This window comes from Equus quagga, chromosome 13, assembly GCF_021613505.1.
Source record: "Equus quagga isolate Etosha38 chromosome 13, UCLA_HA_Equagga_1.0, whole genome shotgun sequence".
Classification (NCBI taxonomy): Eukaryota; Metazoa; Chordata; class Mammalia; order Perissodactyla; family Equidae; genus Equus; species Equus quagga.
In genome coordinates, this window is record NC_060279.1 from 25,829,271 (window position 1) to 25,971,783 (window position 142,513).

A 142,513-nucleotide genomic window follows, 5' to 3' on the forward strand; every position below is an offset into this window, starting at 1 on the left:
TTCCTCCAAAAAAAAAAATAAAAATACTTAGAAGAGGTAAGAGAGTTAGCCCTGCAGCCATCTGGGAAACAGTGTCCCAGGCAGAGAGGACACCTGGGGCAAAAGCCCTAGGACAGAAGCAGCCCGGTGATTTGGAGGCACAGAAGGAGGCCCCGTGGCTGGAGTAAAAGGAGTGAGGGGGATGGTGGCAGTAGAGACAGAGAAGTAATGGGGGCTGTTGGGATCATGCTGGGCCTCATAGACTCTCTGTGAGGGCTCTGGCTTTGGCCCTGACCACAATGGGGAGCTGATGCAGGGTTCTAGCCGGGGAGTGACATGACCTCTTGTGCTGGGACTAGACTGCAGACCAGCTGAGAGGCTATTGCACCAGTCTGGGGAGGAGAGGCTCAGGCCAGGAGGGAGGAAGTGATTCCAGTTGCCTTTGGAAGGGGAGCTAACAGAATTTCCTCATAAACTGATGTGGGTGCAAGTGAAACAGGAGTCAAGGATGACTTGAGTAGCCACTTTTCTGAGCGTGAGCTCTAATGAGCCAGGGCTCGAGGTGCTGAGGGCCGAGGGCTTGGGAGCAGGTTGGTGGGAGGCAGGGAGAGAAGGAAGGGTACACAGAGAGGAGGCTGCGGTGTTGGAGCGAAGCCCCTCCTCCCCTTTAGCCCTGGCCAGGTCCTAACCCAGCCTCTGGCTCTATTTTAGACTTCTTGTCTCTGAACAAGTTGGGCTCTGCAGTTCAAAGCCTGTGCCTGGGTCCTGCAGTCCTGGGGTGACTAAATCCCCACAAGGGCGCTCTCAGCATCTCTGAGGAGAGAAGCTGACTGGGGTACACTTGGGGTCTGCAGAAACAGTGTCCTGGCCTCGGTCAGGAGTGCGTGGGGGGCCCAAACAGAGCAATTCCCATTTCCCTCTGTGAAGCAAACTTCTCCCGGGACCTGCCCCAGCCTGTGAAGTCTGAGACAGCAAAGGCTTATTTACCTGGGCTCCTGGCCTCAGAAGGGAGGAGTAGAAGGGGGATTTGAAGGGCCGCAGCCACTCACCATGAGGCCCACCCACACCTGCCCCACCTCGTCTGAGGATCTGGGATTGCAACACTTGCTCCTCCTGAGTTAACTATTAATGAATTCTTTGTCACATCCTCTTTCCTGGCCGTGGCCAGAGGATGGCCATTTCCAGGAGGGTGAAAGCTTCCTGGAAGCCTCGAGTTCAGAGAGTTGGAGAAGTGGAGAGAAACACACCAGGTGGATGGGCTCAAAACCCAGGGGTGTCAGCAGTGACAAGCCTCTGGAGGACTTGATGGGGTCTCTCAGTGTTTCTGTGGCAGAGGCGGGGCCCAGGAAAGGAAGCTGCTTGTACTGACTCTGTTAAGTCAGATTTCACTGGAATGTTTCCAGGGGTCAAGACACTAACATTGACTGAAATATTTGCTATTCATCTACACGACTTACTGCTTATTTCCCCTGCACGTCTAAACTTATTTGGCTAAATTAGCACCCCAAGGTTAGAAATGCCTAGTTTAGTCCACAAAATCCTACATTTTCCCCTTAAGGGTTCTCAAACCAATTTCTTGGACTTAATGCTCCAATTGTAGAAAACTTCCTGCTTAATAGAGGAGACAGTGATGGGCTGGACTGGTTAAGAGTCCCCTTCAAATAGAAACTTTGCGGCAATAGTGTTCCAGAACAATGCCAGTGCAGGCTTCCCAGGGCCAAGATAGGGACCAGGTGACCCTCCAGATCTCTCTAAAAGCCCTCTGACCCTAACCTAGGGGAAGAGTGTCCTCTGAGACCAGCCTCTTCATTTAGGCCTGTGACTGTCATTTACAATGGCTCTCAGCCCAGTAGCCTGAAGCTAGGAGCCGACCCAGAGTCGCACAAAGGCGGCTGTGTTCTCAGGCCTGGCGGAGGGCCAGGGGAAGTCGGTTCAGTTATGCTTCAGCCTTTCCTTCCACCACTTGTGGTCAGGTCTGTTTTCTGGCCCTTCAGGGTGGCATTCCTGCCCAGGGCGGGAGAGGCTGGACATCAGCCTTCCCTGAGCTGAGCCATGACTCACAGGTGGTTACCTGTGCGCGGGCTCCCTGCCAACCCTGCAGAGGGAGCCGGAGGGGAGGCATGTAGTTTACTCCTGTTTACTCCTCTTAAGCTTTCCTTGGGTGACTTGAGCTTTGACCCCTTCCTGATGAACTGTAGCTTTTTAAGTCTCCTCCAAATTCCCCAAGAAGCAGGGATTTTCCACTGTTTTGTTTTTGCTTTGGAGGGACCTGGTGCCTTCCAGGGTCCTGGATGTTTGGGTCTTCTCGCCTTCCAGCTCGGGGACAGGTCTGGGGCTATAATGCCCTATAACAAGCCCTGATCTTGGCGTCCTCTGCTTGGTCTTCTGTCTGGGGTGGTCCAGGACACAAGAGGAAGCTGAACCCTCCTTACTGGCCTTGGGAAAGCGCCAGGTACAGTAACTGTCGGAATGCAGGTGCCCTTTCCCGCCCCGGGAATCCTGGTGTCGAATGATCACAAACATTTGCCTGCTGCTTTCTGTTTGCAGTGGCCCCCTTCCACCCCACAAGGCGCCCACAGATGGCCAGGCACTGCCGAGCTTGCTGTGAGGCCTCTGGGACCAACCCACTTGCCCAGTCCTGTCCTGGGGGGGGGCGGGGGTACGGCAACGGCAGATGGGCGTGCCGGCTGCCAGATTCCTGAGACCCGCCCTGCAGTGGGCTACGCCCAGCCAGGGAGTCTCCAGAGGTGAGGCCATTGTTTTAAACCTGGGAGCCAGGAGAGGAGACCCCCACATTCAAGGGGAGCTCTCGGAGAGACAGTCTGGAGAAAGAACAGCGGCAGCACAGAGCAAGGTATGTTACCTGCCTTCACTTGCCAGGTGGTAAGCGGGACGGGGGAGAAGGGCTGAATCTCCGGGTGTCTGGGGCCTGGTGGCAGGGCCTGATTCATTCCTCTTCCTGGGAGCTCACCCGAGTGAGCTCACCTCCAAAGGCCAGGGTAAATGTCTACTGCTGTTTATATTGCTTTCTCATATCTGATATGTTTCCACGATTTAGAAGAAAGCAGGTTCAGACCTGGAACTGGGCATAAAGAGAAGTGGAAAGGATGGGCCTGCCTAAAGTTTTTCTAAGGGTTGCTCAGAATGCCTAGTTTCAGGGGTTTCCAGCATGGGAGTGAGAGAGCAGAGATAGCACTGACAGAAACCAGTCTGCCTCTTGGGCCATGATTAGCTGTGCAACCTCAGGTCACCTGTCTCCACCCTGGGCCCCGGACTCTTCTGGGAGGGGATTGGATGGAGTGATTTCAAAGCATTAGGATGTATGATTTTTAGATGCAGGAGAGCCCCCAGTTCCCTCTCTGCTCCTGCTTTGCCAACCTCCCATCCCTCCACCCCAGCCAAAGGAATATGTAGCCGTCATTGGAGCAGAGTGAGCGCGCGTTCAGTCCAAGGCAGAGGTGGGTGCTGCATGAGCAGGGGTAAGGCATTGCTCAGCAGGGCAGGCCTGCCTGCCTCTCAGACCCTTTGGGTACCCAGCCCCAGCCTCCTTCAGAATCCCTGCTCTGTGGCCTCCCAGTCCCACCTCTCCCTTACAGCCCCAGCCCATAATTGGAGACATTTTGGGTTGCTTCCAGTTCAGATGAAATCCTCACTTGCTTTTTAAAGACTGCCAGGCCCGCCTCTCTCCCCGTCGCTTCCCAGCTACCTGCTTAGCCTACAGTTGTGGCTGCCACAGCCTCACTCTTGGGTGGTCCTGGGTGGTAGTGGAGACCATGCCAATGGCAGGAGAGGGCTCACCTCCAGGCCCTCGCTTCTTTGATCCACCCATCTTTGGGCCTGGAGGCCAGGCCAGGCTCTGAGAAAGGGCAGTCCTCTTTCTTGGCGCAGCAGCAAGGCCTTGAATCTCCTCACAGGCCCTGTCTTGCAAAGGGCCCAGCCCTTTCCTGCTCCCCACTTTGTCCTTATGACTCTGTGGAGCAGGGCAGGGTCGATCCGCCTCCCTTCCATTTCAGAGGAGGAAGCTGAAACCTGGAGGGGGCGGCATTTTTCCAGGCCACCCTGCAAGGCACATGCTAGCTGGGACAAGGGTCCAGGGCTCTGGCATTTTCCAAGCTTTGGCCTACAAATCTACCTGCCTCTCAGAAGTGTCCTGGGTCAAGACCCTAGGTAAAGTCGTCTGAGAAAACATGAGTCCAGACACAGAAAAGGGGCCAGTGGGCCCTGTAGGTTTGTGCTGTTTTTCCCAGGCTGCTTTGCTCTGTCCCAGGTGAGGTCCTCTCTGGGGATCACCCCACTGGCTGAAGATGAGGCTACTCCTTCTCCTGTGTTTTGGTGAGTATCCTTTCTCATCCTTCCAGGCCCTATCATATAGCAGGGAGGTGACAGCCATGGGTAGGAGGACAGTTTACCAAAGTGTGAGTATTACTTGTCACCCTGTAGTCCTTTAGTTTGGACCACTTGTCTGTGAGACACCCATGAGGTTTCCAGCTCCTTTGGACCTTGGGGAAGATGATTGTCTGCCTCTCTTCAGATGCTCCCAAGCATCTTCTTATTTCTACTTGAGAGTGGTTTGTGGTTCCCTGAGTGCCCTGCACGATTTGTTTCCCATCCTCTCACACTCAAGCTGGTTCCAGAGCCATCCTGGCTTGAGTTCTCGATTTTCCAGTGAATTGTAGCTGGGTGCTCACAAAGCGTAGCTGGGTCAACTTGGCAGATAAGGGAGCAGAAGGAACACAGGTATCTCGCAATGTTCCGCAAATGGCCAGCAGCCATCCCTCTCCAGCTGTTGACAGAGGCCATGCTGTGAGTTGTGGATCGTGTTCTGGTGACCGAGCGTGGGCCTGTGGCTCGATCTAAAAGCCACAGATGGATGCCACGTTTTAAGATCATCCATGGTTTTTGGTTGCCTGTGTTACTCCTCCTTTCCTTTTTAAGCTGGGGTTACGGAATATGAAATCAGCCTTTTTACCTGACAGCATCAGGATTGTAGTCATTACCACTACCAGCAAGTGGGAGCATGAGTGAAGGAGAGGCTCTAGTCTTGCTGATGTCTGCTTTCCTGGGGGATACTGGGGTGGCCAGCGAGACCCTCCTCTCTCTAGGCTGCACCCCAGCACCTCTGTGATTTCAGTCTTGCCCAGCCTCGTGTGTGCCCAGCAAGCCTGCTCCCGTGGGGCCTGCTATCCACCTGTTGGGGACCTACTCATTGGGAGGACCCGGTTTCTCCGAGCTTCATCCACCTGTGGACTGACCAAGCCTGAGACCTACTGCACCCAGTATGGCGAGGTAGGCCCTACCTCCATGGCCTCCAGACCTGGAGGAAGGTGAGGTGGGGTGGGGTGGATGAACCTGCCATTCATTTACTGAATCTTAGAGTGTATTTGATATAGGCCCAGCCCCAAGGATTGTGTGTGTAGAGGGGGGAGGTGAGAGAAAAGTATAAGTCTGGATCTCTGCCTGTGGGGAATTTTCACCTTTATTGGGCAAGAGAACATGTACTCTGAATTAGCTGAATAGCTCTTTTTTCTTCTGCTCCACAAAGCTGGAGTCTTTTCTCAACCCGTGGGCATGGGCAAGACAGGTTTTCAAGACTTGGGAAGAAGCAATCTTGAATATTGATCCTTTTGGTATGTAGAAACTAATGTGCCGTCTTTGGTAGACAAAGACCAGACCGGTGGAGCACAGCTGCTGGGAGGTGTGCCCTGGGTTATGTTCGTGTCAGGGGGTGAACTGAGTTGTGTCACAGTCATTGTATTGCTGCCATCTCTTTGGTCAGTGTTGGGGTAATGGTGTGGACAGAGCTAGTGGGAGAATATATGATTGTAGGCTGAGATGGCTGTCCGTGTTTTGCAATTGTCATATAGGAAGAGCCGGCTTACTTACCTCTCAGCCTCGTTGATCCATGTTTCACCATCTCAGGCAAAGTTGGACGTATTTAAACTGTTGTTAAAGGACACAGATCAATAAGATATATGAGGAAGTGACTCAAGGTTAGCAAGGAGCTTCAGCAACTCAGCTGATAAGAACGAGCTAAGCAAATCCAGGAACTGGAACGCTCAAGCCGTGTCAGTGAACACTGCCTATTTAGGCAATTGATTTTTTCGAAGAGCTGCTGTAATTTTTCTTCTAAATTACCTCTGGACCTTTTTTGTAGGAACTTTGGTTTTCTTTTCTTTTCCCTTCAACAAAGTTGGAGTCTTTCTTTGCTCGTTGTGTTTACCAAGGTTGAAATCACTCAGTGTTTTCTTGCTTCCCAGCTGCCTGTCTCATTTACCCGTTTTTCTGTCCTTCAAACACATGTTTCCACCAAGGAATAGGTAAGGGAGTGGTTTTCCCTGGGTCTCTGCAGCCTATGGGGGACAAAAGAGACAGAGAGGGAGGGAGGGAGATAGATTGCCCTGAAGGAGACTCGGGTTATCTGTGGTTTCCTCTTTCCAGGCTGTCCTTGTCCTCAGGACCCTGGGGCTGGTAGCTGGCACCCTCTGGGCCTCATTGCCCTTCTAGTCTCCATTGTTCTCTTGGCTACTTTTAATCACAGATGGTAGCAGGTAGTGGCTTTGACGGGCTGAGCCGAGATGACTGTGGTTTCTGCATCTCACCCACTTGGATGTGAGAGAGCCCGTTTGACAGTGTTGGGTAACAAGGCCGGCATCATGCGAGTGCTCCCTGTGGGCCCTGATTACTCCACAAGCATCAGGGGACCTGGATTATTGAGCTTTCTAGGCAACAGAATGATTTCAGCTGTCGCCTTCCCACACACCCTCAAAGTCTTGTGCCACTGAGCCATGTCTAAAAATTTAAGAGAGACCTCTGCTAATTCCCTTCCTTGGGGTGACCTGCCTTCTGGGAAGGGAAGCAAGGCAAGATCAGAAGCCTCTGTGCTGGGTTGTCCGATTGGCCCCAGCCCTGTCTGGACAACCTCTCTCCCTCTAGGACTGGGGCCTTTGGCTTCAGCCTGGCCTGCCCTCTGCCTCTCTCAGATGTCCCAGGGAGCCAACTGCCTTCTCTGCTCTTAAGCAGCCCCCTGAGAGCAAAATGGGGTGATAGCAAAAGACAAGTCTAGACTTTTCCAACCTTGGGGATGGATAAATCTCAACTATTTTGCTGCTGTGAAAGTTGAGAAGGCTTGGCTCTTTTTTCTTTTTCTATAAAGGGGAATAAATCCATGTAACCTCTTAGAAAAAGTAGACGATAGGGCATCTTGAGTTCAGTGTAGCCACAGGTCTGCTACTAACTTGTAGTGTGATCTTTGGCAAGATATTACCTCTCTGTAAGTCTCGCTTTCCTCTTTCATGAGTGAATATTGGATGAAATGGTCTTTAGGGTCGCTCCTTGCTCCAACTTTCTTTGGGAATGAGCTGACTACTGAGAACCGGCTTCTCTACCCCTACCTTCCACCTCTTTGTCTTGTTTGATTTCTCTTTCCCTCTCCCTCACCTGCCCAACCTCCTAGAGGCCATTGGTTGCCAGCAATGAAGACTAAAGGCACAGATATTCCCTCTAAACAGGTGTCCCCTGAACCCTTACCGGGTGCTGTGTGATGAAAATCAGGAATCCAGATTTAACTCTGCTGAGTTCCAATTTCAGTTTTTAAGTTTATTTTCTTATTAAATGATACAGCAACTATACTTTGTTAAGCACATATTATGTGTCCCAGGCATCCTACTAAGAGTTTTATATAAATTATCTCAATTAATTTTCACAATATTCTATGAGGTGGCTCTTGTTATCCCTGTGAACTATTGGGAGGGTTTGGGTGTGTGTGGGGACCCTAAACTTCTGATGGAAACACACATGTGCTGAGTTTTTTGAGTAGTTAGAGATGAGGGGTGTCCTGGTCAGTCCCAGTGGGAAATGAGGCATGATGCAGAGTTGCATTCCTAGTGCCTCCCCACTCGCCCCCTCCCCTTCACCCCTCTTTACCAACCCCACCCCCATATACACAACTTCCTTAAGTCGAAGCTTGTGCTTAGGACCTCTGTTCTATTTCCATGCAGGGTGACATGGTGAGCTCTGAGCCCAGTACAAAATCACCCGGCACCAGCTGCCTGCCTACTGATGTGGCATGAATACAAGTGCAATGGGGATTTATGACTCTCCGACATGTCTGCATTGCTCACTACCACCCCCCCCCACCCCCACCCAGCCTCATGGCGAGTCAGTGGAATGGTAGTTTCAGGAGCAATGGGGACTACCTCCAGTTCCAAAATTGTCTCTCCCAGCTCCTGATCTGACAGTGTAGCTCCTTTTATGTGGGCTAATCTTAGCCTGTTGATGTGTTACCTCCTCTGCCTAATTTTGTCTCAGTGGCTAAATCCTAATGGCCTCGAGGGCTTGCCTCTGTGGGTTTGGGTCCATATTGCAATCCATACAATGGACATAGGACTTGGCCAGCTTTGTCTTGTGGCACCCCATCCTCTAACCTGCCCAGCTTTGCCCTTCTGGGCCTGCCTGCCTGCCTTGACTACCCATCAACCGTCTGGGCTTGGAGCCAGGCTATTCTGTACTGAAATGGCCTGAGGCTGCAGTTCCACCCTGTCCTCTTGTTCTTTCTTCCAGCTCCTAGATAATCTCTGGGTAAACTCACTGCGCTGTTGTTCCCTAAAGCTCAAGGCATGGATGAAAATGTCTGTGACATCTCCCTACCCTCGTTCTCTTCTGTGCTTTCCCTGAGCCTCAGTTCCTCATTTGAAAAATGAGAGTAGTGCTAGCACCCACTTCAATGAGTTGTTGTGAGGACTATATAAAGGAATGAGCCAAGTGACCACTGGCAAAGTGTGTGGCAGATGCTAAATGGCCCATCCTCCCTCCGCTACCTGCCTCCCGGGGCCTGTGTCTGGGTGCAAAGACTGCCCCATCTGTGAATCACACTCCTGAGCATTTCTCCCCTGATCAGGACACATCCTTGCATACCTATTGACATCAGCCTGTCCTTGAGCCAGACCACTCTCTGCCTCTAAGGTGACCAGCACCAATCTGACTTGCAGCAGGCAGCTGGAGAATCCAGAGGCAGTCATGTTTAGTGAATTTGCCCTAGACTGGGGATGAAGACTTTCTAGTTCTGGTCGTCGCTCTGACCCTTAGAATAGGAATATGACCCTGTGAAGGTCATGGCTCCTCTCTGGACCACCATTTCCCCATTTATGAAATGAACGAGTTGGGGTAGTCTACCTTCACATTTGTTCACGGCTGTGTGAGACCCTGAGCATCCACCATGGTCTCTCTCAGGTGAGCGCTGGCAGGGGCTGAGCCACGCCCTTGGGTCATCCCTGGGCTGGTGCACCCTCCTCAGGAACCAGCAGGTTTCACCCGGAAGCTTTCCAGCCCTGATTTCTGCTCCCAACAATGTCTCCTCCAATGTCATGTCTGCTGCCTTAAATGCTTTATTTATCCCCCACTCTCTCCTTTTCTGGGGGAAACGTAATTACCCAGCTGCCTTAATAACAGTCTTCCACAGTGCATTCCTCAGGTTAATTAGCTGTGTAAACCAAACAGCTGTCATTTTTATCTCTTGGAAACAAGCTGAGGAACAGTAGCCAGTTGACATCCCCTCCTCCCCAACAGACGCGCGCGCACACACACACACACACACACACATGCACGAATGCCCATAAGTGCACCCACGCCCACATGCACACACCCCAACACCCACTGCCTTTCTTTGTTTGACAGTTGTCTGTTTTCTTGCCCTTTGGCATGGCTAATGTGTAGGCAGAAAATGTGTTTATAAACATCCTGAGATGCTCATCCTCCACTCACAGAGGCCTTTGAGCCCGTCTCTGACCAAGATACTGCCCTCTCGTTTCCCAGAAGCTCTCAGCAGGTCTGAATTCCGAAGCTCTTACCACGGCGGGTTCACTCTCTTGGAGGAAGCGTTGTGGAGTTCCTTGTTTAAAGTGCAAACACCCCTGGGGAAGGCACTGTATCAATTTGTTATCAACCATTTATATCTCAGCAAGGGTTTGAGAAAGGGTTTCAGAAAATGAACTGTGGCTTTTGCAAAGGGTTTCAAGAGAGCAAGACCCAGGATGAGTAAGTTTTGAGGGGATAGAAGAAAAGGGGAAAGGCATTGGGGGGAGGAGTTGCTATCAGAGGGAAGCAAAACCTAGGTTAATGGAATATGAGGCTCTTGGGTCCCGGTTGTTGTGGGCTGGGGAGTACGGCTTGTGGAGCTAAAAGGAGAGAAGAGAGGGGAAAGGTGCATGGGAAGGGGTGGACGCAAATCTGGGTGGCCTCACAGCTTTGCTGGCCTGGGCTCTCACCCCATTGCTCCTGGGGTTCAGGTCCCTAGAAGTCTCTGGGCAATGTCTTGCAGGCCTACCTTGCTTCTTTGCCCTTGGGGGCTGTAGGAACCATTGTCATTGGTAGAGCCTGCAGAGGTCCAGGCATACAAACCAACTCTCTGCACTCAGGTCTAGGGGGACACCTCTGTTTCCAGAGAGGTCCGGAGTTGAGGCTGCCCTTCCCAGGGGAGAAGAGATGGAGCATCCTGACAACCAATTCTAGTCACTGCTAGTTCCCGTGGTTGCCAAGTGACAGCTGTGTCCCTTGAATCAGAACGGGATGAGAAGGTTTGGAGGCAGATAGCCTGGGACAGAAATCCCTGCTTCCTCTCTTCCTAGCTCTATGGACTTGGGCACACTTTTTTTTTTTTTTCCGCCAAGGAAGATTGGCCCTGAGCTAACATCTGTGCCAATCTTCCTCTATTTTGTATGTGGGATGCTGCCACAGCATGGCTTGATAAGCGGTGTATAGGTCTGTACCCAGGATTTGAACCCACAAACCCTGGGCTGCTAAGCAGAGCATGCAAACTTAACCACTATACCACTGGCCTACTCCCTGGACACATTCTTAACTTCTGTAAGATTTACTTTTCCGAACTTGTTGCATGAGAATACCCACTGTTTTGTGTAATATACCTACGTCAGAGATTTTGGAAGGATGAAATGAGATAACACACGTCCAATGCTCAGGAGAGATCCTGGTGCAGTGTAATTTCTGGGTGAGTGGGAGAGAGATACATCACTTCTGCAATCAGCTTCAGAAAGTGAGTTTTCTGAACTTAGTTTGGATAGAGATAAGGGCAGTGTTGAGTTAAGGCTTTGGTTAAGCTATTACTTCATGACAGGAAGAAGGTGAAGTTGAAAGTGCTTTGTAGCACTGGGGCTCTCCTCCCACCCAGTGCCACAGCAGGTCCGACTTGTGACCTTTACCAGTAATATCCATTGACATAGAAATGATGAGGCTTGTGGATCCCAGTGGGGTCTAGTGGAGGCCTTGCTGACCAAAGGCCTTGAGGGCCCCCGCTTCCGTTGCTCACTTTGCTGGGAAGAGTGTTTCCAGTGCAGCGTCTGGCCAATGTCTTATTTTCCTCTTGCTTCCTTCGCATTCTTGTGTGGAGTGTCTTTCACTTCTGAGCTGATAAGCTGGAGTAGGGGAGAATTCTAATAGCATGTTGGAGCAAGAAGGAACTTCATTATCTCATCCCACCCCTGCATTTTACCAATGAGAAAGCTCAAGTGGAAGGAATGTCTTTTCTTGCAGGCAGCTGGAATTTTTTCTCCTGACTTCCTTTCTTTTGGCCCTGGCTGGCAGCCACGACCCTGACTGTAGCTCCTTAGATAGACACAGGCAGCCTCTGGCTTGTTCGTGGGAGGGAGCCAGGCCATGTATACCCAGAGCCTGTTTTCCTATTTTCCCCAGAATTAGCTCTGTGTTTGCAAAGGCACAGAGCTTTGATTTGCATGGCCTTCCTTTTTCCGCTCCTCTCTACCGTGATTCAGGCTCCTGCTGGCTCTTGCTCTCTCCTTTGCTCTCCCTTAGCTCTGTGGGAGGGTTTGTCTTCCGGCCAGACTGCTGAGCTTCTAGAAAGCTCCAGGACAAGGGAAGAGGCCTAGCCTTTCCAGATGGAGAGCGAGCAGAAGCCAAACTGGCTAGAGGCCTGACAGGCTGAATTGATGATAATGCTGTCTCTGAAGTAGCGCAGCCAGGGGAAGGCTGGCCAATGACCCCAGAGAGCGAGGCAGCTGCAGCCGAGAGCTTCCATCTCTGGCAGAGATGGAGGCACGTAACACTCACCAGGGGAAGAGACCCGCATTGAAAATCCCCCACACGCATACACACATGTCTGTACACATCCTGCATATAGGCATGCAAGAATAAAATAGAAAGGGAGACTGAGGCCCAGAGGAAAGAAGAAATTAGCAGTTTGTCTTCACATGGGCTCCTGCCATCAGCCGCTCTATTTTGGGCCTCCATCCTGCTAGCTAGTTGGCAAGCAGAGCTACTTAAAATACCTGCCCCAAGCCTGTGGGCTTAGCCTGTCTCTAAGGATTGAGATAAGTCCCTCCTTTGGCTGTGTTACTATGATGAGTAGCATGCAGGTTTCAAGCCCACGAGGCCATCTGATAGCTCCATCAGGCCTGCACACGTGGAAGGAAGGTGGAGAAGCCATGGCCGACTCTCAAGACAGAGGGAGGAGTCAGGGGAGTCAGCCCATACTGAGCACCCTGGGCATTTTTAGTTTGTGGTATTTTATAATAATGTCAGGCTGGCCCTGTGGCTGAGAGGTTAAGTTCATGGCTCTGCTTTGGTGGCCCAGGCTTCAGCTGGTTCCTGGATCCTGGGTGCAGACAGGGCATCGTTCATCAAGCCACGCTGAGGCGGTGTCCCCATAGTGCAACAGATGTTAGCTCAGGTGCCATTCTTTAAAAAAAAAAAAGCATAGCCTTTTTAAAAAAATAATGTCTACTTCACTGAGTATAAAATTTAATATATATGCAAGCTATTAAAGTTTAAAATCATTAAAAAATAATAAAGAAGGAAAAGAGTTACCTATAATCTCATTACCCAGAGATATTAGGTTAAACCGCATGCGGTTGCCATCTTTGTAGGTCAAAATGGCTGAATATCAGCAATTTCATGTGGCTTAACCCAATTTTATTGCATTTCCTTCCAAACACTTTCTATTCCTTTAAAAAAAGATAAGTGAGATCATGATGTATATACAAGTTTATGCCCAACTTCTTTTTTCATAAAACATTATAATGTAAGCATTTTCCCCTTGCAAGTAAAAGCTTTCTCTAAACAGTATTTTTGATCGTTGCATAATATTTCATCATTCGGGAATATCAAGGGCATTTCCCAGGTTGAGCTGTTCAAGCTTCTGTGTCCTATGGCCCCAGGAAAGAAAGAGCCTTGTTTCTGGCACTCTCTTGGTCGTGCAATGGGCTGGATCAGCTCCCAGCAGAGCTGGGGAGAAAGCTCTGGTGACAGGCCGCTGGAAGGCAGCCGACCCTTGTCTCTCTGTGGGGTGTGTGCTGAGTGCAGAGGATGGGGAGTGGAAAAGTTTGCCCCTGAGAGGCTGGGCAGAGCGGGGAGAAGGGCATGCTCACTGCCAGGGACCAAAATAGGATTCTGGAGGAGTGTCGGATTCCAGCAGGAGGCTTCTCATGCCCAGAAATATTATTTTAAGTGCTCAGGTGTTTCTTTCAGCTGCTGACACATCTGCAGTCTCTGTGTTAACTGAGCCGGGCAGCCTGAGAAGCCAGCTTTCTTCCCAAAGGGGTTTCTCTGCCTTAGGTTCCCCCATGGTCAGCTGCAGGGTCAGACCAAGTCCTTTGGGTGAGAAAGAGATTGTCCCCTTTACCAGGCTTCCATGATGTCTGTGTACCCAGCTGGTTTTCTAGTGGAAATGAGAGGATGACAGGGAGGGAGGGAAAGGTGGGAGAGAGAGAGAGAAGAGAAGAGAGAGGAGAGGGAGGTGGGAAGGACTCTCTCTGGTGCTGGTGCTCACACTGGCTCTTCGTCATAGGAAAGTCACATAGCCTCTTTGAGCTTCCGCTTTCTCATACGTAAAATGGGAACAATACCACTTACCACTTAGGGTTGTCACAAGGCTTAAATAGGTTATTGTATTGAAACTCCCAATACAGATCTGGCACATGGTGGGCATTCCAGCAGTTGATATCGATGTTTTCTTATCTCCTCACTCTACACCCCTCCTTTTAAACTCCCTGAGTGCAGGAAGAGAGTGTCTAGTAATAATGGTAATGGAAGTGTTAGCACATGTTGAGCACTGGCTATTCAGTCAGTAAGTACTTACTGAGGGCCTACTATGTGCTGGACACTTTTCTAAGCACTGGGAGTACAGTGGTAAAGGAAGACAGTTCTGCCCTCATGGAGTATACATTCTAGCAGGGGGAGGCAGGCAAGAAACAAATACTGTAAGCAAAGAAGTACACTATAAATGCGCATATGTCAAGTGGAGATATGTACTATGAAGAAGAATGTGGCAGGACGAGGGATGGACAGGGCTGGTGATGGTGGAGGGAGTAGGGACGTGGGCCAGCCATTATTGGAGCATGAAACTTCTGAAAAATTCTTGTTTAATAGAGCACTTTTGGACATGATGAGGACATCTCCAAGCACCAGGAAGGGGGACAATTCTCTCACTTTGCACATTGGAAGTAAAGCTGGAAAATGAGATGGGAAGCAGAGGCCCAGAGAATCAGGACTCCTGGTTCCCCCTCTGCATTCTCCCTGGTTCCAAGCCTTGTCGGCTGTGGAGAGGGAAGCCGGGTGGTGGGCAAGGAGTTTCTAGAACTCAAGGCACAGCCTTGGCATATTAACTCAGTCCCTTTGGAACCGAGCTGTTGGGTTAATCAGTTCAGCAGATTAATGAGTTTTAAGACATCGGTCTCAGCTTATCGCCTTCCCTGGACAGGGCAGAGGTTCAGGAACTGGGAGGCCTCCGAGGAGGCCACCAGAGCTGTCCCCTGGTTCTGGCGAGTGGAGGCTTAGGGGAAAGCGGAGGCTTAGGGGAAAGCAGAGGCATGAGGTGTGTGGAGGTACCGTCTTCCCCACCCTGAAGGACCACCACGTCAGGGAGGTTCTTGTCCAAGCTGTGTTCCCACTGGTGGGTGAGCTTTTGGAGTCCCCTGAACAGTGTTCTTTAGGCTGGGCACAGGTTTGTGACCATGCTTACTCAGAAAACAGATTTTATGTGTGTTGCATGGGGGAGCTGGGACAGGGTCACGCTTTCTCTAAGGGGGATGTGTGCGTGTACCCGTGCATGCAAAGGCACAAACACATTTCGCCATGTTCTTTTTCTTGGTGATCTCTGTCCTATCACAGAGCCCCTGGGGTTCAATTCTGTTTCTCGTCTCACTCCTGGACATGGGCAGGCCATGGGAGGTGTAGTTTTTCGGGAGACCTCCCCAGGGAGGCTGGTTTCCTCCTGGCTGCCCACTTTGGCCCAGATCTTCACAGGAAGAGCTTCTGCCCTCAGCCCTACGCATGCAGACTTTCTTTGCCCTATGACTTCCTGGCCTTGGAACCACCCACCTACAGAGGCCTATTTGGTTGGGGACCTTAGGATTCTCTCTTGTGGGTAGAGAATGCCAAACCTGGGAAAGATCCTGCAGTCCCGGATGTCAGTGCTGGAAAGCCTTAGAGATGATCTGAATGTTGCTAGAATGTTGGCTCCCTGAGGTCAGGGTCTTTGTTTTGTTTGCTCTTCTAACTCCAGAGCCCAGAGCAGGGTCTACCACATAGAACATGCACAATAAATATTTGTTGAATGAATGAATGACTCTAGTCCCACCTCTCCTCAATTTACGATGGAGAAAACTGAGCCTAGAAGGTGGGGTAACAGAGCTAGGACTCGAACCCCAAGTTCCCTTGTCGTACTTTGCTGTCCCTTCTGCCAGATCCTTAGAAACCCAGTTTTCCCCAGGCTGCCAGGATTAAGTGAGATGAGATATAAAACTCTCCAGCCTGTACCTAGCACATGGTAGATGCTAAGTTAATGGGAGTTTCTCTTCCTTTATTCTTTTTGCTCCTAGCACTCTTCTCAAGTTTCTCTTCGAGGCAGCGTCATCTACCAAAATTACTTTTTTCTACTACCTCATACCTCTTTCCCAATCACAACATCTATTTACTATTCACTTAGCTATGAGTTAGGAGGGACACAAGTGAATTAAATGAAAAGATGACCAATAACCTTGTTTTAAGTGGTTAATCCTCTGAAGTGTATTAATGAAATCAGTGGATCTCTAAGGGTAGGGTTTCCACAGAGGGAATGTTCTGGGCTCTCAGGATGCAAGGGGAGAATTCTATCTGGATCACACCTCTGAGTCTCTGGTGTCTCCCTGTCCCACAGTGGCAGATGAAATGCTGCAAGTGTGACTCCAGGTTGCCTCACAATTACAACAGTCACCATGTGGAGAATGTGGCTTCGTCCTCAGGCCCCATGCGCTGGTGGCAGTCAAAGAATGGTAAGGGCTTGTTCCTTTGGGCCCCAAATGTGTGAGGGCTCCCACAGGATGGGTTGGCTGGAGAGTGCCCAGGATCCCTTTGCGTTTCCCAGGCATTTCTCATGGTGGTGGGACCTGGGTGGCTGAGAAGCAGAACCTTCTGCCTCTATATTTGAGCTCTTTCTGATGTTGTAGGCAGAAGACTCTCCTGGAGGTTAATGACAGGGTAAGAGGAGAGAGGAAAGCCTTTACTTCACTCTGCGTAGTCCCAATGGGCTTGTGAAGGAATCGAACTCTGGCAAGAGCTCTGTGTCAAACAGACAAGTTGAAACCCTTTAAGATATTAGGGGCATCAGCTGATGGTGAGAAGGAAATTTGGCCAAGAACAGATAGGATCTTGAATTGGTAATGTAAGTCGGAACTTACTGGTACCACTCCTCTCCAAGAGGGAAATCGGAGAGTTAAGGTTACAGAATTTCTGACTTCCTGGAGCCGGTAAAGTCCAGAGCCTTCTTCAGGCCTGGGAGGGTGGAAGTTCTCCAGTCCGAAGTTCCTACTTTTTGTCCTTTCAGATGTGAGCCCTGTCTCTCTGCAGCTGGACCTGGACAAGAGATTCCAGCTTCAAGACATCGTGATGGATTTTAAGGTGTGCTTCCTGGGCATGGCAGTGGAGAGGAGAGGGGGACCCCGGGCCGTGTGGGCTTGGACTCATGGGGAGCACAGTGTCCTTGTCTCCCCAGGCCAGGGGTGATGGCACCACATGCTGGGTGGGCCCTCCTTCCCTAGGCTGGGTAAAGCTTCCCCTGAGCCTATATCGTGGTGATAGCAGAGGCCTGCTCCTGGGAGAACCATGGCGCCTCCAGGCTCCCTGTCTTGGCCATGCAATGGTTACAGATCTGCTTGCTCTCTGCATCCTCCACCCTCAACTCGTCTAATTAATTTGGCTCTGACAAGTACCAATTCCACTGGGCTTGGTCACTTGCTATACAGTTGTGTATTTTGGTGTACTCGGTTTTAATAACTTTGCTGATGACTCTGAGTTTAACAAAGAGTCAAGAACTGGCCTATTCCCAGGAAAAGTGTGCTATTGGAGCAGCCCTCTTGGCGGGCAATCTATTTATTCAGTGCTGCCTCTCAGAGAAGTCTCGGATCCTGTGTTTAGACTAGCCTCTGAGATCCTCCTTTTGGAGGGAACATTTTCATTCATTTATGATATCATTTTTTTCTTTTCAGAGAAGATTTGATTTTATTCTGTCTACAGAAATAGTCAAATATTTAAGGCTCAAGTTTGGTTAATAAGATTAGATGATCAGGAAGGACCATATCATTTTCAGAAGGTGAGCTGTGAGTAAAAAGCAATAGGACCTAATTTCTTAAGTGACCGAGGAAGTTAGCTCTAAGAGGCTCGCCCAAGAAAAGGTGAAAAGTATTTTGAGAAATGCCAGTGTCGTTTGAATACATGCCCAGTCTCTAAAGATGACAGCTTTGAAAGGCAACATTTGTTTGGATGGATGCTGTTAGTTTCATTCTTTTATTATCACTCACCCATTCACGTGTTTGTCCATTCTTGCTACAGACATATTGAACACTGGTTATGTGTTAGATTTGGTGCCAGATGTCAGGGATAAAAAGATAAATAAAGCTAAATCATAATCCCTAAGTTGCTTCAGTCTATGTAGGGGGCACAGAGAACCAGTAGTGAGAGAGTGTTATGTGTGCTCTGATGTTGGTAAGAAGAGGTGCTGGGGCGCACAGAACGGGGGCATCCAGCTTGGTCTGTCCTTGAGGGGTGGGTCGTAAAATACACCCAGGGGAAGATGAACCTTCCTAGCCAGAAGTAGCCAGGTGAAGGGCAAAGTTCATTCCAGACAACGAGAACAGCAAAGCACAAAGGCCAGGAGGAGAGAGGCAAGAAGGTATGTAATTGGGGAGGGGGCAAGGGAATGCACATAGGGTCTGGAGGGGAAAATGTGTGGATGGTGGAGAGAGGTAGGGATGTGGAGGGCTGCCGCCTGGTAAGAGATGAGTTCATAGGGTAAATGGGTAAATGGAGGGGGAGAAGCAGACTAAGGATTCACTCATTCATTCAACAAGCGTGTACTAGGAGCCTATGTGCTAGATGCTGGGGTTACAGCTGTGGACAAGACAAATAGGGGCCTATGGTTTGTATGGTGCTTCTCAACCAGGGGACATTTGGCAATTTCTGGAGACATTTTTAGTTGTCACAACTGTGGGAATGCTATTGACATCTAGTGAGTAGAGGTCAGGGAGGCTGTTAACCATCCTACAATGAGCAGGACAACTCTAACAACAGGAATTATCCAATGCCATGAGTTAACAGTGCCGAGGTTTGGAAGCCCTGTTCTAGTGGGAGAAGAATAAAAAACAGGAAACCAACAATTAAATAACCAGAAATTGTGGTGACATTTCTGAAGGAAAAAGCAAGGTGCTGGAATAGGAAATAATGAGGGTGGGTGGGCAGAGTGTGGGAGAAGAATACACGTTAGATGGCTATAGAGAGATGTCCAGGAGGAGTGACATTGAAGCTGAGAACAAAATGTGAGAAGGGGGCCGGCCCGGTGGCGCAGCGGTTAAGTGCGTATGTTCTGCTTCGGTGGCCCAGGGTTCGCTGTTTCAGATCCTGGATGCAGACATGGCACCGCTTGGCAAGCCATGCTGTGTGGTAGGCGTCCCACATATAAAGTGGAGAAAGATGGGCATGGATGTTAGCTCAGGGCCAGTCTTCCTCAGCAAAAAGAGAAGGATTGGCAGCAGATGTTAGCTCAGGGCTAATCTTCCTCAAAAAAAAAAAGAAAAAAAAGATGAGAAGGAACCCCTCCCCCCAGGGAGAGGAGCATTCCAGGCAGAAGGAACAATGCTACAGCTACCCTGCAAAGGCTCTGAGGAGGGAGTGAGCGTGGTGTGATTGAGGGATTGACGAGATGGAGGCGCACAGTGCATGAGATGAGGCGAGGAGGTGGGCCCAGGCAGCACAGCCTCTTCACCCACAGCCAGGGGTCTGGATTTATTCAAGATTGGTGGGCAGAGGACCTGAATGGACATTTCTCCAGGAAGACGTACAAATGGCCAAAAGGTACATGAAAAAATGCTCACCATCATTAATCATCAGGGAAATGAAAGCAAAATCACAATGAGATATCACCCATCTTGTAAGAAGGACTGTTATGGGAAAAAGAAGAAATGACAAGTGCTGGCCAGGATGTGGAGAAAAGAGAACCCTTGGCACTCTTGGTGGGAATGTAAATTGGTGCAGCCACTATGGAAAACAGTATGGAGGCTGCCCCCAAAATTAAAAATAGAACTACCATACGATCCAGCAATCCCACTTCTGAGTACACATTGGAAGGAGATGAAGTCACTATCTCAAAGAGACATCGGCACGCCATGTTCATTGCAGCATTATTCACAATAGCCAAGACATGGAAACAATGTTAAGTGTCCCACAATAGATGATTGGATAAAGAAAATGGAATATTCAGCCATAAAAAAAGAAAATCCTGCCTTTTGTGACAATGTGGATGGACTTTGAGGGCATTTTGCTAAGTGAAATAAGTCAGACAGAGAAAGACAAACACTATATATTCTCACTTCTACGTGGAATCTAAAAAAGCCAAACTCGCAGAAATAGAGAATAGAATGGTGGTTACCAGGGGCTGGGGCAGTGGGGAAAACGGCGAGATGCTGGTCCAAAGGTATAAACTGCCAGCTATAAGATGGATCAGCTCTGCAGGTCTAATGGACAGCATGGTGACTATACTTACTAGTACTGTATTATTATACACCTGAAAGTTGTCAAGAAAGTAGAACTTAAATGTTATCACTACAAAAAAATAGTAATTATGTAAGGGGATGGAGGTGTTAACTAACCTTATTGCAGTGCTCATTTCACAATATATATGTGTATCAAATCATCGCATTTGATACACCTTAAACTTACTATGTTGTGTATCAACAATATCTCAATAAAGCTGGAAAAAAAAGAATAGTGGAAAGCCATTGGAGGGTTTTTGGCAGAGTGTCACAGCTCATTTTATGTTTTAAAGGAAAGTTCTGTCTATATGGAGGGTGAGTTTATGAACCTATAGTTCAAGGAAGTGGTCCAAGCTGGGAGCTGTCAGCATGAAGACAACACTTAAAGCCATGAGAAATGGATGAAATCACCGATGCGGGGAGTAGGGACATGACAATATGTTATGCTGAAGGGCTTGCATTTTACCTTCAGGCCAATAAAGATCCACTGAAGGGTCTCACGCAGAGAGTGAGGTGACCAGATAACCATTTAGGTAAAGTGGGGCGAGTGCTTTGGAGCATCTGGACAGAGGCTAAACATGAATTCTAGGCTGTTGCAATAATTCAGGCTCAGCAAGACCGTGGCCTGAGCCATGGCCATGGCAATGTGAGCAAGAGAGAGGAGAGATGGAACCAAGAGCTAGTGGGGATAAAATGGTTGGCTGTGGGAAGTGCAGTGGGAGAATTTTCTGGTCTGGAAGCCTGTGTGGTGGGCTGAGTCAGGATCATACCTTCTGGAATGCAGATCTCCTTTCTATTACTTTCCATAATTTAATCCCTGGGGAAAACCAGCCGGGACCTCTGGTTTGCCAGGAGAATTGGATGGGTATGCCCGTGAGCCCACTTGCCCCACTCGGTGTCCTTTCTCCCTCCTTCACTGTGGTTCTCAAGGGCCACCAGCTTGTCTTTGGGAGCCTGTTTCTGTGATTGTGTCCCCACAGTGCCTTCCTCCCTCAGTCACTGAGGCCCCTCACTGTGTTTCCGCAGGCGCCCATGCCCGCTGGGATGCTGATCGAACGCTCCTCGGACTTCGGCAAGACCTGGCGGGTGTACCAGTACCTGGCTGCCGACTGCACCTCTGCCTTCCCCCGAGTCCGCCAGGGCCAGCCTCAGAGCTGGCAGGATGTTCGGTGCCAGTCCCTGCCCCAGAGGCCTAACGGGCACCTAGAAGGGGGGAAGGTAGGTAGAGGGGGCCCTGAAAACCTAGGCAGAGGAGAGGTCTCCAACACTGCGTTGCTCCCACGGTCACCCAGACTCTTGAGAAGAGATGAGCACCTCCTCGGTCAGAGCACCTTGCCGTCTTTCCTGAACTCTCCAACTACGACCCCTCTGGCCACTCAGAACGTCTGCTGCTCCTCCTCTTTGCTCCCCAGGAGCCATATTTCAGAAACATACTGAGTGCAGTGCGTGATCCAACCCTGCTCTCTTCCATAGCCCCCGCCACGGCTCATTGACACTGCCCCCTAGTGGAGAGGGTAAAATCCACGTTGCCCCGGTGTGAGGACTTTGAGATGGCGAGTTACATTCACGTGAACAAGTCACACCAATTTAATTTAGTCTCTGATTTCGCCTTGGTAGAGTTTAACACAAGAATGAGCTTTTTCAGTTTAATCTATCCATCTAGCCCGGTGCTCGTCCTTGGGGAAGTTCAGGTATAGGTCACGGCTCCAGGTCACCTGAACTTAAACCCTGAGGTGGAAGTGAGAACCTGCCCCTAGAAACAGCTCAGAATGTCCCTCCCGGAATCCTTCCAAACTCTTCTCATTTGTTTTGTAACTGCTTCTCCCCACCGCTGGACTGGAGCTGTGTGTTCTCGCCTCCTTTCTCTGGCCCAGGCTCAGACGAGCCCTCAGAGCTGCTCTCATGCACCACATGCTCAGAGCCCTGCCCTGGCTGTGGGCTGTGCATCTCTCTCCGCCGCTCTGATAGCTCCTCCTTGGTTATAGCCATATCCAGATCCACACCTACCACATTCCCTAAACCCCAGATCAGAATATAGGACTTCTTCCTAATTTGTGGGGTGTTGATGTGAAAACTCTTCCTGGGAGATGCAGATGAAGTCACATCTAATGAGTGGTTTTTATTAAAAAGGAAAAGCACAGTTGAAATTGGAGTTGTCTGGAGGTTGGTGGTCACCGCATCCGTGCATCCTTGGGCCCCAGGCTTTCTTACTCATCCTGGGTGCTTGGAAAATTCATAACCCCTGAACCCTCATATGTACATCCTGTATCTTACTATAATTTTTGACCTAAGGAAATCAGGACAGTCTTGGGATAGCTATATTTTCAGTTGGAGAGGAGAGCTTGTACACACACACACATACTCATTTAGGGCCCAGTGACCATCTCACGCCCCCAGGGTGGTTGGCAGGCCTCACATCCATGGTCATCTCAGGTTCAAGGTAAGAAGGACCTCAGCGTAGTGTGAGGAGGGCGGGGCATTGAATGGAAAGAAGACGCTCCGAGCTGGGGCACATTGCTGACCCCTCCTCAGTTCTTCCCTTTCCCCTCTCTCTGTAGGTCCAGCTTCACCTCATGGATTTAGCCTCTGGGATTCCAGCCACTCAAAGTCAAAAAATTCAAGGTCAGTGTGGCTACTCTTCTAGCCTGTGGGACGATGGGTAGGGAGCAAAACAGGGTTGGAACCCGGGTCACTGAAATTTCCTGGTCTTTCATATTCCGGTCAACATGGCTGGATTTAATACTCCTCCTGCTTCTCCTGGTCATAGGGCTATTGTGGTAGCCCCCGAGACTCAAAAGGCCTGAGTTGGAGTAGAAGGGGTCTCTTCTGCTGGGGGAGGGTTGAGGGCTGGGGAGGATGAGCCCTGGAATAACCTTAGCAAAGCAGGAAGAAGCCATGGTGAGACCAGAATTCCCTTCGTCATCCAAGACTATTTGCCTCTAATTCCTTTCTTTATTTTCCTTCCCCACCTCCGCCCTCCTTGTTTGTCCCCTCTCAGAGCTGGGGGAGATCACAAACTTGAGAGTCAACTTCACCAGGCTGGCCCCTTTGCCCCAGAGGGGCTACCATCCCCCCAGTGCCTACTACGCAGTGTCCCAGCTGCGTCTGCAGGGGAGCTGCCTCTGTCACGGCCACGCTGACCACTGCGCCCCCAGGCCCGGAGCGCCTGCCGGCCCCTCCACCACTGTGCAGGTGACAGCCCAGGGTGGGAAGGGCAGAGGGGAGGTGGGAAGATGAGAGCAGATTAAGCACATCCTTGAGGCTCCGGTAAAGCAGAGTGGGCACTAAATTTAAGATTTGGGTATTGAATATTTTGGCAACGGTGAGTCTAAGTGGTTATCATTTCAAAGATAAGAACTTTGTAGCACTTTCTGAGACCTGCTCTATGGTTTGGGGAGGTTTTTATTTTCAGTTACATTTAAGTATATATGTGGGCGTTAGGGGGAGCTTCAGACAATGCTTCTCAACCCTGGCTACACATTACAATTTCCTGGGGTCTAAAAAAATTGCTCTGACCTCCACGCCCAGATTCTCTGATTTTATTGTTGTTTTTTAAAGCTTCCAGAGGATTCTAACATACTGCCAGGGTTGAGAGCCCCTGGTGTGGGGACTCTAAAGTCCCATCTAATGGTGAGCTGTGGGGCAGGACGAGAGAACAGTCTGACCCAGAGGCGAAGTCGACCGCAGACCAGCCGAGTCAGATGCTTCAGGGTTGGGGTCAGAAGCTGCAGTGTACCAACAACCCAGGGGCTCCTGCTGTGAAACCAGACCTGAGAACCGCCAGCAGAGGAGGGAGAGCCTTGGGCCAAGAAGCAGAGGGAGCTGTCATTTCACTTTCCTGGGGCATCAGTTCTTGTGTCAACATCTGGGAGCATGATATTTACCCTAGTGGCAGACAGGCATGAGGAAATCATGTAAAATAACCTACGAGGGAGCTACAGGTGCAATGAGCATCCGTCAGCTTTATCATTGCCACTTCTGGGCCAGGTGCTGCCTGGGCTGCAGAGGAGGCCAGAGGGAGACCCGCTCTGGGAATGTGTGATCTGTTAGGGCCCATAGACAAGTGACCAGAGCACAGGCCGAGCGGGATTGCTGACATGAGGACTACAATGTGCTGTGGGAGTTAGGGGAGGAGAGAGCACGCCCAGCCCCACGGTTCTCAATCTGGCTGCCCAGTGGAACCAACGCTTTAAAAAGTACCGACGTCTGAGCCTTGTCCCTGAGATTCAGATTGAACTGGGTCTGGGCATTGGTATTTTTTTAAAAAGCTCCCCTGACGATTCTGAAGTGCATCCAGGATCGAAATCTATACAATTAGAGGGACCAGGGAGGCTTGGTGAAGGAGGTGCCATTCTAGCTGGCAGGATTTTGCTGGTGAATAGAGAGAGAAGAGAATTCAGGCAGGAAGAAACACACCAGTAAAGACCAAAAGGTGGGGAAAGCGGGGCTCGTCCAGGCAGCAGCCGGAAGTTCCGCTTGCTGTGCTGTTAGGAGGAAGTAGGAGAGAAGAATGGAGCATATGTGATGCGGGTCCTTGAATGCCAGGCTGGGGGTGGTGGGCCTAATTTGGAAGACAATTAGCACACAATAGCTCTTCTATTTTTATACCTTAATGAGTCTGGTAACGATTCATCATAGCAGTCCAATTAGCCAAACAACTGCAGGCAGAGATTGTTGGAATATAAATTTCCAGAGGGCCCACGAGCTTCTATAATCACACAGTTTACCAACAAGGGTGTCTGAGCACCTTCCAGGTGTTGCTTTGGAATGGGCACCATGGGGATGTCCAAGCGCAAGGAATGAAGCTTTTAAAAACCTAGCCAGAGGAGGCACACAGACACACACACACACACACGCACACCAATGGCACACAAGCAGGCAGCTGGGAGTGTCGAAGGTGCTGAGTGAAGGCTGGAGGACCCTGAGTGGTGGGCTGGAGGGTCAGAGGGGAGAGGGCAGGTCCATCCCTGGGACGTCCTTTGATAGTTGTTCCTGATGACTGATGGCCCCCTCTCCTAGGTCCATGAGGTCTGCGTCTGCCAGCACAACACCGCCGGCCCCAATTGTGAACGCTGTGCGCCCTTCTACAACAATCGGCCCTGGAGACCTGCGGATGACCAGGACCCCCATGAATGCCAAAGTATGAACCTGGGATCACCCCCCTCCCCTGTAGTGACTGAGTGGGGTGCTGGGCCTTAACGACCTCACCTGGGACACAGGGAGAATCTATTCTTTATTATTTAAGTCTAAAGGTAAGTGCATCCCTGTGATTTAAGCTCTCCTTGCTCTGTGGGGATGGAGAGAGAATTTGGGTGGCATCCTCCCACCACCTCCCCCTTCGTCCTCAGCCAGGCCCCGAGGGACCAAGGCTTGGTCTATGCTTCTGATGCCACATGCCTTTTGTGGTATCCCCAGAGCCTCCTTCTTCTGGTCTCTCCAGTTGCCTTACTTCCTGTAGGACATATGTGGTTCCCTGTTGTCACTTCTCCTCCTTCAGATGGCCCCCTGGAGTCAGGGCCTTTGTCTGTATAAATGAGGGAAACAAGGGTCCCCAGCCCAGAGAGAGGCAGTGACCCAATGGGAGATCCATGGTAGTCCTGGGGGCGGGTTGGGATGGACCATTCAAAGGGGTCTTTCTTTGGCCCAACACGGACATTATTTTGGGGTTGGTCCCCACGCTGGGAGTCAGGAGGCATGAGTTCTTACTCTACTCTGCTTTCTTACTGCCCATATAATCTTAAATAAATTACACAAGCCTTCCTGGGCTTCAGTTTCCCCATTTCCCAGACCTGAGCATCTCGCGGAGTTGCTGGCCATGCCGATGAGTTAGCGTGGAGCGTGCTCTGTAGACGGCAGTGGTGCTGGTCAAACGTCAGCCCTGGGAATCTCCTTTTTCAGGGTGCGACTGCAATGGGCACTCGGAGACGTGTCACTTCGACCCAGCTGTGTTTGCCGCCAGCCAGGGGGCACACGGAGGGGTATGTGACAACTGCCGCGACCACACTGAGGGCAAGAACTGTGAGCGATGTCAGCTTCACTATTTCCGAAACCGGCGTCCTGGTGCTCCCATTCAGGAGACCTGCATCCGTGAGTAGGGGCTCGGGGGATGCAGGGTGTCATCTGTCCAGGACTCTGGGCACAACAGAGCACATGTCCTGGGGATACACAAGCCCTCGGGAAGCGTGAAGTCTTGGTTGTGTGTCAGGACTTGTGGGCAATGGTTTTAACTTAGCCGTGCACTTCTAAGCAAATCACCTAACCTCTCTGGACCATCAATCAATCAGTTCAAACAATCATTGTGTAACCCTTATTTTGGGCATAGGAGAGAAAAAAGTAAATACAAGATAAAGTGCCTTCTATCAATAAGCATGCACACTGTTTGCTAATATAAACCACACACACATGAAGAGGAGGGGCGAAGCACTGTGTCCACGTATATGTTATTGCCTTTACCATGTTGTAATGTGGGTAGCTCTTTATTTTTCTGTTTCCCCTAACATGGAGAACTCCTCCGTGGCAGGGATTATGTCTTAAATCCTCAGGCCTCACACAACGACAGGCAAATAATTGATGCTACGGAATGTTTATTGAATGAACCTATGGTTGTAATGTGATGGAACACCCAGGAGGGACTTAGCTCGTCCACAAGGGCCAATGAGTTCATCTAGGAGACAGCAAACTGGTGGAAGCCACCTGATTCGGGCGGGGTTAATCGCCAAAGTCTTTCTAGATGAGGGAAGAGTCTTCCTTTGAGACCGTGAAAGCGTTTTGGGTTTGGGGGTGGGAGAAAGCTGCTTCACTCCCTGTTCGTATTATTTGTTTGTGGAAAGAGTGCGAAAGACCTGAATTTGACTTCTGTTTCTAGCGCTTACTTGCTGTGTGACCTTGAGTGTGTTCCTCGACGACGTCTCTGAGTCTCAGTTTCCTCGTCTGTACAATAGGGACAATCATCCCACCTTTCAGGGTTATGGTGAGGATTACATAAGGCACCATGTAGGAGTGCCCGGCATATTGTAGTCCTTCAGTAAATAATGACAGCAAAAACTTCTATAGTACTTAACATGGGCCAAGCGCTGTCCACCTGCTCTACATTTACTCATTTATTCCTCATAAGAAGCCTATGAGGGTTGTATAATTATGCCCATTTCATAGATGAGGAAACTGAGGCACAGAGGGGTTAAATAGCTTGACTAAGGTTGTAAACCAGTAAGTGGTGGAACGAGGATTTGAACCCGGAATCTGGCTCCTGGAATACATTCCTAACTCCCTCCTTTTCTTCTTTGTTCCTGCTGCGGTGGCTGCTTTTGTCCCTCAGCCTGCGAGTGTGATCCTGATGGGGCAGTGCCGGGGGCTCCCTGTGACCCACTGACCGGGCAGTGCGTGTGCAAGGAGCATGTGCAGGGGGAGCGCTGTGACCTGTGCAAGCCAGGATTTACAGGACTCACCTACGCCAACCCGCAGGGCTGCCACCGTGAGTAGGGGCCCCAGCCTGCCATGGTGTGGGGCAGGCTGCATGGGACACGAGACCTGTGACCTGCCCTGCTCGCTGTGCTGTGTGCCAGCTGCTGTGCTACAGGCCTCCAGCAGATGGCAGCACAGGTCCAGGTTGGAAGGTGGGACTGAGTCAGCCAGTGGGTGGGAGGGCAGGTGGCCAAGCTGCCAGGTACTGGAACTGGTGGGAAGACACAGAGGCCTTGTGAGTCAGCCAGGTTACCTGGAGAGAACGGCCCTGCTTGCTTCTTTTCCCAAGATGGGCCCCCTCCTTGATGCATGTCCTTTGGGGGCCATCCCTGGAGCTCAGCAGCTCTCCCTCCTGCAGGCTGTGACTGCAGTGTCCTGGGGTCCCGGCGAGACATGCCATGTGACGAGGAGAGTGGGCGCTGCCTGTGTCTGCCCCATGTGGTGGGCCCCAAATGTGACCAGTGTGCTCCCCACCACTGGAAGCTGGCCAGTGGTCGGGGCTGTGAACCGTGTGCCTGCGACCCCCGCAACTCCCTCAGCCCCCAGTGCAACCAGGTATGCAGTGGGGGTGGCCCTGGGGGACCCTCAGCAGGAAAGGGGTCCTGTCCACCCGCTTCTGTCTCCTCTCTACGCAGCCTCTCAGGCCTTTCCCAAGTCAGACTGGCTGCTTCTGTCCCCATTCCCCTTTGAGGAGGCCACCAAATGTCCCTCCCTCTGTGGCCCTCAGCTTTCGGCAATGCCGTATTTGCCACACCTTCTGCAGGGCCATTCTGAGCTTCGACTTCAGAGTTTGTCTTTGGGTGGGACCCCTTGTTCTGGGGGCACACCAGGGAGGTTGGGCAAGGCCCAGCCTGTGAGGGAGGCTCCCTGACGGTGCTCTCCCCCCACAGTTAACAGGGCAGTGCCCCTGTCGGGAAGGGTTTGGTGGCCTGACCTGCAGTGCTGCAGCCATCCGCCAGTGTCCTGACAGGACCTATGGAGATGCAGCCGCGGGATGCCGAGGTGCGCGCTCACTGAGCGGGGGACGCTGAGGCTGTGGCGGGATGAGTGCTTGGGCGGGCTTGTGGTGGGGGGTCTGTGGTCTGGGAGGACTTTTGGTATTGGTACATGTGATGTGGGCCCTGGCAACCCCCTGAGAGGGTCTGCTCCCCATAACACCAGTCGGCATAGACTCCCAGCCCCAGGGCCAGCTGACGTCAGGCCGTCCCCATGTCCCTAGGTCAGGAGGGTTGCTTTGCTCCCCGCTGCCTTGAGGAAGCATTTCCCAGAGTCACGTCCAGGACAGTGGCAGGGAGGGGCGGACGTGCCTTCCCTGTTCACAGATGGAGAAAGTGAGTCCTGAGGCAGAAAGGTGTCGTCTCCCCAGAGTCAGCTTGACAAGCAGTGACAAGAGCAGGGGACTTGGAGCATGCAGACCGGGTCTGCTCTCAGCTCTGCCCTGCTTACAGATGACTTGGGGCCAGTCGCTCCCCCTCTTTGCGCCTCAGTTTCCTCATCTGGGGAAGGGGCCCACTGTACTTAACCTCTCTGTGCCTCACCTGCCCCATCTATGAAAATGGGAAAATAGGGGTGGCTACCTCTGTCACAGAGCGGTTGTGAAGGTCACATGCATGGGATGTGTGTGGGAGACTTAGCACAGTGCCTGGCACACAGTAGGTGCCAAGTAAGTGCTTGCTTTTCTTGCTGTTGTTACCATGATTTTGTTCTGTCCTCGATGGTCTGTTATTCCGTCCTGTAGAAGGATCCTGAGGTCAGACCTCCTCTTCAGGGCTCTCCAACCAGACACCCTAGTCTCCCTGCCCCCCGCCTCTGACCACCCTTTCTCCCCCCCTAGCCTGTGACTGTGACTTCCGGGGAACTGAAGGCCCAGGCTGTGACAAGGCCTCAGGCCACTGCCTCTGCCGCCCCGGCTTGACTGGGCCCCGCTGCGACCAGTGCCAGCGAGGCTACTGTGACCGCTACCCGGTGTGCGTGGCCTGCCACCCTTGCTTCCAGAGCTATGACGCGGACCTCCGGGAACAGGCCCGGCGCCTCAGTGGCCTCCGAAACACCACCGCCAGCCTGTGGGCTGGGCCCGGCTTGGAGGACCGCGGTCTGGCCTCTCGGATTCAGGATGCGAAGAGCAAGATTGAGCAGATCCAAGCAATTCTTGGCAGCACCGTGTTCCCAGAGCAGGAGGTGGCCTGGGTGGCCAATGCCATCCTCTCCCTCAGGTAATTCCCTCTCTGTGCTAAGCACTTAGAAGAATTATACGACCTGGATTCACATAAGGGGCACACTGGGCCTTCCTGACATCGGCACAGCCCTTTGCAGTGTACAAGGCAATTTCATGGAGCTCTCTCTCTGAACCATCACAGCAGTCCTGGCAGGATGGTGTGGTGGGTGTTATTACTTCCGTTTTGCAGGTGAGGAGACAGGCACAGATAGGTGATGTGACAGAGCCACTCAGCCACTGAGGGGCAGAGCAGAGGTAAGAGGAGCACAGGCAGGAGCCAAGCCCACGTTCTCTCAAGTGCCTGGCGCTGCCTGTGGGAGAGTCAGCTCTGAATTAGTCACCCTGGTGGAGGGCACCGAGAGGCAGGGCCCTAAAAATAACTAGTATTTGTCTTTGGAATGGGAGCAGTCCCACCCACAACCCCCTCCTACCATGGAGGCGCCTTCTTAGTGAGATTTGGTTCTGGAAGTTTCTATAATTAGTTTGCGTTCCCTGAGCACTCACTCACTGACTGTTGGTGCCCAGAGCCATCCAGGGATGTGACTGACCCAAGTCTCGAAACTGTGTCATGAGCTCATAGGCACTTGGTAGGCTGTGAACGCAGGCAGGGGAGGGCTTCCATGCCAGGACAGGTCCATGCCCAGCAGAGCCTGGAGGTGGAGGATGCGAGGCTGGCAGGAGGGAGCTGTGGTTGGTGGCGCTGCAAAGCGCGTGGGGAAGAGAGGAGCCTCTGAAAGCTCCAGGCGTGTGGGCCTGAGCAGGTGGATCCTGACCCCCTTTCAGGTGGAGACAACCAGCAGGCAGCAGTTATGGGGGCTCAGGGGGGAGGTGTGACTGCAGAAGACACTTGGGAGCCTCGCTGTGCAAGTCGTGGCTGAAGTCAGCCTGTGGAGACGAGGCGGTGACACTCCTCATGGAAGCCCCTGGGGGAGGTGGAGGAGAATCCGGAGGGTTAGGGTCACACAAGTCAAGGAAGGAGAGACTTTTATGGATCTGTCTGCAGAGGGTTGGAGGAAGGCGGCATGGCCTTCCCAGCCTTTGCTCAGCAGGATCCTCTTCAGCCTGCGAAGTCCCCTGTTCTGTGGCCTTTGCTGAAGGCCTCGGTTTTTCCTGACTCAGTCGCGGTTTCTCCCAGGGGATGGCTGGTTCTGGGAGGGCAATCCACCTCCTATATTTTAGTGAAAGCTCCTCTCCCATCTCAGGCGGAGTCTCCAGGGCCTGCAGCTGGATCTGCCCCTAGAGGAGGGGACCTTGTCCCTTTCGGGAGACCTGGAGGGTCTGGACAAAAGCTTCAATCGCCTCCTCATTATGTATCAGCACAAGAGGGAGCAGTTTGAAGAACTACATGGTGCCGATCCTTCAGGTGAGGAGGGGGACCTCAGACAGCCACACGCATCACCGTGCACCCCACACCGCGGCTCCGCTCCTGCTCCTCCTGCATCTTCAGGCCTCCAGGTCCAGGGGCAGCTCAGTTCCCCTCTCTTCTTCCCACAGGAGCCTTCCGGATGCTGACTGCAGCCTACCAGCGGTCATCCCAGGCCGCTCAGCAGGTCTCCGAAAGCTCCCGCCTGCTGCAACAGCTCAGGGACAGCTGGAGAGAGGCAGAGGGGCTGGAGCAGCAGATCGGAGCAGGAGGAGGGGCCAGTGGCCCCCAGCTCTCGGCCCTGAGGCTGGAGATGGCTTCCTTGCCTGATCTGACACCCACTATCAACAAGGTGACTCATGTCACGGAGCCCCGCTTCCTGGAGACCCCTATCCCAGCTTGTCACACCCAACTGCTAGTACACGTTTCCCCTTGGGGCAATGTGAACTTACCCCACTCCTCGACCCATCCCAACCTTTGGCCCCTCACCGAGTGCTCAACGGTTGCCAAGGAAACAATCTCTGGGGCCTGGTTGCCGTGGAGATGTCTGGCTGTTTGTTTCCCTGGGGTATGGGATGGGAGTGGTTGTTGGGGAGCTTTGGGAACCCTCTTGACACTCCCTTCTCTCCACAGCTCTGTGGGGGCTCCAGGCAGACGGCCTGCACTCCAGGAGCATGCCCTGGAGAACTGTGTCCCCGAGATAATGGCACAACCTGTGGCTCCCACTGCAGAGGCACTCTCCCCAGGGCGGGTGGGGCCTTCTGGACGGCGGGGCAGGTGGCCAAGCAGCTGCAGGGCTTCAATGCCCAGCTCCAGCAGACCAGGCAGATGGTAGGTGTGGCCGAGGTGGGTTGGGCACCTGTAACAGGAGGCAGTGGGGACAGAACCCCTGGGCAAGTCACAGCTCCTGTTTTACAGTTAGGAGACGAAAGCCCAGAGATGTCAGGTGACTTGCCCAAAGCCCCACAGCAAGTGAGAGAGAGAGTTTGGGGCAAGTGTTTTGGGGTTTTTTTTTAGCCGACTCCACATCATTTCTTCTGGGGCCAAACCGGGTTAGTTACAAATGTTTCCCAGGTAGGTCTCAGGTAGCAGGTGTCCACAGAATCCTTGGGGGCTGCTGAGAGGCTCTCTTGGGGCTTTGAGCACTGCTGACCTACACCGTGTGTTGGCAGATCAGGGCAGCCGAGGAAGCTGCGTCGCAGGTGCAATCAGATGCTCAGCGCCTGGAGACCCAGGTGAGCACCAGCCGCTCCCAGATGGAGGAAGATGTCCAACGCACGCGGCTCCTCATCCAGCAGGTCCGGGACTTCCTCTCAGGTGAGCCTGGCCTTTGCCCTCCCTTGGCTGATGTTTCAACTCCTGCCTGTCCCTAGTCCCCCTGTGCCCCGTCCCTGATCTAGTTCATCAGCCAGCTGCCTCCTTCCCTCATCTCCACGCCACCCGGGCCAGGCCCCCATCACTTGCCTGGATGGCCACCCCGGCCCTCTAGTGGTTTGCCCCCCCCCCCCCCCCCGCTCCCTTATGGTCTGTTCTCAACAGAACAGCCTGAAACATCTTTGAAAAATGTGTAAGTGGGATCACATCCCACTTGTGCCTAAAATCCTTCACTGGCTTCCCTTTGATCTTGGGATAAACTCCCAACTCCTTATCATGGCCTCTGTTCACCTCCCGGAGGTGGCCTTGTGTCCTCCCCACTTTGCTCACCAACTGTCCCTGAACAGGCCAGCCTCTTGGCGCCTCGGAGACTTTGACTTGCTCTTTCTCTGCCTGGAATGCTCTTTCCAAGGCTGCTGATTCCTGCCCTCAAGGTCTCAGCTTAAATATCATCTCCCTCAAGAGGCCTTTCCCGACTACCTCATCTGGTGTCCCCCTCCCCTCCTGGTCCCCTCGGCTGTCTGGCCTTCATTGCACTGCTCTGAGCCTGTGGGTGTTGAATTCATTTTGCTGCAAGTTTGCTGTTTGTCTCCCTGCTAGACTGTAAACTCTGAGAGGGCAGGAAGGGCTGTCTGTCTTGTTCACCGTGTCACTGGCACCTAGCATAAGGCCAGACACAGAAAAGCACCCAACGTTGGTTGAATGAATAAATGAACTGAATCCCCTCCCTTGCCGCCCTGGGGACTAGAAGGGTTCCTGGACAGGACTCAGGAAACCTGTGTGACTTTGGGCAGGTTGCTTTTCTCTTTGCCTCATCTTTCGCTTCTGCAAACCGGGATGGTAGTATTTCACAGGTTTATTCTGGGGATCGAGTAACTGACACAAAATGTGTTTTGAAAAAATTAAAGGTGCCTCAGGAATATGAGTTGATATTATTAGATTTCTGATCCCTGCCAGGGAATTTGCTTGGCTGGGAGCCCAGTGAATATGAGCTGAGGGCTTGGTGTAACGACACTGGCTCTTCTCGCTACTATTGTGGTGTCTTCGCTCCTGGATGTGATGGCAGAATGAGAGAGGCCGGGAGGATCCACTGGGGTCCCATGGCTGGCCTGACGCTGTGCTGGGGTCAGCCTCCCAGAGAGCCCCAGAATGGGGGAGAGTGTTACCTGGGGATGCAGGGAGATGGGGCCCGACAAATGACGATGTGGACAGAGGGGCAGGCCAAAGTTTGGGGTGGACTCACAGATGAGGAAGTCTTCCCCTGAGTCGAGCAGAGGGAAGCTGAATGTCCACCCCCGGCATCCGCCCCAGCCAGGGGGTGGGAGGCAGGTAGGAAGTCTCTCTGGGGTGCAGCCCGGACTCATGGACAGGCAGGGGTTGCAGGGCTGTGAGCCCCCTTTTGTCCTCTCAGTTCTACTTGTGTCTCAGGTCCTTTGATGGGACCAGGGGGAGAGAGGGAGCAGGGCCTGAGAGAGGCCGGGCCCCTGGGAGGGACCCGGGACAATTCAGTCTCCATGGCAGTGGGTTCTAGTCTCCATGGTCCTGGTGTGGGAGACGCATGCACTAGCTACTGTTGGCTCGCAGGCTCACAGCGTGGGGGGGAGAGTGGAAGGCCTTGGAGGAACGGGGAGACGTCATCTTTCCCAGGTCTTCAACTGGAACTGACGAAAATAATAATTCAGGTTTGTTGAGTTCTTACTAAGTGCCAGGCACTGTCTACATGCTTCATGTGTATTACATTATCTAATCCTGACTGCCTACCACTTTGCAGGGGAGGACTCTAGGCACAGAGAGGTTAAGTAACCTGCCTAAGGGCGTCCAGCTTTGAGGGAGTGCAGGGAGGATTCATCTCACTCCCTAGTCCACACTCTAATTATTGCCCCATGAGACAGACACACACGGGCATGCACGCACGCACACACACACACACACACACGCATGCTTCCGGGCCTTTGCTGATATTTTTCCTCTCCCTGGATTGTCTCTCCTGCCCCACCTCTCCCAACCTGGCTAGTTCCTACTCATCCTCTAAGAATCCTCTAAGGACCCCGTCTCCAGGGAGCCTCCCTGGACCTGTCAGACTGGGTTAGGCGCCCTCCACCATCCGTTCTAGCACCCTGTGTTACCCCTGTCACTCAGGGTTGGTGATGTGTCTGTCTGTCCCACTTGATTTCGAGCTCCATGGGGGCAGGGATCCAGTCTCATTTGATTTTCAGTCTCAGTTGCCTGCATGCTGCTGTTCAGAGCAGTGAAAGTTTACTGAGCCCACCCAGAGACTCGGGAGCCCATGAAACTGAGTTCAAGGCAGACCGAGCCCATGGGCACCGCTGACGTGATGCGGGGCAAAGGCAGGGCCAGAGCTGCACACGGCAGTGTGCTCGTGGTGGGAGGCTCTCTGGGGAAGGTGCATATAAAGCCTTGTTTTGTGAGTCGGACACTGAGTTAGATGAGAGGGTGGCAGTCTCTGTGGGGAGGTCCTCATGGAAGCTTGTAGTTGGGGGTATGTCCATTTGGTTAAACTCAACCACAATTAGGCCTTGGGCTCCTGCAGGGTGCTGCTCTGGCTCTGAAGGGACACAACAGTGGACGAGGCATGGCTGCCGTCTTCCAGGAATGTCCCTCCTCCTGGCAGGGGGAGGGGACTGGGGCTGGGACCTGTGTAGGAAGCTGGAGAGAAAACCTTCTGATTGCAGAGAACCCCAGGGCAAACTGTCTGGGTGGGTGGGCGCCCCCTTCCTACCACAGCAGTACCAGTGGAAGCCACAGAAGTGAATGAGGAGAGGTGGGCAGGAGATGCGGTCTCTGCACTTCTGACCTTACTCTCTCACCCGGAGGTAGTTTGTAGAATTCTTGCTAATTAATTGTTTCAATTCATCCCTTCGGGTTGGGGATCGTTATTCTCATTTCACAGATCAGGAAACTGAGCTCAGAGCAACCCTTTGACTTGCCCCAGGTTGCTTGAATAGTAAAGGGGAAGCCTGGATCTGGAGCCCTTTCAATCGTTTATTCACTCTACAAACACGGAGTGCCTCCATGTGCCAGGCACAGTGCTGGTGGCTGGGGAGGTAGCTGTGAACAAAACCCAGTCCCTGCCTTCATGGAGTTTGTAACAGACACTAAACCAGATAAACGAGCTAAGCATCGGCATGTGGGGGGCGATGGGATGCTAGGGAGAAAGAGAAAGCAGAGCAGGAAGATGAGGAGTGTTGGTATAGGGCGGAGGTTGTGATTCTAGGTTGGATGGCCAGGGCTGGCCTCCCTGAGAAGGGGACACTTGAGCCAAGACCTGATAATCTTCATCTGCCTTTGCAAAAATGAGCATTCTGGCCTGAGGAGGGGCACACGGAAGGGGTCTTGTTGCCAAGGAAGTGGTTCCAGTTCCTGGACTCTTCCCAGTTTAGGGCTGATGATGCTTGTGCTCCAGGCATTGTTCGGTACCAGCTGTCTGGCACCACCTCCTTCTCCCCAGCTGCAGCTTCCTGTGGCGCCACTTAGTTGCCACAGCTGTGCCGACAATCATCCTCCCACAGCATTCCCAGAAATTCTCAGAGAATGGGCGCCTGAATGTGCCCAAGAGGGAACGGCAGCTCCTTGGGCAGCCGGGGTGGAGATGCCACAGTGGGTGCTTCTCATGGGTGCTGCTCTGATCTTGGGTAGGGGTAGCTGGGCTCCCTCGATCTGATGGACAGCTGTCTTCCAGACCCTGACACTGACGCAGCCACCATCCAGGAGGTCAGCGAGGCCGTGCTGGCCCTGTGGCTGCCCACAGACTCTGTCACAGTCCTGCAGAAGATGAATGAGATCCAGGCCATTGCAGCCAGGCTCCCCAACGTGGACCTGGTGCTGTCCCAGACCAAGCAGGACATTGCTCGGGCGCGCAGGCTCCAGGCTGAGGCTGAGCAGGCCAGGTATGGCTCGAGGCCTTGAACTTCTGCCCCGATTGGATTGGGCTGGTGTATGGCTCCCCAGTTCTGTTGCTGGAAGCGAGAGAAGAACTTCTGCAAGTCAGAAGGGTACAGGGGGGCTGGGAGACAGGACGGGTGCTTACTATGGTGAGGGATGGAAAGTGATACACAGCATCCAGGGTGAACTTAACTTGGCATGGCCTGGTCTTCCACATTGGAAACTGTGCCCAAAGCGTGTCTCAGACATAACACATTCATCACGTCTGCTCAGTGGGGTCCTGGGGTGGAAGAGCTACTGAGTAAATGCTCCCCTTTTTGTCTTGGCTGGGAAGGATGTTCTCTGGGACTGGCGAGGGAGGGATCCACACTATTCCTTCACTGTTCGCTCATTCTCTCCCCTCTCCCTTCTGCTCCCCTGGCCCCAGGAGCCGCGCCCATGCAGTGGAGGGCCAGGTGGAGGACGTGGTAGGGAACCTGCGGCATGGCACGGTGGCTCTGCAGGAAGCTCAGGACACCATGCAAGGCACCAGCCGCTCCCTCCGGCTTATCCAGGACAGGGTTACGGAGGTGAGGTGTTATGGCTTCCTTCCCCCCATATTTGGGAATGAACAGACGGATTCAGGCATAAGACATAGAAGATGCCAGAAAGTGACCTGGAAGGAAACTGAGCTGGGGACCTAATGAAAGAGGGTTACAAGCCCTGGGCCTGACTTTGAGCCTTTGGTTTTCTGGTCTTGTGGCCAGTGCAGCCGGCAGGGGCGGGCTCTGAGCTGCAGTGGGGGTGGGGTCAGCTGAGCTGGAAAAGGAGGAGGAGTGGATGCCAGAGGACAGATAGGGGATTGGGAGGGGCAATGGTGATGTCCTGCTTGTTGAGAATTTTAGCTGCCTGAAGAGATGGAGAAAAGAACAACGAAGGCCACTGCCTATGAGACCCACCACAGACCCCAGGTGTCTCTCTCTCCACAAAGGTTCAGCAGGTACTGGGGCCAGCGGAAAGACTGGTGACTGGCATGATGGAGCAGCTGGGTGACTTCCGAGCACGAATGGAGACGCTCCGCCGCCTGGCCAGGCAGCAGCGGGCGCAGGCAGCCCAGGCCCAGCAGCTCGCGGAGGACGCCAGTGAGCGGGCACTGAGTGCCCAGGAGGTACAGGGAGGGCAGAGTCAGCCTGAGGAAGTGCAGTCATGAGGGGTTCCTGAGTGGGAGAGGACTTTGTACACTTCATAAGATTGCTCAAAAGCAATGAGAATAGCAGATCTTCTAGGATAACCAGAAGGGGCTTCAGGATTAACCCAAACCTGGCTAGACATCTGAATTCTACCTCAATATGCCTTTAGCGTAGCTGGTTCAGGGATGTTGGAAATGATCTGGTCCAATATCCCTCCTTTTACAGATGAGGTGATAACTTTGTCCAGGCCCAAAGCTCGTCTTCAAAGCAGGTCTCTTGACGCCCGATCCAGAGCTTGTGCCCTGTTGTGGCTACCCAGCCCAGACAGACACTCTTGACTTAGCCTAACCTGAGCCCCATCACTGTCAGAATTAGATCAGAGAGAAGCTCAAAGAGCCACTCTCAATGTCTCTAGTGTGCCAGGAACTTTAGCACTTGCAGTCGCTATACAATGGCCATGCTGCCAAGTGTACATGTTAAGTGACAAGTATGTGCCTGGCACCGTGCTGGAAGTGAGGTGGGAGATGACAGGACCTGCAGATGGAGGGAAGGAAATACAGAGGAAGTTTAAGATATAGTTTGTGGCACATGGGTTTTTTTAGGTAAAACCAACCCGTTGGGAATATTAGGAGGCACCTTATCTCCTTGTGTTGGTTCAAGTGATGTCAAGTTCTTTAGCCAAAGGTCTTTAGGACTTTCAATGGTGATGATGGTGAGACTGAGACTGTTCTACCTTTTTCAGGGATTTGACAGAATAAAGCAAAAGTATGCTGAGCTGAAGGACCGGTTGGGTCGGAGCCCCATGCTGGGAGAGCAGGGCAGCCGGATCCTGAGCGTCAAGACGGAGGCAGAGGAACTGTTCGGGGAGACCATGGAGATGATGGACAGGATGAAAGGTGAGAGAATGGTCCTGAGGACTGCAGGGCATCCTTAAAGGCTGGGACCAACCAGGGCTTCTGAGGCCCACTCTTATTGGAGCTAGCAGTGCTAAGGGAGTGAGATCAGTCAGGATTTCCTGAGCACCTAGTAAGTACGAGACACAATGATGGGGCTGTGGGGAGTGCAGAGATGTTCCCAAGACTTGGCCTGCCCTCAAGAAGCATGCAATCCAGATGGGGCCATATTTCCTATTGCCCATAAGATTCTTGAAGCTGTATTTAACAGCACAAGGAGGGCTGTGATAGGAACCCAAATAATAAGAGCTCTAGGTGTTCAGAGGATAAATTGACAGAGGGAAATGGTCAGTGAAGGTAATGTTCAGACAAGATAAAATTTGAGGTGGACTTGGAAGGATGTGTCAGCCTGGGAGAGGCTGTGAGGAAGAGGAGGGACATCAAGACAGGGTGGGTGGGAAGGAAGAAGGCATGTTCTGAGGATGGGAGCAGGACCACCCAGCAGGAGAGGAGGGTTGATGAGGACCAGAACAGGTCAGAGAGGAGTAGCATGGGGTCAGTGTGTCTGGGTCTAGGTGTTTGGCCTTGATGCCAGGATGAGGAGGGTAGACCCAGCCCCAGAGGCAGTAAGAAACCACCCAAGTGTTTTGAATACGGCAGAGACATAATGAGAGGAGATTTTGAAAGAGTGCTGAGGTTCCCCTGAAAGGAGAACAGAGATTTCCAGGAACCAGGCTCAATCTCTAGGATGTGATGATGGGGTCATTGCATTTGTGTGCCTAGTGAATGCCACAACCAGAGTTTCTCTGAATTTTAGAGAAAGCTTTTGACAAAAATCTGTTTGGTAAGCCAGGTGGACACTATGGAGAAGACAGTGAGTAAATATGAGACTATGGGCAGTCACAGCTGAAGGGTAAGGCAAGAGGAGCTGACCTAGATGGAAGTATCCAGAGGCTGGGTCAGTGTATGCCCTGGACTTGCCCATCAATGTTTTATATGAAGATAAAGAATTTGCTTATCAAATCTATGGACGACAAATAGTTAATACGCTAGATAACAGAACCAGTATTGTAAGGCAATCTCAGAAATCTAAAAGGATGGGCTGAAACTAGCAGGATGAAATTAAATAAGGAGAAAAATTATCTCCCACTCTGGCGTTGTCTGGACCTAAACTCACAAGTACAGCTCAGGTGAGGCCTGGCTTCTTAGTGGCTGATATAACTGAAAACGCTTTGCAACTGGTAAGTGATAAGCACATATGAGTTGTCACTCACCTGAAAAAGACCCAAGAGTTTTGAGTAACTGTTAGCTTGATATAAGTCATCAGTGTCTTGCCACTGCCAAAAGAGCCAATAAATCCAAAGCAGACAAAAGAAGGCTCAGTAATGGCTCAGGGATGATATGAAAAATATTTAGTAACTGGTGTGTCATGCATCTACCAACCAGAAAAGGCCCAGGTTGTAGCACTGGAACAAGTATTTACTTGCTTGCAGGAATTAACCTTTATTTGCAGGATTATAGGGAATATCATGCACAGGGGGCTTCTGGGGGTTGGGACCAGGGAACAGAATAGCAGTTGTTAAAATTTCAGTGTTTTATCAGCCCATAGGTCCATGTGAGTGCCCACTGGCTGAATGCAGCCCGGTAATAACCCTGTTACACGCTGCTGATAGGATACCACCTGGGCAGTGGTGTTCAGTGGTGGCTACTATATCTGCAGAAGGAATATTGACAGACCTGCACACATTCGGAGGGAGGTTGACCAGGGTTGGGAGGTAGGGAAGGGCTTGATAATTATGTCAGATGAGGAATGGATGAAGGAACTAGGGAGGCTTAATCTGGAGAAGATGAGTCTCAGACGTTTGAAGGACTGCCATGTGGGAGGGCAAATATATTCCTACACCCCCAGGAGAGCCGGTGCTGGTGGTCCAGTGGTTAAGATTCGGTGCGCTCACCACCGTGGCTGGGTTCGTTTCCACTTAGAGAATCACACCACCCATCTGTTGGTTGTCATTTGGCAGCTGTGGGCAGCTGTGATGCTGAAAGCTATGCTACTGGTATGTCAAATTCCAGCACGGTCACCCATGGTGGACAGGTTTTAGTGGAGCTTCCAGACTAGACATACTGGGAAGAAGAACATGGCCACCCACTTGCAAAAAAATTGGCCATGAAAATCCTGTGAATGGCAGTGGAGCATTGTCTGATACAGCACTAGAAGGTGGGAGGATGGCGCAAAAAGACCAGGCAGGAGTCCCCTCTGCTGTACATGGGATCACTAGGAGTCACAGTTGATTCGACTGCACTAACAACAGAAACAGAAACCCCCAGGAGACAGATCTGGGACACTCCAGTGGAAGCAAGAAGGGGTCAAATTCTGGTTTAATGAGAAGACATTTCTAACAACTAGAGCTGCCTCAAGTTGGAGCCTTGGGGCGCAGTGCTCTCCTCCCTATTGCTGGAAAAGTTCAGGCTGAGGCTGGGTGCCAGCTCTCATGAATGCGGTGGAGGGGCCTCCTGTCTAGGGTGACAGGAGGCACAGGCTGGACTTGATCACTTCGGAGTCTTTCCAACCCTCCACACACATCTAGTGGTGGTTTGCAGAGTGGACTGGAGGGGGAGGACTAGATGTATCTGGAGTAGCATTTTGGGAGGGAGAATGGGGAGGAATTCTGGTCACCCACCAGCTCTTTTGCCGTGGTGCCCACTTAAGGATCGTTGGTGGGATGGCAGCTCTCTGGGTCCAACAGCAGTGGGTTGCTAATCTTGGTGCTAGTGTCCTCCCTTCTCAGTCTGGGATAACTGAGAGCCTAGAGCAGAGGACAAGGGTGGGGTCAGGTGGCTAATTGGGGTGAGGGTTCCCTGGGTCTGGCCACATTTTTCTAAGAGTGGGCTGGGGCTGGGGAGGCATGAGGCTGGAGAGAGCTGCCTTGGAGGCCAGCCTCCCCTAGAGGTGATTGCTCCTGCAGGTGCTGCCTCCAGGTGGGTGAGAGGAGAAGGAAGGGTTGGGAGTCTCTGGGTGTCTCACCAGCTCCTCCTCCTCCCTCTGCTGTTCCATCTGCCCGCAGACATGGAGTCAGAGCTGCAGCGGGGGAGCCAGGCCATCATGCTTCGCTCGGCGGACCTGACAGGGCTGGAGAAGCGCGTGGAGCAGATCCGTGACTACATTAACGGGCGTGTGCTCTACTATGCCACTTGCAAGTGATGCTCCAGCTTCCAGCCGCTGCCCTCTTTGCTTCTGGGGGGGGGGGGGGGGGCAGATGGGGTTTGAATACTTTCCAGCTCGAGGAGACTTTTATGCAACCTCCAGGACCACCTGGACCACCCCTGGTGTGCAGCTATTAAGATTACTCTGGGCTGCAGCTGAGCCTGAGCAGATGGGACCACTACATCCAAGGGAGAGAGATCGTAGAGGTGGGCCATGTCACTGTGACTAGCAGCTCTCAAGTGGAGGGAGCTTGGCTGGGCAGTGTCCTCACCCTTCATCCTCCAGTGAGGCTGAATCCTGGACCAACACAAAAACTTCACAGAAAGTGATGTACAAATGAAAAGTCCAATAAAATCTTTGGAAAGAAACCTGGAGGTTCAAAGAGGGAAAATGGTCTCTCTCCCCATTAAGGAAAGCTTTGCCCCTCTTTTCTATCTCTCATTTGGGGTTCCTGGGTTCTCCTCTGCTCAAGCGTAAGGCCTGGTGGTGTATGATGCATAGGCTGCCCCACTCTGCTCAGTCCAGCTTGCTCGTCACCCAGACTCGGGCACACTGGACCCCTTTGCCCCCGGGACCCAATGCATTCCATCCTTGATAGACCAGAGGAGCCATTTTCATCTTTGAACAGTGATCCAGTTTCTATTTACGGATGAGGAAATAGACATCCAGAGAAGGAAAGTAAGGTGTCCAAATTCACACAGCTCCTAGAGGCAGCAGCGAGACTAGAGTCTGTGCCTCTTGGGATCTCAAAGAGAAGTTGTAAACAGATATATATGTGTGTGTGGATGTGTATGGGGGGCAAATATGGGAATGGCATGAACACCTGTGTGCTAACCATGGCCCAGGTACTGCTAGGCATTTTGTCTCCATTAACTTCTTGATCATTATTAATCATATTAATTATTTATTGAGTGGTGTGCTAGACACATCATCTGCATCACCTTGTGAAATAGGGGGTGCTGTTGTTCCCATTTGACAGGTAAGGCAACCAAGGCACAAAAGGCTCAGTAACTTCCCCGTGGTCACAGACGTGGCAGGGCAGAGCTGGGCCTCAGATTCTTGTTCATCTAATACAGTCATTAGGAGAATGGATGCTGGAGCCAGACTGTCTGGGCTCCCACGGAGCCGACCCCAAGGGGTTGTTCTGAGGAGTAAATGAATCAGTACAAGGAACTCATGTCACTAGGTGCTTGGCACACCGTGCTCCCCATCCATGTCAGCTACGACCACACCTTGATTCGCCCTGACCTCAGCTCTCCACACACTTTCTACTCCACACAGGCTCAGGAGTCCCTGAGCTGCTTCTGAGGTTGAGAAGAACCAAACGAAGCCTCATAGAGAAAAATATGTCCATTTATTGAGCACAACACTGAGCATGAAGCTGGAGGGGGTGGGGGGCGAGAAAACTCGGGAGGGACAGGAATATTGTGCCTGATTTTCATGGAGAAAAAGGCAGAGCAGAAGCAGGATTAGAATTATTGGTTGAAATTAAAATAGTCAACTTCCAATTTAATTGGGTGTGTGTGTGGAGGGCATCTGGCCCGGATCATAATTCCTCATAGTACTTAGTCACGGATTTCATTCTTTTTCATCTTGGAGGCCTTTGGACTGGGGAGGGAGGGAGGTGGTCCAGAAGTATGTTGCGAGTAGGCTGGCGGGGTCTCGGCGTGGTTGGGAGCTAATGCTGGAGTTAAGGATTTGGACTTTGAGGGCTCACAGGTAGACCATGGAGCTGCCTGTCATTCGTGCAGGTGGGCGGGCAACTGCATTAATGAGCCCATTCTGGCCATGAGGACAAAGGCTTGAGAGGCAGGAGCGAGAGTGTGCTGAGCAGGGAGTCTGGGTAGATGCTCCATATGGCTTTGCTCGGAGAATGTGAGGCAGCCTGGCCAGCCCGTAAGCTTTTCACGACAAACAACACAGACCCAGGCAAGAGCTATCTACGTACACTGCACAGAGCCACGGCACGTAGGGTGTGGGGGCACAGAGCAGGCAGGTCAGGGAGACCTGGAAGCCGGCGGACGCTGCTCCTCCTGCCCGTGGCTTCAATGACGCCTGTGCATCTTGGGGCTCACTCCTGGGCCTTCTCTGAGGGTCTGCCCCAGGCGGCAGCAGTGTGCTGCTTCCGATCTGAAACCGCTCCTGCCAGGCCCTGCTCTGCTTGCCCCCCTTCCTCCCACTGCAGGGTAGACTCCAGGTTTGGAAGGACAGAGAAGAGTTGAACATCTCTCCTGCAGAGGAAAGAGGTTCAGGGTAGGGGTGAGGCTGCCGCCTCTGGCACCCCTCAGACCCTGTCATTCAGACTCTGGATGGGGCTTTCCTTCTGGGACAGAAGCTCTCCTTCCCCGCCACCCCTGTGCCGCCCACCCTGGCCCCCCTGCCTCTGGTCCCCTCACCTGAAAATTGTAGTGACACAGGGCCAGGCTCCAGGGATCACATAATGAGACAGACTCCAGTCTGCCCCGCCCGGCAGTGGGAGCTGCCACTGGCTTTGACTGGCACCATGACCTCTGATTTGAAGTTCCTGGGAAGGAAATGAAGCAACAGGCTATGAAGTCTTTGAGGAAGGAAGAGGAGCTGGGAGGGTTCTCTGTGCCTGTGGCATCCACTCAGCCCTCCCTCTGTGAGGTTCAGAAAGAACAAGCCCTTGCAGAAAAGTCTAATAAGACAACTAAGTCCTGTTCCTGCCCCCAGAACACAGCGGCCCTGGAAACTCAAGGTCAGTGCTCACCATTCACATGCACCCAGTTTCCTGTGGGCATTTATAATCTCTGTTGCTTCACTCTACTTTTACAGTACCTTTATGAGGCAGCCGGAGCAGGTAAATATAATTCAATCAACCCATTTTACAGATGAGCAAACTAGAAACAGAAACAGTGATGGACTTTATGGCCACACAGCTAGGGAGTGGTAGGGACAGTACTGGAAGCATTTCCCTTGATGTCCCATCCAGAGCTCTTCCCACCCTACAGAACATCTGAGCAGGAGAGGCCCTTTGGTCAATTTCTTTCAGCCCCGTTGCCCGAGTTCTTTCAGACCCAGGCTGAGCATGGCTAAACCTCTGACTTTGGCTGAAAATACGTACTGTTTTTTGTTGGCCTTTTTAAGGAGTGTGGGCTCGGAGCAGTAGGAGGACTTCCCTTTGCTCCCAATGCTCAGGCAGCTGGAGCAGCAGCCGCAGGGCCCGATGGCCAGGGGCCCCTGCCGCATGGGCACCAGGCTGCTGCTGATGCGGAGGGAGCCATTGACTAGGCAGTTGAGGGACCTGCCCCCGGGGGCAGTAGGCCTGGGGCTGTGCTTGCAGGGCAGCCGGGTCAGGGCAGGGAGTGCCACATTCTGGTCCAGGGCGGGTGCCTCGGTGATGGTGATCTCAGGGGAGCTGGGTCTCAAAGCCTCTGAGGCTTGAGGGACGGGCGGCCTGTTCTCCACCTCTGGCCGGACACCCGGGCTGTGCAGGTTCATGTGCAGCTTCCTCATGTGGTGCACCACGGCTGCTGCGTTGAAGGCTTGCTAAGGAGACACAAGACCAGCCTCTGGCTCTCTCCACCCTCAGAGGCCCATGAGGCTCAAGCTTTCTCTTTGCCCTCTGGCCTCTTGAAACCCATGTGCCACTTCTCATTTCAGAGAGGGTCCATGGAGCTCCAGTGTCTGCTGGGAGGCTCCAAGGGAAGTCCCTACACCAGCCCCTGCCCCAGCCCCAGCCCACCCACCTCCCCAAGAGGACAACTTACCCTCCACTTGCTCTTGGCAAAGTTCTTCTGGATCTGGAGGCTGACTGACGGGTAGATGTCCCGATGGAGAGCTGTATTTCCGTCAATCCTGTGGACGCAGAGGGGACGCCTAGCTAGTGGGTGGCTATGGGAACTCAGCCAGGGAGTGGGCAGGGGTTCTGCACGCAGGTCCAGGTTAAGCCTAGTGGAGAGCCCCAGGAGATGGGCAGCCCACTATAGGAAAGGGCTGGAACCAAGGCTTCTCTGTCCCCTGGGCAGGTCACAGGGGGCCTATGCTTTGGCAAAATGAACAACTTGCTTTAGGGCAGGGTCAACAAACTGCTGCCAGTCAGCCCAATCTACCCGTTGCCTGTTTTTGTAAATAAGGTCTTATGGGGACACAGACACGCCCATTCATCTGGGTACCAGCTGTGGCTGCTTCCGTGCTACAATGGCAGAGTTGAGTAGTTGCCACAGAGACGGTATGTCCAGCAAAGCCTAAAATATTTACTATCTGGCTTTCTACACAAACGTTTACTGACCCCTGCATCAGAGGGCGCTTGGGTTGTCACCATCCTTTAGCTCAAAACTTTGCTGAGTATCCACCTCCTCCCAGAAGCCTTCTTCAGTGAGGCCACCGATACAGGCTGCCATCTTCCTGTCCCCCTAGGCTCTCATTTACCCATCTCTGTATTCCTCACACGCTTGCCATGTGCACAGTCCTTGCTAGGCACTTAGGGACCCAGAAGAGTAACAGAGGTATGCCCCCTCTAGGGGCTTTCAGTGTGGATGTGGAGCCTTGTTTCATGTCCTGAGCTAGAGTAATTCACAGTAAGCTGGGTAATTGATAGAGATGGGATGGTCTGTCTGGACTGCAGGAGCCAGGGCTGCAGTGAAGCACGGAGGCTGCTCTGGATCCTGAAGGATGCTACATGCAAGGCAAGAGGCAGGGCATTCTAGGTGATGAAAATGGTGTGACCCAAGTTGTGTTTGGAAAGAGCTTGGAATATGGGGTGGGGGTGGGCATGGAGACAAGTATAGCTATAGGCCTTTCTGCACTAGAGAAGGTGTGTTGGGAATCCTGGGAAATGAAGTTGGAGATAAAGGATCAGGCCAGATTAGGGAAAACCTGGAAAGACAAAGGAATCGAGGCTTGCTATGGTAGGGAGTGGGGAGCTATTGTAAATTCTTGAGCAGGGGTGTAGCATGAAAAAGAGAAGAATTTGAAGATTTTTATTTAACTACTTTACCAATTGGTTGCTTTATGATTATTCTCAAATCACTTCATACAGAGCAAGTTTTGACTACAGACGCTCTGAAGAACAGAACAGAGTTGCCTATTCCTGGGTGTCCCTTGAGTATTGCACCCTAGTGCTGGGTGACAGTGCCTGGCTGTGTCTGCCCCCTGCACTTCACTGGACTACCACGCTGCCACCCAAACTTGCTCGATTAAATGCTGTTTGCATCTCCAGCTGGACCCGATGAACACTGCTCTGCTCCTTGGATGTCGCAACAGAAAACAGCTCAGGGCAAGCAGATTCCAGGGACATGCAATGTGAACGAGTCAGCATGGGTTTTTGGGAGCCACAAGGCTAGGGTCTAGAGCCCACCCCATTCCTCACTCACCAGGGGTGCCTCAAGGCCTTCTCACAGGTGTACCGCACGTTTGGGTCCTTCTCCAGCAAGTGGCAAATAAAATCCTTGGCTAAGGGAAGCAATCAAAGACACAACAACTAAGGACCAGATTTCACGACTGATGGAAATTCACTTCCGGGCTGGTGGGTGGCAGAGAATGCATCTTTAGCTAATCTTCCAAAGAGGCAATTTTAAGAGTCTTAAAAGAGGAAAAAAATTCAAACCACCTAACAACAACCCACCATAAACCACCAAAGACAGGGTCTGTGCAGCCTCACCCACACAGCACTGCAGATACGTCTCTTGTCACGAGGCACCAGCATGCGTGTACGCCACGTGGGTGTACATTTGCACCGATTCAGGGGCCAGAACCCGCACTGGGGCTCACATGTAATTGCTAGCTTTTTCCAGCTCTGATCTCCGCTTAATGGACCCAACAACATTTAATGACTGTCCTCTCACACACAGACACTGCATGCCCTCGGTCTTTTAAAAGGCAAAATGTGGCCTTGGTTTTGCCACTCCTGCCTGGAACACTTCCCTGTGCCTGGCTCTGCCCTTCTGGCTCCTGGTCTAAACTCCCTCCCTCCCTCCCTTTCACCAGGCATGCTGTGGCTCTGCCTCCAGGAAAACAAAAGCATGAAACTTAGATGCAAAGAATTTATTTGTTCTTTGAACCAGATGAAGATTTCTCCACTTTCCTTGGCAGCCTGTTCTGTAAGATTCCCCAGGGACTTTCAAGAGCCAGGACTGTCATCCTTCGTTAAGCTCTTTTCTCTTGGCAATCTCTGCCTTGAGGCTGTTATCTTGTCCTTCAACGGCACTGGCCTTACCTGATTCCGAAATGTCATCCCAGAATGGAGACTCAAACTCATAGTAGCCCTCCTTGATCTTCTCAAAAAGCTTAGACTCAGTTTCTTCATAGAAAGGAGGATACCCACACAACCTGCAGTGGAACAGGAAGGAGGTACGCTACCGAACAACCCCATCAACTCTGGGCCAGCCTCTCCCGTCCACCCAGCCTTCTACCACATACACAGGCAGGCAGCAGGGTCCCTGACCAGCAGTGTGACCAGGACATGGATCTGCCTCTGATTCAGAAATGATGCAGGTCCCATTGAGTGTCTATGCAAAAGCCAAAGCTTGGGACAGGCAGTCCTGCAAGGCTCCTTTGTATATTATTCCCCCAAAACCCTCACCACGTCTCCTTGTACTTCACCTGACTCTTAGATGTTGTATAAAATATCTTTAAGAAGGATGATAGGTTGTCCACTTGAATGTAAGTTTCATGAGGGATATTTTAGGCTCTTTTGCTCTTTATTCTTTAGTACCTAAACCAGTGATTAGCACAGAGTAGAAAGTCAATGAATATTTGTTGAGTAAATGAATGAATGAGAGTAATTATTCAATATAAGCTGAGGAAATAGAGAACTGAATCCACGCTGAGGGGTAAATGACTAATAGCAGGTTATTTTCCTCAGAGCAAAGTTTGCTATAGGTAAGGAGGGATGGTGGGAAAGGGTGATGAGTGGGTTTGGAGAAGAGAGCCTGAGGATGTGTGGAGAGGAGCAATGGCCAGGTCCACCCAGACCATCGAGGTGCCTCGAGCTGACATCACCACAGGCTGAGATGCGAACATCGTGCACACTTGGCTTCAAGCTTGGCATGGCCTCTTGCTTTTTCCTTGCTCATTTAGAGCAGGGCTTAACACATTTATATATAGTAAATGGGGGTGGGGGTGCAGGAAGAGGGTGCTGAACAGGGGGTTCGCACTGAACTCTGTTTTTATAACTTGATGGAGATCAGGACAGGAACCTTTGGAGCTGTGGGCATGAGTCAGCGTGTGTGTATGTGTATGCACGTGTACCTGCACATGCTTTGGAGGTGGCTGCTGCTTGAGGAGCTGAGACAGGCGAGGGGAGAAAAACGGGTGAACAGGCTCTGAGACTCTTAGGAACTGAACCAAGGCCAGCTTTTACTCACAATATGTAAGTGATGACGCCAATGGACCAGCAATCCACGGCCTTGCTGTAGGGTTTCTGGGCTAATACTTCCGGAGCTGCAGCAAACCAAAGGCAGAGTCAGGGCTGGGGCAAGAGGAGAGGGTTGAGGGGTGAGGGCCAAAGGCCAGGAAGAGGCTTAGAGAAGAGGACTAGGGCAGCCCCTGGGATGGTGTTTCTTCTATAAGACTGAAAACTCCCCTAGTGCAGGGACTGTGTCTCTCCCATCAGACTAAATCTTCCTCCATCAGACTGGAAGGTCCATGACAGGGCCTATGACTCCCCCATTAGACTGGGGATCTCTGGGGCTATGTTTCCCCCATCCCATCAGACCGAGTACTCTCTGAAGGCAGGGGCTGTGTCTCCCCACTCAGTTGGGGGATCCCCAGGGCAGGAACTGTGTGTCTCCCTTCAGACGGTGAAGTCTGCAAAGTAAGGACTGTCTCTCTCCCACTAGACTGGGATCTCCCTGAAGGCAGGCACTGCGTCTCCTCGGTAAGGGAGGAACCCCCAGAAGGCGGGCAGGACCTGTCCCATCAGTCTCTGGTACCTTCTGATGACAGGGCTTAGTCTGCCCTATCAGATGGGGAACTCCATGAGGGAATGAGTCATGTCTTCCTCTCACTGGGGGCTTTGGGGCAGTAGAGAGCTACCTTCTGTATTTACCCCAGATACCAGTGCTTTGGACCCAGTGGGACTCAATCCCTGATGGTAAGTGACTCACCTCTGTTTGGGGAGAGAACAGATTCCCTCTATTCAGTCAGGGTTCTGCTTCCCACTTCCCATCCCCAACCAGGTGATGACTGGCTAAGAAGGAAGGTGCAGGAGTGGGTGCTCTGAGTTTTGGCTTTCCCCCCATGGATCTCAGGAATGCTCTCACCTGGTAACTTGCCTGCTCTTACTTTTTGGGAGGCCCATTTCTGCCAGTGTCCTAGGATGTTTCCTTGGATATATATTTGAGGGCCCATATCTGGGTTCCTCAGATTCAAACTCAACACTATACCTCCAGGATACCAATAAGTGGGAGTCTGAGGTCTCCTCTAGAGGGGGAGAAAGGAAAGGGGGGCTAGTGGTCAACCTGCCAACAATATAATGATCGCTGGGTTTGTGATTTTGTCTCTGCCCCTGGTCTAGCTGGAAGACAAAGGCAGGAAGTCTGTCTGCAAAAGTGAGAGACAAAGTAAAGGCAGGGGCTGTGGGAAGGGCTCATTTGCAGGCTGTCTCAAAGATGTAGGGTTTGGGAGCAGTAGGGGTAGTTCCAGAGAGAGATGGATTGGCTGGCCCTAAACCTCATAAGTGAATGCTTTACCTGGATGGCCCCTGAAGTTGAACCCTGTCTCCCCACAGCCCCTCTTCTCTGTGAATAATATCCATGTGGTTGAACATAGCCAACTGGTCAACCTCCTTCCTGCTCCCAGACTCACCCACATAGCCTGGGGTCCCGCAGGCGGTGGACATGACACCACTCTGCTCCATCTTAGACAGACCAAAGTCTGTGATCATGATCTTAGAATTCTCTTCAGGAGTGAGGTACAGCAGGTTTTCAGGCTGTGGGAGAAGAGAAATATCACGTAGTATAGGACATAATCACCTGAAACACACGTTTCTTTCCATCCCCCCAGTGTGTAATTTCTTAGGAAGCTGCAGCCTGGGCTCCTGACTTCAAGGCCAAGCTCATCTCCCCCTATTCCTCCCTCCTTCTTCCTACCTGCACCCTCATGCCCTGCACTTCAGCATTCTGTATTCTGCTTATGGTCTCGACTTTGCTCAGCTTTGTAGCCATCAATGTCCTAATCCCTTCCTTTCCTCATCCCCAACTACTCCAAGACTCTTTGTTTGTTTGAAGATTGGCACCTGCGCTAACATCTGTTGCCAATCTTTTTTTTTTCTTCTCCCCAAAGCCGCCCAGCACATAGTTGTATATTCCAGTTGTGAGTGCCTCTGGTTGTGCTATGTGGGACACCGCCTCAGCGTGGCCTGATGAGCGGTGCCATGTCTGCACCCAGGACCCGAAGCAGTGAAATCCTAGGCCACCAAAGCGGAGTGTGCGAACTTAACTGCTTGGTCCTAGGGCCGGCTCTGAGATTGTTTGTTTTTTGAGGAATTAACCCTTAGTTCATTGTCTCTGATCTCTCTAAAGTCTGGCACATGCCTGAGGCAATGTTGATCCTCAGTAAGTATTTATTACACTTGATTTTGACTATGGCTGGGTTCAAGAAACATATGGTTGATTTTGGTATCCTAATAGAGTGAGGCCTAGCGAAAAGTTCATGAAAAGGCTTGGGTACAAATTAACAATGATTCTTCAGTCAACCAAGATTTGTTTAAGGAATCTGAGGGCAGAAGGGGCCTTATTCTATTCATCCAACCCTCTCATTTTACAGAGCTTAGACTGCCCAAGACCCATGCAGCTTCCTAAAGGGTCATTCTTTGTTTCCCACCAAGGACTCCCGCCTGGGCACCTTTAAGTCTCTGTGGACGATGCCATTCTCGTGGAGGTATTTCACTGCTGACAAGACCTGCTGGATCACCAGGCTGGCATCCTTCTCTGTGTAGACACCCCGCTCCAGGATCCGGTCAAAGAGCTCCCCACCAGAAACACTGGGCACAGGGCAAAGACAGGCATCCAGTTGTTAGTTCATGTCAAAGGGACATGAATGTGTTTGTTCTGTAGCCAGGGGCTCACAGCTGCGGTGGAACAGGCAGGTGCCCACAGACCATTATTCGAGGGATGCAAGGAGGACCACCCCAATTTTAGAACCCCTCCTTTGGGTGTTTGAATGATGTCATTAGTGAGTCATTTCTTTGGGCCACAATTAACCTCTCCCTGGAAACTTCCTTTAAAATGCAAAATGCTCCTGGATAGGGTCTAGCAAGGAGCCGATAATCCCTTATTGTGGACATATTTCTTAGCTGCTTTCTTTCCTGGCCTAGGACACAGGAAGCCATGATGAAAAGGAGAGGTGAAACTGGAGTCAGGCAAAGTAGGCAAGAGAGGGTGTGCAAAGAGAGTAACTGCTTAAGCCATGATTTCTTTCCTCATTTTGGAAAATTGGGCTACCTCAAGCTGGAATTATGGGGTGGAGCTCTGGTGGTGTTTTGAGGCTCAAATGACATGGTATCTTAGGACTCAGGGGAGCTTTAAGATCAAGTCCAGCCCTCAACTCTTGAATGCCACCTACACAATTTTTTGCCAAGAAGTTTCTGGTCAGTACTGGAACATCTCAGTGGTGGGGAACGCCCTACCTCCTAAGACAGACTATTCTATCTTTTGTCACTTTCTCAATATTTTTATATACTTTGATGGCACTCAACTGTTTATATCAGCAGATATCAATTCCGCCCATTAGCGCCACACAGAACAAGAATACCATCCTTCCACATGAATCTTTTCAAGTATGTGAAGACAGTGAAATGCTTTCCTGAGGCCTCCTCTGGGATAAACATCCCAGACTACTTCAACCATGAGCCAGAGTTTCCAACCCTCTCACCGTCCATCCTCCCTTCCCACTGTTCCATCGGATGTGGATAGGCACACATGACAGGATCATACAGTTATGAGGGCATAGACTTCTCCCAACAGAATGCACACATCTTACTCCTTTCGTTTCTGTCTTGCATCTCTGTCTTGGGCTCTGCTATAGGGGCTGCAGGCCCATGAGAAAGATACTCTTTGTACACAACTACAAATTCCTGACTAGGAGTGGCCTGGGCCCTGGAGCTGGCCCTCTAGTAGGCTTGGTGGCTCTTCAATGACATCTAAATCCGCCCAGTTCCCTGTTTCCCCTTAGCTGTCTGAATGACTATGTGCTAATTCTGTTGACTTGGCCTCATTAAGGTGCCACATGGTCCCTGCTCATTTGTTAGTGCAGCTCTGGGCACCCCCAACCTCACTCCCATGATTGCTACCTCTAGTCACTGGGCCTCAGGCAAGCCTAGGAGTTAATAGGCTGCTTAGGTCTGAGTGAGCTCATTAAAATTTCTGAGGAATCAGCCTGTCAGTCAAAGCACTGCATCCAGCTACACTGAAATTGCAGAATGATGAGTGTGTGTGTGTGTGTGTGTGTGTGTGTGTGTGTGTACTTTATAAATAGAAGTGTCTCTGAGCCCAAGACTGAGTCCTCAGGAGCACTGACCAACCCCTACAGCAGTCACTCTCAGGCAGAACTCTCCTCTATATATGACAATGATGCAGAAATCTTCATAATGAGGTACCATTTCTGTCCCACAGATGGACATACACAATCACAGCCTGTTTTAACTTTGGGTGGCTCCCTTTTGAGAAAGTCATTCTCTATATTGAATTGAAACTTATCTATCTATGGCTTCTATTCCCACAGTAATTTTACCCTGGAGTGAGGTTAAAACTTTTAATATCCAGTTTGATGGACATGGACAGAGTGGTCAAAATGGGCTCAAGTCATTGTGCCAGAGAAGGATTCTGGAGGCGCCTGCTATGCCAGGCATTACCCCTTCAGCTACAGGTTTGTGGGGAGGTCCAAAAAGTCTGCGAGGAGGGGCTGGGGCAGCAGGGGAGGATAGATGGGTTGGAGTTCCAGCTAATTGCTGGCTGGTGGGAAATATTTTAACAACTGGTGAGGCTAAACTGGAATGTACCGACTCAATAGTCAGCCCTAGTTTTACCTGTTGGCCCACACAGAACATGTCTACGACCAGAGGCACACTGAGCCTCAAAGAACTCTTGGCATTTCAGAGCCTCTTGAACTAATTCTGGATTTTGTCTTTTAATCACCATCCTTCCTTCACCACCGACCAGCCTCCTCTAGGCCTCCCAGGCCCCACGAGACGTCTGTGGAGGAAGCGGGTCACCTTCACTTACAGCTGCATGACCAGGTAGTAGTGGGTGGTGCTCTCGTAGATGTCCTCCAGGGTCACGATGTTTTCATGCTTGATCCTGGGGAAAAGTAAAAGTCATGGTGAAACGTATGTGGCTTAGGTTGTCCAGACAAAGCTTGCAGACCCAGCCCAGCTGGACTTTTATTTCTGTTAGAGACTTTTGGTGACAATGTTTAGGAAGATCACGTCCTTGTGAAGCCTTCCTAATAAGTAGGCAGTCACGAAGAAATCCCAGAGGAAAGATTTCCAGAGTGGCATTCCATCCCTATTTTTGAATGGATAACTGATTATCCTGCCTTTAGGGAACAAACATTTCATCGTTACTTTAGGAATCTCTTTAAACTTTACCCAAGAAGAGAGCTAAAAGAACCAAGGAAGACTAAGGGAACGCCCAAAACTAGGTTATTCTATAAAATGGGTACCCAGATCTCCTTCAGAAGCATCACATGAAGAAAGTTGACTGCAGCACGAGGGATTCAAGTTAACTAAGCCTCCTCCTGAGTAATCATGGAGGAAGTGTTGCAAAACTATTGTTCCAGGATACTGTGAGAAGCAGGGCAGATGCCCGTTCTGGGGGTCAGTTCTGTGGGATGCCTTAGACCAGTGATTCTCAACCAGGGGCTATTTTGTCCCTCAGGGGACATTTGACAATATCTAGAGACATTTTTGTCACGACTGAGGAGGGGGGAAGTGATATTGGCATCTAGTGGGTAGAGGCAGGAATGTTGCTAAACATCCTGCAAGGCACAGGATAGCCCCAAACCAACAAAGAACTCTCTGGTCTAAAATGTCAATAGCGATGCAGTTGGGAAACCTGGCTCTTGATTTTCTCTGCCTGGGATTCCTCAGAGGGTGAGGCAAGCAGAACGATCATATTAACTGGGGCCTTGGTTTCCCAGGCAGCAATTCTGCACATCCTGTGCCGGAAGACAATTTCTAAGAAGTTTTACTCATGGCTGTGCAGCACAGGGGTTAAGACCTTAGACTTGACTTCAGTTGGGTCTGAGTTCAGATCCGTCTTAGGCACTTACTAAACTTCGGCTGGCTTACCCAAATCTTCTAAGCTTTACTTTCCTTGTCTACAAGGTACATCTCTCTTCTAGGATTATATCAGGACTAAAAAGGTATTGCATGTCAAATGCTTAGTACAGTGCCTGGGGAATAGCAAACACATAATCAATAGCAGCTATCATCTTTAAGATATTTCTAAAATATAGACCTCTTGTGGTGGTTACACAATGGATTCAATTACGCTTATAAGTTGACAATGCTAACACTAATTTATCATTGATTCACTCAGTGAACAAATATTTATTGAGCACCTATGCTGTTAGGGATTGATGATACAAAGCAAAGATAAGAAAGACCAGCATAGTCTTTGTTCTCTCTGAGTCTACAGTCTCTCTCTGCTCTGATCTCTCTGGAGCCCAGACCTGTATCTCCAACATCCTCCCAGACACCTCCATGTAGAGATAGGTGGATATTTATATTCAATATGTCTAATCAACTTTTTTTTCTATTTCCTCCTTCCAAGCCTACATATCCTTTTTGTTCTCTATCCCAAGCAATGATATTACTGTGCACTTAATCATTCAATCTCAGGGCCATTTTTAATGCTTTTCTCTTTTACATTCTTATCAGCCAACCCCAAACCCAATCACTTCTCTCTTTGAAATGTCTCTTGAATGCAGTCTCCTTGCCACCACATGATCCCACCACTACCTTTGCTTGTATCCTCATCCCTTGCCTAGATTATTGAGAAAGTCTTGTGACTGGTCTCCCATCCTGTAGGCTGGCATCCTCCAGTCCATACTCACCATGCGTAAGAGGGATGACTCTAAAATATAAACCTGATCATGTGATTCCTTCTGTAAGACCCTTTGATGACTTTTCTCTGTCCATGAATAAAGTCAACACTCTTGATCATGACATCCAAGACCCTTTATAATGAGGTCCCGCCGATCGTTGTTTCATCTCCTGTCCCTTGGTGGTACTCACTGTAGGTTAAGGGGTTTCCAGTACTAACTCTTCCCCAACATCCCTTGCACTTCCATGAGTCTATGTCAAAGTTTATGCTACTCTCAGCCTGAATTCCTTTTCTGCACTGCTCCTCCCGCCTCCACAAAATTCAAGGACCCTCTTCTTTGAAAATGTACTTAATAATCGATACTCATGAAAACACACATGTAGGCAGAATAAACGTCTGCTCCAAACCCTGCCTTCTGTTAGTGTGGCTCACATTCAACTGGATTAGAATTTGTTACGAGCAGCTTTGTTTCTGCCCAGAAAATGTGAGCCTGAGGGTAAGGAATTTTGTCAGCCTCATTCTTGTGGCGCTGATGCCTAACACAGTTTTGGCACATGTAAGAGGTCTACAAGGGTTTGTTATATGAGACCTGCTGTAACCGTCCGATGATTTGTTAGTGTAGCCTCTATCATGATGGTTGGGGTGCTGAACCTACATTTGCCCTGGTATAAACTGAGGCTAATTTCCAAATCTTCCTTCATTATTGATTCTTCCTCGTATTGGCCCTCAACTGACTTTTGTTCCTTTAAGCTAATTACTCTCTGGTCAACACGTGCAAAGCTGTTCTGCTACCAGTTCGTTCACTAGTCAATTTGCTGGGGGAAAAAAATCAGCCAAGACAGCTGTCTGGCTAAACTTAGCTGATTGATCAAACTAACCCATCAGCGCAATCAAAGGGAGCAACGCGTTTGGGTGTGGAAATCCAGCCCTAGTCCTTCTCGAAGGTCATTTGTGAAGGAAATGTTGTGATCCCACAGTTGTACCTGACCAACCCTAAGACGCACTCACTTTTTCAACACGGCGATCTCATTCTCCAGGCTGCTGTCCCGGAAGGCAGGGGACTTCTTGATGCACTTCAGAGCAAAGAGCTTCCCAGTCACCCTTTGCTTCACCAGGAAAACTTCGGAAAAAGCTCCTCTGAGTAGAAGACACCAGGAGACAAAAATTAGTCCTGGCTGGCTAGAGAACATTGCTGGAGGCAAAACCAAAGGGCAGGTGAAGGAAGGTGGTTGGTAATTAGTTTCCATTGTCCTTCCAGTACCTGATGAGCTGCAGTGACGGCAGAGCCTACCTGATTTGCCATTGTGTCCTTTCTTTCATATCATGTGGGAAGGAAAAGATTCTACTACGGACACAGGGACTAGGTAGTTGCTATTTCCTGGTTCTATAATTTGAGAATGACTCCCAGAGACTGCTTCAGCTATGGAGAGATTTCTCCACTTGGCAAACCCATTAAAGAGAGGCCACTGCAGAGTCTATGTGCTTTGTGGCACACTGGAATGGCAGTTGGAGGTAGCACTGGGGGACAGGGCTCAGACACAGTGAGCAAGAAAAGACTCCTGGATCAGTTTTAGATGGTGATAATCACCTTGAACCAATGATCAGAGGCAAGGGGCTGAGCATCCTCTATTCAGCAGGATCTATGAGAACAAAAGACAGAACCCAGCAGCTCTGGGGCAGGCTTTCTGAAGATGAAGAAGATGGAATCCAACGGAAACACATGGTAGGATTCCAACTTAGGGGCTTCTTGGTTTGAAGGAGGTCCTCTGGAGACCAGGCCATCAGAATAGCAGTTAACTAGAGGTGGATGCTGGAGCCTGATTGCTGATGTTAGAATCTCAGCTTTTTGGGTGACAAGCCACTTAACTTCTATATACCCAGTTTCTTTGTCTGGAAAGTGGGAATGTCAATAGTTTCTGATTCACAGGGTTGTTTAGAAGATTAAATGAGTTAATATATGTAAAGTGCTTAAAAGCCTTCCTGACATCTATTAAACCAGATGTGTTAGATACTATTATTGTTATTACTATTATCATTTGAGTATCATTAGGGAGAACACCTGGTAGTCATGAGAGAAGAGAGGGTTTAAGTGAGGAAACAGCTGAGGCCTGCTCGCCCCTGCCATCTGGATATTCTAGAATGCAGGCCAATAGCACTCAAGCTGTGTAAGGACTTTCAGAATCTGCATTAGAAAGTACTCGGTGCTTCCTGTGTCTGAGCTTTCTGTTTCCCCAGCTGCCCTTGGAAGTGAGTTAATCAGAGCCTTCAGAGCTTGCTCCCTTCATTCATTTATTCACTCCTCTCTTCAATCAGGGTTTATTGAGCATCTACTGAGTCCTAGACACTGGAGAGAAAGAGGTAAGTATTTCTGCTCTTAAGGAACCTGTAGCCAACTGAAGAAACAGACAAATAAGCAATTCACATTTGATTTGAAAAATGTTATCCAGTATTCAATGAAAGCTTGTGGAGCTGACAGAACCTCTCTGTGTTTGGCACTGGGATCAGTGCTGGTCTGGCTTAGAATCTAGTGTAAGATATAGACACGTACAGATAAGCAGGGTGTATTATGAGACCACAGGAAATGGACGCTGCTCTGGTTGGGCAGGTTGTACACTGCACACCTCCAGCAGATGCCATTCACCTTGGAGCCTCTGTACATTTTCATACAATAATTATTACAACATTTTTTTCCTCCGGTAGACAGCAGCCCAGAGAAAAGGGCACTCTTTCCTAGTTTGTACAATGTGACCACTTGGGATAGCTGAGGAGCACATAATTCATGACCCTCTGACTTAAGAACACCCTGAGCTCAGTTTTAAGGGATGAGTGAGAGTTAGCCCAATGAAAAAACAAATTGGAAGTGATGTTTCGGGTGGGAGTGAGGAAGCATGAGAAAAAGCATGAAGGTGCAGAACAGCAGGTAGGGGTGGGGCTGCCAGAGGGTAGTCCAGCATCGTTTGTGAAGCATAAGGCAGGGAGTAACGGGAGATGAAAGGGGATGGACACCAGGTCCTACGCCTGGATGCTTATGGAAAATGCTCCACAAATGTCTGTGTAATGAATGGATGGATGAATGGATGATGGATGGATGTGTGAGAAATTTGGCCTGGGATTAGATATGTGTTGTGCTCATCTTTAGACCCTACTTTCCTTATCTGTAAAATGAGAGAATTGAATCACCTGGCCTTAAAGATTCCTTGCACCTGTGACACTCTAGGCTCTACTTTCATAATTCTCCCTTCCATCTGCGCCTTTAGAACCACTCATGGATGGTCCCATGCTTTCAAAGCTGACACCCGCTCTGGCTACTCTTTTGGAATGAGATCAGATTAAGGCTTTCAGGGGTGCCATTTGCATTGCAGTGTATATAAATGGCACCTCCTAGAATTGTGCAATTTGAAATGGTGTTACTACTCTTTTGCCTGAGGCTGTTTTATACAGTGTGTGTGAGTGCGTGTGTGTGTGTGTGTGTGTGTGTTTGGAGTGTGTCTGGCAGGGCAGGGAGAGGATTAGAAGACTAAATTGTGCCATCTGTCAGATTGGGGAGCAGAGAGCTAGCTTTGAGAGGGCAAGGTTGCTCGGGTCAGAAGGCAAGACAGGCAGAGCCTTCAGAACCAGGAATGCTTGCTGCGATAGAACGTGGTTTGTGTTTCCTACTCTGAAGAGCTCTCTACTCTTGCTGGAAGCCTGGGTGCTGGCAGAGGTGGTGGACGAAATCAAGGAGAAAAATCTCTTCCTGGGAAGTGAGAAGAGGAGGTCTGGGACTTGGGTGACATACCCCCTGCTATGGACTAGCTCTGCCCGTTGTCCCTACGGCTGCCCCAGGCCACTGGAATTGTGGATGGTTTCTGAGCAGATTTAGCAAAAGCCTATTCTCCCTGGTGGGTTGTTCCAGAGGAGCTGAGGACCAGAGAGAAGAGATCTTTGTCATGGGATTCTGGTGCACCCTGATCAAGGGAAGCTGCTTTGCCCAATGGCTCCCCACTCCACAGCACCTCAGCTTGGCGTCTGCATCCTCGGGCTGCCTGTCCCCCTCCTGAGCACCGCAGAGTTGCCTTCTCTTTTTACCCTTTGCCCAGCGCTAACCACTGCATCAGCTGTGACTTGCCTCCTGTCTTGTCCTCCCATTGCCCTCAAATCAGTGCAGGGCTGGGTGTGTTAGAGCCACCAGAGGCACTGAAAGTAAAGATTTCTGGCCACTGGGTCCTATCTCCCCAAATCCTGGGGTAGCAGGTCTAGGACCAGGAATCAGTATTTTTAAAAAGTTACCTAGGTTAAAATATTAGGGAATTATTAATTTTTTTGAGCGTGACGATGATATTGTGGATTTGGAAGACAAGGCCTTTATTCTTAGGGGATGCAGATGGGAGGATTCAGAGGTGATGCGTCATGATGTATGCAACCTGTTTACAAATTGTTCAGTGAAGTGTGTGTGTACGTAGAGCAAGCACAGTGAAATGTTAATGATTTTTGAATTTAGGTGGTGGGTATGTTGGTGTTCACTGTACTATTACTTTACCTTTTATTGACTTAAACATTTTCACAGTTAAAAGTCCCTGGGTGACTCTGTTGTAGCCCTAGGATTAGCGGCTGCTGTGGCAGACTTCCTTGAGCTCCATGAGGACAGTGCATGTCTGTCCCCTGACAGTCCTACAGCACAGTGAATAAGCTCTTGTCAACTTGGGCATCCTTCTCCCCCTTCTCTTGACTTTTGGGATGCTTAGAAAATCATTTCTGATTCACTCATCAGTCTTGTCTCTCCCTCTTGCCAAAAACCCCTTCTCTAGCCACCCCCGTCTTGGCAAAGGGCCTTGATGGAGGACCAATGCTCTGATGACCAGCGCCTCCACTGAGATCCTTGTCTGTGCAGAGCCCAACACTTGTCTGGGCAGGGAGGGCTCAGAGGCCACCTCTCAGGGCTGAGCCTGGCTCCTCTCTGTCTACAGCTGAGAGTGTGGGCAGCCGTCATTGCCTGAGGTCATTGCCTCCCAGCCAAGGCAGAGGGAGCTAAACTTAGCCAGAGTTGGCTAAAGTGAAAGCTCGCTTGAATGGACAGCCCACTAACTGCCCCTCACTTCCCCAGGCCCAATTAGCCCAGACTAATTAGCCGACCAGCTGGGGTTCTGGGGCAATGGGAGCTGGTGGCCCAGAGCTGCTGCCAGCCTGCGTCAGAGACCGCGACCTCCCGGAGGAAAGGCAGGACTAAGTGGAGAGTCAGCTCCAGACAAGCTGTCTCTGCTCCTCGAGCCGTGTAATCGTTGTCAAGGGGCAGGCGCAGACACCATGGAGGCTGGTAGGAGTTTGGGCTACAGCGTGACTTTATTTTTCCAACATGGCACTTAAATATGGAGCAGAGAGGATGGTGGTGGTGGGGAACTGATTCGGGTGTGTGTAGCCCTTCAGCTCCCTGAGCCTCAGAAGCCCCTTCTCTTCCATCTACAGCAGACCTGTTGGCGTTGAGCTGCTTACTGCCAGGAGAAATGGAGAAGCTGGGTGAGGAGGCCCAGGGAAGTTCTAGGTCACTGAATCTCTGGAAATGCTCCAGAACTCTTCTTTCTTGCCACCAGGGCAAGAACTCACAGGTTGTCACAGATCTGGAAGTAGAGTGAGGGTCACTGGGGAAGGAGGGGGCTCAGGTGGTAGAACCTGAGGGAAAGGCCTGGTATTCCCTGAGGGCTCCGGAGTATTAAATCATCTTCTGTATTACCCCAGGGACCTTCCCTACTCTAACCCCAAGGCCCCTTCTCGACCTCCCAGGTCCCTCAGAGCTATTGATATGATGTCACAGCAGCGCAGCCCCCGTTTATCAGTTGCTGCTTGCCCAGAACAAGTCTTTTCTAGCTCCCCACAGCCAGCAGCCCAGCCTCCCCATCTCAGCCCCAGGACTCACGAGCCCAGCACTTCCATGAAGATGAAGGTTTTCCGGATGTTGGTGGTCTGTTTCTTCCAGGAGCTGCAGTCATCTTCTTCCTTTCGACCCATTGCCTCCAGAGTTGAAGCTTCTGGGGATGCTTTGTTTGAGGAAGGGAGGGAGGGAGGAAAGAGAGGGTCTGATCAGCTAATTTTTCAAATAAGATGAGAACTAGTAGTACAAAGAATCTAAAATTCTCAATTCTACGTGGAATAACTAGAAGGAAGAATTAGGAGTGAAACCTGGATAACTGGCGAAAATAAGACTATTCTCTTCACTTGCTGTCTAAATTACTGGACATCTACAAATGTATGGAACGTCTACTCCCTGCCCTTGTGCTGGCCAGGTGCTCGAGCTGTTTAGAGTCTGGTAGTGGAAGTTCCATTTCGTACCTATGTGCTGAAGGGCAATAACATGTACATGGATAGATCAACATGGGAATATCCAGCTTGAGGGGAGTTGAGCTGAGCTGAGGTGTTTCCTGTGTTACAGGAGATCACCAAGGTGTTTATTCAGACCATGGAGTCGGCCTGTCTTCCTTTCTATTATCACAGCTCTATGATCTCCTCCTCCTGCCTCTCTCCTACCTGTTATGGGTTAGACGAATGAATGGCAGATGAATGAGCATTGTGTTCCCTCTGTAACTCCCACAACATTGAGCACAGTGCTGGGAAATAGTTATTCATTAAAATCTGAATTGAATCTTGTCCTAACTTTATGTCAGAGTTCTGGAGTTACCAGATGCATTCAATCACACCTATAAGGTTCTGGATATGTACTGATGGGCAACAAGGATGATGGCCCTGCCCTCCTGGGCTGGCAGGCTGGAGGAGACAGGCAACAAGCAAGTAAACTAACATGCATATGGTGACAAAGTGTGGGGTTTTATCATGAAAGATAAAATCTGGGCTTGTGAGAGGGATTGGCAGGGAGGGTCTTCTTTCAATGAAAGTCAGGGGAGGCCTCTCTGAGCAGGTCATCTTTAAGCTGAGACTGCAAGTTTGTTAAGGAGCCAGCCAAACATAGAGTGTACAAAGGAGCATTTTGGCAGAAGGAATAAAATGCAAAATTTTGCCCAAGGGAGGAAAAGAGCATGAAGGGACAGTGTGACTGGAGCAGAGTGAACTCTGCATGGCATGGGGTGGTGAGACGGCAGGGAGAGGCAGGCAGAGGACAGACCATACAAGGCCTTAGAGACTCCGTTAAAGATCCTGGATTTTCTTCTAAGCGAGGCTGGAAGACATTGAAGGATTTTTAGCAAGGGGGTTAAATTACACGACTGATGTTTTAAAGAGCTCACTCTAGTTGCTCTGAGGAGAAGGGAGTGGAGGGGGCAAGAGCTGATCCATGGAAACCAGGTAGGAGGTGGAAGTCTAGGAGAGAGCTGATGGTGGCTTGGACAACGGTGATAGTGAAGGAGAGAAGTAAGTGGACCCAGGATATGTTCTGGGGGTCCAATTATCTATGATACCAGGTGATGTACCTACATTGGGGTGAGAGAAGTCTAAGCTGACTGTCACATTTCTGGTAGGAGCATCGGGAGGTGATGGTGCCTTTACTGAGGTCATGAATACTAGAGAGAAGCATGTACTTGGGGTGTGGTTGGGGGGGTTGGAGAAAAATCTCTGTTCCTTAGGGTACTCCACCCTAGCTATCTCTACTACAGCTGGATGGCAGGGGTACTGAGCGTCTGGGAGTGATGGGTGAGACACCATTTCTGCCAACACCCTCTCCCCCATACTCCTTGGACCTGACAGAGAAGTAAAGAATATATCTAATAGCTGCCCCTCTTAGGCAATGACCCTCCTTCTCCATTTGAAAAAGTGCCTGCAGAATCTACGAGATCTTCTAACAGCCTCAGAACAAAGAGAAAATTTGTGCCTCCACAATTTATCATCAGGTAAAGAGCGTAGGTTTGGAGGTCAAGCTGAGTTCAAATCCTACCTCTGCTCGTTAAACGGCCTTAGGCAAGTTATTAACCTCTTTGAGTCTATTAACGCATTTGTAATATTGAAACAAATCGCCTTATGATTATGGTGATGGTTAAATAAAATAGTGTGCATAGAGAATTAGCACATTGTCTCACACATGTTAAACAGTTGTAACAGATAATATTTGGGGGATGTTAAATTGATGTATTTTCATCCCTGGTAATCCCCATCTGCAGGACTCATGTCATGAAACAGTTTCCATAGGATAGAGGAAAACCTCCTCTGCCATTAAGACACAACTATGAGACTTAAGACCCTGGAAATAAGAAGAACGTGACAGAAAGTGAGGTCCTTGCTAGAGGAAGAGATGTGGGAAGACCGATACTTTTGGCCTAAGTGGATCCTGGGAAGGAGATGGGGGAGACAGACGGTGTAGTTGTCAGAAGCACACATCTTTCCTTTCTCTCTTGGAGTAAAACATCCCTCCAGGAATGGGGGTGACTCTCCATCACCATGGGATGGGTGGGCTTCCGGGGACCCTGCTGGTGGGAGACTACAAACCTAGCAGGAACTCTGACTGCAGCCACATCTAACGGGGTATAAGTAATCATGAGGTGGGCCTGGAGGAAGGAGATGAGCAAGACAGTGCCTCGTGACCTGCAGGGACTCCAGAAAGTCCCCTGGGCCTGTGGGAGCTGAAGCCAGCTTGTACTAGCTCATGACAGTCAACTGTGCATGTCTCTTCCCAGCTCCACGCTTCATGGCCTCATGTTGTTAGCTTGAAATCCACCACAGTGGGAGTATTTACACCATGGAAACAGGCAAGTGCTACAATTATGGCTTCTCCTTCACTCCTCCACCACCCCCCGAGAACCAGTCGTTAAACATTTACCAGCTCACCTCTGCCCACGGCCCTGGTGACGGGAGGGAGAGCTGCTCGTGGGCCTGTCACCTGGGGTCCAGAAGAAGAGGTGGCTGCAATCAGGCTTATCAAGTGGAAACAAAGGGCTTGGATCAGGGCCTTTTGTGGAGGGTGTCAGCATGACAACTTATGGGCCAGATGGGCCAGTACACCTAGAGGTCACTAGTCAGCCTCTGGTGAGATCCCAGAGGACTGTGGGCTCCATGGTCCCTGATAAGTCTGAGACCACTTCTCCATACCACAGGCAGGTGAAGCAAGCACCTTATAACATAAAATACCACCTTGAAATAGAGCAGGAGGAGGAAAGGCCATCTCAAGCCCGTGTATCTTCTTGGAAGACTCTGGGTCAGTAAAACGAGACTCTTTGTTAAACCTGAAGACATTGAGATGCCATAACAGACAAGTTCAAACGTAAAGTTTCCCACTCCCCTCTTACTGCTTGGGGTAGAGGGCAGTAGGAGTTCATGAGAAAGATTTTATAGGAAATGAAGCTACATTTTCTTTGCACATTTTAGTATAGTGTGTAAATTAGCAACCCAAGTACATAATAATTGGTGGTGTTATTATTAACAATGCGTATGAGAAATGTTAAGAATTTCTCAGCAGGGGGTACAGCTGAATGGAGATCTGGTGGCCCATTTGTTGATTTGCTCTGTTGGCAGGGTGGCAGCCCAGAGGGACCACAGCAGTTCAGGGCTCAGGTGCTGGCCAGAGGTGGACTTCCCAGCAAAGCAATGGTGGGCTGACCCTTGACTTGGAGGGCACAGTCTATAAGGTGGAAACAAATGGACCCTGACTGGTACAGACTGCTTTAGGGAAGATGAACTCCTTGAAAAGAGGGCTATCTTGAGCCAGATACCATTCTGCAGATTCTTAGCCCCAGATCCAGCAGCTTCTACTTATCAGAGTGGTTAGCATCTGGGTTTGAACTAAACACTTCTTACTGTGTAGACACACTGTAGCTGGAAGTCATGAAGAATGTAGGGGATGATGGCAAAGGGGTGGACATTAAAAAGAGCAAAATCCACAGGGTCAGTTTGTGTGTCTCCCTCTCTGTCTCATTCCTCCTCCATAGAACAACAGGGCTGCAGAAGATGCTTTCCCAGGTAAGGAGCCAATCAAGAGCCTTCTTTCCAGCTCAGGCTGGGTGTGCATTACTCCCCCTTCTGGAGGCCCCCTGGAATGACTGCCTGCTCTCCAGGAGGCATCACCAACTCATCAGCAGATCTGTACTCACTGTTCCTTTATTCCCATCTCTCTTAAATAGCTGAAAAACATAGTATTCTTAGCCTAAGCGAGGCTCTAAGAAAACATCTCTCCCGCCCACCCCTCCTCCCATACACTCAATCCTAACAGTTTAGTTCCATCTTCAGAGCAACGTGAAAAACTCAGGGGCCCAGATCTGAAACCCCACGTCCTTCCCAGCCCGCCCTGACCTCAGAGCAATCTCAAGGCCCCCGTGCCCTGTGTGGTGGAGGGCCAGGAGTGGGCTCCAAGACAGGGGCCCAGGTTCTGCTTCTGTATCCTGCTTCTTTCGGTTAAAGTCCTCCCTTCCCTCTCTTGACTTCTTTAAACTAGCCCCTTTCAGAGGAAAAGAAAACAAATTCTGAGAATGGTGAAGCTCCAATATTGCTCTCCTTTGTTTCCAAAGTACTCCCTGCCCCTCCCTCTATTTCTGGCAACAAATACCACTGGATTTCAAAGCTCCGGAACAGCCCCTATAGAATTCTCTGAGATTTAGAGCTGATTTCACATGTTGACCTCAGGAGACGCTGTAGATGCTGGCATTCCTGGCTGGTTCAGAACCCTCGCTCCTCAACAGGGTAAGACCCTGAAGAATATTCTGCAAAAATGGCTTCTGGCTAAAGGAAATGACCTTATTCATGGGACCATCTTTGAGTTGTGGAGGTAACACTCCTTCGTTCAACAGGCATTTATTGAGTACCTTCTGTGTACCTCCTGGACTAACACAGACATTTCTGTAATATGAAGCTCCCCTTGAAAGTGCTTGCAATCCAGTTGGAAAGATCAAACATAGGTATATAAATAAACAACTAGAAAGACAGGCTAGTTGATGGGAGCTGGCAAATGAATAGGCACATTGGGTCAGGGCCAGAGTGGTTCAGAGGCTGATTGTAGGTTGATTGCTTACGTGTGGGTTTGCCTCACCCGACTGTGAGTGCGTCAAGGGCAGGGGCCATGTGTTACTCATCTTGGAATCCCTAGGGCCTGCTGCTGAGCCCGGCATTTACTAAGGGTCCAGTCCATATTTGTTAAATGAGTGAATGAGGAAGCAAGCCCTGGGTGGCGTGGCGGGGGGCTGATCAGGTAAGGCTTTGGGGAGGAGTTGGACTTATGATGGGCAGTGACATATTCTTTATATTGCTCTAGAGATGCAAGAAGCCCTGTGCCCTGGGAAGGGAAGGCGGTAGGGGTCTCCGCTCTATAGTTCTCACTTCGAGGCTCTGCCTACAGCATAACAGCACGAGGGGGCAGAATAGCCAGAGCGCAGAATTGTCTTGGCTTCTTCTGTCATCATCGCTTCAGTGACAGACAATGCAGGGCCTGGGTTGGATTCTGGGTCCAGTTCTTGGTCAGCAGAACTTCCCTGGGACACTTGAAGAGGCACTCCCCACCCCCCACCCCAACCATTCTATCTAGAGTCAGCCCCTCAGCCCCAGGTTATGCTCTATCATACGAGCCTGATCATTTCTTCTGCAACACATATGACAATCTGAAATTCTCCTGTTTATTTGTTTGGGGTCAATATCCTCACCGAGAAGTAGCTCCATGTGGACAGAGACCTGGTCCATCTCCTGTCTCCCTTGGGCCTAGTACAGCATCTGGCTCCTGGTTAGTGCTCAGTTATATTTTTTGGATGGTCTTCCTGATCTCTTGGAAAATTTCACAGCAGAGGAGACTACAGAGGGAAAAATTCTTCCTAAAGGGCAGGCTGCAGTCTTCGGGAGGACATTGTCCCTGAGTGCAGCCCTTTCTGAGCTTCTGGGGATAAGCTGTGTGATCCTTGGTGGCATTCAGCCTGGCTATTTATGAGGTGCTGGTGAGGGATGCTTGGACAGGAGCCCAGGAGGCAGGCGCCCTCACATGTTTCTTCCATAGAACATCACCTCCCTTTTCTCCTTCCCAGGCCCCAGTGGGTCACAGCAGCAGCACGAGCACCAGACAGAACTCTAAGGCAGACGAGGTTTATCTTCAGAGGCCCCCTCATTGCCATCACCATACCCTGAAGGTGCCAGGTCACCTCATGACCCCACACTGCCCTGGACCTTCTCTCTGGACCCTCACTCCTGCCTACCCTGTTCCACACAGCCTCCTTATGAAAAATTTCCTATTTTGAGTCACAGCCACTTAGGACTCTCCTTTGAAGTGCTTATTAAATGAATCAGCTGGTCTAATTGCTTAAGAGTGTTACCCTTCCTGATAAGATGTCCCAGAGTCTTGGGAATATCATGTTTCAATTCAATTCAATTCAATGCAATCCAATCCAATCCGATCCGATCCAATCCAGTCCAAGTGTGTTTCCCAAACCCACAGCAGAGTTCCTAAACCGGACATGAACAAACCAGAGGAGATGGGGACTGGGAAGGAGAGAATCTTTGAGTAGCACCTCTGCCTCCTTCAACTCCCAGATAATGGCTCTCAACTCTACCTATAGGAAGAGCCACCGTGCCTTCACTGGTGCTCTCACTTGAAGCTTCTGAGCAAGGAGGTGTGAATCGCTCTAGGGTGTGGTGAGCAGGCTTCAGAGCCTTCCCGAGGGACCATGTATGGCTCTGTTACTGCCCTCAAAGGAACCAGCCTGCCCCAAGACTGCTTTATGGTCTGCTTCCAGGGTTTCCCGTTTCTCGGGAGCATGACTCAGAAAGGCCTCTGGGTCTTGGGAAGGAGGTTATCGGTTGGACCATCTTTAATAAGAATGTGCTCTCTGCCTCCAGGCTGGGGACATGGAGTCAGGCAGTACGTAAATCACTCAGTTACAAAGGAGCAAAAAGGCTAAAGCTGGGACATTTTCTTGCCCGGGTCCCATAGTTTCCTGGACTCTGGCCCATATTGGACTTTCCACCATCCTCTGGATTGAGAGGCATGCTAGAAAGAACTCAAGTTCTGGCTCCAGTCTTGGCTTGGCACTGAGGAACTGGGCAGCCCCGGGCAGAACACTTCATTTTCTCTGGGTTTCGCTCTTTCTCCTTAGTGAAAAGAGGAGACTGGACTAGATTAAGGTTCCCTGAAGTTTGTTCTTTAGAACATTAGTCCCAAGAGACTCTCTGTGAGCAAAGTGGATTTGCTGCCCCTTCTTGGAGAATTGCGATCCGCATTAGCTTATTAAAGGCTCTGAGGACCATTAAAGACACCTATTTAATCTATTTAACCTAACATCCCCCAAATTGACCAGACCGTGAAACTCCTTCCTTTTCTAACAACTACTAGCATCCAGGGTATCTAGAGATGCTCAGAGCTTACTTTGGAAAACAGCAAGTAGGTCAACTCTGATGCTTTGGGATTCTCCATTTGTTTGAGCAATATATGAAATTTCCAGCAGCCTGCTGCCATCCGTCACAGTCCTGCTCTCCTCACAGTGTCATATGCATGTCGGCTGGGTCTGTGTGTGCTGTCAGAACTCATTTCCAGTTCCTAGGCTGCAGCTCAAGTGGCTGGTCAGCTTACCAGAGCCCAGGCCCTGGACCCTAGAGGCTGCTGGAGACTTCTGGGTGGATGGAATCTCCAAGGAACATCAACTCCATCCCCAGCCCTCCCTCTAGTCCTGCATCTCAAAGGCCAACTCTGCACACCAGTTTCTGTTCACAAAATCATGGAGAAAGGAGGTTTTTTCCGGTTGCCTCCTACAGTTTATTTCAGGCTCAAGCCCCCATTTAAGCTTAACCAAATGCCTCCTGCTGCAGTGACAAGCCAGAATTCGTGTGGGGCTTGAGGTTTATTGTGCTCCTCTTATAGAGGAAGTGAAGAGCATTCTCTAGGGCTCTGTTTGGTAGCTGAGACGTTAACACATGGGAGTCACTGGAGAGAGCAGAGTGTGCTACTTATTCTTAATGTGCCCCTAACCACAGCGGGCCTCAGTTTGCTCATCTGTGGAATGGGAATTGTGATCCCTGCTCTGTTTATTTCTCAGCATGCCTGTGGAGGCCCAACACATCAAGTGGCATGAAAGCATTCTGCAATCTCTAAGGTGCTATGCAGTGGGCCCACCTTATAGGTACATAAGTTAAATACCAGGCACTGGGAGAGAGAGACAGGGAAACAAATCATTTAGAGGTGAGCACACAACAGGAGACATGAATCTGCTCTTCCCTCAGCTGGTCTCAGCTCCCACATGCCTCTCACAGTGTGCGCATCTCATCTCACTGTGATTCTGAAGTGTTGAAAAATATACATATTTTCATACATCATGGCCCTGAAATGCAAACCAACGACTTCATCTGGTACTCAACCAAGAAAACAGAGATCTGTTGCCACACTGTAGGGAATGCTGCGTGTGTTGGGTTTCTTCAGGGGAGTATGCTGGTCTCTCCTGGGGCACCTGTCTAAGGAGTTTTCAAGGGTAATAATGTTGACTGTGTGTCTGCCACAGGCTGCCTTTAAGCCTAAGACCCATGCAAGAGATGCCTGTATTATACAGATATGGGGCTCATTACTACAAAACTACCACGCCTCCCGGAAGCGGAGGGGAGGGATCTCCACCTGGGGAGGGGTGCACAAAAGACAGGCTGAGCCCAGGACGGCTGTGGCCAGAAGCTCCGCGTTACCAGCCTTCCCTCCGAGGGCACGGGTCTGAAGATCACAGAAAGCCCGTGCATCCCCGGGCTTGCTTGCACGCTGGCAGCCGCCCAGCCGCAGCCCCTCGCCCTTGACGGTGGCGGCGCGCCTGCAGTTGTAGCGCGGGCGCCGCCGCTCCCCCGCTCATTCATGCTGCGGCTCATTCACTCGGCGGGCTCCGGCAGGCTGCGGCTGCGCCCCATCACTCGCACGCACGCACGCGCTCCGGGCGGCAATTTATTTCTGGCCGCGTGTGCGTGTGTGAAGGGGGGACAGGGAGCGAGGGAGGCGCTCTCCTGTTAGAGGGGGCTTCTTTGCAGTCCCGGCCAGAATTGCTCCAGGCCTTATAATACCAGCTGCCTGCCCTGCCGGGGATGATCACCTGGGTGGGACACGGTGCTAGGCGCTTCACCTGCATCGTCTCCTTTAATGCCTCACTGCCGCCTTTCAAGGGAGGCATCATTAACCTCATTTCATAGCTGAGGTACTGATGGGTCAGAATGTTAAGAAAAATGCCCCAAACCAAACAGATAGTAAATGACAGAGCTGGGTTGGGAGCCCCCGTCCATCAGACGCCGACAGCGCGGTCTCCTTGCCTCCCTTCCACGGAACCTGTTGCCTCTTTCCTAGAGGTGCTTGTCGGGCTTTCACTTACCTCCGCCCTCCTCCTTCGGCTGCTTTCATGCAATGCCCACACCTGACTGATTCCCCCTGGAACACGGGGCTCCCATGACCTGGGAAAGGCTGGACCCTGGGAACGCTCAGATTTCTCAGCATTGAGGCTGGGACCGGCATCGAGTGCCCCAGCCCCTCAAGCCTTTTCTCAGTCTGACCTCAGGCTTCTTTCCCAAAGTTTCGCCCCATCTTTCTAAAGAGTGCTCTTAATACACACACACCCATAGCTATCTGTAATATCATGGAGAGGTCACTGACTATGTCAGAAGATCTGAGTTCAAATGCTACTATGACCAAATGGACACCGCCAGCATGCAGCTTTGCAACCCCAGGCAAGCCTGTTTGAGTCTCAGTGGTCTCATCTCTACTAAGAGAGAAATACTATTGGCCCCATCAGCCTGATGGTCTTGTCCTAAAGATGATTAATTAAAAGCACATTATAAACTATAAAGTGCGGTCCCCATATCAGTATTACTAAGCACTTTGTGATATGGCCTATCGGGTCTCATCTTTGGCCCTGCTTATTAAGCTTGGGGCTGTAGGGCTGCCAGGGGCCGGGCTCTGTCTCCCGCCCCTGATCTAGGAAAGATCATTTCCTTACCCAAGACGGAACCTGCTTGACTCTCTTGAGCCTTCTCAGAGGTTTTCCTCATGATCAGTTTATCTGGCTTCAGAGCAAGCAGCTGGCCAGCCACGCACTGCAGCCAGACCAGCGGGAGCCCTGGCAGCCGCCTCCGGGAGCCTCGGGGTTAATGTTTGTGCGTCAAAGTTACGTGGAGAGAAGGGGCCACGGTGCGGATGGGGGTGGTGGTGAATCCAGACCTCCTTTTAATATCTTTACCTGAGAACTAAACTAGGGAAGTTTAAAGACAGAAGGGAGACAGATGCACCTCTGGGAAAGGTGAAGGAGTGGTCTTGTGACTGACAACGCCCGCCGTGGCTGAGTCCTGCATCCTGACACAGCCAGGGACCTGGAGCCGGAGCCCGTCCATGGACCCTGCCAGGAGGGACTGAGGCTGGTCCGCCTTCCTTGGGTTTGCAGAGCCACAGGCTGTTTACCAACCTCCTTTTGCCCACTGCCTCTCTTAATCCTCATAAAAACCCAGCCAGGTAGGCAGAATGGACATTGCCCCATTTGACAGATGGGGTCAGAGAGGTTAAGAGATGAAGGTGGAGCAGGAGGCAGAAGTGTAACCATGCGGGAGGTCCTGACACCCTGCAGATGGACAGCCCCTCCCTGGGACCTGGAGGACTGTCCCCAGAATGCATCCTGAAAGCAGGCATTGCAGGAGGGGCGTATACAGATATTTTGCTCCCCTTTCCCCGCCCAGAAGTGCAAAAGGTTCCCACTCAAGCCAATCCTGAAGTGATGGCCAGATGGCTCCCCACGGAGGTTCCCCCTGGACCCCCATTCAGATTTATTTTCCAAGGCACCTACAACTTACCCTTGATCCCACAAGAATCGGGCAAGACTGGAACAGGGGCTGAAATAAATACCCAAGTTACTTGCAAAAGTGTCTCTTCAAACCCACTCTCTAAGGGCCACATGCCTCCGCTAAGCAAAGAGACCTCCTAAAACCAAGAAGAGAAGCAGGTTCATCTTACCCAGGGACTCAGAGGGAATCGGCTCGAGGTGCTCCCACTCCAGCTCCTACAGGTCTGTGAGGATTAGCTGCTCCAGTGCTTTAACAATAAACCGACTTAAAGGGGAGGAATGCAGAGGTTTTCTTTCCCAGGACTGTAACCAGGCAGCCTTAAAGGGGAGGAAAAGTAGCTAGGGTGGCTTGCCTCTCTCCTTCCTTTCCTCTGCTCTGCTTTCCCTCCCTCCCAGCAGCACCGAGTCTGATCGAGAAGAATGCTTTTGCAAAGGGGCCCTTTCGTGCCTCGTATGTGTGCGTGCGTGTGTGTGTATCATGTGCATAATTGTGTTTGCATTGATGTGTGTGATAGAGAGAGAGGAAGAATAACAAGCAAAAATAAAACATGAAATTATAGGTTTTCATTGGCCCAAATGGAGTGATAACAGAAAATCAGAGAAGCTTTCTGGGACTGCCTGCCTCAATTTCCCCTTTAAGCACTCAGTTGCTGGAGTAGTTGTCTAACAACACCTTCCTGAGCAGTCGGATATCTACCTTGGCTGAAAGTAGAGACTGAAGAGCCCTCAGTGTCCACCTGGCTTGTCATCTCTTGCAGAATCGGAAGAGAAGCCCTTGGATATCCCACAGGGGGTCCCTAGGTTGGGTGGTTCCACCCACAGTCTCTCATATGGCTCCTCTCCTCTGTTTCTAGAAGCATAGCGTTCTGATCCCATCCTACCATCCTTTTCTCAGTCCTAACCCACTAGACCCTAGGAGACCACTCTCCTCCTGGAAATTCTCTGCTCCCTCTCTCCCTCCTACTCCCCTCTGCATCCTACCCTTGCCCAGACTTTCCCAGTCTCCATCTGAGCTTCTCTGTGGCTGCTCCTTCCGTGCAGCTTCCTCGAACCTCTGTCTTCTGCCCTCTTGCTTTCTTCTTCTCTACTCACCCCTGAATCTTAACATCCACTCACAGGGTCTGTTACCATCATCATGTGAATGTCCCAAATCAACACCCCCATCTGGGCTGTGGACCTTAATCTCAACATCCACATGTCTACTTTCAGCCACAAACAGACCTGAACGTCTTACAGCTTCGTTCAAACCCACTCTCCTCCTGTTTCTCCCAGCTACGCTAAAGGGCTGCCATCTTCCCACTCAAGTTAGAAACCCAGGTGCTTCCTTGGCCTGTATTGTCTCCTTCATTGCCTTCCAAATCCAGCTGGCTGTTATGCCCTTTCAATTGTTCCTTTAAATTAGCTTTTAAATTGTGCCTTTTTATTTTGTAACATTTATGCATTTTTTTGGAATAAAGAACACATTTAAATAGGTCAGAGATCAGATTTGTATTAAAAGACATACTTTTGAGGTGTATCACCCCACTCAACTCGTCGTCCACCCCTCCAGAAAAAGAGGCCATCCCCTCTATCACTGGCCACTTGTATTAGTTTCTTGTGTCTCCCTCCAGTATTTCTTTATGTGGATACAAGCAAATGATATATATATTTCCCCCTTTCTTACACAAAAGGCAGTAAGTAAATGCTGCCTCTTTTCTATTGTCATCTCTACAATCTTAATTCAAGCAGTCCTTTCTCTGGGGTGCTGTTATGATACGCTACGCTCTAACCGGTCCTGGGTTAGGTGATCAACAGGGATAGTTAAAAGTGGCTCTGGAGAAGCCTTCTAGGTTGGATGCCATGGTCCTCTATTGACTGGATGTGTGGCCTTGGACAAGAGGCTTAACCTCTCTGTGCCTCAGTTTCTCCCTCTGTAAAATGGGATAATTACTGAACTTGTTTCATACACTAGTAGGGTGGAGTGAGGCAGAATGCTAGTTGCTTAGAACAGTGACTGGCACATGGTAAGCTGTTAATAAATGTGAGCTATTATTATTGTGTCTCCAATCCATTTCATTCTTGCTAGAATTATCTCAATAAAACATATTGCTTCCACCTCAATAGTATCTATTACCTACAAAATAAACTCCAAACACCTTAGCCCATCACTGAAGGCGTTTCAAGATCTGGCACAAAACTATCCCTCCTCCCCTGAGTTCCTCCATCCCCCCAGCTGACACCCCAGCAGTACCATACGAGATACTGATTTCTAACACGCCACTCATTTCCAAAGCTCCTGACCTTTGGTTATGCTGATCTATTAGTAGAGAATGCCCTTTCCTCATTCCCTGCCTGTGGAAATGCTAAAGATTTTAAAAATCCACATCAAATGCCATCTCATCCATGAAGCCTTCTACGATTTCCCCACCCTCTTAGAACTAACCATTCCTTCTTCCATGCTGTTCCCCAAACTCCCTGTCTATAGGTCTCCTTGGTTCTTAATGTTTTTCTGCGTTTCCACTGCTTAGATCCTCTGGGTATAGTGTCTCTGACTAGCAGCTGTCCTCCTCCTGTTGGGACACTGGGATTGGGGAGTTTATCACAGCCTGAGACGATCGAGCAATGCCCATGGGCATCAACCAATGTTAGAAGGTTTATCTCCGTAGGGAGCTGAATCCCGCCTCTCTGGAGTCTTCCCTAGCATACACATATGTACACTCATTCCTTAAATATTTATCGAGCGCTGACTATGTACTAGATATTGGGGACATGAAACCAGACTCAGACTCTATCCGCACAGAACTTCTACTGTCCAAGCCCACAGATCAGTCAGTTCCGTGCTTTGTAATGTGCTCTGATACGAGTTTGAACAGGGCAAGGGACTGCCTGTCAGCTCCAGCCCCCCAGAATCTCCTTCCTCCTTCCCCTCCCCTCCAGTCCCCCTGCACACTGCTGGCCTTGGCTAGCCACAGAGCCAGGAATGCATTCTCAGCCGTGCAAAGAGTAATAGGTTCAGCAGATGTTGCGTGCCATGGGAGAACTGATGCCTCTTTATGCTGAGGTCAGGAGGCCCATGTCCTCGCAGGTGCCAATCAGCCCATATGCCAGACATCAGAGGCCCGGAGTGGAGGCAGAGCCTCCGCTGCTTGAGTATTGGCACAGGTGACTAGAAACCGAAGAGTATTCGGGAATGTTTCTCAAGGAGGTGGAAGAGAGCTTTTGGAGTGATAACATATGCACTCATGCACATACACACACACAGGCTTGCTATATTGCCTCGTTCAGATTCTAATAACTTTATCTCTATGTTTTCCCCAATCAACAATTCAACCAAATATTGATGAAACATCAACTATGTGTCCAGTAGAGGAAACAAGACTAAAACACTGAAAACAATAGGAAACCAATCAATAGCTAAATAGGATACTATTAACTCATACTAACACCTGGGATGGGGCCATGAGGAGTCTGCTGTGGGCTGGAGACATCAGGAAAGAATTCATGGAAATCAGCCTGGGCCTTAAGGATGACTAGGACCAGATTTGGGAGGTTTGCTGGGTGGGGTGGGATTAGGAGAAACAGAGGTTGAAATTCATGAGATGCGTGCTGGAAATGACAAGGTGGCGCTGCAGTGTGGTGGGAGACAAGGCTGGACCAGTGGGGTGTTTGAGCAGCCCGGCTGAAGGCTTTGAACCCGGCCACAAAGGCGGTACAGAGTTACCGTAGGTTCCTAAGTAAGCATGTTTGCTGCAAACCAATGGTGGGGCCTGAAGTTGGGAGAAACTGTAGACCGGACAGTCACAGAGGGGCTTTGCAGTCACCAAGACCTGAGGGGATGAGGGCCTGAACTAAGGGGGTGGCAGGAGTGGAAAGGAGAAGGGAATGACTTGAAGGAGGTGCCAGTGCCTATCAGGGAGCATCCTTCTCTCATCCCAAATGACGGATGGGTCTGAGCTTATCCAGCTGTTTGCTTCACCTGTGGTGTTGGCAAAGGGAGAAGTGGTCAAGTGTACTCACTAGGTCTCACATCCCCTGCTCCCACGTGCCCTGCTTACCCCTCAAATAAGCAAGATAAGGGGTCCTCCTATGGTTTAGTATAAGGAGGAGAAAAGGGAGGTGTGCTCATGAGGACAGAGTGATCCTTTCTCTGTCAAAGAGCAGATTCCTGCCTCACCTGGTCTGGATGGTCTTTTATATTTACTTAGATCTCTGGATTGAGCCCTTGGGATATCCAAATGACAGCAAGATGTCAGGGTGAAAAGGGAAGGGAAAATGATCTCCACTCATTCACTCATTCATTCATTCATGCAACAAACATTTATTAAGCGCCTACTCTATCCTAGGCAACATGCTGGGCTCTGAACATGAAGTCATAAACAAGGTAGGTGCATCTCTGCACTAATGAAGCTTACATTCTAGCAGTAAAGTCAGATTGTAAACAAACACAGATAGTTACAATTGTGACCAGTCCTATGAACAGTTTAGGGCATTATGAAAGTATATGTTAGGGGGACCTTACCCAGCCCTGAGGAAGTGACTTTCAAAGTGGAATCAGAAGGAAGAAGAATTAGCTATGTGAAGAGTCAGAGAAAAGAAAAAGCAGCATGTGTAAAGGCCCTGGGGTGGAAAGAAGCCATACCTATTGGAGAGACAGAGAGAAGTACTTTGTGGCTGGGCAGTGAGAACAAGAGGGAGAGAAGCCCCCAAAACAGCTGATGAGGCAGGAAAAGGAAGAAACTGTGCAAGGTCTTGAAAATATGATAGGAAGGAATCTGAGAGGGGAGAGGGCCACCAAAAACCAAATACTACTTATTTCATAACACATTTTCAATGTGAAGTTGGATAACCAAGAATGGAATGGGCGCAGGGAGTGGGGGCGGGAGGAAGGGAAGAGAAATTATAGGACAGCAGAGACAGGCTGGCACCCAGGCATGAATCAATGTAAGACTTGCTACTTTAGTATTTATTTGTTTTAAAAATAAGACACCAGATTTCTAGTACTTCCAAGAATAGACAATGCTATATCTTGGTCTACATTGTTCCTGCAGCCTGCGATGTGCTCATCTTTTTATTTGAGCTGGACCTTTAAAAATTCTCCTCTCCTGAGCACCCTCCCCTGGTCCACGGGCAAAATGGACGGCCCCCTCTGTTCTCCCAAAGTCCATCTCCGCAATAGCATCTGCACTGCTCCACTGGGGTGGAAATTGCTCTGATATATGTCAAGGTTGCCCATTAGTGACAAGCTCTCTAGGGGTAGAAACCATGCTTCAATTACCTCGATCCTACCATATCGCCTGGCAGAGAGCTTGTTCCACAAAAGTCTGCAAAATCAAAGGGCTGAATCAAACCTAAAAGGAGTATTTTTCTGGTGTATACTGAATTTGACACCATTAATAGCAGAAAGAGGAGGAGTTCAGTGCATCGGTAATGGGCTCACCATGGGCTGCCCCTACACAGAGGCAGAATGCAGAAGAATATATAAAATAGCCCATTTCTTCTGGTTTACGTTGCATCTTCCAGTTTCTTTAGAGTCTGCAGAGAGTTGGGTGTCAGGGGTGGGCCATGCAGTCAGGGTCTCTGGCTGCTTCCCCCGGCCCCCTCACCTAGGGAGGACTTCTTCTTCTCCTCTTTCCCATGACTCCTTCATCGTATAAGCCCTTCTCTAAGATCTCTCTATCTTTCTCCTCAGCCTCTGCCAAGGTTCAGCAAACATTCAGCTCCATCCAGCTCTACCCTGGGTGGGGCGGGGGTGGCGCTGGATCTTGTGCATGGAATGTCTACAAGGTGAGTAGACATTCATGTGATCCCCTCCTCACGTGTTGGCTGTGTGTCTCTGTGCTAAAAGAGCACACCTCCGTCGCCTTGAGTCATATTCCTAAACGAGCCCATCCTTTGTAGATGCCGTGTTCCAGGAAGAAGTCAGGAAGGGGGTGGGGCACAGGGTAAAGCCCATCACCCTGGGCTTCGGATTTTTGGCTGATGACCCAGTCAGTTCCTATGTGGGCATCTGCTTCTGGTCCTCAGCAGAGACTGCAGTACATTTTCCTCTGTGTCCATCATATCTGCATGTGTTTCTGTATCCACAGCTGGAAGAACGAGTCATGAATCTCCAAGATCACCAGCGTGTGACCTTGAAAGGCAGCAGGAGGGAGGAGTCAAGGGCTGGGGTGGGCAGTCATGAGTATGACTTGCCTCATCCAAAGTTTTATCAAGGCTACTTACAAAGTATGTGATTGTTCAGTTTGATTTTAATCTCCTTTTCCTGTTTCTTCCTAACCCTCAAGGGAACAAATAAGAAAAGGAATGGCCTATAAAGGAAGAATTGTTATAGTGGGAATTTCACTAAAGCATTTAGCCCACATCTCCAAGTTTACAAACAGGCCCTGGATTCGGCCCCGAACTGGGGTTTAGGGGACCTGGCATTTGTCCCCATAGCATCTTTATTAGCCAAGCGACCTGGGATGAGTTTAAACCTCAAGGATTTTCCTGTTGTCCTCTGTCAAATTGCACTAATGCTGTTAGTGCACCTGACACGTCTACTGTCGGGGTCAAATAAAATGAAAGGCCATGTGTGAAACATGAAAAGTAATGTTGCCTTTATTCTCTGTTGAAATCACGTGTCCCCCTCCGGGTCTGGCCCCCGCATCGGGCAGAGTTATAATGCAGCAGGATTGCTCTTGGCTTCTCCAGAGAGAAGGTGGCATGGCAGGGCTCCCTCACTCCCAAGAGTGAGCTGCCACTGCCCTCTAGTGACAGTGTTCTCCCCGGACCTGGTGCCTGGGTCCCCACTGGCTGATGGGGAGAGCACATCTTTTCCTTGGCAGGACTGTTTCTGATCAACCCTTCCTCAAAAAACCCTTGCCTCAAAATTCTCCATATTCCTCATATGGGAGGTGATTGCTGTTCTTTTCTATAATATTCCAAGAGCCAACAAATGTTTGTCTGGTGTCTACTATGAGAGGGGCACTCCTCTCCCTCCCCCCACCTCTAGCTGCTGCCCCCTTCCCCTTAGGAGGGGAAGTCTCAGACCAGTCATCCCCAGGATGTCAGCCCCAGGATGATTACTGAGACTTCTCCCCCTTCCCTTGTGGAAAGGACCCAAGGGGACTACAGAGACTGTCTGCTAATCTTCTCTGTCCCCCTGGTGCCCAGTGCAGGGCAGACATGCTGAAAGGATTCATCTATTGAGGAATTTGTCCACTGAGTGACTAGTCAACCTTCAGGAGTGCCTCCTCAGATAGACCTTGAAATTCTGTAATATGCATCACCTCTTTGAGTCATAGCGAAGAGGTTATCAGTCAGACTGGAATGCAGACTTGGGATTGAATTTTGGGTTCTCTATTACTAGCGGTATGACCCTAGACAAGTTTCTTAACATTTCTGATCCTGTTTCTCATGCATAACACGGTCATAAGGGAATGCTTTCCTCAACAAGAGAGTCATAAGAGTTAAATGAGATAACGTATGTGAAGTGCTTAGAAAATGACAAGCACTCAGGAAGAGGATCCTTTGGAGGCATGACTCAGTTTGAGACACTGCAGAGACCAATGGAGGTGATGGGGCCGGGAAAGGGGCAGTGTCTGTCTTTGGGTGCGTGCGTGTGCACGCCTGTAAGCCAGATGTCTGGGATAGAGGATTTTCATGCACAGTGAAGTCTTGGCTTAAGATCCTAAGGTGCAGAGGCAACAGGTCCTCTCCCCTCTTGGGGTAACTGTCTTTTCCAGAAAGAGGAGTGGTCCTGAGCTCCTGAGCACTCCAGTACCCAGGGAGATCCAGAGTATGCCCTAGTTATGGACTTAGTCATAAGTGGGAGGGAGACAATGAAAGAGAAAATCTTTCCTTAATAGTGGTTTTGAGAGGGTGACAGCCGGGACTCTTGAACAGCTAGAATGATAGGACCTGCGAGATAGACAGCATTCTGGGGACACATCCACCCCCGGGTGCCCCTGGGGAAAGTAGCAACAAGAAAACCCTCCTTCCAGTGGTCCTCAGCCTCACCACCTCTTGAGGGCAGGTGAACCCCTTCTCCTCTCCTCCCTCGTTCTCCCTTCCCCCGTTCCAGGCTTTTCAGAGGAGGAGGACTCCTGAGGCTGCTAGCAGCAACAACACCTAAATGTTCTCATCTGCTATTGTCCCTGAGATGGAACACTTAAATAATAGAACTGACTATAACTAGAAATCAGCAGAAATAATTTAGTCCTGAGAAAGGAAACAATTGCTTGATTTAAACACCAGATCTCTTGTCTGGCTATTCCCAGTGTTACAGTCCAAATTCGACCTTCGGAGATGGATTGAAAGAAGCTCGTGGAGGGAGAGAAGGCAGGCAGGATGGCTACGGGGCAAGGTCTGTGGGCTGAGAACAATGGCTGAGCTCCACTCTGCAGTGTGTTGGGAACAGACACAATACACTCTGAATCCAAGGCTAGTCTTGCACTTCATATTGGAGGCAAGTCGGCAGCAGGGGGCGGGGAGCAGCCTGGCTTGACACTCCGTGTTATGCATTGCTTTGATCTCAACTTTTAGCATTTCTCCCTCTCTGCAACCGGAGGAGGCAGAGGGAAAATGGTCTTTCCAAAACCTTGGGGAAAGTGACCTGACTGAAGATCACAAAGAAGACAAGGGATTATCTTCTTGCAGTGGTGGCAAGACCAGTGTACTTGGTAGCGTTAGAAAATTATTGATTGATCCTGGGGTTTAGAGGACCTAAATTAGCCTATTGAGAGGGTCACGTTTGGGGCCAGGCCTGCAAGATGGGGTGTGGGAGAGAAAGGAGGAAGGAGGATTTCTTCTACTCTTCTCCTGGAGTAGGGCACAGCAGATTCCAGGGACAGAAGGAAAGAGCAGCACCAAAGGCAGACCCCGTTCCCTTTACAACCCTAAGAAGCTTTGGAAGTTATCAGCCTTTGAAACAAGGCTGGGCCTATCATTGTGGACATTTCTCTGTAAGGTAGGGTTGACCTTATCATAACCTGTAACCCAGTTGAGAATGGAAAGATTAGGGGCCAGGCAGAGCTCAGTAGCTGGAGAGGGTGGGGATGGGCAGTGGCTGGTATGTCCAGAAAATTGTCACATCCCAAAGTTCCCACAAGAGGTAATGGGGGCATCACAGCAAGTGTGTGGTGAACAGCAGGGGGCAGTCTGAGAGAAGGCTGTATTCGAGACCATCATGCCACATGCCTGTTTCCTCCATCTGGAGTGTCCTCTCCCTTTCTGAGTAGAAGATTACCAACTGTGCTTCAAGACCAGCTCACATCTTTCCTCCTCTCTGAAATTCCCCTTGACGAAATAATTCACTCTCTCCACAGTGTTTGGCAAAACCTTATTCATTCTTCCATTCTATTCAAAATTTTAAATTATTAATTTATTTCAATAAATTTTGAGCCCTTAGAATAGATACTATGTCTTTAAATGTGGAGCATATAGCAGCTAGTGATTTATTAATTCATTCAACAGATGTAAATTAGGACTCAGGAAGGTGGCATGGAGGTGGGATTTGGTAGGAGGTATAAGAGCGAGACTCCAAACCGGGGATGGGGCTGGAAACAAAAGCAAGGAAGTGCCCTCATCCCAGAGGAATTGGGCACTGGGTGGTGTTTTAATGCAGGGATCCCAGCACAGGAATCCAGGTTGGAAATGGAGTTCAGGGGGCAGAATTGGTCGCTGGGACAAGGTAGGAACTCAAGTCACAGAGTTGAGCATTGGCCCTAAGAAAGGCTGGAAGCTGACTGAGTCTCTCAAACATTGAACTAATGGACCTTCCAGGCTCCTTAATGGAAGACAGTCTTGGTGTCAAAGCCCAGGATGGTGCTGAGTCTGCAGCTGGGGGCACAGACTTGAAGGGGGCTCAGCTGCAACTGGAGGACTGAGGGTGCCATGAGCCAACAAATCGACAACCAGACTCCTGGACCATTGCTTTGTCCTCTTTTCTCCAAAAATGGAACACAGCCATAGATAACCAGCCGTCTAAACCAGAGCAGTCAGCACTAGCTCACCAGATGGAATCTCAGGAGAACTGGCCTTGTGCCACCATTAGATATTAGACATTTTGTGCACCAAATTTGGCGGCAGAACTTGCAAAGACACCAATACACCATCCATTCGCGTGCTACCTGTCCACATGTTCCACAAAGCCCACTTCTAGTTTTTAAACTCGAGGATTGTTCTGTAGCTTTTCTCTTCCCATGGAGAGCATCACAGTCTCTTGCTCCAGGGCAAAGCTCTTGGGAGAGATTCTGATCCTAACCCATGGGTTGGAGGAGGGTGGGTTAGGGCTGGGGTATGAAAGACACCTCTGTGGGTGGTGTTTAGTCAACAAGAAAATGGCCAGAAAGTGAAGTGGCAAAGTCAATTAATCCTAGGTCTTAGAATAAAAACTGTTGAGGCCTAGCACCCCTTTGCAAATTCTCATCTCATAGAAGAGGTTTCATCCTAGATTTGAGTCCTTGTTTTGGGTAACTTCATACAAATCTGAGCCTCAGTTTCTTCATCTGCAGAATGGGAAGAATAATGTAATCTTGACAGCATAGGGGTTCTTATAAGCATAGCAGATAGTTCCTGTGGGTCTACACAGTACTCTTTCCTCTTTCTGGGCACACACTTCCCCCTGTTTTCTGCGGGAAATACCCATTTTCTCGTCACATGGCTCTAATGGGGGCCATCGTGTCTGTGTAGAACAGGCCCCTGGCCACAGTTGATGGGTCAAGTGGTGAGTTCAAGTCAATTCAGTTTACGTTTGCTGTCAAATGAACTTACTTCCAATTCATTCAAAAATTTATTTAAAAATTTATTTAAAAATTCCTTTCAAATTTTCTAGGCTTTTTGGATTTGGGAATTGTAGATAACAGTTTGCGGAATTGTAGGTAGTTGAGTCTAGGCCTATTTGGATCATACATGTCTATTTTCTCTACTAGGATTTGAAGTCTTTGAGGGCAGAAATGAACACCTCCCGGAGGGGTCCTATAGCCCCCTCAAGTTCGGCATGTCTAAAACTGTATGTAAGTGGGAAGTGAGAAATGCAATGTAGGGTCTGCAAAGGGTCAGGGGTGAAGTGGAACTAAAAAGTTGAGTCTGCCGTCTTCTCCCCACTCCTGTTCCTCTGTCTGTATTCTTTGTTATCCTCTTAGTCATCCAATCTGGGAGTCTGAGTCACTCGTGCCCCTTCCCTCCCCCTTCCACATCCAGTAAATCTCCAAGTCTTGCTCATTAACTTCCTAAATATTTCCTCAATTTTCCCCTTCTTCTCCATTCCTTCATGGTTTGACTTCATCCTCTCTTGCCTGGATTTCAGTAGGAGCTATGAATTGATCTTGTTTCATCCAGTTTTGTCCCTCTCTCATCCCCATTCTTCACTAGCCCTGCTAGAATGATTGATCTGTAATGCAAATTGGAACATGTCACTCTTATTCAAAATCTGCCCACGGCTCCCCATTGCTTGCAGGATCAAATCCAAGTTCAACGGCACAGCAGAGATCTGGCTCAACTCCCGGCACACACCTTGCCATTTCATGCTTCATGGACTTTATCATGCTGGTACTCTCCTTTTCTTAAGATACCTATCCTGTATTTCGTCACTTTGAAACCCATCTCAAACTTTAGCTCTTTGAGAAGCCTTCTTTGGACCGAGCAAGGAGGGTCCCATGACACCCTCTCACTCTATTTATGTGCCTCTATCACTCAATGTATGATTTTGTGTTGAAAGTATCTCCTTAATGAGTGTCTCCCCAGCTAGACTACAAATTCTTTGAGAACAGGGACCATGTCATATTCATCTTGTAGCCCTAGTTCTTAGTCGGTGATTAGAACTGAGTAGATGCTTAAGAAATGCTGAATGTGAGAAAGACACATCTGGGCTCATCTGGGAAACTGGAGAGGTGGACCTGCCAAAAGTCTGTTTGCATGGAGGTTGAGTAGACCCTGGGAAAGAACCTCAAAGTATGTCCACTGATGGAGTTCAGATACAACAGGCCAAGTCTTAGTAAACCGGAAAGGTTGTTCTACAGAAGCCAACATGAAGGGGCGCCAAGGAGCCTTCTGGGAAAAGTCATTCTGAAGCTTGATGATCTTGATCCTGGAGAAGACACTACTTGTTAGATGAGAGGAGGATAGCCTGGTGGCGGTACTTGAAGTCACCTTTGGCTCAGTGCTGATATGTGCCCTGCAGAAGAAAAAGTGATTCTAACTCAAACCAGGAAGGTTTGCTTCAGCAAACCCTGTAAAGCATTAGGGCATGAACAGCCTCTTAACAGCTTTCCCTGAAAGAGAAAGAGCCATTCCTGACTTACTCCACCTCATTTTCAAATTGGCCATGCCCAATGGCATTCACACCAAGATGGTCAGCACATGGGTGGTGGTGTGTGATGGATCAGTGATGGTCTCCAGGGAAGAACTGCACGGCTCCAGAGAAAAGCAGGTGAGACCAGAGTGGCAGGTGGAGAATCTGCGAGCATCTCTGAGGAGCAGCCCTCACATGGCTCGCCAGCCCAGCAGAGCTGTGACAGCTCCAGCAGACTGGACTCGCTAAAGGGCCAACATGAAACAGCCCCCGAGGAGTTACAGAAACACGTGGGACAACTTCAGAGAAGGCTTTGGGCTTGGTGTGAATTGGAGGTGTGGGGTGAACTGGAGAGATGGGGACATTTGGGTGATTACTCAGTGAGATTTCCAATCTATAGGATAGAAAGCTGAAGAAATTAGTTTTAAGACATAATTAACGAAGGATTTCTTTTTCTCTCTAAACCCTGGACATTGGCATCCCCATCTGGCCCGACAGATGGGTTGGTGGCTGGGGGAGGCCATGTTGTCCCGTTATGGGTTGAATTGTGTCCCCTCAAGTTCATATGCTGAAGTCCTAACCCCCTAGTACCTCGGAATGTGACCTCATTTAGAAATAGGGTCATTGCATATGTAATCAAGATAAAGTCATTAGGATGCACTCTAATGCAATAAGGTTGATGCCCTTATAAAAAGAGGAAATTTGGATACAGATGTGCACACAGGGAATATACCACGTGAAGATGGAGGTAGAGATCGGGATGGTGTTTCCACAAGCCAAGGGATGTCAAAGATTGCCAGCAAACCAGCAGAAACTAGGACAGAGGCCTGGAACAGGTTCTCCCTCAGAGCTCCCGGAAGGAACCAACTCTACCCATGCCTTGACTTTGAACATCTAGCCTCCAGAATCATGAGACAGTCAATTTCTGTTGTTTAACCGCCCAGTTTATAGCACTTTGTTATGGGAGCCCTAGAAACTAACACTCTAATACAAGCTAATACACCTCCACACCGCTGGTTAGGACTGAACTCTGGGGGTAGGAACCTTGCGCAGCTGGGCAGGGCTGTGGTAAATAAGTATCAGGGTCAGCCTGCCTCCCCCACACATGAGCTGGAATGAGAGCTACAGAAGATCTCAAGTCTGCCTTTGTTCTTAAGACATGGATTTGCTGACAGTGTGAAATCCTCAATCCCCAATTTTCATTCTTAATCTGGAGTCCGAGCCCAGGGGGTGCCCTCCAGGAGCTGTGCGTGCAACGTGCTTTACATGTCACAATTAGCTGAGAAGTGAGCCGTTACTGCTTATTTTTCAAAGCACAATTCCCGCTGCTGGTCCCTCTGACAGATACACCTGCAAGAAAGGAAAGAGATGTTTCCGTGCCTTTAACTCCCTGGAGACTCGGTCAGAAGGTATTGCCTTGAGTGGAATTGCCTTAGTCACTACTCGAGGGAACTGTGCCTTGGCAATGCTAAGCACACCCCTGAACAGATAGGAGCCCCATCACAGTGCAGACTTTCAGTGCAGTATAACTGATTTGAGCATTCAGTTAATTCCAAATCATCTGTTTTCTCAGCTGGATTCCAGGCTGCAGACCGAGGTTTGAACTGTCAGCAGAAATTGTGAATGTTGAGTGAATGTGTGTGTGTGTGAGAGAGAGAGATGGATGGAATAACTCACCATGTATCTTTGATAGCTGTCTAAACAAAATAACAAGTATTTTCAGACTGCCTTGAAAACTGGAGTGTTTCAAAATCATTGCCAAGGAGATTTTGAACTTGTATTAAGAAAAACAGGAAATGAGAGGATTGTAAACCCCAGGGAAGAAATCTGACATTTTGAGGCCAAAGACTGACTCCCTTTGATGCACTAACAAAGACCATTGAGTTTCCTGTATTTTGGGGTGAGCAGATCCCTCTTGATGATATAACATTTCCCCGGGATGTCATGGAGTGACACAAGAGGGCCAAGCTGAAGCTCCTGATTTGAAGCTCTTAAGACGCTAAACCAGCGCCCTCTGCTGGCCATTCTTGGGTCAACCAGAGGCTCTTTGTAACTTAAGTTCCACGCAGTCCACTGATGAGGGGGAAAAAAATCTCATTGAATCCAATGTGTCCAGATACGATTTTCTCTTTCCTCTCCCAATGATATTTTTTTTCCCTAGCTTCTTCTTACCCAATTTCTTGTGGAATGGGGTGTCTTTGGAGCCGTTTTTATTAGCATAACTCATGGAAGTTTTAAGAGCCTGTCACTGTCAGGGGGAGAAAGGCTTCTTTTTCATGTAGATGCTCTAACCGGAGTAACTGTTTTAGTCGCTACTCATCGGGACTGTGCCTCGGTAACACTAAGACTTAACGCCTCTTCCCTTGATCTTGTCGAGTCAGAGCCTGCCACTGGCCCACCAGGGTAGAGTGAGAGAGATCCTTGGATCTCAGGGTGGGGACCCTGCAGCCTGGATGGAGTAGGGCCAAGTGGAGGGGTTGGGGGGAAGTGGGAAGAAGTGAGGGTAAGGAGATTCCTGGGTCTCTCTTTAAGGGGGACCTGTATGATCTGGGAGGCACGCCCATGAGAAAAGTCAAGAAATGTCTTGTCCCATCCCCCTGATCTCTGATCAATTCCTAGGAAGGCTGTATTCTTTATGGGGAGCAGAAACTACCTGCATGGCCTTCTAGCCATTGTGGGGCAGCAGTGAGGGCCCTTAAAGACCCTCTGTTGGAACTGGATCCCATTTAACACATTTAGCCACAGCCAACTCTTTTGCATATCAGTAGAGCTACCTGGGGATGCTCTCTCTGTAGAACTGTTTACATTTAGAACATTTACGTCTGGACTGTCAGCTTATCCAGAAACCAGGTCTTCCCACTGTGGTCTCCCCTACCCTCTCTTCAAAAATGAAATTAGCTGCACAGTGATGGAACAGAACAGTGGTTTGAAACGTGGACTCTGGTGTCAGACTGCCTGGGTTACCATCCCAGCTGTGTCTCTTAGTACCTTTGTGACCTGGGAAAATGACATAACCACCTTTTTCTTTAGGTTCCTCATTTGTAAAATGGGAATGTAAACGGTACAACCGTATACGGTTGTTGTGAGCGGTAAATGACTTAACACATGAGAAGTACTTAGAACAGTCCCTGGCGCATGGTAAGCACTCAGTAGTTATTACTGAGCATCATCATCATCATCACTATCATCATTCAACATGTAAGAGGCTGAAAATGTGTCCCCAATAACCACCATTCCATTTTGAGTTGATCGCACATGTTTTTGTGAATGAAAAGCAACATGCTTGGGTGGCATGGTTGACAGTACAAACGTTCACCAACATCCAGTTCACCTCTCCTTCTAGGGACGTGGAAGACATCTACCCGGAACATGGGCAGGGCCATGTGAGTAGTTCTGGTCAGTGAAAAGTGAATGAATATGATTTGTGTCATCACTTCTGGGCTGAGACGATTATGATGCTTCATTTTCTTTTCTAAGCAACTAAGAAGGTCGGATGTTCCAGAAGATGCAGGTACAAGATGGTGGGGTATCTATTGGCATGGGTCTTCTGGTGGCTGTGTGGAGCAGAGCCACACTGATTCTTATTCCACATGAAGCATGAACAAGAAATAAACTTTTGTGGTGTGAAGCCACCGAGATTCAGGAGTTATTAGCAGAGCACACAGCCTAGCCCAGTAGTTCTCAGTCTGGTCCTCTTACCTGGGAATCTGTTGGAAATGCAGACTCAGACTCCACTCACACATACTGACTCCCACACTGAGGGTGGAGTTTTAATGACTCCCCCAGGTGATTCTGACACAGGTCAAGTTTGACAGCCTCTGCTCTAACTTATCCTGAATAAAACAGGTGGCCAAGGCCAGAAGAGGTGCTGCCCTCTCAGCTTCCAATTACACAGGGACTTTACCCCCGTAGGTGGCTGCCATTTGGGATGATCCATTCTGCTTTACCCTTTCCATTGGTAGAGATATTTAAGCACCAGTTGCCTCAGAACAGTTAACATCAAATATATCAAGGCCCAGGGTATTTACCTGAAGTCAACAAACCGCCTGGAAATGGGTCCATTGTTGCTTTAAGAATGTGAATGCTTTTCTGTTCTTTTCAGGTGTTTCTGAAAGCACTGGGTTTATTGCATTTTACCACTGTCTGCTCTATAGCCCCTCTTTACCCCAGGGAAGAGAGAGTCCGATGATGCCCATTTCACCGAGGAGGACCATGAGGCTGGAGTGGTCCCGTTATTTATCCATGGCATGGAGACAGCTGTGTGCTGCACCCGGCCCTGGCGCTGTGCCTCACACCAGCAGATACCCAGTAAATGGCTGCAGAAAAATGAAGGTGCAAAGACATTGAATGCTGGTCTAACACACTGCTTAGTTGTCTGAGCTTAGCTGGGTCTTAGTCTAGGTGCCCATCGCTGTGCCTCAGTGGGTCCCACCAGTGTGAAGGTGGCACCTCCACGAAGGGTCAACACAGGACGGACAATGCAATGGGCTGGGTGGGAACAATCCGATCTAGCCCTTTCTGGGCCCTTCGTGAGGCAGAGCTGTCCCAGAGAAGCGAGAGCCTGTGGTCAGCAGAGGGCAGTATTGTTTTACCAACGACTTTGATTAACTTGTGGGGAGAAGGCCTGCTCGCTCACTTCCTCCTTGTCAAGGCTGCTGATGGACTTGGTGGAGGCCAGAGGGTCTGGTCCATTTGAAGAACAAAACAGCGAAAGAGATGAACACCTCCAAACCCATCATCTATATCAAACAATTAGCATTTCCTGAATAATTCTTTCAACTTTTCTGTCTGAGAAATTTCACAGTAAAATGTTAGAAGAAGAAAGAGGGTAAAGCCCTAAACTGTGTCACCTCAGCCCTGCGGCCACTGGGTAGCTCACCCACCTGGACCAGTCCCGTCGCCATTGGAGGCAGTGGCATTAGGCTTCATTAAGTGTCTTAGTCTTAAAAATTCATCATATTCCTGCTGCTCAGAGATGTGCCTCCAACCAGCTCCCTTCCTCACAGGCTCGTTTTCCTTCTCTATCCTTTCTTCCCCCTTCTCCCCCATTCTCCCTCGCATCGTCTCCTTTACCCCTATATCTAGGCATGGGTCTAGGTGGATGACTGATGGGTTAGCAGGGTCAGGTACTCCAGGGAGCAGGTGTGAAAGACACAACAGATCCCTTCCCTTTATTATGTATAGTCTTGGAAAGACAAACCCACAGAAGCAGAACCTAGAGGAGGAAGGCAAGAGAACATTTAAATCATGTTATCTGAGCCCTGGGACAAATACAAGTTTGAGCTTCTGACTCACACTGGATGTTCACCAACATCCAGTTCACCTCTCCCTCTAGGCCCATGGAACATGACGTCTACCTGGAACATGGGCAGGGCCTTGTGAGTAGCTGTGGTCAGTGACATGTGAATGGATATGATTTGTGTCATTACTTCTGAAGTTCTTCAGAACTTCTTCATCGTGAGCTTTCTAGAATATGTATTTTCCGTGTCTCCAAACGTTCTGCAAGTTTTTCTAAGGTAGAGCCCATCCCTATACCCAAAAGAAGGACAGTGTCCTTAATTTGGCTATGAAAGAACAGCTCAGCTCGTCCAAGAGGTCCCAGATAACCCTCCCCCTGGTATTACTATAACCTATTCTTACACCATCTGCACCATTCTAAGGCTCTGTGACCCATCAGTGACCTAAAATTGGCTTGGGCCTCCTAGGACCACTCCAGCCAGAAGCAAGTATCAACCAGGTTCTAAATCAGCTTTGCTCCACATCCCCAGGCACTAGCTTAGCCTTCTGGGAAGGAAGCTGTTTCCTACTGCTGTGCAACCAGAAGAAGCAGGATGCCCCCCTGGGAAGTGGGTGTTGGGAGGTGAGAGGCACCATTAGCAGCTGTGGCTACACTGGCATTAGAAGATTAATGAGCCTTTTTGAATAACGGATGTAGCTACAGCCAACTGTTGGCAATTAATTAGAGCAAAGCCATGCTGTGCTCCGGATCTGTCAGCTGGGACCTTCAGAGGAGCAGAGCAGCGGGAAGGACTAGAACCGACAGGAAAGAAGAGTCGGAAGTTCACTTTCCCCAGCCAGGCCAGTGCTCTTGGTCTGTAATGACACTGATAGGCCTTCCATAACCATATCAGTCTGGTACCACTTTGATTTGAGAGGCATATAAGGCAGTGAGGGGCCTTAAGAGGTCATCTTGTCTACCATCCTGCCTCCACTTAGGACGACACAGCAGCGCTTCTCAAAGTTTCATCTGGTTATAGGTCACCTGGGAACCTGGGCACCTTGCTCCCCAGTGATTGCTGATGTTTCTGATCTGGGGACTGATCTTTGAGTAGCAAAGCCCACAGTATCCAGAGGTGGGGGGGTGGGTGGAGAGAGAGAGAACGTTTATTTCATTAAGTTGAGATCTTAGTGTTTACACTTCATTCATCATTTATTTTTTCATTCATTCAACAGTGTCCACTCTGTGCTATGCAGCTGGATTCACACGTATTGGTACAGAGATGGGAAAAGTAGCCTGGAGTAAGCAGAGAGATTCCCTGAGGCTAGGAGGAGGTGATGGGGGTGGAGGGGGTGTAGGGGGTCGGGGCTGGGAGCAGGGCTGCTGTGTGGGCTAGAAGAGTGCGCTGCTCCTGCTCCCTTTGAAAGTGCCCTTCTAAGGCTGCAGTGACTGTGGCCCACAGCCAAGGCAGGCAGGGGGGAGAGAGAAGTAATGCTCACATCATCTTCTCTTTAAGAGAGAAAATGCATCTTAAAAGCAGTGGGAGCTAATTTGCTCTTCCATAATCAATCACCCAGTACGGAGAACAGAAACACACCGCGGCAAGCCTGGAACGGCTGAGCGGAGATGCGAGGCTGGCAGGCAGGGAGGGGAGCCCTGTAGAGAGGATATTTTTCTCTTTGCGAGTTTAAAAGAAAATGAATCTTAAGAGCATATGGCGTATGTGTGTGTGTGCATGGGTGTGTGTGTGTGTGTTGGGGGTCATGTCTCGCGTGGGGCCAGACTTTTCCCAGCTTCCAAGCAGTCTCCAGCCCACCTGTTGTCCTGCCTCTCTTTTGATGCCTGTGTGGGCAGCAGGAAATGATAACTTCAGTTAAGGCTTCTCTGTACTCCTCCCTCTAGAAAAGGTACCCCAGAAGCATGGGGCTTCCATTTTCACCTGCCTTTAAGTTCATCACTGGGTAGCTTCTCTTCCTTCCTGAGCCTTAGTTTGCTTCTCTGTAGAACGGGGAGATTCACTCTCCCTTCTCTGCCCCCATTGCTGGAGTGAGGAAAAGTGGGGGCGTTACGAAAACTGGTGTAAGATAAACTCCGGGAGAACCTGGTGCTCTGGCTTTTTCTATCTGGGTCTTGGGCTTGGGGCGAGAACAGCCCAAGCTAATCTTCAGCGGTAGATTTGGAAGATGCGCCCTCTCAGAACTAGCATGTGGCAGAGTGTGCTGTCTCCAGCTGCCCTGTTTTGCTGCTCAGAGGTGTGTCCCCAACCAGCTTGCTTCCTCACTTGCCCTCTTCCTTCCCTGTCTTTTCTTCCTCTTTCTCTCCCTTCTCCCTCAACCTCTCTCCTTTACCCCTGTATCTCGTGTGACCATATTTTTCAAATTAAAAATTGGGAGATAGCCCAACAATGGGTTGGAATACTTGAAATCTGGACATTTCCGAGCATTCTAGAATGTTTAAGCACTCTAAACACCCTTATTTATGCTTCCTCCTTTGCCCTACTGCTGCTCTGGGCTGTAACTACATGGCCATAAGACAACCAGTTAGGGTCAACATGATGCCAAATATCCAGATGTTTAGATGTGTCCAGATGGTAGATTTAATTTTTGCAGTTTTGCTTATTCTGGGTGTTTGGTACCCTGTGGACACAATTCAGTAAATAAAGATAACCTCTACAATCCAAGCGCTGAGTTGTTTAGAATCTTGTCTTCAAAACAACTGGTAGACAGATTGGTATTTTTTTATTCCTGTTGGCATTGTTTTCATGGTGTGCTGTGCGGACTTCATGTAAGCCATCTCTGACCAAGCTCTCTGAGGACCCTCCTAGGAAAGAGATCCTTCCAATGAAAGAACAACCTGAGGCACAAGTACGATGGCTTGGTTTTCTGGAGCCATGGGGTCTGTGTGATAGAGAGTGGAGTCCCTCATCCAAATCCCTGTCACATCATCCATCCATCCATCCACCCACTCATCCACCCACCCACCCTCCCATCCATCATCCATCATCCATCCATCCATCCATTCATCCACCCACCCATCCTCCTATCCATCCATCCATTCATCTATCCATCTACCCTCCTACCTACTTCCTCGCCTATCCACCTACTTTCCTTCCTTCATCTCTTCCTCCTTCCCTTCTTCCCTCCTTTCCTCCCTCTCTTCTATCCTTCCTCCTTCTTGCCTTCCTTCCTCATTTTTTTCCTTCAAAATTTATATATTTACTATGTGCCCTGCACTATGCCAGATACTAGTTCTTGCCTGCTAGGACTCACAAGTTTATTGGGTCACACAGATGTGCACACAGCTGTTAAAACACAGTTATAGAACATGCCTGAGTGCATTTCTTCCCCAGTCCCAGCTCTGGACAATTCCACCTTCTCCTCCTGGCTTCACATCCCTCTCACCCCTCCCCCCGCAACCCAGAGTGGGAGCATTATTGACGGGAGGTCACAAAATCCTAGAGAAAGGCTGCTCCTTTGTGGAAGTAGATCTCATTCCCAAAAGTATGAGTGGCTGGAAGAAGGAGTGACTTATACGTAAAAGTGTCAACGGTGTCCTTTTCTTTCCTCTCTCTCTAGAGCTCTTAATTCATGTTTCTCCACAGAATAGCAGCCCTCCTGTCACGGAGCGCAGCAAACGTCTGCTGAGGTGGAGGACATTTCTTCCCTCAGAATGTCCTGCTTTCACATCACTCCCCCGCAGTGGGAGCAGATGGACAGGGAGACAGAGCCACTCATTTCTTTCAGTTCCGGCTGGTGTCTGGCCTGGTGGGAGGGTGTAACCAAGAGGAGAGAAGGCTCGCGGCTTTTGAAGCTTAATTAAACATATTTACAAAATATCAGGTCTGATTAGCTAATGAGCCACAATGAGACAGAGGCTGGGGTTGCACTGTAAAATTAATAAACCAATTAAATAAAGATTGCAGTGGCCTGGCAGCCCCATTGGGGCAGGAGGCAAGTTTGACAGCTGCTCTTTTCTGATGATTGCCACAAATTTTAGAAGAAAAGACAGCCTGGGCTTCCCCCAGTCCATGAGAGAATACTCCAGGCTGTTGTCCTGTCTAATCACTCGCACTGCTAGTCAAGTTGTTTTTCAAGCCTGTGGGTCGGATGTCATGTTTAGCCAACTGGGAGAAAAGAAAACAAAGCTATTTCTTCCTGTCCAATCCTTTAAAAAGAAAAAAAGAAAGCACCCGTATGAGACCATTTATTTCACCCTGCGATACCCCATTCCCAGGAGCACTGCAATGCGGTAGGCAGGGAAATTCTGGGGTTCCCAGCAGGGAAAACACAGAGGATGCTCCCGCCTCCCACTGGTCCAGCTCTTGTCTGCTTTCTGAGAGTGTTAGCCTGCTCCTCCACGGCTCTGGCTCTCTCAGAATCCAATCACTGTTTGGATTTTTGTGCATCTTATATTACGTTTAAATGACCACCCCCCTCCATTGCCTGGGGCATAATTAGCAAAAACAGGGCCTTTTGTGAAGTCCAGTGAAGACCCTTCCTTTCTGAAGCAACAGAACAAGTAGCCCTCTTCAGGGAGTGGCAGGGAGTGGGGGTGCCCACACATTTCTCTTTTCTCAAGACCAGGAGGCATGTCCTTTCCCATCTGCTCCTGAACCGGGCTAACCAGGCTCCTTGGTTAAAACAACTGTGAGTGAGACTGTGGACAGACAGATCCCTGCCTGATGGGACCCGTCAGTTGGGAGCCCTGGCCTTGAGTGATATCCCAAAGCACAAGAGAGGATGTTAAGGGCTTCCCGCCCTGGCTCCGCTGTGCGAGCCCTGGCTGCTTTGGGGGCCCTGGTGTTGTCTCAGCTGCCTTGGCTTAGTTTTCACAGCTGTCAAACGTGCTCTGACCAGGAGTCTGAAGAGTGCTGATGGAGCGGGCGAGACACAGGAAAGATTCTGGGCATTTTAGTTTCCTCATTTCCAAAGAAAAAAAGGGGGGGGGGATAGTAATTATATAATTATAATGATTGAAAATCAATTATAGTCAAATAATTATTATAATAAAATCAATTCTGCCTACTTTATAAAATTGGCAAAGAAACAAGCTGAATACACATAATGTACTTGGAGAATTCTAGATAAATATGAAGGTTTGTAGTTATCGGACAATGACTCAATTCCTTTCTGGGACAAAATTGGGAATGAATGAATCAGACTGACCTGGGATTTACCACTTGCGATCTTGGCAAGTCATTGAAAGCTTTGGAGCTTTATTTTGAGTACTTGGGCATGACAACACTGAGGTCAAAAATGTGGACCTTGGCATTAAGATCAGGCTTTCTCACCTACTAGCTGTTTAACTTTGAAATATTTATTTGAGCCTCTTGTTGTCATCTGTATAATGGGAATGATAGTAATTCCTACCTCACAGGATTATTTTCAACCTTGAGTAAGATCACTTATGTAGAGTTTACAGCCCTGAGTCTGATACATAGTAAGTGCTCAGTATAACTTAACATAGTAAGTGCTCAATAATAACCAAATAAAATAACCTTAATTATTCTTGTTAATAAATGAGATTATGTATATAAAGCATCCTGCACAGTATCTGGCACATGGCAAAACTTCAATAAAGGCCCCACTTCCTCTTCTTCCTAAATGAATGAACCAGTCCATGCACTGAAAAACCTGGTCCAACTGGGTTTTCCATTGAATGGAAAGCCTGTTGTAACAGAGTGGATGGAGCAGGAGAGAGTTCTGTGTCTTTGAAAACTCTGGTCCACAGAGGTCACTGCTTTCTCCAAGAGTAAGAAATGTCCTTAAGGAATGAGGTAGATGAACAAGGATAAAAAATCATGATTCCACGGGAAACCAAGACTGGGCAAGCACCCTCATCCACTCGACTCAAAGCAGTGACCTTCAGTTTTGCTCACAGGCCTCCCAAAGTATCCTGAAACTCTGTATAGCTCCTTGAACATTTTTAAGTTAACATCTACAGTTTTCTCCATAAGGTGAAATCATTCCAAAGAATGTAATTTCAGGGTATTATAAATATTGACTGTTTACAATGAAGCCATTATCACTTGTTAAATGTATTCAATGGAATCTAAATGCCATGGGGATCTGGCATCCATCATTATCCATTTAAAAAGAGTGTTTCTTTAACATTGAACACAAAGAGCTACTTTAACATTGGAAAAGTTTATTTCATTCTCTAATCTTCTTAAACTTGTCTGTCTATTTATCTCCCATAGAATTTTATTCTAAAGTGGTGTGTTTTTCTGCTTGATAGTCTTTGATTGATCACTGAATATGCATTTCTAAAATAATATTATGTACATAATCAGAAATTAAATTTAAAGAATTTTAATCATGGTAAAAAACATATGACATAAAATTTATCATCTTAACCATTTTTAAGTGTACAGTTCAATAGTGAGTATCTACATGTTGTGTTTAATCAGAAATTTTAATATTAAAATATTTTTATAAGGTCCTAAATGTTAAAATTACTTCTTGAGCAAGTGATCATTAGAATTATTATCAGTACACAACTAATCAAAATAACATAAATATGACATAAATTTTGTCAATATTAAATTAAGTAGTAAAAATTTATTTGAACTACATTTCTCAATGAGATTAATGTGATTCTCCCAGTTAGATAACAAATGTCACTTGTTGCTTGAATTAGAAAGGATCCAGCATCAATTCTACTCTTTTTTGAAAACTTGTTTGTTGTGTTTTTATGGATGTGAACACTGACAGATCTCGCTTACATGAGTAAGTTGAGAGGAACAGAAGATGTTTTATTATGATAACTTCACTAATTATTTGAACTCTTTTTTGGGTTAAATACTCCAAATCACACAGCAACTCATCATCAAAATCATTTTCTCCTTCAATGTTGTTAAAGAGAAAAAGTCTTCCTAAGGGGTTTTTTATCCATCATTAGAACCATTCACTTTCTCAATTTCTGGGCGTATCCGAAAAGCTTTTTCTAAAATTTAGTCAATGACTATTAATTACATCTGTAATTTTTTTCACCTTGCCAAGTCTGATTTGTTAAGAAAGGCTTGGAAAATTAAAATATGCTTAATTTTCATGCACTTTTCCCGATGGAATTTTTAAAAATACAATGCTTATATTTATCACGTGCTAAAGTACCTTTTTGTCAAAACCTTAGAGCTCAGATTTAGCTCATTCAATTTACGGAAAATGTCTTGTGAATAATCTGTTTAGCAAAGCCAGTGTTCCCTGTCAAACCAGTCTGCAAATCAGACTTACTTTCTCTGCAAAAAATCTGACAAATTTTTAATTCAAATCAACGTTGCAGTATATGTTTTGAGGAATACTATGAAAACCATCATGAGAAGGATTACTTCTAATCTTGTAAAAAAGATTACGAAAGCAGTCAACATTAAAATCATGAAGGCCATAATATAATTAGTCTATTTTATGAAAAGTTATAAGAACAAAAATAAATCTATATGCCGTTTCTCATCACTTAGTGTGTGTGTCATAATCCAATATTATGTCAGCCTAAATCGTAAGTTATTTATGAAATGAAAGACATGATAAAAGTGTGGTATTTTTAAGTAAATGTGCATGCATATGTGTACTGAAATTTGAAATTTGCTTTTGGGAATAATTGAAGAAGAATCTTGTGTGACAACACGGAAATAAGTCCTTTAATTTCATTAGACGTTGAGATAAATTCTCCAATACATTTAATGAAAGAGAAAGGTGTATATCACTAAAATGAATTTGTCCAGCGATTACCATTTAATTTTCTTTTTTGATTAATAGGAGGTATAGGAAGGAAAAAATTTAACGTTTTATAAGATGAAGTAGTCTCAGGATTGATTGTAATTGGAATACGTATCTCATTATATTGTTTGGTAAAATAGATTTTAACTACCTCTTGAATAATGCACACTGCCTTCAAAAGAAATCACATCAAACTTTTATCTGTGGATTTTATCTAGTACAATTTGTCAACTTTAGTAGGCCCCGAAAACATTTTAGTTGTGTTTAAAAGAATTCGTGTTGCCAACTTATGCTAGTTTGGCTGTTCAAAGGTTTATTCATTTTTTTTGGCTCCTCCTAGAGTTGAGCACTGAAAATAGCTGAAAAGGGTGGCTTATGTTTAATACGTGTGTGGTGGGGCATGGCGGGGAGTCATTTTTAGTCTTTATTATTCCTTTTTTCATTCTCTCCAGACCCTGTCAAAGGCAATGCGTTGTTTGATGAGACTTAAGGAACGCAGGGAGGACATCCTAACCAGACATCTCCAGCAGGCTTGCTGCCGGAACGTGAGAATATGTCTGATTAAAGACCGCTGCGACTGGGGCCCTTGCTAGGGCTGTGGCTTTCTCTTAACCAGAGGATGGATGAACCAGGGAGGGAGTGAAGCCCTGAGGTGAGCTTGCGGTGCCCGAGTTCATCCACCAGGAGCCCCACCCCCAAATAATATCTTGAATGGTCCTTTTTGTTTGGTGTCCTGAAGGATCTTACCTCCTGGAGAGTTCGCCACGGTAAGGCTGGAGTGGGTGAGGGAATCACCTTGCTTTTGTAACGTGAGAGAAGCGCAATTAAAATCGGGGAGAGTGAGGACAGGGACCCGTATGATACCAGGAATGGCATGTGCAGACCTGCAGTTGATAAAATTAGCCACGTCTGCACACTCCTCAGAAAGTCCTCATGTATGGAGTGTCTTTGTCCTCCATCTACGTACCACACACACACGCTCACACAAGCTCACACTCACCATACACTCCCAAACACACTCTCACACATCTTCACACTTACACTCTTGCACTCACACACAGATACACTCACAGACTCTCATACATACACACTTTCACACACATCATACACTCACACACATCTACAGTCACACACATTGCAGAGGTTGGTAGAAGGCCCAGAGACGTCTTTTATTTGCTTTAGGTCACACAGCACATCTGTGTGCTCCAGTTTTAAGACCATTGCTCTAGGGCATCATCTATGGCTTCCCTCACCCAGGCTGTAAGTCTTGCTTTCCTTCTAGGAGAGTGGGAGTGATCTGATTTTTTGTTGACATGTTTGGCCCCCTGCTTCTCTGGGATGATAAGGCACCAGGTCCTGGCAAGTCCACACTAATGCCCCGGCTACCCAGAGCTGCACCAGCAGAGCGCTGCCTGCTCTGAGAGTCAGCAGAGTGTCCCCCTCTGATGTGGGGCAGCCAGGGAGACTTGTCCTAATAGCATAAAAGCCCAGGAATATACTGAATTGATGGTTGGTTCTGGCACCAGTTGCTAGCTGAGGGCAAACAGGAATGATTATTAACGCGCCCAGAGGCACTGGTTCCCCTTGTGGTCCGGCTCTCTCAGCGAGAGGCAGCATGGCTGCCCGAATGGGAACGGTCCTCTTGGGATATACTTCCAGGCCTGCCACAGTTGTGCTGTGTGATCTGAAACAAGTAAAAGACCTCTCTGGGCCTCCCACCTACTTCTGCAGTGTGTGTGAATGTAAGTACGTGCGGCTGTGTATGTATGTATGAGTGTGTGTGCAAACGTACGTAAGTGTGACTGTGTGGATATGTGTAAGTGTGAGTGTGAGGCTGTGTGAGAGTTTGAGAGTACATGGCGTGTGTGTGTGACTTTATGCGTTTGAGCACAAAGGTGTGTGAGTGTTTGGTGGCTGTGTGTACACGTAGATGGTGGAGATAGGGACAGGGAGGCAAAAGGAATCTTCAAAGGAATTTTCAAAGCCTCTTAGTATCTCCCAGTGATGGGTGGGGACGCATGAGATTATTCTCTTCCCTCAGCAGATACTGACACGTTTGCTGCTGGGTTCAGTGTTGGAGTTTAACGGTAAACAGTCTCGGATTCAGATTGGAACCCCGGCTTGAGCAGTTCAGCGTGATAGCTAATACAGGGCTGTTGGGGACTGTGGGAGCACAGAGGAGGAGCACTGGGACACAGCTAGAGTCAGTGCCCTTCTGCAGGGATCTGATGAACGGGCGCCGTGCAGGATGGAGTAGAAGCAGAATGCTCCAGGCCAGTGCTGTCCGGCATGGGAGCCACTAGACAGATGTGGCTGTTGAGCACTTGAGAACATAATAAGTCCAAACTGACATGTGCTAGAAGTATAAAATACACACCAGATTTTTAAAACTTAGTATGGAAAAAGAGTGTAAACTGTCTCAATATTCTCTCTCTCTCTTTTTCTTTTTTCTGAGGAAGATTCGCCCTGAACTAACACCTGTGCCAGTCTTCCTCCATTTCACATGTGGGTTGCTGCCACAGCGTGGCTGACAAGTGATGTAAGTCCGTGCCTGGGATCCGAACTTGTGGACCCAGACCTCTGAAGCAGAGCATGCCAAACTTAACCACTACACCACGGGACTGGCCCCTCAATATTCTATTATCTTAATTCCATGTTGAAGTGCTAACATTTTGCATAGGCTAAGTTAAAAAAATAATTTTATTAATGACAAGATCACCTGTTTCTTTCTACTTTTTTTCAGTATGGCTACTAGAAAGCTTAAGCTTGCGCAGGCGGCTCACGTTCTTCAGGCATTTTCCTATTGGCCAGCGCTGCTTGAGGCCACAGGAATGGTCTGTGCGGAGGCTCTGAGGCAGGTGAGAGTTGGATGGGTCTGGGGACCCAGAAGAGATGTCTAATCCTGAGCTTGGGGTTTGGAGGAGGGCCAGCGAGAGCCCAGGCTGTGGAGGTGTTGGGCAGCAACGGGGAGGGTCCCAGCAAGCCCTTTAGAGGAGTCTAGCCCATCCAGAAGGCCACAGGACAGATTTTAAGCAGGGACATGCCTTGAGCAGACTGATATGCTTTAGAAATTCTCCTCTAGCTTCTTTGCGAAAAATGGAATAGGAACTGGAGGCGAAACTGAAAGCAGGAAGACCAGACAGAAGGTTCTAGCAGTGTTCCAGGTGAGAGAAGATAGTGTCTGGGGTTGGGTGGCCTCAATGTGGATGGAGAGAAGTGAACCATCAGTGGGAGTACATTTATCACAGACACACAGGATTATTTAAGCAAGGAGTCCCGTAAGCACCAGAGTCTCCAGTGTTTGCATCTGATAACCACGGAATCCTCAACCCACAGACTGGTAGGGCAGGGAGGGAGCTTGGTGGTTATCCGGGCATTTGTCTTTAGGGCTTCTGGTAGAAAGGGGCCGTCTAATCCCAAACTTGAAGAACCATAGAAGAGACAGGTGCTTTGCCTCCTGGCCTGGAGAAAGGAGATTTTCTTCCCAGCAGAGGCTTGTTGCAGCGGCAGCACTGTGCTTGTGCTGACTCTGTGCTTGCCTTGAGTGCACCCTGGGAAGCAGGCTACAGAGCCCCTTAAGGCCGTCTTGCACGGCGTCTCCAACAGGTGGCTCTGGAGGCTGCTGTCCCACAGGACATCTGGGCCGAGGGCTTTAGGTTCTCTTTCTGCAGAGGCCAATGCTTTGGCAGACGCTTGGGGATTGACGGCTCCCTGGTGCCGCCCACTTTTCCAGCTCACAGTCTAACAGCCCCTGGCGGTCGATGTACTTGACTTAGAAAATCAGACACTACCTGGCGGCTGTCCTTAACATAGTCTCCAACTGCTTCCCCCATTGCTGATCTTGTTGCCTACCTCCAACCTGATTCTTTACTGACAGTGCTGAAATCTAAGTACTTTCCTCCCCTGCCTCAAACTCTTCCAAGACACCGCATGTACCATAGACGGAAGCCCAGCGCTCCTTAGCAGGCTATGCAAAGTTCTCTCCCATCGGGTCCTCTTCCTCTCTGACCTCAGCTCCCAGCGGTCTTTCCAAGTCTCCAACCCTCTAATGATGGTGACCACCTGCTAGTTTCAGAACACACCACACCTTGATTCATGTCGTTTTCTACCTGCTGTCAGCTTCTCACTTTCTCTCCCTGGACATAGTCTGCATATTTTCCAGGGAAAACTGCCTTCTCAAAGCCTTTTCTACTGTCTCTCATTGTAATGAGTCCCAACCTCCTCTGAACTTCCACATACACCTCTGTACCCCTTGTCCTGGACAGTCTTGTCTTTGCATTAATTGTTTACATGTTTTCCTTCCCTGCTATGCTGTCAATTCCTTACAGGCGGGGGCTCTGCCTTCCTTGTGTTCGTAACCTAGGGATATATAATAAATATTGGCTGAATGACTTTAAAGAGGCCTTGGCGTTGATAGTGTCCAACTTTAGTCTTGCATGGGGACCTGGCACATTCATGGCAACCTGGAGCAGGAGGCAGGGCTGGGATCAGGGTAAATGAGGAGTCTAGGAAGCAAAATTTAAGAAGGACTCACTGTCAGGCTCAGCCCCTGTTCTTGCCCGACCCAGGGAGTGAGCGCCTCTAGGTGCCTCACTTGCACCACCCTAGTCCCAGCCTTGGCAGGAGGGAGGGACTAGAGAAGTCTTGGGATCTGGGATGAGTCCATCTATAGGGACAGACCAGGTTCCACAGAGTCCAGCTCCTCCTCTCATACTGACACATGGAACTATCTGGATGAATGAGCCCAGCCCATGTCCAAGGGGCACAGAGCTCCCAATGTGATTCCAGAGCCCACTGACACCAGGAGAGTGGCAAGGTCCCAACATATGAGAGGCTCTAGGGCACCTGGAATGGCTGATGTTTGGAACACTCTAGACAGGCAGAAGGACTGTCTTCACATGCAGTCTCTCTAAGAGAGCAAGGTCTCAGCCTGTGGGCTGGGGCATGGAGCCAGAGAACAGTCTTAGGATATAGAGCTAGTGAAAGCATGAGACCAGCAGGGCCCCAAGCTATCGACTGGGGTCAGGATCAGGCCCTACAAAGACCTGAGGTACTAGAGTAACTAATTGGAACTTATGAGTGCAGACATGTTTCTGTGGGTTGGCCTCAGAGGGGTTGGATGGGGTGGAAGGAGCAGAAAGAATTACATCCTGATAGAAGTGGGGACAGTAAGGACATTTAGCCAATGTCAGAGAGAGCACTATGCCCTGTGTCTGATTACCATCACTCAAAGGGGAGTGTCACATGAGGCTCAGCACTCGGCTCTGGGACTCTGGAGTCCATCTGTGAAGGTGTGAGAGACTCCAGTTCAACTGGAAGAAAGAAAGGATGGAGAGAAGGTGAGACAGATGTTGTTCAAATAAAGCCCAAGACACATCAGGATTGGTTTGGGCATGGAGCAGAACTGAGCTTTCATGAAGAGCAGCCAACAGGTCCAGTTATAGGGCTCTAGGAGTGGTCCCTATTGCCAGGTTATGGACTAGCTGAGTCACATTAAAAGTATAGTTTCATGGGATTCAGACCTTGGAGATTCTCAGTAGGTCTAGAGTTCATTTTAAATGAGCTCTCAAGGTGATATGCAGCCTGGTTTGTGAGCTACTAGCTAGGAGCAGATCAAAAGAGGCAAAGTGGCTAGCCTCTTTAGAGTTAGTCCCATGTTTTCCTTTAGACCTCATTTAAGGCATGAAAGACCCCAATAAGAATACCACTGATAAGTAAAGCAGAATGCTAAGGACAAAATTCTAGGACACACTAAACGTTTCCAGCTGTTTTACTTTCCTTTCCTCTGTATCAGCCCTTTATGATGTCCTGCTGCTCATTTTCTTGCTTTAGTGCAATGGTTCTCAAACTTTGGCATGCAAAAGAATCACCTAGAAGGCTTGATTAAACACACATTCCTGGGACCCACCCCCAGAGTTTCTGAATAAGGGGGTCTGGGCTGGAGTGAGGCCTGATAATTTGCATTTCTAACAACTTACCAAGTAATGTTGATGCTGGTCCAGGGACCACACTTTGAGAACCACTGATCTGGTGGGACAGAAAGTGTAACATACACATAATTGGAATTCCAGAAGGAGAAGAGAGAGAGAAAAAGAAAAAGAGAAATATTTGAAGTAATAGGGGTTGGGAATTTTCCAAAATTGATAGACACTAAACCACAGATCCAGGAAGCACAGAGAACACCAACCAGGTTAAATACCCAAAAATTTACCCCTAGGCATATCATATTCAAACTACGGAAAACCAAATATAAAGAGAAAGTCTTGAAAGATGCCAGAGGGGTAGAAATACTTTCTTATAGAGGAACTTAGAATTACAGTGGGCTTCTTGTCAGAAATCACGCGAGCAAGAAGAGAGGAGTGAAATACTTAGTGTTGTAAGAAAAAACTTCACTAACTTAGAATTCTATATCCAGTGAAATTGTCCTTTAAAAGTGATGGAGAGATAAAGACTTTCTCAGAGAAAAACTGAGAGAATTCATTGCCAGTGGACTTGCCCAGAAAGAAATGTTAAAAGAGCAAAAGAAAATAATATAGGTTAGAAACTCAGATCTATAAAAAGAAAGGATGAGCATCAGAGAAGGAACAAGTGAAGGTAAGATAAAATCTTTTATTTTTGTTATTCTTAATTGACGTAATAGTTAAGTGTTCAAAATAATAACAGTGGCAACGTTTTACATGATTATAGGATATGGCTATATGAAATGAGTGATAGGAACGTTACACAAGATGCGAGAGGAATGGGGAATACTCTGTTATAAGGTACCTACACTACTGGAAGTGGTATAGTGTTACTTGAAAGTAGACTTACATTAGGTGTAAATGTATTTTGCAAGCTCTAGGACAACTGCTAAAAATAAGTTTTTAAAGAAGTGTAATCAACATGCTAAGGGAGGAGAGAAAACAGAATCATACAAAATGCTCGATTAAAACCAGAGACTGCAGAAAAAGAAGAGAAGACGAAACAAGAAACAAAGAACATGCACAAGAAATAGCAAACAGTTAAAAAAAGTGGTAGATATTAAGCCAGCTGCATCAATAATCACTTTAAATATGAATGGTCCACACACACCAATTAAAAGACCGAGAATGTGAGAGTGGGTAGACCCAACTATGTTGTCTACAAAAACCCACTTTATGTATAAATACACAAATAGGTTAAAATAAAGGGATAGGGAACCCCTGCCCTGGCTTTCAGGAAAGAGTTCAGGCATTTGTACTTTTGGCCAATTTATTAGTGTTTCTTTTCACAGGAATTTTTTTTTCAGTTTACACTTTTTGTAAAATGAAAGGACTCGGCATCTATTATAGGAGGTTACATGAGAAAGATGTAGGTGACCTCCTTGGGACTCTTGAAATGGCCAAACCAAATGCCAAGCCTGAATAGATCATGCTGTATGTATGTGCACCCTGATAATCGTCATGAAGGAGAAGGTAATGGCTAGGTGATTTGTGCTCTCCTAGGTCTGCCTGAGAAATGGGTTTGCCAAGAGAGCTTCACTCTGAAAGCCTTGGCTTTTGTGTACATCCCAGGAAGCCTATCAGGCGGGCCAGAGCAAACACAGGTCAATACACTGCACGGAGCAGAGTCAGAGCAGAAGACAAGCCAGGAGCAGTTGGCTGCTGGAGGGAGGAAACTCACCTGGGCCATTTAGGATTTGGGTTGTTGAGCTGTTCTGAGCAGGGCACTTGTGCCTTCGTCTTCCAATGCACCAACAACTAAATGGAACAGGAAACATTTAACTGGGTGTTCTGTCATAGCCGACGTGAAACATTTGATTGATGTTTTGGATTGAACAGCTCAGATGTTGGGTATTTTGGAATTTCAACAGATGGATGCTTATGCATCTATGTCAAAGATTCTCCAATAATGAACTGAAGAATATTAGTTTCATGCGATATTAAAATATGCTCTATGAGTCTTGCTTGATTATGTATTCTTGTGGGAAGGGAGTGTGGAGAAAGCCAGGTTCTGAATGCCAGGTTAAACAAAATGAACGGGTTTCTTTGTTACAAAACTTTAATATAGGCAAATGTGCCATGGGAGTCTTGACAGACGAGGTGGGGAATTATATTGTGGTGTGCGATATTTCCAAAACTTATTTGAACAGGGATTTTTTTGTTTTTTTTTCATAGACTGCCTGTATCAGAGTCAAATAACCTCCAATGCACTGCATAAATGAAGTATAGTTTTTATTTTCTTTCAGGTGAAAGAAATAACAGCAGTAGGCTGTCCTGGTGACTGTGACCCCAGGATATGATCTGGGACCCTGGCTTCTTTTGTTTCTCTGTTCTAGGATCCTTAGCTTATTACTTCCATCCTCAGAATCACTACACAGTTCCAGATGGTTAATGATATCTGGCTGTTACATCCTTGTTCCCGGCAGAAAGTTGGAGGAAGGGGTGAAGGGTATAATGTGTGCTCCCCCTTTATGAGTATCTTTCTTAGGGAGATTTCCTGGAAGTCCCATCCAAGGACTTCTGTTTGCATCTCACTGGTCACGCCTAGTCACCGTGAAGGCTGGGAAATGCAGGCCTAGAGGTGGCCACATTGCTGCTCTGAAGTAAATTGGAGGTTTATAACTAAAGAAGAATGGAAGAAGGAATGTTGAGTAGGCAAATAATCTCTTATCAAACATCCAACTGAACATTCCTCAGGCCAAGTTTGAGAAGTGTTGATATATATTATTTTCCCATTGGTCTCCAATGTTTTGTCTTATCTGATGCTATGTGATCTTGGTTGGCCTTTCTCTCTCTCTTTCTCCATGTAGCTTTGTCTTTCTCTTATATACATATATATGGAAATACACACACACATACACATGTATGTCTTAGATTATCCATGGAATATAAAAGACTAATAGAATGTTAGGGCAGGAAGAAGTTTTAGAATAGTCTAGCTCACTAGTTCTCATCCTTGGTTGCACATAATCTTTGGGGATCATGCCCAGATAGTCGTCTTTTTTCCCCCCAAACGTTCCCAGCTGATCCTAATCTGCAGCCAGGATTGAAAGCCTCTGGTCTAGACCAGGTTCATCATTTTATAGGGAAATCATCTGTGAAATTATTTCTTTCATATCTGTTTTCCCCCATTAGACTGTAAAACCTGTGAGAGCAGGAATGTGTTATCACTATATTCAACCCCAGGGCTTAGCACAGTGCTGGCACAAAGTTGAATGAATGAATGAATGAATGAGTAAACCAAGGCCCAGAGAGGGGAAGGTCTTCATTCAAGGTCACACAGCAAATATACCCCAGCAGATCCAGGATTAGAACTTTTGTCTCTTGACTCCCTGTTCAGGGCTCCTTCAGTTACCCCATGACTTCCATAGTTGGGTGGTCAGACCCTGGAACATTTCACTCCAGAACTGATAGATGTGCTCTTGCGTTCCTGCAGTGCTGATTGTATGCTGTTGTAATTATTTGTGAGTCCCAGGTTAGGAACTATATTTTATGTCTTCAAGCGTCACAGCCACCCACTCTGCCTGGCTCACTATAAATGATTGATAATAATAACTAACTGGGGGGGGGGGGGCGCGGGCACGATAAACCCATGCAAATTCAGTCCTTGGGAACACCATACCTTCCTTTCAGAGTCTTTCTAGTCAGAGGCCATTTTTCTGTCTTCAACCTTCCCTTCCTATGCCCTAAACCTGGGTTCTACATCTTCTCTAGCCAATTGCTCAATTTTAATCAACTGTCTGGTTGAAAAGTCCTGAAAACGAATTCACAGTTAGGAGTTAATAACTGATAAAGTTTGATGGAATACACCTTCTTTGGATCTTTGCATATCAACCATGGACAGTATGCAGACTCAAAAGAAGGAAAGTCTAATTGCAAAATTTTAAGCATAAGAGAACAGAACTCATGAGGAACAACTAGGGGTGTAAGCAAGGTGGCCTTCCTGGAGGGGTATAATAAATCAATCAGAGGAAGGCAGCTGGGTGTTCTTCTCTGAGTCGGGCACCTGGAAGTTACCCCTCCCTTGGGGTCAATTTCTCAAGTCTGCCCTAGTTAAAGGTCTACTTTGCTCACAGGGTTCTCGCTTAGCCCCGTCAGGAGTGGTATGAGAGAGCAGCAACTTCCCTGGCGTGCTGCGGGGGCTTGGCCGCAGGGGCTGCACCCTCTGTGGTCAAGGAGGAAGGGATGCATATTCAGTGCCTGAGGCGGAGCTCTTCATAAGTGTTCATTCTCTTCTCTCAGCAGGCATCGCTCAGCCAGCAGCCCCAGAGGGAACAATTAGGTTGTTTATCCAAACCTCAGCCACTTTGCTATGTAATTGATTTTTCATTGAGTGTATTTAGGAAATGGTTATTTACATGAATACAGGCTCACTAGGGAGATGGCAGCATCTGATCATAGGAAATGGGAGGGAATCTAGATCAAAGTGTGGAATCTAGTGGGAGGGAGTGTGGGCTTTGGAGGCAGACAAGCTTGGCTGAAATTCTGACTCTACTACTGACTGTATATGTGGGCAAATTATTAACCCTCCAAGCCTTGATCTCCTCATTTGAAAAGGGGGGTAAACTTATTTCCTATAAGGATTAAATTAAACAATACTTATAAGACGCTGAGAGCTGAGCCTGCTACGTCCTATACACTCAATAGGCTATTGCTATTGTTATTATTACCACCATGATTACTGTTATTTTCCATGCTGGGGAAGCTTTCCAGGCCTCTACTTAGCCTACCTGCCCTTCACCATATCTCAGTGCTTGGCCTAAGTCTCGCCTCTTCCCCAACGCCTTCCCTGACAGCTCTGGTCCTCGTTGGTCTCCCATCTTCCATGAACATTTATGAGATTTATTCTGTAGCATCATATTTTAAACCTTAGTTACAAGCATCAGTACTTTATTTTCTTTCTCCCTGTCTAGACCAGCGGTTGGCAAACTCCAGCCCAGGGGACAAACCTGGTCCACTGCCTGCTTTTGTACGACCTGTGAGCTAAGGAGAGTTTTCACATTTTTAAATCGTTGAAAAAACAACAAAAGAAGAAGAATATTTTGTGACACATGAAAATTACATGAAATTCAGGTTTTGGGATCCATAAATAAAGTTTTATTTGGAACACAGCCATACTCTTTCATTTGCATATTCTCTATGGCTGCTTTTGGGCTACAATGGCAAAGTTGGGTAGTTGTGAGAGATTGTATGACCCACAAAGCCAAAAATATTTACTATCTGGCCCTTTCCAGGAAAGTTTGCTGAGCCCTAGACTATAAGCTTCTTACAAGCGGGCAGCGCGTGCCATTCTTTCTGAATTCCCAGGGCACATGGTGGAAGGCTTGGTATATAGCCGGTGCTGGATAAATCCCATGGGTGGATGATTGTAACAACTTAGTCTCGCCTCCAGGAGTCTCTTGTCTGTTTCCCCTCTGCCCCCGGTGTTGGTGTTGGGGTTAGGTGGAATTTTAGACTCATCCCTCCGTAACCACGGGAGAGTTGGTTCCAGGACCCCCACGGATACCGAAATCCACAGATGTTCAAGTCCCTTATATAACATGGCACAGTGTTTGCATATAACCTACATGCATCCGCCCGTATACTTTAAATCATCTCTAGTTACTTATAATCCCCTATACAATGTAAATGCTATGTAAATAACTGTTATACTCTATTTAGGGAATAATGACAAGAAGAAAAAGTCTGTATGTGTTCAGTATGGGCGCAAGCATCCTACGCCTTTCGATCGACAATTGGTTGCATCTGTGGATGCAGGACCGCCAATACAAAGGGTCGACTGTATTTGTACCACAAGTGTATGTGATGAGTTATTTCCCTGGTGGATTTGAGGTCCTTAAAGGCAGAGAAACCAGTTCTTATTGCGGTGCCAAGAGAAGAAAATGAATATTAACAGTCACCAATATGCAGTGGGGACTGTGCTGTGTTCTTTCTATGCTTTATCTCATTTAATACTCATTTGTTTATTCAATAAATATTTATCAAGTGCCTTCTGTGGACCAGGCACTGTTCTAGGCATTGAAAATGCAGTGGGAGCAAAATAGACAGAATATCTTCTGCTTTACTGACAAACATTAATTAAAGTACAAGGAAACAACTTAATTAGCTCCTAATAGTCACATGCTGTCAATTAAACACCTTGATGACCAGTTTACTCTGGAGGCTAATTAGGTGTTTCTAAATAAATCTAGCCCTGTCAGTTTAGGAGCCAAATCTTTTCTTAGGGGTGCCCTCTCCTACTTGCGAGGGAGTAAGATGCCCAGTTTGGATGGAGAGGTAAAATTAGATATTGGCATCTCTCAAGATTATTTCGTGGTCTTGTTGCATATTTAAAACTTGGTGAAAACCACTGTGCAGGTAACACTTCACTCCCTGCCTGTGGTGCTTCTATACCTCTGGCAACAGGACCCTTTGCTAAGGGACCCCTGAGAGAGGAAAATCGTAATGTGCACTGTGGCTTCTCCCTCCTGTGGGTAATGGGAAGTCTCACTCTTTGGTCCCAACTGCCCGCTGCCTAAGCACAGGCGACCCTCTTAATAACTGGGGAACTGAATTGTTATCCATGAGGGGATAGAGTTTCATAGCACCGCAGGAGAGCAGCTTTAGGCTCCTGCAAACTCTGTCTGCGTTAACAGAACCAAGAGACTGCTGAAGATGCCAGTCTGTGTCAGTCATGGAGAGAGGATGCCTGTTGGTGTGTGGTGCTGGTGGGTAATGTGAGCACTGAGTGAAGGGCAGCATTTTCCAAGGAATGTTGACAAGTGTAGACATTTCCTATGGGTGCTGCCCAGCTTGGTAAGGAGGCCTAGAAATCAAATCAGTTAAGAAATGCATGAAGAAATTAAGAATGCTTAGTCTGGGACCTAGGTAATTCTTGGACCTGGGGACTTGGTAAGGTAGCTGTCATTCAATCTACGAAGAGCTGCCATAAGCAGAGGGCAGAAGCATATTCCATGTTGTTCCATAGGGCAGTGGAAGTGTCCAGGGTGACAACAGCATAACCCACATTTTGAACCCTTACACTTTACAGAAGGAAGGGTAGGGGTTTGCTGGGTTTACAGCCGTTCTTCCCCATAGCAGGGACCACTTCTTCCCAACTTGCAGGCTGTGACCCCAAAGGTCTTTGGCACTCCCCTCATCAAGAGGTAGGGTCTTTGTCCCCTCTCCTTGAATCTAGGCTCTGTGACTCCTTCACCAATGGAATATAGGGTAAGTAGCAACATGCTAGCTCTAGGGCCAGGCATTAAGAAGCTGGCAACTTCCGCTTCCCCTCTCTTGGGTTGCTCACTCTTAGAACCCAGCCGCGAAACTGCAAGGAAGCAATCGGGCACATGGACAGCCACGTTTAGGTGTTTCAGCTGACAGCTCCATCTGTGGTCCCAGCCCACAGTCAGCATCAACCACCAGACATGTGAGCGAGCCTTCCAATGATTCTTGGCATGGAGCAGAGATGAACTGTCCCCACAGAGCCCTGCCCAAATTGCACATTTGTGAGCAAAATAAATGATCGCTGTTGTTTTCAACCCTACTTGGCTTGTTACATAACTGGGTCACAGGCCAAGGCAGGCTCCCAGTCCTGAGAACCAGTCCTCCCTTGAGTGTCAGACAGTTATGCCTCTGCAGCCGGTTGGGTCAGCGTCACCCAGACTCTTAGCCCGGCACACGGTAGTGACTTAGGGCATTTGTTGAATGAATGAATGAATGTGTGCTCCAGTCAGGAAAACTGAACCCTCGTCTTAGTCCTGAGACCCAGTCTTCCTCTACTGCCCTGGTACAGAGTTTTTTAAACCTTGATTTTAACAATGGTGTCCATTTTTTAAACACAATCTGAAGGTATTTCAAATGTATAAGAGAACTAAGTATAGAGCTGCTCTGGATGAAGTGGGGCAAGGGCTCTCAGCCCCACTGGCCCAGCCTCCCCTCCCCACCTCACAGGGACCCCAAAAACTTGGTTTCTGTGGAGTCAGGTAGAAAAACCAACATCCTTGTTCATCTAGGTCCCATTTGCTTTTGGTCTTTCTCCTGAGTTCTGACCCGACCACTTTCTCTCTCCTATGTAACACCGGGGGTTAGAGCTGAAGCATGTAAGCAGTTGCAGAGGCCCTGTTGCCCCCTAAGAGCCCTGGTGAGCTTTCCGAGGAATGAAGTGCTCAAGTCTCAGCAGATGAGAGTGAGGAAACGAAGTGGGCCCTCCCTTTGGGGGAGAGAGGTATGGGCTGGCTGTGGTCTGCCCTGCCACAGTGAGGGAAGGGCAGGGATGAGAGGGATTCTCCATGCGTGGACCATAGCAGCACTTAGAAAGGGGGTCAGGGGGGCTCACGTTGGGCTGAAGCAGAGACTGTGGGAGCTGTCACCTGTGGTGAAAGTTGAGCCCTCGCCTGACCTGGGTGGGAAGTATTTAGGTGTGAACACGGGGTCGGAAGGTAGAATATGAGGCCTGAAGGCACAACAGTGGCACAATCCACTTTCTCTGAGCCCACTGGACACAGGAGGCTGTACCTGGGAATTGACTTGGGGTAGAGACTGAGGTGGGGGTAAGTGGAGGGGTGCCAAGAAATGTGGTCAGAGGGCATGGGAGGGGGACGAAGTGAGGTAGGTCAGGGCTGAGGGGCAGCCCGGGAAAGGAGAACTGGCAGAGGGCAGAGCCGGGGCTCAGGGAAAGGCACCTGATAACGAAGCTTGCTCCCGTTGAAAGGGCCTGAAAGATTGACATGTGGGATGGAAAAGGTGGGAGGACATCGGTGAAGACATCAGACTTCCTGAAGATTCTGAGGGAACGGCTCAGCTTCCTCCTGCACTACTGAGCGGTTCTGGGGTCCAGGCGTAAAGGACTATCACTTTTTTATAACATGAGAAAGTTGATTGTTATAGATCGCCAAGTCCCTTTCAGTTCTAGAAATTGTGATTCAATCCAATAAACAAGTGGGTCAGGCACAGTATTGGGCCCTGGAGATGCCGGTGGATCAGACACCCTTTGAGGGGCTCCTACTGTAGTGGGGAAAATGGGCATTTCTGCAGGTAGGTGGGCCACAATGCGAAAGGGGACGGAAGCACTGATTCTGTTAATGGACCCAGGTTAAAGGTTAGGGTGAAGTAGTAAAGAGGAGCAGAAAATCCTAAAAATGGGAGCTGAAGGAAGACCTGAATGATTTAGAGGTAAAACAAGGTCTGGGAGGGTGCGCTCAAGGGATCAAAGTAGAGCCAAGTTGCAATAAGAAGCAGAGGAGGGGTGTTGTCTGTGCTCGGCCTGTCTTGCACCACCAGCCTGGTCTCCATGATCGGGTCCCTGTGCTGAACAAGGTGGGTGGGAAGGCTGCACCCCAGGCTCCCTTCCCCGGAAACATGGAGAAGAAGTGCTCAAATCCATTTCATTCCTTTGGGATGTATATCTATTTTTAAAAAATATTTATTTTCATTTTAGAAAAGTTAGAAAATTCAAAAACTAAACCAAGGTTAGCAGCCAGTTAACATAGTCTATATGTTCTCTCTCTCACACACACACACATACAACTGTAGTAGATATTTTGTGCTTTTCTCACTTGGCAATATATTTGAACATCTCTCCTTGTTGATAAATATAGATCCACACTGACAGTGAACACCTAGAACTCCAAGATGGCGTTCGTCACACCAGTGAAGGAGAAGAAACCTCATGGATGTCAAAATAGGGGAGCTGCCAAGCTGGAAAGTGATGTGGGATTTCACTCCTAAAGGCATTGTTGGAGCATTTCAAAGAGGTTACTGCTGTTACTACGACAAGTACGACAAGTATGTCAATGTGAAGAAAGGGGGCGTTGCTGGGGTTTCTATGGTGCTTATGTGCTTTTCAACTACTGCCTTTCTTGCAAGGAACTCAAATGTGAGCGACCACACAAGCACCACCAAGGAGAGACCAGTGTGGATGGTGCACTCTGAATTTCTGACCATGACCTTCTTTGCCTGGCACCCCTAAATCCTTTCATATCCTAATTGAGAATTAACACCCAATAAAAGATAACTATTAAAAAAATATATATATATCTCAACATCATCATTTTAATGGCCTCATAATAATTTTATTGTGTGAACATAATATAAATTATTTAACAGTTCCCTATTGTTTGAGCTTTAAATTTCTTTCCTTTTTTTATTTTGCTCCTATAAACAATGTTTTAATAAAAATAATATTATGCATAGATCTTTGCACACTTACCTGATTATTTTCTTGACTATAATGAATTTTACAGCTTCTGATCTATATTCCCATGTTACTTTCGGGAAGATTTGTTCCCACTTATTCCCAAAAGCAGTGTATAGATGTCCATTTCCCACCCTCTTGCCAACACCAGACATTATAATTCTTTTCAATCTTTGCCATCTGGAAGGCAAAAAGGGCATATCATTGTTTTAAGTCACGTTTCTTTTATTAACATTGAGGTTCAACATTGTTTACATTTTTTATTGTATTTGCATTTTTTCTTTTATGATTTGCCTTTTCATATTATTTCTGCCATTTGATCCCCATGGTGTATATATTAGTTTCCTAGGGCTGCCTCAACAGATTAGTACAAACCAGGTGGCTTAAAACAGTGGAAATGTGGGGCTGGCCCTGTGGCGCAGTGGTTAAATTCACACATCCTGCTTTGGCAGCCCAGGGTTCGCTGGTTCGGATCCTGGGTGCAAACCTACATACCACTTGTCAAGCCATGCTGTGTCAGGCGTCCCACATATAAAGTAGAGGAGGATGGGCAGGGATGTGGGCTCAGGGCTGGTCTTCCTTGGCAAAAAGAGGAGGGTTGGTGGTGAATGTTAGCCCAGGGTTAATCTTCTTCAAAAAAAAAAAATTTAAAAAACAATAGAAGTGTATTCTCTCATTGTCCTGGAGGCTAGAAGTCTGAAATTAAATTGTCAGCAGGGCCCGCTCCCTCTGAAGACTCTAAGGAATTATCCTACCTTCCCTCTTCCTAGCTTTTGGTGCTTGACACATTCCTTGGCATTCCTTGGTTTGTAGCTTCATTACTCCAATTTCTGCCCCCACCTTCCCTCTGTGGTTGTCTGTGTGTCTCCAGGTCTTTCTTTCCTTCTAAGAATACCAGTCATTGGATTACGGCCCACTCTAATCTAGAACGACCTCGTCTTAAGTTGATTATAGCTGCAAAAACCCTATTTCCAAAGAAGGTCACATTCACAGAGACTGAGGGGGTTAGGACTTGAGCATATCTTTTGGGGGGACACAATTTAACCCACTATGGTGCTTATCTTTTTCTTACTAATTTGTAACAGCTTTATGCTTCACCTTTTAGCTTCTTTGACTCACAGCTGCCCCTCAGCTCAGTCAGACAGGGGCAGAGATTTGCTGGACTTGAGGAAGGCAGGTTCTTAGGCCTCGTCACCCTGTGAGTCATGAGACCTGGGAGTGTCAGGAGCTCCTGCCTTAACCCTTTCTTCCTGGAGAAGCTAAGAGACGGAGGGAGGGAGAAAGGAGGTTATCTTCCTGGCACTGCTGTGAGCGGCTATTGGCAGCTCTTCCACCAGCAGGTCCTGAAGCCACTTGGTGAGGTGGATGATGATCAGATGAGAAAGAGTCTGAGCCCATCTTTGAATCATAAATAGGTGAATGAATACCCACCGGGGTTGGGAAGGGGGGTCATCTGGCTTTATTGGGACTTTCTGGGCTTCTATGAGCCTGTTTGGCTAATATTGGCTACTTTAAAGCATCGTGTGGCTCTTTTCCTGCCTCTCAAGCACTCAAGTATTTCAATAGCAGCTTAGCCCTGAACTTACAGTTCCCTTGCACTTGAAGGGATCATATTCATTATAAGAAGCAGAGCTATTATAAGCTAAGAAGACTCTCTGCTCTCCCCAGTCTTTGCAAGGCTTTTTCCTAGATGGGTAAGAAGATGGAGAAGAATTGGCTCCAATTTCCAGATTAGTTAAGGTAAAGCAGCAGCAGTCTCTTGCGGGGGTTCCACTGGGGCCCAAATCCAGATCCTTGCCTTCTGCAACCTCACCTCTCAGGAGCGGCTCTGCAGAGTCAGGAGCAAGACAGGGCTCCTGAGAGGTCCTGGAATCTCTGGGAGAGGAAAGTGCCTTGTTCCAAGGTGGTGAGGGGGCAGTGTGCCCCTTAATGGGCCTGGGGTAAGAACCAGTGTGGTCAGCTCAACCTTTATCTTTCACTGGGGTGGCAAGTGGTGAGTGGTGTCAGTGCCAGAAGAGAGAGTGAGGATGGAGAAAAGTGCACCGTGCCCACCGCCACCTGTTCCTGTTCAGGAAAGATTGTAAGAATCAACACAAGTGGCTTCCAGAAGCCAAAAGCTTCCCATGGGAAAAATGCTGGAGTGGAAAGATGAATTTAGGAGAAAATATGGACCTGGGTTTGAATACTGCCTCTACAATTTACTAGCTAAGTAGCATGAGTTAGTTCTCTTAATCTCTTCAAGTTTCAGTTTCTGTTTTGTAAAAGTAAGATAATGTTTTGGTAAGGTGTTTATAGGATAAAATAAAACAATGTATGAGGGGGAAAGGTCATGGAGGAGAGCCAGAGGTCAGCTCAGCTCTGAGGCAGCAGGCCTGAGCGGCTTCCTGGATTACATGGGAGATTGGAGACAGCAGACACAGGAAAGGAACCCAGGACAGCCTGGGCGACACATCTCCCTTGAGAAATGTGGTCACAGAGGCTGTCTAATTTCCCTTCTATGCAAATGGAGACCTGGGGGGCCTGGGGGCCTGGGGGTTTGGGTAGAATCTGAAGATGAGGCATTACCTGCCTACAGGTGAGGAATATGGGACTGAGGGGGTCATTTTGGGGAGCAGTTGAACCCCAAATCCAGGCAGACTATTAAAAGAAGTCATCAGTTTGAAGGGGCTAGTCAGAAAGGGGGAAGCCAGATGGGAAGACCACGGGATAGCATCCAGGGAAGCTAGAGGTGAAGGTTCAAAGCCGGGGTGGGCAATGGAGACTGTTACACCTTGACATGGTAGTTGCAGAGGTGTTCCAGAGTGCCTACAGCCTTGGGCAGGAGCAAGGATGATCAGACGGGGTGCCGTAGGAGTTTTCCCACCATCCAAAGTCTACCTGGAATTCTCACCTTCTAACCACTTTTCTTGTCTCTCACCTAAGGATGAGAAAACATGCCTGCTAAACTGTGGGCTCCAAATCCCAGCTCCTTCTTCCCCTGTGAACCAAGAGTGAAGGCTCCACCACCACAGAGACCCAGGAATTCAGTCCACTTATTGAACATTAGATCAACGCTTGCAGAAACCACTTCACTGCTTTGGAATAACTTCTATGGTATCACAGTAGCCAGGAGCCTTACTCAGAGAAGTCGAGACACTCTGGCCTCAAGGCTTGGCTCCCAGGAGCAATGTCCCCTGCAAGAGTCAGTCTTTTGAAGGATTAGGCATTTTCATCACTGGGGGAATGAGATCCCACAAGGACTACCTTGGTCTTCTTCCCAGGGGGCTCATAATTCCATAGACTAAGACTCTGCTTACGTGCTTGGGTCAGGGACATTATGCTCTGTGTGACTGAATGCGTGATTCATTTGACACTGGAATAAAACCAGGGTGAATAATAAGAAAATACAAGCCTCAGAGGGTCTGAAGAAAAGCCTCAAAATCATTGTTGAATCATAAATTAACACCCATAACGAGAGTAGAAATTTACCCTAAATTTAGGACACTCTGTTTTTATTTTTTTCCACTGAGTTTAAATGCTTTCCATAAATCCCAAATATTTGGAGCCGTAAAGATGATTAAACACCTGAAATGTGGTTCCCTGGGACATAAGAAAAAATATTAAGCACGTTCTTAAAGTCCATGAGTGAGGACTGAGTTATGGTTTCTTCGAATAGCAGGACTTGTGCCTCCTCTACTGAGGTCAAAAGGAAATGAAGAGAAAGGAGATCAATAGGAAAATGACTCTCGTGCTTGAGTCATTATTTTTTTCTTTCACCAGGGCACCTGCTATTGGTTTGTGTAAGTAATAGTAAAGTGATTAAAAACATACTAAACCTAGAACAGAGTCAGGGGGCAGTAGCCTGAGCAGAAAGATTCTTGCTCCTGCATCATTCTGCCCCTTGACGCCCCCCTCCCCCATTCTTTCATCCGTCTTTTGAGCATGACTCATGTCTTAATGCTGTTATGACATTACGTATTTATATGGGGATTCGTCTTTCAGGAGAATTTGTGTCTAGGCATGAAAACAGTCTAGCAGTCCACATTCTATCAGCTCTTCCCACAAATACTGAACTGTGACATCCCCAGGTGCCCAGAAGAACTGTGCTTGTGATCCTCCCACTTGCTATAAATAGGCCTTTGCCTACAGCTTGATATCCTTAGTCACAAGTCAAGTGCTCAAGTCAATAAGTATTTATTGAGGACTAATTCCCAGATCCTACTGTTTGATGTGTGAGGTAGAGGAGGAGGAGGCTGGCCAGTTGGCACCTAGGGATTGGAGGCAGAGACCTCTTATCCACAGGATTTATTATCTCCATCTCTTAGAGAGAGACTAACTTACCCAATGCTCCAGGCTAATAAGTGGCAGATTTGAACCCAGCTCTCCTTGATCTTAAGAGAAGCGGAAAGAAGGGAGTGACAGAAAGGATAACTGGGAAATCTAGATGGATTCTGTAGTTGGCTGCCAGCACCAGCAGGGAATCTGTCACACCCTCCCAGTGTTCACTTTCTTCCAAGAGCTGAGTTTATTTGATGTGTTGGAATGGATGGACATCAAGTACATACTTAGCACAATTCCAGGTTCCGTGGGGTTAAAAAGTACCAACCAGGACCTGACTTCCACAGCCTCTGTCACTGCAGTCTGGAAACAAAGGGGAACACAGTTGGAGTCTTGGATGATGAAACCTTGGGAATCAAGAGCTAACTCATGAGGGAAGGCAGACAGCTGGAACCAACTACAAAGAGAAAGACAGGCCACAGTGCTCAGGTCAGGAGAGAAAGGGAGTCAATACTCAAGCATGGAGAAGTCCCCTGAGGTGGTGGGGTAGGAGGGCAGAGAAGCTACTAGGGTTTTCTGGGCGAGGTCAGCCCTTGAGCGCAGGTCTGTTTTCTCTATTGAATGACCTCATTTATAATTTTGATGGCTTATCTGCCCATAAGCCCAGCCTGTCTGAAGCTGGTTACTTGACTTGAGTCACATCCTGGTGACTTGGGGGCCCTGTCCTGGCTCTCCCTGGATGCTCAGGACTGGTGGATGATGCCCTGGCCCACTGCTTGGGGTCTGACTGGCAGCAGACATTCTTTAGATGATGACAGCTTCCTGCTGTGTGAGTCCTAAATACCAATTGCTACTTGGGTTCTTTGCCCTGTGCTCTGTCCTTTGCCATCTTCTTCCCCCACCAGTGGATCTCCCTCCAGCAACTGTGACTTGAATCATGTCTGGGGTCACAACAGCCTTTAACGCTGCACCTCAACTTCACCCTGGAGGGAAGATGCCTCCAGACACTGCTTCTGCACTCAGTGTCCTCAGCTCCTGTCTCACACCAGTGTAAGGTTCTGGAGCCAAGCCTTGATCTGTCCCTCTTTCAGCCTCCCTGACTCATCAAAGGAAGTCTCCAACCTGGATTCTGCTTTCAGAGAGCCTACAATCTTGCTAGAGAAGCAAACAAAATAGATGGAGAGCTTTCCAAAGTTGGAAACAGTCCAGTGCTAAGCTATGTAACGTGACATGTGGTAGAAAGTCAGAGGAAGGAAAGCAGCACAGAGTGTTGGAATCAGGAAAGGCTCCATGGAGGAAGTGAAACATGGCTTGGACTGTGAGGGTGGTGAAGAACCCACTCTGGAAACAAATGCTCTGACAGGAGTCCTGAGGGTGTGTGAGTTTCCAAGCCCTGGCTTTTGTATGTGTGAGTGCCAGCAAAGGGCAGCAGGTGGATAAGAAGGCCTTTCTTCCCTCTAGATGGCCATCAAGAGCTTTTAGTTAGGAAGGCAATTATTGATCAACAGATATTAAATCTTGGCTTCTGGTCCATATGGGTAATGCTCATAATGAAATCTACTCTCCTGCCAAATGGATATGTATAAAATCTTAGAAAATGAAGAGGGGGCTTCTTTATCAGGGAGCTGGAAGCAGTATCTATCAAGCACAGGTGCCCCATTCTCAAGTAAGGTTGCAGGCAAGTTAAGGGCATGAATGAGGCTGGGGGCGGGAAGAAAGGGGCTGGAGTCACGTGTGGTACTGAAGCAGTGAACCAGAGTTTGTGTAAGAGACATGTGGAACTTGGGGGAATTGCATGTGTCAGCTCAATTCCTACCCTGAGATTCTGGTATAGTAGGTCTGAGGTGAAGGGGGTCTAAGGTACCCATCTCCCGTTGGATCATATGAAGACTTGGTAATAATCCTTGCTCAAATCCCAAGCGCACCTGAAACCTGGGAAGAACTGACTGAATGAATGATGGAACCATATGAAGAATGGACAGGACCAGGAAACCCCGTGGATCAGTGTTCCTCCAAGTGTGAGACTTTGTGGATCACGTGCAACAGAATCACCTCAGACATTTAAAGGATGGCAACCAGGAGTCCGCCCTTTTAACAAACACACCAGGATAGCAGATACTTATGTACTTATATACTAAGGTTTGAGAGTCACACAAGAAACCTTAGTCTTAGTACGGAGCCCGCTGAGCTCATACAAGCAGTAAGTGTTGGAGCTGGGTCTGAAATGCAGCCTTACGCTGCCATGTTGAGCTGCCTCTGAAGAGCAGGCAATGGGAAGGATTCCAGGCTGGCAACTCTTGGGCAGGGATGACTAGAGGAAAACAGAATCTGGCAACAGGAAAAGGGGATCCCATCAAAAAACCGATGGTTTGAGGCAAGACCCTAACCTCAGAGGGAACAGGTGGGGAAGCTAGTTAGTACTTTTGCCTTTAAGGACTAGCAGGTGTCTAGGAAGAAGGGCTGATAAGGGAACCCAGTGGCTGGCTCAGAGATACAAGGTGGGGACCTAGTTCCCAGGAAGAAGAAAAGAACTCAGGCTGTGGAATCAGGGTAAAGATTCATTCCAAAATTAGAGATTAGTCTCTGATTAGTACCCAAATCTGAAAAGTGCTAATAGTTGAGTATACACTCATTCCTGCATAGGAAGCCATGCTGTCTTAGGTGACGTATAGTTGTAAATGCTGATTGCCTGGCATTAATTTGAAGGGTACCAGGAAGGCCCCATGATTGTGCCCATAGACCAAAGCTTCCAATACAGAGTTCTTGTCTTCCTATCCCTTCAACCCAATCATTCTAGAGAAACTCTTTTCTTTACCTGTTGACCCTAGGACTACAGCTCAACCCGTAACTCCTAGTCTTATTCTTCTGATAAATATTTATCTTTTTTTGGCTGTCCCACATCTGACCTCCTTTCTTATGTTTGGAGAATTCTCAGCCGTACAAGTCTTACTGAAAAGCAGATCTTGACTCTGCTATAAAGGTCAGATACTCAATGCCCAATCTCCCATAGCTAGAGTGGGATAAGTGACATAGGTTCAGCCAATCAGATAAAACCATCTGGACTTTCTTTGGGAGCTAGTTTTTTTTTCCCCCTTCTGCTTTTTCTCCCCCAAACCCCCCAGTACATAGTTATATATTTTAGTTGTGGGTCCTTCTAGTTGTGGTATGTGGGACACTGCCCCAGCATGGCCTGATGAGCGGTGCCATGTCCATGCCCAGGATCTGAACTGGCAAAACCCCGGGCTGCTGAAGAGGAGTGTGTGAACTTAACCACTCAGCCACGGGGCCCACCCTGGGAGCTAGTTTTTAAGGGCAGCAGAGGCTAGGGTCCAGTGTCCTGTGCCAGTGATTCTAGGAGTGTGGCCCTTCATTACAGTGTTCAGCAGTGGCTGTTGAGGACTCCTCACAATAGTTTCTGTGGAGTGAGTTTGGCTCTGGGTCATGCTGCACAGCCTCTCTTGTTCCTGGAAGTTCTGGAAATGACCCAACATACTTCTAATAAGTTACTTTTCTACTCAGAGCAATCAGAACATATCAAGTTTCAGATAGGAAAACAGGCCTTTCAACTGATGGAATTTAATACCAAGAATTGGATATAGGGTGATGGAAAAGCTGAAAAGACAGACAAGGAATGGTGAGGCAAGCCGAAGACTAAGAGTCACAAGAAGCTGCTGCTACCCATAGAACTGGAGTCGCAGTGGGAGGTGGTGTGTTTTCAGACCCCAAAGGCTGGGGCTAACTAGCATGAGCTTGAATCACGGCCTGTGTGATAAGAGGTGGAGCTACAGAGACACAGCCATAGTTAGAGTCACGGCCTGAGGCAAAGCAAGAAAGATGAAAATACTCTGGCTTCTCTCCTCCTCCCTTCCTCCAGGCTGCCACCAGTGTACCGCTGGCCGAACCTACCCAGAGGTCAGCTGCACGGAAGCCTTGTCATCCCCACAATACAGAACAGAGCAAGGGAAAGGTAGGCACTGGATACGAGAGACAACACACAAACGATAAGCCCACACGGTTCGTCTCTGTTGCTTTCAAATAAGATCGTTGCTGATAAGATGCTAAAGGAAACATGTCCACATAAAACACAAAAATACATTGGAAGTCAAAATCCACAGTGTGTGCATTTCTTAGGTCGAGTGATAGTCCAGCAGGAAAACTGTAGGTGTAGAGCAGCACCGAAGACTTTACTTAGTAGCGGCTAGCACCCGTGTCTGTTTATTTCACTGTTTCATACTCTTGGGCTGTTGCCCTTTCTCTTTTAGCCTGGAACCCTGGGGCAGTCAGTATCCTTTGGGACACGGTACAAGGAATAACCACCTCCTTTCTCAAATTTCCAAACTTCCAATCCTTTCTAGACTTCTCTTAGCTGCTTGACCCTGAGGGTTTCCCCTGCTAACCGGTTGGAGTGCCACAGCTTATGAGAATGAATTAAGTCAGCAGCTCATCGGGAGTGTGCTAGACCCCTGGCAGGGCAGGGACCCAGAATTGGAAGAGGCCCCAAACATTCCTTTGTAATTTCACCGAGAGCTGCCCCCAGCCCCATGGGGGAGATCGGAAAGGCCTGCCCTTGGGTAGAAGAATCCATCCCTACAGTTTATGACCCTGAGACTTCAGTTTCTAGAGTTCCTTTTCCTTGCTTTGTTCTAACCCTGAATCAAAGTTAGGGACTGAGTTTTTTTCCTCTTAATACCTCCAGTGCTTAACATAGTCCAAACTAAGTGTGGTGAAGAAAAAGAATAAATGAGTAGATAAGGGAATGAATGAATGAATAACAGCTGCTATGACAACTAAGGTACATATGCCATTGTGTGGCCATGTGAGATAAACGTCTACTAACTCACTGCCTTTCCTGTGGTTGTTCCTGGAGATGGACATGTGTACCTCACTGAATTTGCTACTATGGGAAGGAAGTGGCTGGGGATCCCAGAAGCCCGGAAGATTCAAACATGCAGAAATCCAAGGAGGTGGCTGTTTCTCTTGGGTGCTCCAAAGAGATGGCTCAGTGGCCAAGATGGTGCTGTGTTGGCTTAAGCCTTCCTTTCTTTCTGCCTTTGACCTGCATCTCCACAGTCACACTACTGGCCAAGTCAAGCTGGTGTGGAAAATTTCCCTGGGAAGACCTGCAAGCTTATGGTCTCTCTTTTTAAGTGGGGGTTTCTAAGATGAGGAGGGAATGGGGACTTTTACCCCAAAAGCCAGACTCAACTAATTTTCAATATGGCAAAAGAAAACAAAAGCAAGAGGAAGATTCTAGTTAATAAATTAATTCTGCCTGTTCTATGTGACGTTCTGTTTTGAGTGATCGTTCCAATGACAAGAGAGTTCTAGAGCTCTGTAGCTTGGAAATGGCTGGGTCTCAATTGATGGCCTTCCTCTGCCTCCACCTACTTCTTCATGAAAGCCTGTGCATGCACTCACACTCACACACATGCATGTGCGCACACACACTGATGTTCACCTGCCAGCCCTGAGAACTTCCTGCTGTTAATTTATGATCCCTCTTGCCTGGTGTCTTTTGGCTGATGCTAAAGTGACTAGCCTCCCTTTGGAGATCTTTGGAAAACTCCAGGAAGTTGGAAAAGATCAACGCATGGGGTCTGAAAAAGAACATTGGATAACATCTGGTCGGATGAATAATGGGTACAGAGGGATGGCTAGCAGCTTGCCAGAGATCAGGAACATATGCTCCTTAGGGGAGAATGTCATCACATCTTCTGGGTGGCCCATTTTCTTCTCAATAGGAGGTGAATGAACATGAGACCGCCCTGGAATTGGCTTTTTGAAGAAAAAGATTATTTTTGACCATCACTCTGGTTCTCAACTTTAAAATTGGAAGCCCCTAGAGCCAGAGTCATAGGAGTAGGCAGGAGTGTGAAAGCTACTAGGGATTCCCAGGAGCCCAACTAGCTGGTCTCTCTTACTGGGGTCCTCTTTTAACCCCAAAAAGAATATTTGGATCACTTTCCATGGTGCAGTTCAGGCCCCATTAACAGCTTTAGGGCTGCCCACTGGACATCTAACAAGAGAGAAGGTACATATCTCGGGGGTAAGTTTTTAAACATAGAAATGTTCCTCTGTGTTTCTCACACTTCGTGTGCAGGAGTTTGTGTGTGTTGCTTTCCTTCACTAGCACCTCTCTATTTCTCTTTCTCTTCCTTTCCCATCTCATTTCTCTGTCTCTCTTTCTCTGTCTCTCTAGTTCTGTCTCCTCCTGCCTCATGTTTTTCCTTTGTCTTTTCTCTGTCTCTGCCTTCTTTTTGTTTTCTCTGCTTGGGTTTCTCAGTCTTCCTCCTCTGCCTGGCTCTGATTTCCTCAGTGTACTGCACTGAATAGTGAAACCCCCATGCCCCCCAAATATTCATGTCCTTTCTGGAACCTCAGACTGTGAGCTTATTTGAAAATAGGGTTGTTGCAGATGAAATTAGTGAAGGTAAGTGAGATCATGCTAGAGTAGGGTGGGCTCTTAATCCCGTATGATAGTGTCCCGATGAGGAGAAGAGAAGAAACTCAGAAACAGACACACCCAGGAAAAACCCATTTGACATGGAGGCAGACAGAGAAGTGATGCATCTCCAAGCCAAAGAAAGCCAAGGATTGCTGGCAATAACCAGAAGTCAAGAAGAGGCAAGGAAGGATTCTTGCCTAGAGACTTCAAAGAGAACATGGCTCTGCTGACATCTTGATTTTGGATTTCCACTTCCAGAATTATGAGGGAATGTGCTAAGCCACCCAGTTTGTAGTAATGTGTTACATCAGCCCCAGGAAACTAAGACATTTATCACTAGGTTCCTGTGTATTTCTCTTCCCTAGCCACAGCTCATTTTTTCAGATCCGAACCATTAACCTCGTCCATCACATTCCTGGCATCAGATATCAGCTGGCTCTTCCTCTTTTGAGGGCAAAGCTCACGTCTGCTGGACTCACAGCTCGACAGCCATATGGGTGGCATCTTTGCTCAGAAGTGTCAGGATTTATAAATATTTCATGAAAGGAACTTCCTCTTGACCTGATCCTCCCCAGTGAGTATGCCTTCCTCAAAAAGCAAAGAAAGACTCAAGAATCTGGGTTTTAAATCTTCATGTGGCCTTGGGCAACTCTCTTAACCTCTCTGTGCTCTAATGTCTTCATCGATAAAGTAAGGAAACCACTTCTGTCTTGTCTGCCTCCGGAGAATGTTGTTAATAGGAAAGAATCTTCAAACGTACAATGTAGAATTCTGTGCACATTTTCTGGCCCTTTATTATCCAGGCTTAGGAAGCTGGGATAAAATAAATATTTACTGAACATCCAGAAGGTGACAGGGACATTTTGAATATTGTTACATTGAATCTTCACACAATCTACCACATAGGAGACGCCCATTTTTAAGTGAAAAGAAAACTGAGTTGAAGAGAAGTGAAGAAATATCACTTGCATAAGAAATGGTGAAAGTTAATTAAACCCAGATTTCCTGACATCCAATCCAGAGGTTATTCTAGTACATTACACTGTAATCCTCTTATTTGTTGATTGATTTATTTTTTAATGACATACTTCCTTTCCACCTTGGAGTATTTCTCTGATCTCTCAGGAAAAGATACTAACCCAATAGAATCTCGTCCCTTTTCTAAGGTGAGGTTTAATTTTCAAGTATGAATTTTAACAACATGACTAGAAGTCATAGAGGAAATATTTTGGTGGAATAATTGATGAAAGCAGACAGGAATCTATCAGGAGGTGAAGGGTTTGGGGTGTTTGTAAAATTGAAGCTTAAGCAAACCTTTGGAGGGACACAGGAAAGGCTGCTCCCAGAAAGGAGGGGGACGTCAAATTCAGGGGTCACAGTAGGAGCTAGAGAATGTGAAAATCTGTGTCCATGCGCTACAGTAGACCCACATTCCAGGGTGCCTGGGGGCTCCCACACCTCTAGTTCAGAGCTGGGCCTGGACCCCTGCCTAGCCCTTGTTGTCAGGCTTGTCCTTCCTGGTATCCATGCCAGCTCTTAGCCTGGCCCCCAACTGAACTGGGCGGCAGTTTGGGAATGAAGAATTTTATCTGCATAGTGTGTATGCACGTGTATGTCTATATGTCAGAGAGACAAAGAGAGATTTCCTTTTACGTCTTAGGCATCTTTTAAAAAATGTACACACTTCAGAAATCACCGCTTTCTCCCTCACTAATTTCTCCACTTTCTCCACATCTTCCTACTTGCTGAGTCTTTCTTTTCCCTCCAGAGCAACAGAAATGCCAGCTCCTTCTTTAGGCATTTATCTGACATCTGCCTCATTGCTGAAGGAGCAGATCCCTTTCTTCCCTTCTTTAAGTCCTGATTGTAGCTTCCATCTTCCCACCCTGAGTGTGATTAGGGTGAAGAAAAGCTCATAAAAAAGGAAAATCAAACATCGGGTAATTATGGCCCATAATTTGTTTATCTTTAAGAAGCCCGTATTGGAGGAGCATCACTCACTCTGAGGATGCCGGCATAGGCAGATGCATCATTTATACTGAAGTATATTATCTGCTGTGATATTTATGATGAAATGAGTTTGCCAGCCGTCGTCTATCAGGTCATAAACATCTTACTCGGGCTTGAAAAATGGCTTTTAATACAGTCTGGTTGCAAGATTAGGGCGGACGCGCAATGGGTGATTTTCTGACTTCTGCTGCTCCAAGAAACGGGGTGTGCGGAGCTGTGTCCTGGGGTGGAACTGCATTCCTCTGGCTCATTGACACCCCCACCCTTTCCTCAGTCCAGTGAGATCACGGGCTGTTAAGGACCGAGTCCATCCCTTACTCGTCTTTGTATCCTGTGTGTCTGGCATGTGGTTGATTGTCTGCACATGTATGTTGGAATAAAATGAACTGATTCATGCATGAGGATGTTTAGATTCTAGGATCATGACCTCATGAGTGCCTGGGGAAAAAAATAAAAGAAGTACTTAGCATCACTTGGGATCATTTATTTATTCATTCATTTATTCAATCATGCATTTGCTCATTTGTTTAACAAATACCCATCAAGAACTATTGTGTCCAAGGCACTGTACTAGGTGCCGTGTGGACTAACATGGTAAATAAGACACAGCTTCTACCTTCTAGGAGCTTATGGTCTAGTATTCAAAGTAAGAGAAAAATAAATGGTACAGAGAAGACAATAAAGTCATAAACATTTTACGGGTGTTCTGAGGATGAACAGATCGCTTCTAGCTGGAGGCATAGGCAGGAGTGGATGCTTGAATAAGATTAGAATGTATGGTGTATTCATTTTTTTGTTCACAAGTAAAATAAATCAAAGCTAATCTAGCTTTAGATGTTTTAGGGAGCAGGCTGTGGTATCTCACAGAATGTAAGGAAATACTCAGCAGATAAGTCTCAGGCAGGGTGGGAAGCAGAGATCCCCAGAGGCCTCGATAGTGGAATATGTGGCCCTTCCCTTGAGAGTTCCACCATCAGGATGATTCAATGCCAGTGATTCTCTGTCTTTTAGGTCCAACCTTCAACTTCTAGGAGATATAATACGATTAACCAAGCTGAGTGTCGGGAGTCCAGCCCTTAAACTAATTTGCTATGGCCAGAGGTCCTATTCCCAGAAACATGGCTGCCAAGACCCTCTTTGGGCAGTCGAAGCAGTTCTCAAAGAACAGGCTGGGCAGCCCCTCTGGCAGGGGCCCCTACAGAAGGTTAAGATTGAGAGGTATGTGGACATGGTTGTGTGGGGGAGTACAGGGCTAACAGCCTCCCCACCAACACTCACTTCTTTGGTTCCCGTCTGTTCTCCCAGCCTTGGCTACAGTCATTCATTCCCTCTGGGTCCCTTCCAGATGGGCTTGTGTATGAGTGTGTATGTGCACCTGTGAACACATGTGTGAGTGCAAGTGTGAGCACACGTGACTGTGATTATGTATGAATGTGAGTGTGTGCAAGTGTGTCTGAGTGTATGTGGGTATGCGTGAGTGTGATCATGTGTGTGCTCCTCTGGATTTTGCTTTGGGCAGGCCGGGGGGTGGGAAGATCACAATCAACAACAAGGCGAACCTCCCTCATCCAAAATGGGCTGCCGCTTAGCATAGCTTTTATGGGCCATTATGTGAGATGAGTTTCTTGTCCTCCACCTGAGAAAATTACTAAAATTACTGAATGCTCTCTTTTGTTAACCTATCTTCTCTATGTGCCAGCCCAGAGAGTGGAGTAGAGCAGGAGGGAAAAAATACCTATTCTGCAACACAACAACAATTTCTTCATGTCCAAACCCAGTAATTTCTTTCCTGCAGCATAAGATTATTTCATCCTCTTGAACTTTCTCTATATATTCCTTCTTATGATAATCTCTGGTCTGAATAAAGCCGTCTCCCTCTCTCTTCCCAGCCGCTGCTTTTCGAGACAAAATAATTCTGGCTCTATCTAGTCCTACGTGCTCCTTTTCCCAGGTCCTAAATGCATGGACCACTCCACTGTAGGCACTTTCTCTTTCTCCACTTCCTTCTTGCTCATTCCTTTATATGCCCACTGGAGCCCCATGTTTTCCCAAAGAGCTTAAGAAAGTGGACTTTGTTTCCTTTGTTCCACTGAGGATCAAGTAGAGATGCCTGCCTCTCCAGAAGGGTCTATGTCTCACTAGAGAAGTCATTTGCAAAGGCCAGTGGGGTGAGACAGAAGGCATGAGTGGCTGAGAAAAAACCTGGATGTCCTTCCTGGCATAAAGAGTGGACCCTACCAAGCTGGCACCGGTGAGAGAGTGCTGTGTATGTATCTCACTGGACTTTCGTTTAGGAAGGAAATATTGGTGGTTTGACATGCTCCCTACAACTCCCATTGTTATCATGGGAGAGAATAGGAGTCTTGCCTACCTCTGCAAGCATTTTATAAGGGAGCCACTCAGCTGGTCCTGCTGCTTTACTCCCCACTGGAGAAAGCCGGCTGCGTGAATATCATGGCTGTATTCCAGCAGCACAGGCCTTGATTTTTTTTATCAGCTGCAGTTCATTTGTAAGGCATTAACGTTTCAAGAGCCAATGTTTGCTCAGGGCCTTCCAGTCCTTCTCGAGCATCTGTGCTATGCTTGCGAGATTGTAGGGGAAGACGGAGCAGAGAGCTGGAGTTGGGAGAGGAGGACGCTGTGTGCCATTGTTCAGAAGGTAGACTGCGTTCCCCATCTTGCAGGGGAGGAGAATTGAACCCAACATCAGCAGAAGCCCAATCCAGGCTTTTTCCTACCCAGAGCAGAGGAGATCCAGTCAAGGGAGAGTCCGCATGGGAGCAAAGGTCCCTTGGTGCCCTATGACAATACCGAGAGTCCATTCTGCCCAAGCCCAGCTTGCTACACCAGGCTGAGGTTTTTCAGGCTCAGGAGAGAATGAAGCAGGGAGCTCGGAACAGTGCAATAAGAACTCTGAAAATATTGGAACTCCATTTTGGATCTATAGATGGGAATGTCTACTCATCATGCTACGTGAAATCAATTCCTTTGTGAGTCTCCCCCACAAGTCTGTGTACCTTAGGAGCAGAAACTGTGACTTAATCATCTCAGAATCCTTAGTCTAGCATGGGGCCAGTCACCCAGCGAATTCTTGCTGAATGAGCAACTCTAGTTCTCCAAGGTTCTTGGGACCAGAGAGTGAGCCCTTATTAAAACAAATTTAGAATTCAAAATTCAACCTATGTACATTCAAGTACAATATAGTACAGTAAGTTGCAAGTTACAAGTCACTCATTGAATATTATATGTTGCCATAACTTCCAGACAATGATCTGTCAGCAGTACAGGTAGGTGATCTTTGTGGAGACATTCCACAAAACATTCTTGCAGGTCACCATCAGTGACTCCTGTAATCTCATTGAGTAGCTTGTGGCTGAAAATTATCCAATTGTATCCATTACACTGTTTGCTGAGCAATATAAAGTGACCAAACGGGGAAGGGACATTACCAGGAAGGGTGTTAAAAATAAAATAAGGCTATCACCTTAAATTTTAATAAAACTATAAAACAGAGAGATTGTATAGCAAGGTGAAAAAAATCAGAGTCTTTGGTGTTAGGCAGACTTCAATTCTAGTCCCAGCATTACTTCATAATATGTACCAGGGGAAAATTGTTTTACATCTCTGAGACTCAGTTTCCTCATCTGTAAAATGGGGATATTTTCATAAAATGTCCTACCTACTTCATAAGCTTATTGTGAGGACTGAATGAGTTAATACTTGGAGAGGACTCAGAACAATGCTTAACACATGGCAAGGACTCAGTAAGTGCTATCAGCAGCATCATCATCGTCATCATCATCATCATCACCATGAAGATGAAAGGAGGATCTGTACCTTAAGAATCTTGCATAGTACCTGGCTTATAATAGGCAGTAAACATATGAAAGCCAACTAGTACTAATAATTATAGTTAGAAATGATAAATGATGCATCTTTAAGTTATGCAAAAGACAAAAAGATTCTGTGTTAATGATAACCAGCGTTAGTCTATTTCAGGCTACTAGGATCTGTTATTTCTCCTGATGTAGACAGGCTACAAGAGAGAACTAACATGTATTGAGTCCTTAGTTTGTACAAGCTACTGTGCTAGGGCCTTACCAACATTTTTTTTTTCCATTTAAGCTAAAAATTAATCATAATTTTATAGATAAGTCACCTCAGGCCCAGAGAGATTAAATCTCTGTCCCAAGGTTGCAGTAGCTAATGGTGTGAGAGCTATGAGTTCAGTCAGATATACAACCAGATATATACCAGGTATATTTATAAAGCACAACCATAGCTTGTGTTCTTTCCACTTTTCAAATTTACCTTCTTAAGAAAACTTCCCAGAGCTCTCTGGAGCTCTCGGCTGTGCTCCTGACCTTCCTTTGCTGTGTAGGGAAGCAGACACACCTTGGCTCAGGCTGAACTGTTCTGTTTGCCAAAAGAGATATCTCAGGGGGTGTGGCCTGGAGTGCAGCTCAACAAACATATGTGTGACTGCTGAGTGCCAAGCATCACATTAAGATCCGGACTTACAAGATGGATGGGCCATGGTGGCAGCCGTCCTTGAGGAAGTCAGAGTCTAGAGAGGCAGATTCTATGTAATCAGATAATGTTGGCATAATGATGAAGGTTAAAGGGTACAGGGGTGCCTCGGGGGCTGCAGGAGCACAGAGGAGGTACACCAAGGGAATCTGGGCTTTGAAGGAAGATGTTCTGGAAGAGAACATGCCAGAACTTTAATGTTGAATGGTGAGTAAGAGCCAGATGAAGAAAGGTGAGGAGAATATTCAGGAAGAAGGGAGTGGAACAGCAAAGCCACAGAGGTGAGGAACAGCAAGGAGTGTTTTGGGGACTCCAGGCCATTTCGATTTCCCGAAGTGGAAAATGCAATACAGAAGAGGGCCGATATCCAGCAAGAGGGGTAGGCAGGGTCATATCTCAGATGTCCTTGTTTGCATGTCTGGAAGTTTGGACTTTATGCTGTGTTTGCTGGGGAGCCAGTGAAGACTTTCTGACAGAGGACTGATAGGGAGGATGGTTGGAACTGAGGTAAGGAAGGCTGGAAGTAGGAGGCATTGACCAGGGAAAAAGACAATGAAGGTACCAGTGGTGGTAAGGATGGAGAAGATGAGAAAGATTCAGAAAGTGTTAGGAGGCCAACAAAACTTGCTGGTTGATTGGGTGTGGGATGGAGAGAAAGAAAGGATCAAGAAAGATTTCCAAGATTTTGCCTTAGATGACTAGGGAAACAATGGTGAAATTAACAGAGAGAATATTAAGAAGAGAAGGAGGCTTATGGGGAAATATAAAGCATTGATTGTTGTACATGTTGAAACTGGGGTGCTTGTGGGACACCCGAGTGAGGATGGATATCCAGTAGGCAGTGCACCATGAGACTGAAACTAAGGAAAACGTTGAGGGTAGGAACTGTTACATCTCGGCCACATCAAAGCCCAGAAATTAGCAATGACTACGAATGTCTCATCTTGTCCTCACTGGTCATACGCTTCCTTACTCTCTATTTGCATGTTATAGTAGAGTAGCATTATTGGGTAGAAAACCACATTGCCCAGCCTGGATTCCCACTCCTACCATGAGGTTTCACCCCGGTACCCTCATTTATGCTGTTCCCTCCTTTCAGAAGACCTTCCCACTTTCTTCATCCAGTTAATTCCTACTCAACCTCCAAGACTCAGCTGTGGGTTCAGAGGCAAATCAAAGTCTGCAAATAGCCCCCAGGGTTCCCATAGCCCACCAGGCAGAAATACAAACTGGTTTAGACAAATCACCCTGACTTACGTCAGCAGATGCCCTGTGCATCATTGGGTTTTCCTCTCCCCTTCCTTTCTCCCTTCCTCTTCCAGGCTTCTTTCAAGTCTTCTCTTGGGGCCTGCAGTTTCACACATGGCAAGCCTGAGAACACTGACTGCAAATCAAGAAGCTTCCCTCTCAGCAGGGCTCTGTGTGGAGGTGGGATTTCTTGGCTTCTCCAGTGATCGGCATTGACTTATTGAAAGTCAATTACAAGTCAAAATGACGAACTCACATAGGAGAACACTGTTGTTTGTGCCCAGCAGCTCTGGAATCAATACCTTTAATTGTGGAAGATAAAAATAGAAAGGAAGGAAGGAAGAAGGAGGAGGGGAAAAGGAAAGAAAGCATGAAGGGAACAAGGAAGGATTTATTGAGTTTCTACTATGTACCAGACTTTGCACTAAAAGCTGTTGATCCATAGGTTCATTCAACTTCCACTTATCAAGCACGTACTCTGTCTCAAATGTACCAAGCACTGAGGATACAGAGAATACAGAAGTGAATATGCATCTACTGGAGTTTGCAGGCTTACAACCAAGGAGGACAGACATGCACCTAATGAATACACGATGGAATAACTGTTATCTACAAAAGCTGTGGAAGCACAGAGGAGAGAACAATTTTCTCTGGTTGGGAAGAAAGGTAGGTCAGGGGAGACTTCATAAGGGCTGATAGGAGTTTCTGAGCTGGGATGGAATGGAAGAATATCCTAAGCAGAGATACACAGGAACCAGGGCACAGGAGCACGCGCATGCCTGGATGTTTGCGGATTATTGAGTACTTTGGCTTAACGTGGCTCCTATTTTCCAGCGCCCAATAGACTAGCTCCCTGAATATTTACTTTCCTTATTTGCTTTTAATAATTAAGCACTAAGGAAGTGGCTTTGATTGTCAGCCTCACTCATGGGGTTAATTAGCTATTTCCAAATAACTTGTCAAATGCTTGCTTTGTCCCAAGCTTGGCTCCCACATTCTTTCCCTTTCCCCAAACACCGATTTCTCTGGAGGGCTCTTGTTGGAGAATTGACTGTATCTAATTATTCTAGATAATTAAGATCACTAAGCAAAGCAATTTAATTCTTTCTACTACTTTCTTTGTTTTTTTTTTTTTTTTGAGAAATGTTAATGCCTGCATAGCACACCATCAATAAAACTCCTTTTAAAAGGTTAAGTTGGCCAAGTGCAATATTGAATTGAGAATGACTGGGATCAACTGAAATCCAGTAAAGATATTTAGAGGGTAATGAAGTTTATTCAGGGACAAATGGCTTTTTCTTATCAGAGTCTGCTTTTACTTGACGCATTGTTGAAATAGGGAAGAACCGAGTCAGCCCAAGCCAATTTTATTAGAAGAAGTGTGTTTTCTCTGACCTCCCACTTACTGTCTGTGCACCTTGACCCTTTCCCTTCTCCCTCTTAAACATAAGGCTCTTACACTCTGGCTCTCCCCTCTCCCCCATCCCCTCCAAGCAAGGATCCCTCCAAGTCTGCAATTCTCTCAGGGGTCCTATGCATCACCAACAGGTGACACATAGGTCAGACAATTATGTGACTTTTGGAGAAGGGTTGGAATATACAATATTGAAAAAAAACCCTGAATTTGTTGCCAACATTTAAACATTTGGAGACTTCACATAGATCCAGATTTCTAGCTTCTAGAAGCCTGGCATTCCTACATGGCAGCAATCAGCTGGAGCAGACCAGTTGCTGTCCCCTGTAGACCAGGCATGTGGGCTCCGGCTTGCCTGCACCTCCCCCAGCCTTCTTCATTTGTTATATTACCTGCTTGTCCGTGTGGGCGTTTAGGTTTGAAGCCCCTGATGGAAACTAATCTTTCTACTTTCTCCCTCCCCCATTGTACCCAAATTAGCATTTTCTCTTTCCTCAGACAGATTTTAATTTTGTGATAAGAAAACAATCTGATTAAGCAAATCCATTTACTGAGAGTAAATGAGTGGTAGTCTGCTTAATCCCACCAGGGATGTTGCATTTTCAAATTGTTTCACTTAGATCTCTAACTGTTCAAATTTTGGAACATGTGCCAAAGGAAAGTAAAGAATATTAGTTGATATAGGAGGAGCATTGTAAGATAGCTAGATTTTCCTGGGTGGTCTTCAAATACTTCCATGATTACAGAGTCCTTTACTGGAGAGAGAACAGGCTTTGTACTCACACAGATCTGAGTTCACATCTGGATCGTCACTAATCTCTGGTGACTTTCACACGGTTTCTGAGCCTCAGTTTCCACATCTGGAAAGATGGTTTGTCCCTAGGACGGTTGAAAGATCCTGCTAAGCTGGCAGATGTAAAGTCCTTGAAACATAGAAGCTGCCCAAGAAATGCTACTCTTTCCCCCGCCCCCTTTACTTTCGTTTGGGCCTGAGGATGGATATTCTGAAAGTGTCTGGATGACTACAGAATCACTGTCTCATTTTTTATTTACAAGGTATTCTATTCAAAATAAATGTCAGAAAACACATTCACCATTAACAAAACATGTGCTTAAATTAGTTGATTTGGTGATGTACATACACAGCCATTGTTCTAGCTAAGAATCGCACAAAGCATAATTCATTTACTTATTCATTCTTTTATCCGTGCATCCACTTACTCAACAAGCCTTTATCCAGTGCTGAATTAATCAGCTTTCACTAGGTGATGATGTGGTAAGAAACAACCTCAAAAACTATTTCTTTTTCATATTATGTATTGGTTGCAGGTCAGCTGTGGTTCTGCTCCTGTTCCAAGGTGTGCTGGCTTCTGGGATCCAGGATGCAAGAGCAACCTCTCTCTGGGACATGCCGTTCTCACGGCAGCAGGAGGAAGGGAGCTGGTGAAGTCATGCAATGCCTCTCGAGGCTTCTTTTTGGAACTGGCTGACTGTCACGTCCACTCACATTTCATTGGCCAAGACAAGTCACATGATCACGTACAATGTCAATGGGCAGGAAAACCACTGTTCCCTTAGGAAAGCACTGCAAATCAGGGCAGTGGGGAGGATGGTTAATCCTCCTCCTCCGAGGAGGGAAGCGGGGTTTGAGAACACTATGCTAAGTGGTGGGGGTAAAGGAATGGATGACATATGGACTGTTCCTTCAAAGAACTCACAGTTTAGGCAGGAAGATGGACATGACAATGATTACAGTGAAATGTGATTAATGGCTGTAATAGTTCTCAAAGTGCACTGTCCTAAGTAATTTACACGTATTAAGGAACTTAATCCTCGCACAACCCTAAGAAGCACCAACTGTTATTATTTCCACCCCAGTTTATAAGTGAGGAACAGAGGCACGTGGCAGTCAAGAAACTCATCCAAGATCCTCCAAGCAATACACAGCAGAGATTAGATTCAAACTGGGCTCTCTGGCTCAGCCATCTGTTTGCTTGACCACAGCACTGGACTATTGCGCTGGTGTGACAGTAAAGTGTCACAGGGATCCGGAGGCACAGGCTGGAGGTGGGGAAGTGATGACAATAGGTGAGATGATCCTTAAGGACCGAGAAGGATTTAGGCGGGTGGAGGAAAAGGCAGTGCTGATGGAGAGGAAAGAAGAGGCAGAGGCTCAGAGGGGAGCATTGTCCTGAACGTGGCACCATAAGCAATTTGGTGCTGCCGAAGCCAAAGGTGTGTGGCTGCAGAGCCGGAGAGGGTCCAGATCATGGGGGTGGGACTTTATCTTTAAGTCTCTGGGGAGACAGGGCAGATTTGGAGGTACAGGAGTAGAAACAAGGAGACTACTGTGAGGTGATTGCAATATGCCTTTCTATCCCCTTCCCGCAAAGGGATTTCGTATTAAGAAATTAACTTTCCTATTTGCACAATCATTTTTTCTAAGCTGTCTGCCTCTATCTCCCTGGGGCAGGAGTGCTGAGTGTAGGGTAGGGGTCTGTGGGCCCTGCGTTGATAAAAGAGATGACCAGTCTGAACAGGTTGCAGCATTTTCCGCTGCATCACACTGTGTTCCACAGGTCTGCAGAAACATGGAGCATTTTTGTTTTCCCTGAGAAGCAGGATGTTGGCAGCTTTATTTTTCTCAAGGGTATGGCGCTGAATGTTATTTATTGTTCTGACTCTGAATTCAGTGGCGTATTTTTTTCTGTTTTCTGCTGACAGATGATTTGCTCTTGAACAATTAACAGACTGAAGGCTGCGTTCCGTCTCCTCCCAGGCTCCCGCCAGGCACCCTTGGGAGCACAGGAGGAGAAAGCCTTTCTTCTTGATCCTATTACTGCTGCCCAGCATCAAGAAGGATTAATTAACCCACCAGGTTTTGCTTCATTACCAGGAAGAAAGAAAAGCCAGTGACAGTGGAATTCGAGCACAAAGAATGTGAAGGCTGTGTGGCGCAATGACAAGCTGGTGACCTGATGCAAGTTACAAACCCTTGTAGCCCTTGCGTCTTCATCCTCAGACTTCACACTTCAATTCCACAAATTGACCTTGTACTCTGAGCTGAGCCCCACAGGGGCCAATAAGAAACAGTCTCGTCCCTCAGATGCTCACTGTCTAGTAGGAACTGAGAAGCATAATAATACCTACTTCTCAGGGTTGTTGTGAGACTTAATTAAATGTGGTACCATGTGTGAAAGTACTTTGTAACTAAGCATTATGCAAATGTTAGTTATTATCATTTTAATGTTTGATATTCAGACAATTATTGAGCACTTATTAGGGCAAATTTCTATACTTGGAGCTAATGGTTATGTGAAAGAACTCGAAGACACTGGCTTTGCTGTTCAGGAAGGTCCAAGAGACGCACACACGAAATAGTTGAACAACAAAGTCAGGGCCTCAAAGAGGTTTCACATCACGTGCTAACCGTGGCTGGTTGGCTGTGTCCACCAGGAATATTGTGCTGAAAAGGATTTTGAAGCTCTTTCTAGGCTCAGTTTAAAAGGATGTTGTGGCAGATTAGAAATGAGTACTGTGATCACAAGCTGGGCACGTGATACACACACTACGTATTTACAGTGCCTGATAATAGGTAGCAAACTGAAAGATAAAAATAACTGTTATTGTAATTTAGCAAAAGTTGGTACGAGTGTGGGCTTGGATGGTTAGCAAAGAATGTAGAGGGGCTAAAAGTTGAGCTTGGCCCTGAATTATGGGTGGGATTTCAGCAGGGGGAGAGGAAGGCTATTTCAGGGAGCAGGAGCAGGAACAGGACGCAGGGACCTGGCAGGAAGCAGTGGATGGTACAGGGTGAAGAGCCCTGCACAGTCCGGAGACCTGATTCGAAGTCTGGAGCCCTCAGAGGTGAGCCGTGGGGTTGGATCACTGTAGCCCTTATGGTCTCAAAGTTTTCATCTATAAAATTATAGTGCTTGACTTGAGGTTCTTAAACATTCTTTCTAATTCTGCAAAACAGTGCATCTGTGGGCTACGTGAGTCTTTGCCAAATTGTGTTTCATGGAACAAAATGGTCCCATGAGCTGCTCTGTGAAAAATAAGTTTCCTGGTCAAATAATTTTGGGAAGTTCTGAATTCTGTAAACTTGTCGATCCGTATTCCTCTCCTTCCATTCTTTTTTGAATCCACTGGAATTGGTCCTTATACTTGGTGTTTGTTTTTATTATGTCCTTTCTATTATTTTATAAATTCTTGTAAAATTTAGAAATTTTAGTTTATTTTTATAATGATTATAAAAATTATATACATAACAAATTATATATTAATAACAACAAAATTGATTTATAATATTTATATAATTTATAATGTTTATATACTCATAATAAATAATAATAAAAATCAGTATATGATGTCATATATAAATAAAAATTATATAAAATTATAACTATAAAAATTTATTTATTTTGCTTTTATATTTTTTGTTTTTATTATAATTATTATCACGATGGTAGCAAAAGTTGAGAAGGGTGGATTCTGCAGACATTCAAAATATAAATCAATAGAACTTGGTGATCAGTTGCCTGTTGGTAAGGGAGAAAATAGTCAAGAAAAGATGACAAATGTTTCCACCTAGAAGATGGATAGAATAAGCCAGGGGAGTATTGATTGGAAAAAAGAAGCTGGGCCAGGACTGGGGACATGGAACAGGGCTGGAGGAGAGAGAGTGCCATCCTGCGGGCCAGGTGGCACATGGATTTCACAGAAGAGATGCATCTGGATGACTCGCAGGTATGGACATTTATTGCAAAGGGATAAGAAAGGGTGAAGGAGATGATGTCACCACCTCAGCAGCAGCACAACGTTAGGGCCTGGAATGACCAACCATCTTGATTTGTCCGCGACTAAGAGGTTTCTTTGAGCAAGGCCTTCAGTTCAGGACTGGGAAAGTCCTGAGCAAAAAGAGTTGGTTACTCTGTTAGGGTGCTAGTTTTCCTCACCTTAGAATGGGCAGCTGGATTCATAATCAAAGGACAATTTGTTGCCAGCAAATTTTTTTTGTTGAGATTCTTCTGGACAGAGTTCCAGTTAGTCCCTTAATAGGTGGCTGGTCTCTCTTGTGCCCTGCATACCTAGGGGCATCTTTAGCTTGTCCAGCATTCTCTGGTTCATTCAGCTACAGCTGGGTAACATTTGTTTCCTCCTCTTAATGGAGGATGCTGAGTGCAAGTGGGAAAAGGAAGCTGGGACCACTTTTATCAGACAGTTTCTATCATGTTCATTGCATGGAATTAAGGCCTCATGGATTGCTCCCTCAGTCCATCCAATACGAAGGAAAGATGACGAGGTCAACTTTGGACAGGGTAAGTTTAAGGGATCCTTAAAGATTTAGGTGGAGCAATACTTACAAAATTAGTTATCTAGAATTGCATTCGAGATAAAAAAAATTCCTGAATAAGATTAAAAAAAAAAAAAAGAAGCCTGATCAAACTCTGATCAGTAAGGAATTACTCAGGAAGGATTCAAGAGAGGGATGGAGAGGGAAGAGAAGTAAAGGTGGAGAAGAAAAGAGAGAGAGAGAGAGAGAGAGAGAACATGGTTTGTCACAGCCAGACTTTCCTCCCACCCCGACCTGGTACATTAGTACATTCCACTGTTGCAGATAAAAGGGTAAGGCGTGTGAATAGCTCATGCCTTACTTTAACAGAAATGGTTCCAGCTTTCTGCCCAAGGATCTACTGGAAGGTGCAGTAGATTTAGAGACCTGTTACGACTCTTCACCTTCCAACCAACAATGTGCATTTTGCATGTAAATGTCATTTCACAGAAGGGGAAGTTCAGCAGGGTGTCTGTGAAGCTTGGGCCAGCCTGACCCCAGAAGGAGGGGCCAAAGCCTGGAAGTTGGGTCCTCCTAGCTTCTTCTCCTCTGGCCTCCACTGTGTGGTCACGGGCAAGTGGCTTAACTTCTCTGGACTTTGTTCTTCCAAGTTCAGAGGAGATAATGACCCACTCTCTCTGTGTTGGGAGAAGCTGAGGAGAGAATTGCTTAGCCCGGAGAGAAGAGGGCAGGTGCAGGCCCCTTCCAGCCTGGCGTCATAAACACAAACACTGTCTTGCCTGATCATCTGCAAAGGCCCTTCCTTCCTTGTTGGTTACTCGGGATTTCCAATCTCCCTGGGCTCTCAGAAGGCAATAGGAGCCACTCAGCTGACTTCAGAGGTTGTGATTTGATTTAACCAGTGTGTAGCGACAGGCCCCAAAGATCCCCCCAGACTCTGAGTGAGTCAGAGCTCAGCCCTCGAAAGTCCACTTGGGGATGAAATGCACTTTGGCTTCAAAATCCCATTGACTCAGGGCTTACCCACAAAGGCAGGCTGGACCCTGGAGCATAAGATGGAGGCGAATGTGGCAGGTTAGCCTTTGTCAAAAATCACGCAGTAGATGAAACCTATCCTCAGAGCCTGATCCAACATCTGGGAAAGTGAGCTACAACAGCTGGAAGTGATAGTTCTCAGGAGGGTATGTTAAAAGGGATCAAAGCTTTGTGCTAAGGGAATAGCTCGGAAGCACGGGAGGAGTAACTGGAAGCCACCGGAAGAACAGGAATTAGCATAGGGGTATTGAAGCAGCACTGCCACAAGCCTTGTTGCGGGCAACCAGCACTGCACACAACTCCATGAGTGGCAGCAGGACAGTTGAGACACACATTTGGAACATGAAGTTCAAGTTTCCATCTATGAGTCTTACTTGTCGGACCCATCTACCTGTTGATCTCATGCAGATCCAAGACTGTAATGAGGTATAAGTACCATTAGGTGGCGATGCATGAATGCTTTTTTTTCTGGTCCTAAGAGACTAGTGCTGCAGGTTTGTCTCCAAGCTCAGGCTTACAAGCAACTAACTCATCCATGCCCCTGCATCTACGGAACAGCTTTAGCAGGAGTGCCAGCTGCATGTGAGAGCCAGTGTGTGCTTTTGTGTGTGTGTGTGTGTGTGTGTTTATGCATGCGCACATGTGCATCCGTGCCTGTCGATGTGGATTTTTACGTCAATGTCAGTGACCAGCAAATGAGGCGGCAGGGACGCACACTAGTAGCCACTGACCTCTAGGGGCCACACTTGGTGAAAATGGATTGCCTCTGTCTTCTCTGCTTGATCTTTGTTGCCGGAAAAGAATTAAACTAGATTTCAGGGAGTGCTCCGTGGCAACCCTCTTCAGAACAAGCTCATATTTCCAAAGAAGATGCTGAGTCCTCTGGTTTGCAAAGGCCTTCTGGTGCTTTTGCCCTAGACAGACTGGAATCTTACCCATCTCCTCTTCTTTGCGTCTGTGCTACACTTCTGTGGCCCGTGAAGTCTCCTCCTGATCCTGCTCTGTTCTCTCCGGATCTTGGCCACAGTGTTCACCAGTGTTGTTCCTGGGAGCAGGATTTGTACCAGCTTCCTATACCCCATAGAGTGCCCAAGTGCCAAAGGAAGAAAACAAGCCTTTCTCTGTTCATCCAGGGTGTAGGGGGTACAAATTTTTGTTAATAGTGTCAAAACAAAGACAATGTGTTGTGCCAAAGGAAAATGCCTTCTGGTGAAAGAAACACTCAAAACTGCTGAAGAATAAGTTCTGTTTTGTCTTTGGTGGTCACGTGTCAGCAACTTTGCTTCCTCTTCTCTTGGTACAGTCTTGAACTGAGTGCTGAGGGAAGACTTTCACACGTATTCTTTGAATTCCTACCTAAGGTAAGGCACTGGGTGCGGGCCACCGGGGACGCCCAGTCTGTAAAACTCAGTCATTGCACTGCAGTAGATTTTACCCAATAAGACAGATATTAGCGCTCTGTCCCCCCAAAGACACACACTGTGATTTTGGGTGACATTCATGTGTGCAATATGCTCCCAGGAGCGGGCCCAGGTCAGGCACAACTACTTCCTGTGTGGGCTGAAACACCATTCTTTTCTTCCCTGCGTAAAAAAACCTAACAGAATACAAATATGAGTGATCTTGCAGAAATACCATTGAATCTACTCCATTTTATACATTCACAGAATTTGAGGTTTAGTCTAATAAATTGACAAATAAAAATGGCAAGCAATAGGATATATTGGAGTATATGAGGAAGCCATTTTGCGTAAACCTAATTCGGCCTGACCTTATCTTTCCAAAAGGGCCTGACAGAGGCCGTTGAGCACGCATTGTATATCTGCTTTAGAAATTCCCTATGGCAAAATCAAAGGCCCTTGAGGTAAAGGTGCAACTTCTCTCCCCCTCCCAACGTTGGCATTCCCTTAAGGATTAAGCATCTTTCCTTAGGTTAGAAACGGATTGCTGCTCTCACCTGTGACCACCCAGCTCGAGACAATACACTTGCCTCCTGCTATGCCCGCCAAGATAGCAGACCCACTACCTGCTGTGTTCATCAAGCGCTGTGCCAACAGGGCAATCTTGTGACTATTGTGGGGGGGACATTTCAAGCACATGTGAAATGTCCTGTATGGGGGTATATAACCACTCTGCATAATTCACTTCTTTGGTGCCCTTTCTTCCTTCGGGAAGAAAGGCCCCAGGCCATGGTCCTCAGATTTCAGCTCAGAATAAACTCACCCAAATTTTCATTTATAGATTGGTTATGGATTATTTTCATGGACAAAATAAAAATGATACACAAATAATTAGTATAGGAAGCAAAACATGGGAAATAAGAGAAGAAACAACATCCAGTGAATACTGGGTTCCAGGAGAGGGAGCCATTGTGGCAACCGGGAGTAGGAAGGGGGGCGCTGGGAAATGGCCCCTCTCTGTGGTAATCTTTGATGGATGGATGAACTTTTTCTCAAAGTATTTTTTTCAGCTTTATTGGGTTATAACTGACAAACAAAATTGTCAATAAATAAATAAAATATAAAAAATAAAAAGAGGATCTCATCAAGATGGTGGCATAAACAGACTCTGAACTCATCTCCTCCCATGAACACGACCAGGTTACAACTATTTTTGGAAAAATTACCCTGGATAGAAAACTGAAAACTGGATACAAAGAACCCCCACAACAAGGGACAGTCCTGACTAAGGTG

The 142,513-nt window shown here is 48.1% G+C and overlaps 2 protein-coding genes across 2 annotated transcripts; one reads left to right on the top strand and one right to left on the bottom strand.

Moving 5' to 3' along the window:
- Window positions 1-2,590: 2,590 nt before the first annotated feature.
- LAMB3 (laminin subunit beta 3) lies at window positions 2,591-41,957 on the top strand. The gene is made up of 23 exons (XM_046682479.1): window positions 2,591-2,833; window positions 4,247-4,311; window positions 5,111-5,265; window positions 16,142-16,256; window positions 16,808-16,881; window positions 21,033-21,224; window positions 22,565-22,628; window positions 23,005-23,198; window positions 25,026-25,146; window positions 25,905-26,093; window positions 27,322-27,477; window positions 27,826-28,022; window positions 28,358-28,469; window positions 29,302-29,680; window positions 30,885-31,045; window positions 31,177-31,397; window positions 31,679-31,876; window positions 32,218-32,362; window positions 36,120-36,327; window positions 36,750-36,891; window positions 37,293-37,469; window positions 38,234-38,387; window positions 41,450-41,957. Exons 2-23 carry the CDS (start codon window positions 4,284-4,286, stop codon window positions 41,584-41,586), a joined length of 3,519 nt encoding a protein of 1,172 aa, XP_046538435.1. The 5' UTR covers window positions 2,591-2,833; window positions 4,247-4,283; the 3' UTR covers window positions 41,587-41,957.
- A 969-nt stretch (window positions 41,958-42,926) lies between these two features.
- Window positions 42,927-72,474, bottom strand: CAMK1G (calcium/calmodulin dependent protein kinase IG). Its single transcript, XM_046682869.1, has 13 exons — window positions 72,436-72,474; window positions 61,489-61,609; window positions 56,607-56,735; window positions 53,775-53,849; window positions 51,397-51,535; window positions 50,359-50,482; window positions 48,918-48,993; window positions 47,768-47,880; window positions 46,926-47,004; window positions 45,321-45,408; window positions 44,675-45,099; window positions 43,986-44,113; window positions 42,927-43,820 (listed from the first exon to the last, which is right to left on the bottom strand). The coding sequence occupies exons 2-12, from the start codon at window positions 61,578-61,580 to the stop codon at window positions 44,023-44,025; spliced, it is 1,431 nt and encodes a 476-aa protein (XP_046538825.1). The 5' UTR covers window positions 61,581-61,609; window positions 72,436-72,474; the 3' UTR covers window positions 42,927-43,820; window positions 43,986-44,022.
- Window positions 72,475-142,513: the final 70,039 nt, after the last annotated feature.

Coding starts and splice junctions, on each gene's coding strand:
- LAMB3 (XM_046682479.1), top strand. CDS start 4,284: ATGAGGCTACTCCTTCTCCTGTGTTTTG. Junction 16,882..21,032: donor ACATCGTGATGGATTTTAAG/GTGTGCTTCCTG, acceptor GTGTTTCCGCAG/GCGCCCATGCCCGCTGGGAT. Junction 31,877..32,217: donor TCCAGCAGACCAGGCAGATG/GTAGGTGTGGCC, acceptor GTGTGTTGGCAG/ATCAGGGCAGCCGAGGAAGC.
- CAMK1G (XM_046682869.1), bottom strand. CDS start 61,580: ATGGGTCGAAAGGAAGAAGATGACTGCAGCTCCTGGAAGAAACAGACC. Junction 47,005..47,767: donor GGATGACATTTCGGAATCAG/GTAAGGCCAGTG, acceptor TGCTTCCCTTAG/CCAAGGATTTTATTTGCCAC. Junction 45,100..45,320: donor TTGCCAAGAGCAAGTGGAGG/GTAAGTTGTCCT, acceptor GTGTCTCCTTAG/CAAGCCTTCAACGCAGCAGC.